Genomic DNA, 143,746 nt, shown 5'->3' with positions numbered 1-143,746 from the left:
AATTATAGACACACACAGTTATTCAGTTCAAATGTATGAATACACCTATTTGTAACTACTATATTATAACAGAGGATCTGAGTCAAATGTCAGTATTTCACAAAGTTTGACAAAAACTGCCATCATCCTGGTCCCCAAGGGTCACCCTGTACTTGACATTGAGGGGAGAAGGCCAATCCTCCCACTTAGGCTTTGTGGAGCTGCAGGTGAGCATATATTCTTCTCATGGCAAAGTCCCATATTAAAACATCATCCTGTTCAAAGAATGATAAAGGCCAGCTAATTATCTTTCATCAAAGTTTTCTGCCCATCCATTTTTCTTTCATCTTTGCATTAGTCCATTACCTTGAAGCCCATAAAAGTGACCTGACCATGAGGCAACATACTTTCCACCTTGGGACACAGTGACACAGGAGACGTTGTTAGTGTGGCCATGCATTAACTCCTGTTTCTTTTTTGTTAGGATTTTGAGGATGATATTGCAGCCCAGTGGATAGATAATGTGCTCTCTGTTAAAGTTGACTTTTACACCAAAGATTACATGACCTGGTAAACAATAGACACACAGTGCATTTTGGGTAATGTGTTTGACTGAGAAAATTATTGCGTCAACTGAAAATTGGCTAGCTGGCTAGCTGCTGACTCGTCTTATGTTGGCATTTGGGCATGTCGTTTTGGGAAAACCTTTTTTTAGACAAGATCTTCCCATTCTAAATCAACTAATATGGTAGCTTTATGACTTTAAATATTTTTTGACCATTATTTTAACTTTGTGCAACCACTAGGAGTAGCAACACCAATGATGGTAAGAGCAATGAGACATTTGAGGTAAATTAGGATTTTCCTTGAAATGGATGCCACAAATGCTGAAATCTAAGGTCATTAACCTTTAAAAATAATGTATCATTTTGAGGTCAGTTAAATTTCAGGCCAGTCAAGTTCTTCCACACCGATCTCGACAAACCATTTCTATATGAACCTCGCTTTGTGCACGGGGCATTGTCATGCTGAAACAGGAAAGGGCCTTCCCAAAACTGTTGCCACAGAGTTGGAAGCAGAGAATCGTCTAGAATGTAATTGTATGCTGTAGCGTTAAGATTTCCCTTCACTGGAACTAAGGGGCCTAGCCCAAACCATTATTCCTCCTTCCCCCAACTTTACAGTTGGCACTATGCGTTCGGGCAGGTAGCATTCTCGTGGCATCCGCCAAACCCAGATTCGTCCATCGGACTCCAAGATGCTGAAGCGTGATTCATCACTCCAGATAAGGCGTTTCCACTGTTCCAGAGTCCAATGGTGGCAAGCTTTACACCACTCCAGCCGACACTTGGCATTGCGCATGGATATTTTAGGCTTGTGTGCGCGGCTGCTCGGCCATGGAAACCCATTTAATGAGTTTCCAGTTTGGACCAGTTTGGAACTCGGTAGTGAGTGTTGTAACCGAGGACAGACTATTTTTATGGGCTACATGCTTCAGCATTTGGCAGTCCCGTTCTGTGAGCTTGTGTGGCCTACCACTTTGTGGCTGAGCCGTTGTTGTTCCTAGATGTTTTCACTTCAAAATAACAGCACGTACAGTTGACCGGAGCAGCTCTAGCAGGGCAGAAATTTGATGAACTGACTTGTTGGAAAGGTGGTATCCTGTGATGGTGCCACGTTGAAAGTCACTGAGCTCTTCAGTAAGGCCATTCTCCTGGCAATGTGTGTCTATGGAGATTGCATGGCTTTGTGCTCGATTTTCTACACCTGTCAGCAACAGGTGTGGCTGAAATGTATATCTGCACAGTATGTTTGTGTATGGTTCTCATGATTTAGGATTGGGTGTTGAGGGACCACTTGTCACATTGTCCAAGGTATGTTTGTGTTGTGGTAAACAATGCATTTATTGTCCAGATAAGATAGTGATACAGCTTTGAAAAAGACCCACCACTGACCAAGTGTTTTTGTTTTCCAGTCCAACAGGAGTGTATCCCTGAGGCCATCCGATGCATGGACCTCCTGTGCCAGTGTGATCCGAGTGCGAGAGTCCAGGTGTAGGGACTACAGCAGATCGAGAATGTGGACGGACAAGTTAGTGTCACGAATACCACCGAAGGTGGCTCCCCTTCCTGTTCGGGTGGCGCTCGGCGGTCGTCGTCGCCGGTCTACTAGCTGCCACCGATCCCTTTTTCCTTTTTGTTTGTTTTTGTCTAATTGTTTTCACCTGTTCCTTGTTGGGGTTTTGGGATGGGTGTTATTTAAGTTTGTTTAGCCCGCGGGTGTTTGTGCGGGCTTGTGGTTATTTTACGTTAGTGGTGTTGTTGACTTTTGGGTTTTCGCTGTCCGGTATTTTTGTAACAGTGGTTTTGGGTTTGTTGTGCCTGTGTTTTGGGCTTCACCCATGTTTGTACTTGTTACTGTGATTGAGGACATTAAAGTGTTTTTTCCCGCCTACCTTCTGCTCTCTACGTCTGACTCCACACCCATCACTCTCCCGGCGTTACAGTTAGTAACTCATCAAATGTGATAAAACATTGAATTTTGAGATCTTGTCTCCCCTTTATCCCATGTTTTAGACATAAGGCATGACATGCAGGACATCTTCAGGCCCCTATGAGAAACAGTGCATGATGTTCAATGCCTCCCTCGGCAAGGAGATCTGCCGGAAGTGATGTCTCTCCGATCCTTAGATGTGCGCTCTCTCTCTCGCTGTCTCTCTAGTTAAGCAGTCCAGAGGATTTTCTTAGGGTTAGTCCTAACGAATTATACTTACTTCTCATTTGGAGCTCAATGGAAACATTGACGTTTCAGGCACGTCCACCATGACAGTTACAGAATATTCTCACTGAGGTGCATGTTGTGGGCTCAATGTTTTTTCCATACAAACCACAGAAACTGTTTTGTTCCATGAATGCATCTGTTGTACATGACTAATCAAAGAACCTGTGAAGTCAGTTAGACATGTCAGTCCCTTTCAGATGATCCCTCAACCACTGTTGGTCCTCCTTAGTGATCTCACAGCGAATTAACTTTCCTCTTGAGAATCAGAATCAGAAGTACAGTTGTCGCAAATAGTACCCTAAACTGACTGTCCTGATCATCTAGTTGAGCATTCCAGATAAATCTTCCATCCCAGCAGGAATGTCCCATCCACATAGTGCTAAATACTCATATGATTTTTCAGCTCAGCATTCTTAGGGAAACATTTGCCACAAGTGATGTTCTCTGTGTTGTAAGAACATGGATTGAGTCAACTCATTGTCCAGTGAGTGAGGGTTGGCTGCATAGTGTTTAGTTAGTAGCCTAGTTGTGGTTCACTTCCAATAGAAGTTCCTTATTATTCCCTCCAGGTGTTTCTTCAAGCTGTTGGGGATGGGCTCAACATTTTTGCCATGCAAACAGCAAAAACCGTTTTGTTCCAATGACTGCATCTGTTGAGCATGACTAATCAAATGACTGACTTGACTTAAGCCCATGGCTCCTATAAGTAGCATAGGCCAGTTGATGCCATTCTCAGTCATTTCTTCCTGTACATCTCTCCTCCATGTGTTTCCAGGTCAGTCTTTCCCAACCCTGGTCCTCCAGTACCCCAACAGTACACTAACCCTGGTCCTCCAGTACCCCAACAGTACACCAACCCTGGTCCTCCAGTACCCCAACAGTACACCAACCCTGGTCCTCCAGTACCCCAAAAGTACACCAACTCTGGTCCTCCAGTATCCCAACAGTACACCAACCCTGGTCCTCCAGTACCCCAACAGTACACCAACCCTGGTCCTCCAGTACCCCCAACAGTACACCAACCCAGGTCCTCCAGTACCCCAACAGTACACCAACCCTGGTCCTCCAGTACCCCAACAGAACACATTTTCATTGTAGCCCTGGACAAACACACCTCATTCAACTCATTAAGGGTTTGATGACAAATTGAATTGGGTGTGCTTGTCCAGGGTTACAATAAAAATGTGTTTTTATATATTCATTCTCGTTAATGACAACATTCTAGAACTGAGTTATGACTCATCTAAGTCTGGTATCCAGGGTAATCTGGTTAATGATTATATAATGTTGATTATGTGGCTCTTTCCTTGTAGAATGTTGACAGTTGTGTAGAACACATTGTATTGCTAAAATGCTCAATCTTTACTTAATAGCTACACAGGATACACTTTATTCCTCATGCTGGCCCTGACCAAACTGGTAAGTTGCCCTCATTATAGCTGCCCTCCTCCACATGGCCAGATTTATAGTGATCTTCTCCCCTTTTAATGCTCATCCTCATCCTTGAAAAATACCATGAGGTCTGAAATAGTTGACATACTGTACAAACAATTATCTAGGCTAAGTAAAACAAAATATCTTGTTTATCTACTGCTTTGCTAACTAGCTAGCTAGCTAAAGTTTAGTTAGTGGCTAGCTAAGACAGAGAGAAATGGGACAAGAAGTTCAACACTTTATTCAATTAATTTCAATATAGTACATGGATTCCACATGGATTGGGCACAGAAGGCCTCTGATTGCGCTGGTGAATGGTAGCTGACAGTGTCGGCTAGAGCTTCCTGCAGGAAGTCTTGCATGGGGTCTTCTCTGTTGCTAATTAATATTTCGAATTTTTGAAAGTAAATTGAGGCAAATATTGATGAAACTCACCTTGTCTGAGTGTCACACCCTGACTTTAGTATTCTTTGTTTTCCTTGTTATTTTGGTTAGGTCAGGGTGTGACATGGGTGATGTATGTGTTTTGTCTTGTCTAGGGTTTTTTGTATGTTTATGGGGCTGTTTCCGTTCTAGGTATTTTGTATGTCTATGGTTTCCTAGATTGGTTCTCAATTAGAGGCAGCTGTCTATCGTTGTCTCTGATTGGGAACCATATTTAGGCAGCCATATTCTGTGGGTACTTTGTGGGTGATTGTTTCCTGTCTCTATACCAGATAGGACTGTTTCGGTTGTGCCACTTTTCGGTTGTTATTTTGTGTAATGTTCACGTTATCGTCTTTAATTAAAACATGTTGAGCACGAACTACGCTGTGTATTGGTCCGATCCCTGCTACATCTCCTCTTCAGACGAAGAGGAGGAAATCAGCATGGACAGAATCACCCACCAGTACAGGACCAAGCAGCGTGGTTACAGGCAGCGGCAGGAGGAGCAGCAATGTCAGGACTATTGGACTTGGGAGGAGATACAGGATGGAGATGGACCCTGGACGCAGCTGGGGGAATATCGCAGCCCCAAGGCAGAGCTGGAGGCAGCCAAAGCGGAGAGGTGGCGGTTTGAAGAGGCAGCACGGAAGCAGGGCCGGAAGCCCGAGAGTCAGCCCCAAAAATGTATTGGGGGTGCACACAGGAAGTTTGGCGAAGCCAGGTAGGAGACCTGCGCCAACTTCCTGTGCTTACCGGAGGGCGAGAGAGACCGGGCAGGCACCATGTTATGCTGTGGAGCGCAAGGTGTCCCCAGTGCAGGTGCATAGCCCGGTGCGGTACATACCAGCTCCTCGCATTGGCCGGGCTAGAGTGGGCATCGAGCCAGGTGCCATGAAGCCGGCTCTACGCATCTGGTCTCCAGTGCGTCTCCTTGGGCCGGCGTACATGGCACCATCCTTTACGCATGGTGTCCCCGGTTCGCCCTGCACAGCCCAGTGCGGGCTATTCCACCTCGCCGCACTGGCAGGGCGACCGGGAGCATTCAACCATGTAAGGTTGGGCAGGCTCGGTGCTCAAGAGCTCCAGTGCGCCTGCACGGTCCGGTCTATCCAGTGCCACCTACACGCACCAGCCCTCTGGTGGCAGCCCCCCGCACCAGGCTTCCTGTGCGTGTCCAGAGCCCAGTACTCCCTGTTCCTCCTCCCCGCACTCGCCCTGAGGTGCGTGTCCTTAGCCCAGTATCACCAGCGCCGGCACCACGCACCAGGCCTACAGTGCGCCTCGCCTGTCCAGCACCGCTAGAGCCTTCCTCCCCTCCAGCACCGCTAGAGTCTCCCGCCTGTCCAGCGCCGCTAGAGTCTCCCGCCTGTCCAGCGCCGCTAGAGTCTCCCGCCTGTCCAGCGCCGCTAGAGTCTCCCGCCTGTCCAGCGCCGCTAGAGTCTCCCGCCTGTCCAGCGCCGCTAGAGTCTCCCGCCTGTCCAGCGCCGCTAGAGTCTCCCGCCTGTCCAGCGCCGCTAGAGTCTCCCGCCTGTCCAGCGCCGCTAGAGTCTCCCGCCTGTCCAGCGCCGCTAGAGTCTCCCGCCTGTCCAGCGCCGCTAGAGTCTCCCGCCTGTCCAGCGCCGCTAGAGTCTCCCGCCTGTCCAGTCTGCAAGGAGCCGCCAGAGCCGCCAGTCAGCCAGGATCCTCCGGAGCCGCCAGTCAGCCAGGATCCTCCGGAGCCGCCAGTCAGCCAGGATCCGCCAGAGCCGCCAGTCAGCCAGGATCCGCCAGGGCCGCCAGTCAGCCAGGATCTTCCAGAGTCGTCAGCCAGTCCCGAGCTGCCCCTCAGTCCTGAGCTGCCCCTCAGTCCTGAGCTGCCCCTCAGTCCTGAGCTGCCCTTTAGTCCCGAGCTGCCCCTCAGTCCCGAGCTGCCCCTCAGAATGGAGACAGCCCCATAAACATACAAAAACCCCTAGACAAGACAAAAACACATACATCACCCATGTCACACCCTGACCTAACCAAAATAACAAGGAAAACAAAGAATACTAAAGTCAGGGTGTGACACCGAGACAGAATTACATGTTTTTAAAATTATTTTCATTTATTTAACCAGGCAAGTCAGTTAAGAACAAATTCTTATTTACAATGCTGGCCTACCCGGTTATCAAAACGTCACAACAAGGTAAGCCTACACCAAACACATACTTAATTTGAAGTGTTTCTAAAATATCCTATGCGAGTAATGAATGGTGGAAAAACAATTGGAACCATTTTCGTGTTTGACCTCTAGGTTTTATGGGTATTATGAAGCATCCACTGTGGAGCTCAATGTGGCCGATCGGTGGCTTCAAAGCCTCAAGGGGCAATAACATAGCATCAGCAATCCATGATTTCTGCATATCATTGAGTCTAACGGCAATCTCGCTCCGAACTGTGCGAGGATGGAGTAATAATATGTTGAGCTACTTAAAGTTAAAGGAAAACTCCACCCGAAAACTGTCTTTTGGTATTTGTTTCATTAGTCTGTTGTTGATTTAGTCCCAAGTGTTTTGCTTGTCAGCTATCAACGTTTCAAAATATGTAGCTTTCAAAATACAGAAATCTGGCCCATATGATGCATTTTGCATCATATGATGCTGGTTTTGCAAGTCAAAATTTTGGGACTACAGTGGCAAGACAAAGTATGTGAAACCTTTGGAATTATCTGGATTTCTGCATAAATTGGTCATAAAATTAGATCTCAACAGACAAACACAGTTAAACTAATAACACACAAATTATTGTATTTTTCTTGTCCATATTGAATGCATCATTGAAACATTCACAATGTAGGTTGGAAAAAGCATGTGAACCCTTAGGCTAATAACATCTCCAAATGCTAATTGGAGTTAGGAGTCAGCTAACCTGGAGTCCAATCAATGAGATGAGATTAGAGCTGCCTTGCCCTATAAAAACACTCCAAATTTGAGTTTGCTATTCACAAGAAGCATTGCCTGATGTGAACCATGCCTCGAACAAAAGAGATCTCACTAGACCTAAGATTAAGAATTGTTGACTTGCATGAAGCTGGAAAGGGTTACAAAAATATATCTAAAAGCCTTGATGTTCATCAGTCCACTGTAAGACAAATTGTCTATAAATTGAGAAAGTTCAGCACTGTTGCTACTCTCCCTAGGAGTGGCCGTCCTGCAAAGATGACTGCAAGAGCATAGTGCAGAATGCTCAATGAGGTTTAGAAGAATCCTAAAGTGTCAGCTAAAAACGTACAGAAATCTCTGGAACATGCTAACATCTCCGCTGACGTGTCTGTGATACGTAAAACACTAAACAAGAATGGTGTTCATGGGAGGACACCACGGAAGAAGCCACTCCTGTCCATTGTTGCACATCTGAAGTTTGCAAAAGAGCATCTGGATGTTCCACAGCGCTACTGGCAAAATATTCTGTGGACAGATGAAACTAAAGTTGAGTTGTTTGGAAGGAACACACAACACTGTGTGTGGAGAAAAAAAGGCACCGCACACCAACATCAAAACCTCATTCCAACTGTAAAGTATGGTGGAGGGATCATCATGGTTTGGAGCTGCTTTGCTGCCTCAGGGCCTGGACAGCTTGCTATCATCAACGGGAAAATGAATTCCCAAGTTTATCAAGACATTTTGCAGGAGAATGCTAGGCAATCTGTCCGCCAATTGAAGCTCAACAGAAGTTGGGTGATGCAACAGGACAACGACCCAAAACACAGAAGTAAATCAACAGAAGAAAATACACCTTCTGGAGTGGCCCAGTCAGAGTCCTGACCTCAACCCGATTGAGATGCTGTGGCATGACCTCAAGAGAGCGGTTCACACCAGACATCCCAAGAATATTGCTGAACTGAAACAGCTTTGTAAAGAGGAACGGTCCAAAATTCCTCCTGACCTTTATGCAGGTTTGATCCGCAACTACAGAAAACGTTTGGTTGAGGTTATTGCTGCCAAAGGAGGGTCAACCAGTTATTAAATCCAAGGGTTCACATACTTTCCCCACCCTGCACTGTGAATGTTTACACAGTGTGTTCAATAAAGACATGAACATTTATAATTGTTTGTGTGTTATTATTTTAAGCAAACTATGTTTGTCTATTGTTGTGACCTAAATAAAGATCAGATCAATTTTTATGACCAATTTATGCAAAAGTCCAGGTAATCCCAAAGGGTTCACATACTTTTTCTTGCCACGGTATATCAGCAATGAAACAAATACAAAAAGTTTGTTTTGGGTGGAATTTTCCTTCAAGACATTGGCCTCAAGTCTAGGTTGTGCCTTTAGACTTAAAAAATGAACTAGGAATAAATGTTCACTTCTCTCATTGACTTCTCAAAACCCGGTCTGGTCTGCAGAGTCTGCTTGGCAAGTGTTCCCGGAAGTCTTGTAATGTTGGACCTCTGGGTTTAGAAAATGTAATAATGCAATAATGGCATCTTATTGTTGGCACTACCTCCACCATGGTTCGTTGAACAAAGCCTATGGGAAAATGAATGGAGTTTTTGTAGGGTCCACTAGCTATGTGATATTAATCTGGATTTTTTTCTGATCGATTTGATGAACACAGTAATCAGTTCAGAAGAGATGACTAAAGTCTAGTTAGCTAGCAATGGCGTACCAATATAAACAGCATCAAGCTCAAGAAGTGAAACATCTTGTGTATCGCCAGCCTACTGGTAAACATTTACGAAGCACTCTCACTTTGTAGCTTCAACACTGATTGCCAACTAAACTTTTTTCATAGCCATGGAGGTAGCAACGGTTGGCCCAGGAGCGCCTCTGTGCATGCTCAGACAAAACGTTTGGACCATATTTGACCCCGTTGAGGGAGAGATTACAATGTTTCAAACCTTTCAATGGGCTCAATGGACTCAATTTTCTCTCATAATTTTGTCCAATGACTCATGCTGCAACGTGAATTGTGTGATAAGTTTGACAGAACCTCTAATAATATTATATTTCATTTCTATAGTGCTTTAGATTACGCTCCACCATCCAGGCAAGCACACTCTCCTCTGCTTCTCCTTCCATGGCTCCTCCAATAACAAGAATGAAGCAGGTGGGTACATTGGCTGACTTCATAGCTGTCCTTTTTTGCATAATGTGTTTTGACTCAATGCCCCTTGAAGCCTCAACAAAAGTGAGGGTCATGCAAGGGCAGCCACTCGGTGTAGGCGTCTTTATTGGGGTCACATCCGGCTCAGACCACCCAGCTGTGTTGAAGACACCCATTTATGACCATGTGAGCTGGAGCGCAGGCTTGTCTTTGCCATGATGACAAATGAGGGAAAAAAGTCATAATCCTATGAACTTTGGCACCCTAATGAAAGAGCGTATTTTGTGAAAAGCTGCATTTGACCTCTAGACTCGCATAGTCAATAGAAATACGAAGAACATCGAAATACAAGACTCACTCCCTCTTTAGAATGTCTCACACCAAAGATTAAGTATTTGGTACAGCCTAATACAGACCTCTTTATGCATTCTAGCCTGAAAGACCTTTTATGCCAAATGCCAAACTGTCATGATTTCTGTTTACCCCTAATTTCCTGCAGAGGGCAGTGTTTTGAAGGAAACAATGGGTTCACTGAATTGTTTTTCATTCTGCAGATTTTGTGACCACAGTGTCAGCACAAATCCTGATGAATGAGCTCCCTGCTTGTTATGACTGACATGGGACTGAGGTCAAAGACAGAAGAAGATTGTTGCGGCTTTATGTCCCACCCAGGACGAAGAGGACTAGGTAGAGACACGAATGATTGGTAGTAATGTGTCAGGGACCTTCTCACAATGGTCTCACTGTGATTTTGTGAGTGTCAATTTTAGTGCTCATTGACTCATCCTCTTATATTTATCCTGTCTTTATTTTGATAAAGACAGGTTTGATATTGTTGGATGCAACAATGACATTTCAGTCCAGAAGACAAAACCGGAGGACAGTCAGAACACAGCAATTCCTGCAGATGGATGTGTAAAAAGACAGAAGAGGTGTAGGACAATAGGACACCATGTCATCACTGAAATATCTAGATCAACAAAACATAGCCGGATCTTAAATTGATCCCCATATAATTGAAAGTGAACAAACAAATCCGTCACACAGAACCCCTCAGTTTTAAGTCAGCCTAAACAGTGGTCTAAAAAGCACAGTGTGGGGTCTCTGTGTGCAGTGGTGTCGTTACTCATGCTCGAGTAATCCAAGCTTTTTCCCCCTCTGATATCGTTGTTCAAGAACTATTTGAGGAACAGCGTGTTCATTGAAGATTAGCCAGGAAAGAGAGGAGACAGGGCTCCCCCATTCTAAGACATTGTAGTTCCCCCTGCATGGGCAGCCCTGAGACATTCTCCTCTGTTTGACCCAGCTGATCTGGGCCTGTCCGGCAGCACTCCAGTGTGACCACAGGCTTTAGATGGGCCTGATTGGCTCAGCAGGTCTCAGCGGGTGGCTAATTGGATAAGCTTTTAATCTTCACACTATCGCCGCCCTGCTGGATCAGAGGCACAGGGAGACAGAGATCAGTCCTTTGGTTTAATACTTAGTAAACATTTCAGGGGTGTAATATTCACACTATCCTTATGGACAACAGAAACATGACTCCCTAAACATAACTAACAGGATTCATTCAGATGATAATAATTTCATCTGATTTGGAGACTGTGAGGTATGTGGCGGGGTTAAAAACCAACATACTATACTGGCATTTTGACCTCATGTAAGCATGTTTTTTAATCAATGTTTCGATTGGAATCAGACATAATTCAAATAAAAAAATTTACATCTGAAAGGCCAATGTAGACAAGTGTTGAAGGCTCTGTTATTCTACTTGGATTGCCTCAATTTACATAAAGTCCACATACTGTGACATACAGTTGTTTTTACCAAACCACAAATAAACTCTTTCTCATCTGGCCTCAATGACCCTGCACTGCCTGTAGACTGTCATTCCAGCAGGCTTCTATTACACAGCACAGAAGTGTTTATAAAGTATACCCACACAGGCCAAAATACCCACACAGGCCAAAATAGAGTAATTGATCTTGGTAATATTTTTATTCTTAAATGCATTTCCAAACAGCCTTCTCCAGTTACCATAGCCATACGTTGTACAGATGTTTCCATATGAATCTGGAGTCCATTCATACATAGCATACAACCATGCATTACTGATAAGTGTTAAAATATCAATGTTACACAGTGGTGGCTGAACATGTTGGCTCAGGCACATACCAGGGAAGAGGACACAGGGGTATCTGTGGGTTCCCGTTGGGGTGGTGGTTTGTTGCCAGCTGTTTGAACCACATGTTCAACTTCTCCAGATGGTGGAGATGTCTTCGTGAATGTGTGTGTGTCTGAATGATTTTGTGTGTGTCTAGAGGTCTTCTTTTGTACGATCATCAACTTGTCAACAGTGAGCATAACCAGAGACTATCATTTACGACATGACAGCAGCCTGGAGTAGTAGAGCATCATTTAGGACATGACTGCATCCTGGAGTAGTAGAGCATCATTTAGGACATGACTGCATCCTGGAGTAGTAGAGCATCCTTCAGGACATGACAGCAGCCTGGAGTAGTAGAGCATCATTTAGGACACGACAGCAGCCTGGAGTAGTAGAGCATCATTTAGGACACGACAGCAGCCTGGAGTAGTAGAGCATCATTTAGGACACGACAGCAGCCTGGAGTAGTAGAGCATCATTTAGGACATGACTGCATCCTGGAGTAGTAGAGCATCATTTAGGACATGACAGCAGCCTGGAGTAGTAGAGCATCATTTAGGACATGACAGCAGCCTGGAGTAGTAGAGCATCATTTAGGACATGACAGCAGCCTGGAGTAGTAGAGCATCATTTAGGACATGACAGCAACCGGAAGTAGTAGAGCATTATTTAGGACATGACAGCAACCGGAAGTAGTAGAGCATTATTTAGGACATGACAGCAACCTGGAGTAGTAGAGCATCATTTAGGACATGACAGCAGCCTGGAGTGGTAGAGCATCATTTTGGACATGACAGCAGCCTGGAGTAGTAGAGCATAATTTAGGACATGACAGCAACCTGGAGTAGTAGAGCATCATTTAGGACATGACAGCAGCCTGGAGTAGTAGAGCATCATTTAGGACATGACAGCAACCGGAAGTAGTAGAGCATCATTTAGGACATGACAGCAGCCTGGAGTGGTAGAGCATCATTTAGGACATGACTGCATCCTGGAGTGGTAGAGCATCCTTCAGGACATGACAGCAGCCTGGAGTAGTAGAGCATCCTTCAGGACATGACAGCAGCCTGGAGTAGTAGAGCATCATTTAGGACATGACAGCAACCGGAAGTAGTAGAGCATCATTTAGGACATGACAGCAGCCTGGAGTGGTAGAGCATTATTTAGGACATGACAGCAACCGGAAGTAGTAGAGCATCATTTAGGACATGACAGCAACCTGGAGTAGTAGAGCATCATTTAGGACATGACTGCAGCCTGGAGTAGTAGAGCATCCTTCAGGACATGACAGCAGCCTGGAGTAGTAGAGCATCATTTAGGACATGACAGCAGCCTGGAGTAGTAGAGCATCATTTAGGACATGACAGCAGCCTGGAGTGGTAGAGCATCATTTAGGACATGACAGCAACCGGAAGTAGTGGAGCATCATTTAGGACATGACAGCAGCCTGGAGTGGTAGAGCATCATTTAGGACATGACTGCAGCCTGGAGTAGTAGAGCATCCTTCAGGACATGACAGCAGCCTGGAGTGGTAGAGCATCATTTAGGACATGACAGCAACCGGAAGTAGTAGAGCATCATTTAGGACATGACAGCAGCCTGGAGTGGTAGAGCATCATTTAGGACATGACTGCAGCTGGAGTAGTAGAGCATCCTTCAGGACATGACAGCAGCCTGGAGTGGTAGAGCATCATTTAGGACATGACAGCAGCCTGGAGTAGTAGAGCATCATTTAGGACACGACAGCAGCCTGGAGTAGTAGAGCATCCTTCAGGACATGACTGCATCCTGGAGTGGTAGAGCATCCTTCAGGACATGACAGCAGCCTGGAGTAGTAGAGCATCATTTAGGACATGACAGCAGCCTGGAGTAGTAGAGCATCCTTCAGGACATGACAGCAGCCTGGAGTAGTAGAGCATCATTTAGGACATGACAGCAACCGGAAGTAGTAGAGCATTATTTAGGACATGACAGCAACCGGAAGTAGTAGAGCATTATTTAGGACATGACAGCAACCTGGAGTAGTAGAGCATCATTTAGGACATGACAGCAGCCTGGAGTGGTAGAGCATCATTTTGGACATGACAGCAGCCTGGAGTAGTAGAGCATCATTTAGGACATGACAGCAACCTGGAGTAGTAGAGCATCATTTAGGACATGACAGCAGCCTGGAGTAGTAGAGCATCATTTAGGACATGACAGCAACCGGAAGTAGTAGAGCATCATTTAGGACATGACAGCAGCCTGGAGTGGTAGAGCATCATTTAGGACATGACTGCATCCTGGAGTGGTAGAGCATCATTTAGGACATGACAGCAACCTGGAGTAGTAGAGCATCATTTAGGACATGACTGCAGCCTGGAGTAGTAGAGCATCCTTCAGGACATGACAGCAGCCTGGAGTAGTAGAGCATCCTTCAGGACATGACAGCAGCCTGGAGTGGTAGAGCATCATTTAGGACATGACAGCAGCCTGGAGTAGTAGAGCATCATTTTGGACACGACAGCAGCCTGGAGTAGTAGAGCATAATTTAGGACATGACAGCAGCCTGGAGTAGTAGAGCATCATTTAGGACATGACAGCAACCGGAAGTAGTAGAGCATCATTTAGGACATGACAGAAGCCTGGAGTGGTAGAGCATCATTTAGGACACGACAGCAGCCTGGAGTAGTAGAGCATTATTTTGGACATGACAGCAACCTGGAGTAGTAGAGCATCATTTAGGACATGACAGCAACCTGGAGTAGTAGAGCATCATTTAGGACATGACAGCAGCCTGGAGTAGTAGAGCATCATTTAGGACATGACAGCAGCCTGGAGTGGTAGAGCATCATTTAGGACATGACAGCAGCCTGGAGTGGTAGAGCATCCTTCAGGACATGACAGCAGCCTGGAGTAGTAGAGCATCATTTAGGACATGACAGCAGCCTGGAGTGGTAGAGCATCCTTCAGGACATGACAGCAGCCTGGAGTAGTAGAGCATCATTTAGGACACGACAGCAGCATGGTGTGGTAGAGCATCATTTAGGACACGACAGCAGCCTGGTGTGGTAGAGCATTATTTAGGACACAACAGCAGCATGGTTTGGTAGAGCATCATGCAGGACACGACAGCAGCCTGGAGTGGTAGAGCATTATTTAGGACACAACAGCAGCATGGTGTGGTAGAGCATCATTTAGGACACGACAGCAGCCTGGTGTGGTAGAGCATCATTTAGGACACGACAGCAGCCTTGTGTGGTAGAGCATCATTTAGAACACGACAGCAGCCTAGTGTGGTAGAGCATCATTCAGGACACGACAGCAGCCTGGTGTGGTAGAGCATCATTCAGGACATGACAGCAGCCTGGTGTGGTAGAGCATGCTGAAAGGATTTAAGATGTAAGTCCCAGGTTCATCAGCTCCCTGCCGACAGAGTAATTAGCATCTATGACACTAAATAGGACCTTTCTTCCCTATTTGTTACAGTAATGATATGAGTAGTGTTTTTCTGCCGATCTAGACTTTGCCAATGAAAATGGAACAGGGCTTTTCCGTAAGTTTTAACATAACAGGTACACACCACCTACCACAGTGTGCTATTTGAGTGATGAGTAGAACAACAGTGCTCTGTATTTCTTTAGTCTTGTAGGCCTATTCTTTCATATTACATTCCTGATTTACAAAGCCTTAGGATACTAAAAATAAAATGTGTAATCCTGGTATGACTAGGCTGTGATAACAGCATCTGGCATTGTTCACTTTACTGTTGATGGCACTTCTCTTACCTTTCGTAGAAAGAGGATCATTTCAACATTGCTTCATGTTTTTCTTCTTTCTTTTTTTTTTACATAAGGAAAGAAAACAGGCTGTTCCAGGAATACTAGGAATTTACCATAGACGATGAACAGGCTGTTACTGAGAATAGAGAATGTCGTTATAAAAAGCTGCAGGGTGAACAAAACACGATCCAAATACATTTGTGTGTTTCACTAGTAGGGATTTAAAACTAGTTTCCAAAACTATATGTCATCCTACAAGTGGACCATTATACTCTGGAATACCTAGGTTGGTCATCATTAAATCATTTTTTTGATTTACACAATTTAATTGTCTACCTAGTCTATGAACACCAGACAACTTTTACAACAGTAGCTTTTAGACAAGCATTTAGAAGCTCTGTTGATGAAATAAGACCTCTGGGCTCAGGCTGTAGGTTTAGCTGCATTTGGCCTGGAGAAATATGGAGGGGAGGCTGGGCCCCTGGAGAGCAGGACACAGGGAAGAACAGGATATGTCATTTAAAATAAATGCTGGGCAGGAGAAGGTCTTCACACAGCCGGACCCTGACCCTGGGACCTGCCACAACGTGAGTTACACTCAGTCCCCATGTCCTGCCTTTAGGGTGGGAAGGTGGTCTTGGTAGGAATGAGTGATGCTGGACTGGAGGTACTGGAGAAATAAACTGAAACACTGAAGTATCTAAGGAAATTGGTTTGGCTGAACTGGTGAGCAACAGAGCTGTTAACTTAAGGTCCAATTATTCTGTTATCTGGCTTTTATTAACTTCCTCTGTGTAACTGAGTCCAAGAGTAAGTCAACTGTGCTATTCTGATTCCACACCACCATTTCATTGTAATGTAAGCTTGAAGCCATTTTAAAACATCACTATCTGTCTCACATAACTCAACTCTACAGTGGATAAACTCTCCAAAGTGGTTATATCAGTTCAGAAGTACTTCATTCTCTGTGAGATTTGCTCTCGTTATTTTTAAAGTCCAGAGGTTATATCGATCCATAAATCACCTGACTCACAGTGCCTAAACGTTCCAGCTTCAGCCTGCCTGTCTGACAATGGAGTTATGACCTGCGGGTGGAGCGGTGAGCGGCGGCCCAGTCTCCTCCGGGCCCGCTCCCCTCTCCACGGCACTCGTGTACATATTTAGAAAAGTGTGGGGTGGCGGAACATTGTCGGGTTATGGGTCAGTCTCAGTGGTGGGATGCTGCAGTCCCTCAGCACCTCTACTGGCAGCATGATGAGATACTACTGTACTGTAACAGCACAACTCTCTGTGGTCTCTTAGGAGGGAAATACAGTATCTACATGAAAAACTCTGGGTCCCTGTCAGCAAGACATAGACATTTTCATGATTAAACAGAGAGAGGGCTGAGTGTGTAGAGGCAAGAGTACTGTACTGGGAGTCTCGTTTCGGTTTCACATTTATCCATCTTCTCCAACTATGTGCTTTCGACAAGGTTTGGCAGAGCAATGAAGAAGGCTTGTGTGTAACATATCCCTCTTGCCAAGCTTTGGCAGAAATCTCTCATATACTGATTGTCTGGCAACAGAGCCTGAACTAGTGATGTCATCCACAGGTCCACAGTCTCTGTCTTTCTCATCTCCATAGTGTGTAGTTTCAACAAAACAGATTTGGGCTCGTCCTTTGGCTTTTTCTCTTGCTCCTTTGTCCAACTGTTACTCTGTCAATGAGAATAATCTCTTTAGTTTTTCCTCAACCTATAAGCTATAATCGGACAGGATGATGTTTTACTAGTTGGAGATTGAATCATACCTTTATCCTCATCAGTCATAGACAGGTCTGATGGATGAGGATTTTGAAACTTTCCCCCAGTTGAATGGCAGCCATTGAGGATAGCAGATGTGTGCACCACCAGGCTCTCACCTCCTCTCGCTCCTCTTCTTGGCTGCATCCATTATTGGCAGGTTAGGCTCAGTGGATGGGGCCTTCAGTAGTAGCCAGGGGCACTGGGAGGGCTGTGGCCCAGATAGTGAAAGGACCAGGGTCTCCATCACAGCGGCTGAGGTCAGAGGTTATGGAGGAAGCAAAAACGTTGTTGGAAAAGAGATGGACAGGGAAAAGGGATCATCGGTCCATCTATCATTCTGGGAGACAGAGCATGTCCAGTGTGTCTGTTGGAGGTTTCAATGCCCTCTCCCTACCACTGCCAGAACATCTGCTAGGTGTCATAGGGTGCAAGGTTTGGACCATTGTAAGACACAGGCATTTCAATAATCAAGTGACGACAATACATTCATTTTCAATAATTTTTTAATGCCCATTCATTTAAAGTAAAGAAATGCTAAGTTATGAATTGTGTGACTGGTTTAGCCATTGAGTAATTTTCACAGTTTTCAGGGATAGATTTAGAAGTTTAATATATGAATAGTAAAATCTGAATACATTTGCACCCTTAAAAGTTTAAGAGGAGAAGAGATACAACAGTGGCTGCTTGGCTTGTCTTCCTGTGGGTGCCAGTGGCAAATAGTAACTCAGCGTAAGGCAGTTGTTGGCATGGCCGCAGCAGGCTGTGTGCTGTGTGCTGGCTCAGCGAGGGGACAGTGTCCCTGATTTCACGGCAGAGTGAAGGAAGCGTGCTCCCCTGTTTGACTGGGAAGAGGGAGGAGAGGCTGAGGCAGTAGGTCACAGCAGGGAGCCTATTAAACACTATCCAATAGCACCACAGGAGCTCCTGTTGTCCCCCAGGAGCAATGGGGATTATTAACCTGTGATCTAGGGGATTGTTCAGACATAGTGGGGAAGTTACTGGAGGAATGTGCGCAAAAAGTTGCTCCATAGCGCAATTCTTGAGTAGTGAGCTATTTTCATATGGTGCAGATTATTTCTGGTCCAAATGAATCATACCCTACCAAGCCAAGAAGATGACATGAGTTATGTCAGTTATGTCTCTCTGTGTGTGTAAGTACGAGTGTTTCCTATCACTGAAGAGGGATCTCTCTTCCTGTGCTGATGGGAAGTTGTTTCAAGCGCTTTCTACCAAAACATTTGTATTGGCTGCAGAGCTTGTGTTCACCACAAACAACCTCTCCCAGCCAGCCTCGGTGTTTCCTCAGCTGGTGGATAACCTCCAATGCCTCACGCATCTCTTCTCTGCCATCCATTTCCCGCTCTCCATCGCTCCTTCCCCCCTTTCAACACTTCAAAAGATGGCCAACATCCTATACGCTGGCTCGCTCTGTTCCATGATCTCAGGCTGAAGGAAATTAAATGAATATGAAATTAAAGGCATTCCTACCAAATCAAGCACATCAAGCAAATTGCTATTTTAACTTTGATCCAGAAAGTGCCAGATTACATTAAGACATGCAAAGCTTAGGGTATAGTAACGACAACAGCAGCCTCCAATTATATGTATGCATTTGCTACAAATCAACAAATAGTGTTAAGGACAAATTAGGTGCCAGTAATTTCTTTATTGCATATTATTAAAAAAAGAAACACTTTAATAGATACAGTATGTGGCATATCGGACAGGATCAACCGACAGTCACCTAACTTGTATATAGCATGGGCTTAGAATGTTAGATTTGTCCTGTGGCAAATAGTTAAAGACAGGTCTGACCTTAGAGGGGTGAGGTCATGTGTTCTTTACTGCTAACGATAGAGTGGCTCACATCTGTACAGCAGGTTTATTTACCACCCACCTCTGACAGCCTATCATATAGGCAGCTAGATGTTGATTTACTCGAACTGAATGGGAGCTGACTATTCAAAGGGATATCTGTATCAGTACAGTCATCTCTCAGCCTTTATTCTACTTCAATAGTATCAGGTCACTGATCAACTCCTGGCTCCATGTTCCAAGGCTGACAAGAATGACAGCTTAATTATCACAGTTTTCCTCAAAACGCCTTGATCAACTGATCAAATGGATCAAAACTGATTGACTTTTGTTTGCATTTACAAAGGAATATGCTATATGTCTCTCATATGAATAAGACTGGTAGTATATCTAAGACCAATACTATACAGCATCCTCCAGATGTCCCAATTCACCTTGTGGTCCAATGCTGAAGACCCCCATCAGCTTCAAAGTGGCCATACTAACACATAGCTCAATGATTCCTGCTGTTATTGTTTTTATGTCTCACTACTCGGTTATGAGTAGGAATCAGCTACGTGGTGCCGTGATGAGGGAAGAGAGAGAAAGGCAAGAGAAGGAATGGGGTGACTGGCAGTACTTTGAAGTTTGGCGTTCTCTGAAAAGGGTAGAAATCACCTGCCATAAAGAGGTCCAGAGACATGAGTAAGCACTGAGCTATTTGTTCTGGTGCCCGTGTGGTTATGCATCTCCAGGGAGGGCTCGCCCTGCCGCCCTGGCCTTTGTGAGATCACATCAGTTTGGATCAGGCAGGCAGGGGTCCAGCCGGAGGTGGAACTAATGACTTCATGTGTTCACAGACACTTCAGAGATCCAGATGCTGGGAGGGGGAGAAGAGACACCCTGGAGTTTTCACACCACGTCCCCCAGAGAGGAGAGGGGGCGTGGTCAGGCCTCTCACATGCACATACTGCAGTCACATACAAATCAGTGTATACACACACACACCCATGGTCACACACGCACACACTCTCACGCACACAACACACATACACATTCAGACCGATCCTTTGTCTATGAGGGGAGTGTTTCCACGGTTTCCAGACAGTTTTTTCATTGATGTGGAATGTACTCTAATAAATAGGATTCTGGCCCACATCTATCTATTCGATATGATCTGCCTGTCCCAGTAAAAGTCACGTACAGGTTCCGGTGCTCGTGGTCTGCAGTCTTATTGATGCTGTCCTGACCTCAAGGATCTGACATCTTATTTAAAGTGGTTAATGATTCCCATCTTTCAGAGTGTTACAGCTGTCATACCGGTAATCCCCCATCGGAAGGATCGCTCCAAGAGAAGTCAATGTCTGGACACTTTGACCTATGATTCTCTTGAGCAAAGTCCATTGAAAGTGGTCCATATTATATATATATATATATTACCAAAATAGTGCATGACCTCTCCTTGATATAGGAGTAAACAGTGACTCAATGATCTACTCAATTTGGTCTTTGGCTGTTGGAAATATCATAATACCTGGGCTGGGTGCTTGTGAGGTGCTGTGGTGGCTGAGATAAAATTGGAAACATGCAGCTTTAATGAATGCCCAAACCAGATAGATGGCCAATAATGGGTCTCACAGCACTGTGATGTATTGGTTGGGTGTGAAGTATTAATTCTGCTTTCATGCAGTTCTTTGTCCACAAACTCCATTGCCTATTAATTTCAAACAAGGCCAGTTTTTCACATATTAGCCTTTAGTTGAATGTTGTTATTTGGGGCTTTGTGTCCAATCAGCGGCGGCTTACGAGAAATACGTGTTAATAGAAACCTTGTAAACTCTAAACAGAAGCGTGAATAACACTGTCTTTAAGCACTGGGTTTGGTCACACTGTTACAGACACTGTAAAATATAAACGATGGAGGAAAACAAGGTGTTGTGACTGGAGGGCCAATGAAGGAGTCCAACCTCTTCCTTTGAGTCAATTGCTTCCTGATAGGCATTCAGCAGTGATGCAGTATGTGATGATGATGTGCGAATGCCTCTGTGAGTGACAACAGCACACAGAGTTGGAATGTGACTGTCACTAATCCCCATGTTACTCCAAACCAGACAGGAAGGCTGGCAGAGGCCAGAGAACACAGTGATACCACCCTTTCCTTTTCTCTGTATTACATCCTGGCTCTGTAAGGATCAAAGAGGAGAGGTATCACATACATCCTCAGTCAGCCCAAGAGGGTGATTATCATTGGAGCCTGGCCACCTCAAAGATGTAGGAAGGGGGTGAGCACCAGTGGAGGCTAGTGACTTGAAAATTGAGGAGGGTGGGAGACCCACGGTATAGGCGCGGAACGAACGGAGACGACAAAGAGTGTTTTAAAAATCGTCAAAGACTAATTATTTTAACCTAAAGCATTTAATAAAGACATTTATAGTACAATATTATGGGGAATGGGAATGAGAGGGCTACATACAGTGTTGGAAAGGGATCACAGCAATGATTGGATGAGGGTATGAGGCATGAGTTAAGGTGTTCAGAGGCTTGACTTCAGTGCAGGAAAGGATTTGACTGGGAAGACAAAAAACAATAACACACTACACAGTTAGACAAAAATAATGATTTCAAATCAAATGTTGTGTCACATTCGCCGAATACAACAGGTGGGACATATGGGACATAAATACATAATGTTACCAATTATTTTACCCTGACCAAATGGACAGTGCACACTGTAGGCTGTATGCAGCTGCTCTTATTAGTAGCCTACAGTTGATCAGAATGAAAAATTGTCTCGTTTTCATCAGCATGTCAGATCTCTAATGTTTAGGTGTAGCTTAGGCTGCTGCAACATTTATGTAAGTAGTTTTTGCTTGTGTCTGTCTGGAGTGATTGTGTTTTCTTTGCTAAATAAATACCGGAGGAAAGTGGAAAGCCTACTTGAGCGCGTGAGAAATTATGCGCTGCGTCAACCTCTCTCTTTCGTCTAACTTTTAATGGATGATGCGATGGAAGCTATCAAATAATTCTGAATTGATTTCGACATTCCAGAAAAGACAGTCAAAAGTTCCCTATGTTCAGCAAGTAAAGCATCGTAACGTGTAATTTCCGCTGCAAGCTCCTTGTAGTTGCCCTTGTTAGCGGAACTTTCCCTCTCGTCGTATCCTCTAAAAACCTATACTTGCATGCCCAAAAACGCAAAGGTGTTGATAAGCCACTTGATAACATCCCTGTTTCTTCTTACTTTCTCGTTGTGTTACGCTGTTTGAATATGCAAGACCTTCGTCAAGATCGATGCGGCTTTTCCCCAGAAGCTTAAATCTGATGTGGGCTTTTGTATGCTCCTTGCTTTTGTTTAGCGGTTTAGCTGAACGATTGATGTTCTGGAGGCTACTATATCGCCCTTTCGCACAAGGCTCAGACTTTCCATACAGCAGGCAAGGCCAGCAATACAGGCTGCTTGATGAAAGCCTCCCTGTTAACCAGCTATACTTTTGATCCCAATTGGTATTGAACGGGCTCACATTTTCATCCTTCTTTGTGAAACTGATCTCAGGCAGAGGTGGTTTTAATTCGCACCTTTTCCGTGTACTCCAGAGAATGAAAGCGGTTCGTCAACAAGATTGTCGGTAGTGTTGGCGGCGAAAAGTGCACACTCGAGCTGGTAGCTACTGATACTTGGAAAATTGAAATAAATTACACGAACTGGGCACAAAAATAAAGTTCTAAAATCAAGAAAACTATTTATAATCTACCTCCTCCATCTCCTGTAATTTTAAGAAACTAATTTGAATTTAATAATATCCCAAAAAATGCTCAACTATCACTTCAATCTCTATATGATAATTTCCCCAACTCACCATGCTTCTCACACATAGAACCCCCCCCCAAACAGTATCATTCAAACGTGGATTTATGACACAGTGGAAAATGTTTTCAAAAAGTTAGTGCAGTCTTTATTCAGAATGGGATTCTGATGTACACTCTTAGAAAAAAAGGAGCATTGTAGAATTTTAAAGGGTTCTTCAGCTGTCCTCATCGGAGAACCCATTGAATAACCCTTTTAGTTCCAAGTCGAACCCTCTAGGGTTCCATGTAGATCCCTTTCTACAGAAGGTTCTACGTGGAACCCAGAAGGGTTTTTACCTCAAACCAAAAAGGGTTATCCTATGGGGACAGCCGAAGAACCCTTTTGGAAACTTTAAAAAAAAGAGTGTAATATGAGTTGGTGTGGAGTGTTTTCTAATGTGTTAGACATATTTGCATATTCCATTATAATGAATGGAAAGTCAGCAAAATGTGACAATCAATTGTCTATGTAACGAAACAAAAAATATATATATATATTTAAAAAAACGTTTGGGGGGGTCAACTACAAGCACAGAAAGAATGAAAATAAGGCCACATGTAAAAATGGGTGAACTTTCCCTTTAGACTTTGAGTTTCTGCATTTCAATCTCAATAATATGATCAAAAGTGTTTTTCCATTTAGCAGGAATTGTTTTACCAGACACATAATATGATGCAGTGACTCAGGTAGAGACAACTAGACACAGCTTATTAAGATGCTGAAAGATTCACGCCACCCTCTGTGTGATTAGCAGTATATTGGGCTGAGATGCACTGCCACACTCCATTAGTGGAACCGTGCCATCAGAGAGATTCAGTTCATCAGCTTGCCTCTAAATTCAAATGTTCTGGATGTTGAGTGCTTGTTATTTTCTCAACAAAACAAATAGGATACCTGTTGATTTACGTGCAGTGTACAGTAAACAGAAAATATACTACATGGCTTTCTCCGTTGTTTGTGTGTGGCAGGTGTCGCAGTGTCACCCCATGCAGAACCATTGAACTGAAAGGGTTTCAGAGCTGTGGTCTTTCACGAGAATGGACAGGCTGGTATCTTTGGGCCGACAAAGGCAGCTATTTTCCAGGCATGTTTATCACACTCTCTCCTCCTTCACAATGGAAAGACGGCGCTGTGTCCAGATGGGAGCCATCAGTCTACATCCCTCTCTCTGTCAGGCATCTCAAACATGACATGTCCAGCACTGGGTGGGACCAGGATTCATTGTGTTGGTTTCCTGACCCTCCCATAGCATTGTAATGACAGGGATTGCCCCGACCACAGCTGGTACCACAGGCCTTTCCCTGCATGAGAAGGGATGCTGGCGATCATTGGAGCAAGGCAATAGGCATTTGAGCCATTTGTAAGGATTTCATAACCTTTAACTATTGTAAACTCAGCAAAAAAAGAAACGTCCCTTTTTCAGGACTCTGTCTTTGAAAGATACATCGTAAAAATCTCAATAACTTCACAGATCTTCATTGTAAAGGGTTTATACACGGTTTCCCATGCTTGTTCAATGAACCATAAACAATTAATGAACATGCACCTGTGGAACGGTCGTTAAGACACTAACAGCTTATAGACGGTAGACAATTAAGGTCACAGTTATGAAAACTTAGGACACTAAAGAGGCCTTTCTACCGACTCTGAAAAACACCAAAAGAAAGATGCTCAGGGTCCCTGCTCATCTGCGTGAACGTGCCTCATGCAAGGAGGCATGAGGACTGCAGATATGGCCAGGGCAATAAATTGTGAGACGCCTAAGACAGCGCTACAGGGAGACAGGACGGACAGCTGATTGTCCTCGCAGTGGCAGACCACGTGTAGCAACACCTGCACAGGATCGGTACATCCGAACATCACACCTGCGAGACAGGTACAGGATGGCAATAACTGCCCGAGTTACACCAGGAACGCACAATCCCTCCATCAGTGCTCAGACTGTCCACAATAGGCCGAGAAAGGCTGGACTGAGGGCTTGTAGGCCTGTTTTAAGGCACGTCCTCAACAGACATCACCGACAACAACGCCGCCTATGGGCACAAACCCATCGTCACTGGACCAGACAAGACTGGCAAAAAGTGCTCATCACTGACGAGTCATGGTTTTGTCTCACCAGGGGTGATGGTCGGATTTGCGTTAATCGTCAAAGGAATTAGCGTTATACCGAGGCCTGTACTCTGGAGCGGGATCGATTTGGAGGCGGAGGGTCCGTCATGGTCTGGGGAGGTGTGTCACAGCATCAGCTTGTTGTCATTGCAGGCAATCTCAACGCTGTGCGTTACAGGCAAGACATCCTCCTCCCTCATGTGGTACCCTTCCTGCAGGCTTATCCTGACTTGACCCTCCAAGCATGACAATGCCACTAGCCATACTGCTCGTTCTGTGCGTGAATTCCTGCAAGACAGGAATGTCAGTGTTCTGCCATGGCCAGCGAAGAGCCCAGATCTCAATCCCATTGAGCACGTCTGGGACCTGTTGGATTGGAGGGTGAGGGCTAGTGCCATTCCCCCAGAGATGTCCGGGAACTTGCAGGTGCCTTGGTGGAAGAGTTGGGTAACATCTCACAGCAAGAACTGGCAAATTGACTGCAGTCCATGAGGAAGAGATGCACTGCAGTACTTAATGCTGCTGGTGGCCACACCAAATCCCAGAGCTGACTAGATAAAATTCTGTGTTCTGAACAAGGCAGTTAACCCAAGAACCGGAAGCATTTGTTCTTAAACTGACTTGCCTAGTTAAATAAAGGTTACATTCTGAAAATAAAATAAAAACGTTGGTGAATACCGGTATTAAGAATGTATCTGTAACCTGTAAAAAAGACCTTGTTTTCCGTTTCATATGTGCAAAATGACGTCCCCTAAAGAAGGCTGGTTCAACAGCAATGCGTGTCTTTTTTAAACTAGCGATTGTATGATATCATTACATTTTATTCACCTTCCTAGTATTATGGTGACAATATCCGTGGCGCGCTTGCAATGCAACTTCTGGACATGTGTGAATGTGATCTGATCTGCAAAATGGTTCCGATTATGTTCATAAAACATAGGCCTATTTGGGAGCAGTATAACGGTGAGGGGACATTCTCCCTTTCTATTTATATTGGGTCTTTGTCCAGCTACTGTGATGTGCGTAAACTATCCATATTCTGCAATGTTTTAACATTATATGCCCACGGGGAGAAACTATGGTGCCTGTAAGTGTGATTAAAACAAGTTGTTGCTGTCACGGAACCCCGGTGCTGCTGCTCATTCCGTTCACCAGCTCCAGAGGTCTAAGTCACCAGTCTTCTAGGAGTCACTGAACTGGATTAATTACCACCAACCCGGACTGTCTTGTCTCATTACGCACACCTGGTTCCTATTCCCCCTGATTAGTATGTGTATACATGTGCCTTCTGTTCCCCATTGTCTTTGTCGATTATTGTCCCATGTTCGTTGGTACCTGTGCGCTGTTGTATTGCGTGCTTGTTATTACGGGTCTCTTCCGGTGTATTATTTAGAGGTTTACACCTCGCTCTATTGTTTGGGTTAAAACCCTGTTTTAAATATATACAGTGCCTTGCGAAAGTATTCTGCCCCCTTGAACTTTGCGACCTTTTGCCACATTTCAGGCTTCAAACATAAAGATATAAAACTGTATTTTTTTGTGAAGAATCAACAACAAGTGGGACACAATCATGAAGTGGAACGACATTTATTGGATATTTCAAACTTTTTTAACAAATCAAAAACTGAAAAATTGGGCGTGCAAAATTATTCAGCCCCTTTACTTTCAGTGCAGCAAACTCTCCAGAAGTTCAGTGAGGATCTCTGAAAGATCCAATGTTGACCTAAATGACTAATGATGATAAATACAATCCACCTGTGTGTAATCAAGTCTCCGTATAAATGCACCTGCACAGTCTCAGAGGTCCGTTAAAAGCGCAGAGAGCATCATGAAGAACAAGGAACACACCAGGCAGGTCCGAGATACTGTTGTGAAGAAGTTTAAAGCCGGATTTGGGTACAAAAAGATTTCCCAAGCTTTAAACATCCCAAGGAGCACTGTGCAAGCGATAATATTGAAATGGAAGGAGTATCAGACCACTGCAAATCTACCAAGACCTGGCCGTCCCTCTAAACTTTCAGCTCATACAAGGAGAAGACTGATCAGAGATGCAGCCAAGAGGCCCATGATCACTCTGGATGAACTGCAGAGATCTACAGCTGAGGTGGGAGACTCTGTCCATAGGACAACAATCAGTCGTATATTGCACAAATCTGGCCTTTATGGAAGAGTGGCAAAAAGAAAGCCATTTCTTAAAGATATCCAGAAAAATTGTTGTTTAAAGTTTGCCACAAGCCACCTGGGAGACACACCAAACATGTGGAAGAAGGTGCTCTGGTCAGATGAAACCAAAATTGAACTTTTTGGCAACAATGCAAAATATTATGTTTGGCGTAAAAGCAACACAGCTGAACACACCATCCCCACTGTCAAACATGGTGGTGGCAGCATCATGGTTTGGGCCTGCTTTTCTTCAGCAGGGACAGGGAAGATGGTTAAAATTGATGGGAAGATGGATGGAGCCAAATACAGGACCATTCTGGAAGAAAACCTGATGGAGTCTGCAAAAGGCCTGAGACTGGGACGGAGATTTGTCTTCCAACAAGACAATGATCCAAAACATAAAGCAAAATCTACAATGGAATGGTTCAAAAATAAACATATCCAGGTGTTAGAATGGCCAAGTCAAAGTCCAGACCTGAATCCAATCGAGAATCTGTGGAAAGAACTGAAAACTGCTGTTCACAAATGCGCTCCATCCAACCTCACTGAGCTCGAGCTGTTTTGCAAGGAGGAATGGGAAAAAAATTCAGTGTCTCGATGTGCAAAACTGATAGAGACATACCCCAAGCGACTTACAGCTGTAATCGCTACAAAGTATTAACTTAAGGGGGCTGAATAATTTTGCACGCCCAATTTTTCAGTTTTTGATTTGTTAAAAAAAGTTTGAAATATCCAATAAATGTCGTTCCACTTCATGATTGTGTCCCACTTGTTGTTGATTCTTCACAAAAAAATACAGTTTTATATCTTTATGTTTGAAACCTGAAATGTGGCAAAAGGTCGCAAAGTTCAAGGGGGCCGAATACTTTCGCAAGGCACTGTATATATATACACACACACACACACACAAGTGTGTGTTTTGGGCTTCGTCCCCGTCGTTGTCATGACGTACTTTATTTTGGGTGGAGAAATAAAAAACCCTATTATGTATTCCTGCGCCTGTCTCCTATCATTATACAGCGTGACAGTTGTTTCGTTTCGCAACCAGGCAACACCAAAGTTTCTGATGTCCTGGTAGTCTAAGGTCATTTGTCAGAGACGTGTTCGTTGTGCACTCAGTAAGGGCAGGGGGCTGGAATTGGCCTTCCCGTGGCTAAGCCTCCTGTCTGACCCAAGCCTTCCTTCTCTGACCCCGTGGAAGATTGCCATCAGAGGTGTTTTTGATGTTGTATTGATGTTTGGCATTTGATGTCAGTGCTGCTTTGATGCCGATGTTGAACTTGTGTTCTTGGAGTAGCTGCATTAGAGCTGGTGTCCAAAGTGGAGGTGTCTGTTCCTCTGTTCCTCTTTGATCCTGACTGCTGATTTGTCACCAAGCTAACTCTTCAGCTAAAAGGGTTAAGGCCTACCGTCACCACAGAGCTCTGCACTCTTTACTCTATTTCTAAAATAAATCTTTATCTTACATGAAGAATTAATGCAGTACCTGATGCTCAATAAGTTACAGGGACCATGAGGCAGTCAAGTAGTAAAGGAGACTAGGAGATTACTAGGAGATTTCCTAGTTCTCCGCAGTGTTCTGCAGGTACAGTTATGTTCCTTTGTGACTGTTTGATGTCTTCCTGTATTAATCCGACAACCAAAAGGCCTGATTTATTAGCATCCTATGAGCAGTTTGCTTTGACTGTGCTTTTAGTAGGAAAGAACTACAGGCAGAGAGTAATGGCAAAACCAGACCCATGCCCCTAAACATACTGCAGCATGGTAAGAGTTTTCTTGGTTCAGTTTCTAACATTTTCATTGCATAGTGATTCAATGTGTACAAGTTCATTCTCTACACAGACCATCTTTCCAGATGCTGAGACGGATATCTTCAGCAGTGTCTCAACAATATCTTTGTGGCACATTTACTTTATGGAAATCGTAGGGCAGCACTTTTGGAGGCTTACAAGCATGCTAGAAGTGCTGAGAATACCAAGTCACCCTGAGAATATAAGGTTGTCTACCTCGCTCTCACTAAATGTATGCCTTGAATCAACTTCACTATCATCTTCAGGCCTTTCACACCATATATACCCAGAGTTGTACAGTGGTTTCTTTTGGCTCCTCGTGGTGCAACAGCAAAGGGGGAAAAAGGCAAGGGGAAAAAGTGATTGTGAAATGTGGGAGCGAGTGTATTTGGCAGGGCTCGGCTTGTTTGCTCAGTAAACCCCAGGCCTGTGTTTTGCTGAGGGAAATGCCCACATTGTTGGGCCTGGAGACCGTGGTTACAGGCCACCATGGGGCCCAGCCAGGCAGGTCTGGAGAAACAACAAGATGAAGGTCAGCTAATATAGCAGTTAATTCCACTTCCTGGTCCCCATGACACCAAGTGAGGGTTTATTTGAAGATCCCAGACCCCAAAGTCACTGTGCACTTTGTTTAGTCCATGAGTATTTTTCGCCTGAGCCAACACTTGGGGATATTAATGTATTCTGATGAAGAGAGGGGGAAAGAGGGGGATTCTGGGCCGGGAACATTCCAATTTCCCCCACCATTTTCTGACCCTATTCTCTGTTTTATTTCTGAATGCTCACAGCAGAAAAGCGTAGAAAAGTCTGAATGAAATTTTCATTTCAAGCAGGTGTCCGAAATAGTGGCAAAAAATTGTTGATAATTTCTTCCTGGCTTTGTTTGGTCTCTTTTTGGATAGTCTATTTAAACAGTGGAAGATGAGAACAGCGGTTTACTGTGAGGCAGCTGAAAGGCTTTCCTAGTTGAGCAGATCCTTTCACTACCATTGAGATGTTATTCCACTCATACCTACTTTGGCCCTGACAGTGTGTGTGAATAGACATTAAATTAGCTAGTTTATGAGCTGATTGTCTTACCCATAATTCACCTCAGGCCTCTGAGAATGGTGAGGGGGTGGCTGAAATATATAGTATGCACCGTCCAAAAGCCAAGTGGCTTAATCTTGTATGGAAATGGTCATGAGAAGAAAGAAAACCAACCCTCTCTATGTGCTCTTGGGCACCCAGGCAGGAATGTAGGCCTCTAGTGGGGCTTCTCCAAGATGCATAAGAAAAGCCTTTGTGCTCCAATCTAGTAAGCCAGAAATACAGCTTTTGAACCATAGGCGTTGAAAGAAAGAGAGAAATAGAGAGGGAGATGGGGGAGAGAGTGATTAAGTGAGTGAAGGGGGGTCTGAGGGTGTTAGTGTCAATTGCTGAGGGTGTAACACGTTTGGAATCCAAGAGGCTATGTGTGTGTGCGTGTTTGTGTGTGTGAGGGATGACATCAAGTGCTTCTTTGAGGCCTCCCTCGATTTAGACTCCATTAAGGTGCTTCGTTCTCTGTTTCATGTAGTCCCATTCTCCCATGCTTAAGCCTCACTGTGAATGAAGGGTGTGAACGATTGAGGGATGGAAGAGGGCCTGGAAAATAGAAAGCAGAAAGGTTGTGTTTGTGTATTATTTGTAAACTATTGACTGATGAATACTCGTATTACTGTATTGTAGAATTGGAGGCCTGGGCACTGTGTGTCGCAGCATCTTAACCATGTTACTGTATGTGTGCGTGACCTGGTGTGCAGAAGTTCATTCAAGGAGACAAGACTAGCCAGTCTTATTTTATGTCTGTGAGTTGATATCTATACAACATTTGTGTAAAATTAGTACAGTAATGTATTTGTGATGGCGTAACAGTGGATAGAAGCCGTTTTACATTCCCGACCAATTCCAACTATTTTGTTTTTTTTATGCTGATCTCTGCCATCCTTTTCTATGACCGAAACGGCTTCTGGACATCAGCACAGCGGTCACTAACCTCGATTTGGATGTATGGAGTGTTCTCGTCCTAATATTGATATATTTCTTAATTACATTTATATATTTCTTAATTTCATTCTTTTACTTTTAGATTTGTGTATATTGTTGTGAATTGTTAGATACTACTGCACTGTTGGAGCTAGGAACACAAGTATTTCGCCACACCGGCAATAACATCTGCTAAATAGGTGTATGTGACCAATACAATTGGTCACATACAACAGGACCTGAAGAACTATAATATCATATGTTTCTCTGAGTCTTGGCTGAATAAGGACATGGGTAATATATATCTTGCAGGTTTTTCCATGCGTCGTCTAAACAGGACGGCAGCTCCGGGTAAGGCTTGGAGGAGGGTTGTGTTCCTTTGTTAGCAGCAGCTGGTGCGAGATCTCTAATGTTAAAGAAGTCTTGAATTTTTGCTTGTGTGAGTTAGAATAGCGCATGATGAAGTTGCAGACCATACTATTTACCACTATTTATATTTTTCGTAGCTGTCTATTTAATAGCACAAACCGATGCCTGCACTAAGATTGCACTCAATGAGCTGTATAGAGCCATAAGCAAACAAGAAAATGCACATCCAGAGGCGGCACGTTTTGTGGCCGGTGATTTTAATGACAACTGAAATCCATTTTACCTAATTTTTACCAGCATGTCACCTGTGCAACTAGGGGCGACACAACTCTTGATTATGTCCCAGATGTGCTCAATTGGATTCAGGTCTGGGGAATGGGCTGGCCAGTCCATAGCATCAATGCCTTCCTCTTGCAGGAACTGCTGACACACTCCAGCCACATGAGGTCTAGCATTGTCTTGCATTAGGAGGAACCCAGGGCCAACCACACCAGCATATGGTCTCACAAGGGGTCTGAGGATCTCATCTCGGTACCTAATGGCAGTCCGGCTACCTCTGGCGAGCACATGGAGGGCTGTGTGGCTCCCCAAAGAAATGCCACCCCACACCATGACTGACCCACCGCCAAACCGGTCCTGCTGGAGGATGTTGCAGGCAGCAGAACATTCTCCACGGCGTCTCCAGACTCTGTCACGTCTGTCACATGTGCTCAGTGTGAACCTGCTTTCATCTGTGAAGAGCACAGGGCGCCAGTGGCGAATTTGCCAATCTTGGTGTTCTCTGGCAAATGCCAAACGTCCTGCACGGTGTTGGGCTGTAAGCACAACCCCCACCTGTGGACGTCGGGCCCTCATACCACCTTCATGGAGTCTGTTTCTGACCGTTTGAGCAGACACATGCACGTTTGTGGCCTGCTGGAGGTCATTTTGCAGGGCTCTGACAGTGCACAACGGCGGAGGAAGCGGTCCTGCTGCTGGGTTGTTGCCCTATGGCCTCCTCCATGACTCCTGATGTACTGGCCTGTCTCCTGGTAGCGCCTCCATGCTCTGGACACTACGCTGACAGACACAGCAAACCTTCTTGCCACAGCTCGCATTGATGTGCCATCCTGGATGAGCTGCACTACCTGAGCCTTGTGTGGGTTGTAGACTCCGTCTCATGCTACCACTAGAGTGAAAGCACCGCCAGCATTCAAAAGTGACCAAAACATCAGCCAAGAAGCATAGGAACTGAGAAGGGGTCTGTGGTCACCACCTGCAGAACCACTCCTTTATTGGGGGGTGTCTTGCTAATTGCCTATAATTTCCACCTGTTGTCTATTCCATTTGCACAACAGCATGTGACATTTATTGTCAATCAGTGTTGCTTCCTAAGTGGACCGTTTGATTTCACAGAAGTGTGATTGACTTGGAGTTACATTGTGTTCTTTAAGTGTTCCCTTTATTTTTTTGAGCAGTGTATATCCTCCGGATTTCTCCTTACAAGTAAAAAGTTAAACAGGAAGTACCAGCGATGCGCAAAATACGGAAGTGGTCCGATGAAGAGAATTCTAAGCTACAGGAATGTTTCTCTAGCACAATATGTTTCCATCCGATAACATTGAGGAGTTTACCACATCAGTCACAGGATTCATTAATAAGTACATATCCCAAATAGAAGACATGGATTATAGGCAAGAACACTAATCCTGCTACGACCTCTGATGAGCCATCAAACAGGCAAAACATCAATACAGGACTAAGATCGAATCCTACTACGCCTGCTCTAACGCTCATTGGATGTGGCAGGGCTTGCAAACTATCACGGACTACAAAGGGAAACCCAGCCATTGTAGCGAGCCTACCAGATGAGCTAAATGCCTTATATGCTCACTTCGAGGGAAGCAACACTGAACCATGCATGAGTGGTACCAGCTGTTCCGGACGACTGTGTGATTTCGCTCTCCGTAGCAGATGTGAGTAAGACCTTTAAACAGGTTAACATTCACAAGGCTGCAGGAACGCATACTCAGAGCATGCACTGATCAGCTGGAAAATGTATTCACTGACATTTTCAACCTCTCCCTGACCATGTCTTTAATACCTATATGTTTCAACCAGACCACCATAGTCCCTGAATGCCAAGGTAACCTGTCTAAATGACTATCATGACTATCTGTAGCCATGAAATTCTTTGAAAGGCTGGTCATGACTCACATCAACGCCGTCATAACGCCGTCATCCCAGGGTTTCAGTGACCTGGCAGTGTGGCGCCAGGACAACAACCTTTCCCTCAAAGTCAGAAAGACAATGGAGCTGATCGTGGACTACAGAAAATGGATGGCTGAGCATGCCCCCATCCACATCGACCGGTTTGTAGTGGAGCAGGTTAAGAGCTTCGAGTTCCTCTGTGTCCACTTCACTAAAGAATGAACATGGTCCACACCAATGTTCCCTCTAAGCTGTGCGTGGGCGTGCAGCTCCCCTGGGACTGTCAGGCAGAAGAAATATCAGCCCATGCAGAGAAGCACGAGATTCTTCTCTCAACTTTCTAGTTTTCCCCTTTAGTTAATACTATCAACTTTCCCTCTACTGTGGGAATTGCCAATATTAGCCACTTTCCATGCATACCAATACATACCGAAACAAAACGAACTATGCAAGACTTAGTATGCAAAACTAACTATGAAAGAGATGTTCTTGTAGGCAGAATGCACCAGAGTAGGATTCTATTGCATTGACAAGCACAACTCCTACTCCACAGACCGGTGCGCCATAACCAACCAGCTGCGGTATCCCTATATGCAAATAGAACATTGCCATATATTGATCTGTGCCATTCATTTTGAACTGGACCGTTTACAGAATGAGCGGTCGCGAGTAGATGTGCTTGTTTTGAGATCAAGGCGAGAGCTGCATGTAGCCATTTGTGCTCATTTGTTCATATTATTTGCTAATAAGTGAGTTATAGCTAATTTATAGTCAGCAATGGGGAGTGGTTGCTTCCAAAAAGAACACAAAGCATGTGCATTTCTAGCCATCTTTGAAAATAACATTTTTTTCTGTCTTAAAGAGGCAGTGTTGTATTTTGAAACAGGCTTAAATAAGCTAAGTAGCCATTAGGCAGAGGGTAACATAATTTGTCTGATTCTCTGTAATAATGCTATGGGAATAATAATTCACTTTACTTTGTAAAGTGGTTTCTTGCATCAAACAAAACATTTTCAGTCACCTCCTTGTCAGAAGGACAAGTGGATTAACAGGTTAATGTCAAGCCCTGCATATTTTTTTCAAAAGTCTCACGGAATGTAGGCCTACATTGAACACCACACATTGGCTGCTACAGTAGGCTGAATGATAGAACAGCTATATCCATGTTATAATATTCTGGGATGGGGCCTCCCGGGTGGCGCAGTGGTTAAGGGCTGCACTGCAGCGCCTGCTGTGCCACCAGAGATGCTCGGTTCGTGGGGTGACGCACAATTGGCCTAGCGTCGTCCGGGTTAGGGAGGGTTTGGCCGGTAGGGATATCCTTGTCTCATCACGCACCAGCGACTCCTGTGGCGGGCCGGGCACAGTGCACGCTAACCAAGGTCGCCAGGTGCACGGTGTTTCCTAAGACACATTGATGCGGCTGGCTTCCGGGTTGGATGCGCACTGTGTTAAGAAGCAGTGCGGCTTGGTTGGGTTGTGTATTGCAGGACGCATGACTTTCGACCTTCGTCTCTCCCGAGCCCGTACAGGAGTTGTTGCGATGAGACAAGATAGTAGCTACTAACAATTGGATACCACGAAATTGGGGAGAAAAAGGGGGTAAAATAAATAAATCAATAAATATATTATGGGATGCATTTTCTCTATTGTTTTTGATGGTAGGCCACTCTGATAGGCCTACATTATGATCAAATAGCCATAGTAGCCTACTTGGCCATTGTTATAACTGTAACTTTAAAGCAGGTACAGCCTCAGTGCTCACAATAAATGTGCGCTAGAAGTTGCACAGAATTTCCACAACGTTCAAGTTTGCACTCAGCAGACCTGGAATTTTCTCAGATGATGACATTTTTTTGAGTGAACATTGGTCCACACACCCCAACACAGTTGTGAAGAAGGCACGACAACGCTTCTTCCCCCTCAGGAGGTTGAAAGTATTTTTCATGTGCCCTCAGATCCTCAAAAAGTTCTACAGCTACCCCATTGAGAGCATCTTGACTGACTACATCACCGTTTGGTATGGCAACTGATTGGCATCCGACCGCAAGGTGCTACAAAGGGTAGTCGGTTTCCAGAAACAAAGGCACTGATTGCGTCTACTTTTCAGAGAGAAGGGGATCAGAACACCATGCCTCTGGTTCTACGTGATTTAAACGCAGCCTAAAGCTTTCTCTCAAAGAAAATGTGGAGGCACTCTTCTAAAAAGTTAAATGAAGTCACTTCCCCTCACAGAGTCACTTCCCCTCAAGAGAGGAGTGGAACAGAGGGGGAGAAAGGATGGGCTTTACTAGTGTCAGATTAACCATGGTGGCGCTAGAGGCACTACTGCCTGCTGAGGGCCCTGGTTGTATTGGGTCTGAGAGTTTCTCACGGCACCTCTTCTCTCCAGGCTAATCCACTCTCCAAGTCTCAGACCTCCCCTCAGCCCTTCACCATCCACCCAACCCCATAGTATTCCTGTCGATGGTTTGCATCACAAACAGCCTCCGAATGGTGTGCAATGGTGTTGGGTGGTGTAGGTGGGAGGCTGGAGTGTGTATGTGAGTCAGAGTTGTGTGGTAGTTTATCATAACAGTGAAGTGGTACTTCACAAGAGGTGTGAACCAGGAGAATGGGGGTGGGAATCTATTCCTGGATATGATGTGAAAAGTTCAACAGTGATGTGCTCAGACCTTATTTCTACTACCTTCTACTAATAGCAGGTGGAGGGGTCCTTTGCTTCATTTAGAACCTTGTTTTCATTTTACCGTCAGACATCACTGTCTCCACAGTAACAGAGAAAGGGGAAGCAGATGGTAATTCTATGCCCCTCAAAAGTTTCAAAGTGAAGCCAGGGACCAAGGAGCGAATAAAACAACCGACTGGGAACTGAAAACATGGATGGTAATGTGATGGGAGGCTCCCCCATTTACTGTCAGTGGCTGTTGTAGACCAGTGGGGGGCATAGGGACACTGTCCAGCCCTGTCCTGTCATGCTGTTAGTTTGGTCCCTGTCAGACGTGCTGGCGGAAGCCTTTGTTTTCAGAGGAGTCTGCAGCCTGTTAACAGGGAAACAATGGCAGGAGTGTGCCTGGCCCTGGGCTGGATGTTTATGGAATGTACAGGGCTAAAGGCGGGAATCCCACCCTGCTGCAGTCTACTGGAGACTGCCTGCATGCGAGCTGAAATCATTCCTCCTCCCAAAGTCACTCCACAGCCCTCTCTCTCTGCATCCTGGAGTAGAGCCATGTGTTGCTCCAGATCCTCCTGTTCTCACACTGAGAGTGAGACTCACACACACCCAGAACCCCTTTCACCTCATTTCCCATCCCTCCCTATTACACAGTGAATAGAGGGAGAGCACATCATAAAACGGTCTGAACTTTTTAGTCTGAAGTGAAAGAGTTGTTTTGGGTGTTCAGGACAGAACTGTGTTTTTGTGGAGGAGGCCTGGAGTTTGGATAGCAGGAACAGTCATCCTGGCAGCCAGCAAAACCAATAGAAACCAATATCAGTACATAGAGAAAGGAGCAAGAGCCTTGTTGTGCAACTCCAGACACATCACATATTTTGTGTGTCTGAATGAGCGTTATGAGTTTACACTCATCCATAGTGACCTCATCCTCTGTCTTTCTCTCCTCCATCTTTAAGGCTTGTTAGTTGGGATCTGTTTACAGCCATGTCGGCCAGTAATGTTAGTTGTTGTGGTCCCTTTCACTAATGAAGAGCACAGCCTTTTATAAAGGGGCGGTTGGTTGGATCCTTGGGAGTATTTTGGATTGTGTTTCCTTTGAGTAGGCCTAGCCTATGACCAATCAATCCTACTGTAGTGTTGGTACAAACTCCCATAACAGACAAAAAACGAACTAAGGACTTGAGTTGGGGATGGGTCATTTGTATGATGATTAAAGCAGGGCTACTTTTGGCCATGAACACGTTGAGAATGAAGTTCAGGATGTCATCCAATGACTACAATGCCTCCACCCCACAGTTCCATCTGTGCTGCGCATGAACTAAAAGCTTAGTGATATAATCAGCTTAATATCATGTACTTATTGTCTGTGAAGGTTATAGAGTTCAGGGATCTAAAACCAATGATGATAAGGAATTGCTGAGTTAACTACTTTGTGTTGTTGTAAATGACTGGAGCTCTTGGGCGGTAATGTCTAATGAATGTTGAATACTTTTACTCAATGAACAACTCTTAGTATTGCTGTTTTCTGTAGTCACCCTCTGTGCTGACTGTACTGAAATGACCTCTTTAACTAGGAACTTAGTGCTGTTTAGATTATTATTATATATATTTTTTCAACCTTTATTTAACTAGGTAAGTCAGTTTTTAAGAACAAATTCTTGTTTACGATGATGGCCTACAGCGGCCAAACCCGGACGACGCTGGGCCAATTGTGCACCGCCCTATGGGACTCCCAATCACGTCCGGTTGTGATACAGCCTGGATTTGAACCAGAGTGTCTGTAGTGCCTTAGACCGCTGCACCACTCTTAAAGTTTAATTTAATTTTCCCAACTGCAATTCACTGTTATTGCAGGAGGAAAACAGACAGAGGCTGATGCAGTCTCATAGGGTAATGACAGACTGCGGTCTTATTGGGCCACACCATTTAGCCCATGTCAATCCCAAATGACTCACTGAAGTACAGAACTACCAATGAGACACAGATGAGATGATGAGAAACAGTTGAAAGTCCACAAGTACTTTTACAGAGCTTTATTTCAGATTTACTAGGCTGTTCAATAGCTACAGTCTTTTACTTTTTCATTACAGCCGTCTATTATCCAAAGCAAAGAGTAACCAAAAATAAAAACAGGCAAAAACAAAAGCCACATTGTTTCATGTGTCATTAAATATATTCATTTGTGATAAACATAATATATTAGTATGCATTACAGGACATTACACAAACTTTTGCAATGGACAAAGCTAAACAACATTTACAAGCCCAAGTATGAACACAAGCAACATTCAGATATATTTTTGTAGCAGATATCTGGTCATGACTGAGTATCATTCTCCAAATGTGTGGAAAACTGGTCTAACTTTACACAGTGGACCCACTGACAGCTTTGATATGTGTAGATCCAGAGATGGATGCACTGGCACAAGAACATTTGAAATGGATTGCAATAAAAATGTCCATACAAATATGTTTTAAAAAGTGTGTGAGCAGGTGTGCCTTTGCTTGCATTTATGTGTGTTTATGTATTTCCCAAATATGTTTGGGACTGTTTATTACAGGTTGTAGATAAGCCTCTCTCTGCTGAAATACACTCCTGGGTATGCATAACTTGTAAACAAGAGAAATCTGCCTCTTTTTCATTTATTTGTCTACCCATTTATTAAGCCTATGGTATTTAAAACTCTGGTTAATAAAACATGGACATACATCTAGTAAATGTTTAACAAAAAATAGTAACAAACTATACAGCTATATAACATTTAAGCAGCCGGTCGCCCCTTTTGTTGAGTACCAAGTAACGTCTTGAAAATGGAATGTCTGCAAGGTTTGAAGTGAGAATCAGATGCTGACACAGTGTGTTGATCACACAGCTTGACTCCTGTGATATGTCATCACCCCACAGGTTTTCTTTTACAACATAATGCCTGTATCTTTGTACAGCGTATACATACTGTACATACTGTCGTCCACCATTTGGTTAGCTTAGTCAGCTAAGTAGTCAGCATGCATCTATTATTTTAACAAAACGTAGGTTCATTTTGATAGGTCTTATCAAACCACATGAGGTGAGGTGATTCAGAATGTCCCCCCACCCCCCACGATCAGTCCTTTACCAGCAGAAACAGGTCAATGCTCAGTGGGATGTTCAAGCAGTACTTTGTATTTTAACAAACGTGAACAGGATAGCAAACCAAATGCATCAATCAATGACACAGTCAGTGGACATCAGGTTCCAGGACCAAAGGCCAAAGGCAGCGCATAATCAGTGAAATGTGTGGTCTCAGGTTGAACAGTCATGAATGGACATACATCAGTTCTTTAATGATGTTTCTAAAACCATACAGTATGTTAGTTTGTATCCTGCAAGGTGTCATTAAACACTGAACATATCTTATATGTTGTGAATACTGTTGAATACTAAAGGACTAAACATTAAGTGCACGGTCAACTCATCTATTTTAGTCTCTCTAGTTGAGAACAGAGTGCTGTCTAAATACAGTAATATTATATAATTATATCATGCCTACTGGTACTTTTATTTTGCTGAGGTCACAACCACACTGTCAGGATGGCAAGGAAATGTATCATTTAACAGACTCTTTCCCTATGCTAGTATCTGAGGAGCAACTTCTTCATGGCACTTTCATTTTGATTACATAGTTAGCAGTAATAATGAGGTAACAACCACATGAGGAGCTCTTAAAGAAGAAAGGTAACTGGCAATAGCTGGCTTGTTTTTTTTTTTTCTCCCATTTTTACAAGTATACGCTGTAACCACAGTAAAACCTAGTTTAAATGATCAATTTAACGTGTTAACACTCTTTGCAGTTTACACAGTTTATCTTGACAAGGCCTGGCAAGCAGGAGCCACTCATTAAACATGAGAGAGATTCCCCTTAAGCCGTGCCACCTCAGCTTGCTAGAAACAACTTTACACAATATATATATATATATTGTGGGCTCTTTATAGGCTTTATAGGCTCTTTATATATATATATATATATATATATATATATATATATATATATATATATAAAAAAGAGCCTCTTTAAACACAGATATGTGATACAGTAGTTTTTTTCTGATGTTCTGTAGACATGAACTGGAAATATAAAAATAATGGTATCATGAATAAAACAAAAAATAAGTAACTCATCTGAAATATTAGGTGCAAACTCTGCAATTCCACAACGAAACAAACCTTGAAGGACAAACAGAACAACAACTGTAAAAAGAGCTCCTTCACACGAATGTTTCTAAAACTAATATTCTCTTTTTGCTTCCACTCAAAGCAGCAGCACTCAGTCACTTTCTCTCTCTCTCTCTGTTCACTTCACCTCTCCCTCTTTCCTCTCTCCCTCTGGTGTTTCCTCTTTCTTTCTCCTCCTCCTGTGTTCCTCAGACTCGAGGTGAGCCCCCTCTCTTTCTCTCCTCTCTGGCTCCTCTTAACACTTGCCCCTCTTGTCGCGCTGTTGGAACTTCCTCAGTCTCCGGCCCCACAGGTCCTTCCAGGGGATGAGCAGGCTGCCCTTGTCTGCCACCACGCCACTCTGCCCGGGGGAGTCGTCATCCGTGCCCAGCAGCAGGTACTTCCTGCCAAGCTTGATCTTGGGACACTTGCAGGCCACGTCCTTGGCACGCACCCACAGGAGCTGGTCACCGCGCCGGATGCGTTGTTCACCTTGCTTGTAGACAGAGATGATGTTCACGGTAAACTTCCACCACTCCCCTGCCTTGTCTCCTTTGAGGACGTGCACTTGGACAGCTGGATGACCAATGAGAAGAAGGAGTGAAGGGGGAATAAGAAAATGTCACAATAAAGCAAGCAACTCTCGAGTATAAGAGATCCAGTTAAAAGTGAATGTACAGTAAAACATAGATCCTCCTAATAACACACAGGGTAAATAAGCAGGGAATCAGCCTGTGGGTTTTTGTTCCTGGGGTCCAGACTGGCCCTGGGGGTGAGCCCTCAGCTGTAAATGTCCTGTTTTACTATAGCTCCAATAACTGCTCCAATGTTTGAGTATGATTCAGGAATTGCTGACCCAGTGTGTGGATTGTTCCCCTGGTCCCTCCCCTCAGCCATGACCCCTGACCTCTCCTTGTTGTGTTGGCTAGCATGCTCCGTATTACAGCAACAGTTGCCATAGTGCTCCCCAGGGTAAAGACAATGGGTGCCCGCTGAGTACATTTGAATGAGCACCTCCCTGAGACTGGCTGTAATGTTTGACTGCTGTGGACGTATCCTTAGAAACGCTTTCCTTTCCTCAACTGACAAGCCTGGAGAAAAAGAAGTGGCTGGTATACTGGGTTCAACTCAGAAAGTCCAACAGTGAAAGTGCAGCATTCAACCTTTACTAAAAAAATACCACATCTGTTTGAGGTAAAAGCTCTGAAGCAACGCCATTCCTGTGCTTTTGATAGAATGGCCTTTCAGCTGTTAAGCAGGACGCTGCACATCTTAAGAACCCTGGGCTAGAGCAACCTGGACCTGGTAGCCATTCAACCTTTCTCCCAAGAATTTGGCCCCTTAGAGCAGATAGAAATACAGACCCCCTCTCACAGCAGCTCCCCTGCATGGATTTCTCTGTCACATAAATCTACCATTACTTCATCACTCTGATTGCAAAAAAAGCCTCAGTCATCGCAACAAGGGGGAAACAACTGAACTCACTGGGGTAGGAGCTAATCTGTGCTTGAGGTGAAGTGGTTTAGCTGGGAATGTGCTATTAACGATTGGACTAAAGTAGGGGGAAAATGAACCAACCTGAATAGTTTCCATTCCCAATGGTTTGAATTGACTCAATTTGGGAAACAGTGTGTGGATGGTGTGAAATGTTTCAAACACACTAATAAATGCACACACAAATGCATACACACATACACACATACACACACGCACTTGTGTGTGTACTAATGTTAGAAAAATGTAGGTGGCTGAAAATAGCACAGGAAGTATTTTTTTCTCCTTGTCTCTCTCTCTGAATGCCAACGCTCTCTATTGCGAGCCGCATCGATTGTCCCCCATAACAGCCTGGAACGTTCTAAGAGAACAGGAAGGGGGGCCCTGCTAGTGTGAGCAAATTGTACACAATTTCAGAAGAAAGGAGGCCTGTTGGGCTGAGTAGAGCACGCTCTCACAGTCCTGCCATTCATTAACAATGTGTCTCTGGGCTGGAGCCTACTCCTTCATCCAAACACATAAAGGGTGTGTGGGGGGGTGGAGTGGGCCACTATTTATCTTCCCAGCCACAGAGAGGCTTCCAGAAGAATCGGGATGTGTTCCGACCTCATGAGCTATCCGGGTTCTGCTCCCAGAGCCCCATCCAAGAGCAGCGTGAGAATCCAGCAGAGATAGCCCTCTTCTCTCTGGGTCGCTCTTACTGACCGACTGGCTAACGAGCTCCCGGGGTGAATGGACCAGACTCAGCTCTCTGCTGTCTGACACCAATGCAGAACCCTCTGTCACTCTATGGGCCGCTCAGGAAATTGGTAGTTCTCTAAGCAGATAGTAAAATACTGTTATACTGGACTAAGATTCCAGTCCATGAGGGGACCAAAGTATGCAGTACTAATCATGGATGTTAGCTGGAAAGACCAAGCAGCTCAGTCCTCACACCTCTGCACAATGCTTCAGTCCTGCTCCTCACCCAATGAAGTCCAAAGCGCCCATGGGGCTGGTGTTGCATTGAGCTCATGAATGGAGATCTAGGACACTAAACTTCTGTTTTTTTGTTAGCAGACAATATGGTAATATCAGTACTACTTGGACCATCTTAGCAGGGTAGCACAGAGGAGAGAGAGAGAGAGAGAGAGAGAGAGAGAGAGAGAGAGAGAGAGAGAGAGAGAGGTTTAATAACACAATGGAAGCCAAGCCTCCCGCTGGGTCCCCTCTCTGAGTAGTGTGCTGGGGCTTGACCCGCACACCGCCGACAAGGGGGCTCTAATCAAATTAGAGCGTGTTTAATTTCAATACGGAGGCCCCTGTCCCATCTGGTTATCAGCTGAGTGACTGATCTGGGCCCTGCTGCCCCCAGGGTGAGCTAACAGGGACCGCCGGGTGACGGGGCTGTGTGACCCTTCGTTTCACCGCTGGCCCTGAACGTCTGCAAAAGCTCTTTGATTCATTGTCCTCCCCGCTGGAGGGGTGTCAGCCCAGAATATAACCCTTTGTGGCTGCCGTCACCGTAGCTACGGCCACGATGGAAAACAAAAATGAATAAACACAACATATTTCTTTCTCTCCGGGGTGGCAATCCGTCAGCATCAGCCTAATTTACCACCTGTTTGCGCCCTGTGGAATGCTCCGAGCCGGCAGAGTGCACCACTGTGTTTAAACAGGGGGCCTCTTCCCGTGACCCCGGGAGGCCCGCAGCGCCACTCACACAGGGGGGTCGTGGCCCCAAAGAACAGAGACACTGTGAACCCCACAAAGGCCCAGGGACAGCCCTGAGAAATGAATTAGATTGAGGCAGAGGAAAAGCCCCCTGAGGAATGGTCTCTTCATAAAGCCCCAGCTCAGCCAAAGGAGAATCATCTGCACTCAGCTGTTTTGATGAACTCTTGAAAAACCAACCTTCTGCTTTTCATGAATCAGTCTTGTGATTTATAGATTCGTCTGTTCTTTTCATGGATGACTAGCAAGATTAAATGAAAGAAAATATGTATTCTGATGGCTGTTCAGTTTTCTGGGGTACTGAAACAATGAGCTCACATTATTGTCTCTCTCTGTGTTGCACAATATTGATTGAGAAAAGAAGAACATTTGGCCATTTATGCATTGAAACTTTGTTAAAAGTCTCTGATGTATCGCTCTGTTTGATTGATGAACTATGATTGATGATGAGGCTTTTGGACATGTGACAGCTATGAAGGGGAACAGTGTGGCCAATGCAGCTGGATGTGTTTCATTAGAGAGAACACTGAACTGAAGTCTTAAAGGGATAGTTCACCCAAATAAAGAAAATGACACATTGGTTTCCTTACCCTGCAAGCAGTCTATTAACAAGGTATCACAGCAATCCATGCTTTGGTTTAGTTGACTTGACTTGAATGGGATTTGTGCCACAAATGCTAAAACATTATCATGTGAACAGTGAAAGTAGAAAACAGTGCCAGGGAAACTACATCAAAGCATGGATTGTAGTCATTCCTTGTCAATAGACTGCTTACAGGGTAAGGAAACCAATATGGCATTTTGTAATATGGGTGAACTATCCCCAAACCCTGATTATAGCAGATACGGTCTTGTATGAACAAATAAATTCTAACAATCAAAGGCTTAACAATTTGAACACCAACTTAATGGGTATAACTACAGAGGAATTGGTGACCAAAATATTCAATATGATATAGGCCTACTGTACAGTTAGGTCTCATTCCAGGAGTCTAAGAGATCTTGCATTGTCTTTTATAAAGGGTATTTGGCTATACGGAGTACGATCTCTTCTCAAATGCTGGCAGAGTGCTGGACGTGCCTCAGGGTTTGTGCTGCTGCTGCGGTTGGGGAGATTTGTACGGTGGTTAGCAGACATGAATCTGCTGATAGGAGATCTGCACCATAATACTACTGTGATTAATGGAATGGAAAACCCTCAGAGGCGAGGGAATCACTCTCCATATGGAGATATGGAGGCTACACAGTGGGACAGCACAATGAAACACTATATGATATGATCCATGGACTGTCCCTAATAATACTACTGTCTCTCTTACATTACCCCCCCACCCTTCTCATTCTTTTTGCTCTATTTTTAGATCTAGTGGTGCTGTTTTTTGGTGCTGATTCAGAATATAATGATACAAGTCCAGCATCATCCATCATCAAACTCAAATGTCCTTTTAGCTTCAAGTTACAGAAGTTATTTAATTTGTGAAACCGTTCTAAAATAGCAAGCTATGTAAATACCTGTATTTGGCTTGAACATGAATGTTTTCATATTACTCACTTAGATTCAGATGCAGATGAACTCCTGTGGAGTCATTGATGACAGAGTATATTTGTTGTGTGATTTGGCTAATTTTATTAATATGGGGCTTGCTGACAATTCCTAATGGCCAGATCCCCGCCAGAGCCTCATGCTCCCAGGGTGCACCAGCCTTTCACCATGGAGCAATACAACTGGACCCTACTGAGGCTGGTGGCTGAGAGCAGGGATTGCCCTCGACCATAGACAGGGGCCAGGGTGAGCAGATCCACAGGGCTTAGAGGGAGGTGGAAGGGGAGAGGAAATTGTCCGTTAGCTGTAATTGAGAGGGACTGTGAGAGGACTCAGTGGGAGCTTGTTCTGCGGCCCTCTGAAGCTCAGAGCCCTCTCTTTATGAGGTACAACTCCCCTAAGACACACACACACACACTCACACACACATCCGTCAAGGTAGGACAACAAATCCAAATAGTTCCATCTAAAGCCTGGCAGAGCGGAGCTTTGCAGCTCTCCAAACCAATAGGGGGGCTAGAACGTGCCACAACCTCTCGCTGAGGACAGTTTCAGCTGGAGTGGAGGAACTGATATGAGCTCAAGATGTAGAGGTAAGAGTTGAATAATCCCTTTGTTTCTCTGCCCAGACACTGATGCCACTGATCTCTATCTTTGGTGATAAAAGAAGAGGCCCTGCGGTGAGGATGCCCCCAGCAAACACTCTTCTCTCTGTCCAGCTCCCCCCACGTCCAGTGAATCTCACATAGTAATGAGTGTATGTCAGTGCAGGGATGTTAGGATATGTGAGACATAGGTTTTGTGTGGCTAGCTTACAGATGATAGATATATGTATATGTTACTATATAGTGTTTCAACATAGTGTTTCAACACAGTCTAAAGCTGTCTGGTTTTGAACATAACCTTCAAGAAATACATATATTTTTTGAATTCCATCATTCCATCATGTCTTATTTCCCAGAAAGCAGCACTCCTCAGTCTAATACTGGCTGGCCTGTCCATCAGCGGGGTCCCCTGGGCTCAGCTCCGAGACCATTTCCTTTTGATGCAATGACTCTAATCCTGAGAGCGTGAATAAGCCACAGAGAGGGGCTTGGGAGTGGACATGCCTGTGATTAATAAATACATCTGACCCTCGACCGCTGGCCGACGACTGGGCATATAATTCCTGCACAGTGGTCTCACCATAGTCTTTCTTGCAGTACTTCTTCATGTTGATCTTCAGTTTGCCCTTGGTTGCCTTGCAGTGAGAATCACAATCTGTGGAAGCGAGTGAAATAATGGGTGAATTAGGTTACAGCACAGCCAACATATCACAAACATCTAGATTTTAAACATTCTCTCTCTCATGGTTTACGGACTGACCTCAATTATGTTATCTAATAAAAGCCTTTTAGGTACATCCAAGGGTCTACACTCTACCCCCACTGTAAGGGGTTGAAAGCTTACATCTATTGCCAGGCCAATTTAGTGTACTTATGGTACACTGTCTCTTGTTATGCTGTTATGGTGTCCCTGTGGAGCTGGTGGAGGTTTAAGGCTTCCGCATGCTTCGGTTCGGCTGGCGCCTAGTAGGCGAACAGAATGAGTGTGCTCACATACTCCCTTATAAGACCTTCGCTTGAAAAATGAGAAAAAGCGGCAATAGTACTGTTTGTCCATCTTGAGGCGCCGTAGCCAGTATACACTTCCTAAAAATATATAATATATAAAATTATATAAAATATATAATTAGTCTAAGATAACTCAAGAAATCTGTCATTCATTTTGACGTTTTTGCTGAGGTGATCTTAGTCACACTATTTTACATCTAAATAAGCTGTTTGGTTTAGTATTTCTCAAGTGAACAAACAAAATGTGCATGAAAATGAGTCATCTATCATTGAATGTCGACAAACACTTAATTGTAGAATCCCTACTGTTGACCAATGACCGACGAAGGGGCGTAGACTTCGGCTACCGAACTTGCAATAGCCTCGAGAAAAAATGTGGAGTGCGTGAACAGCCAGGAAAAAAACCTTGCCGAAGACCAAAACAAACAAAAACGTCACAAAATGTCATAATACACTGAGTGCACAAAAACTGATTGAAGTGGATTTAACAGGTGACATCAATAAGGGATCATAGCTTTCACATGGATTCACCTGGTTAGTCTATGGTTTTGTACACTCAGTATATGTGCACAAACCTTTCGGGACAGTTTAGGATGGGAAGCATGCGGACACCTTTACACAGATCCTATTGTCAGCTCACTCCCACTCTCTTCCTCCAACCTCTCCACAGATCCTATTGTCAGCTGACTCCCACTCTCTTCCTCGAACCTATCCACAGATCCTATTGTCAGCTCACTCCCACTCTCTTCCTCCAACCTCTCCACAGATCCTATTGTCAGCTCACTCCCACTCTCTTCCTCCAACCTCTCCACATATCCTATTGTCAGCTCACTCCCACTCTCTTCCTCCAACCTCTCCACAGATCCTATTGTCAGCTCACTCCCACTCTCTTCCTCCAACCTCTCCACAGATCCTATTGTCAGCTCACTCCCACTCTCTTCCTCCAACCTCTCCACAGATCCTATTGTCAGCTCACTCCCACTCTCTTCCTCCAACCTCTCCACAGATCCTATTGTCAGCTCACTCCCACTCTCTTCCTCCAACCTCTCCACAGATCCTATTGTCAGCTCACTCCCACTCTCTTCCTCCAACCTCTCCACAGATCCTATTGTTAGCTCACTCCCACTCTCTTCCTCCAACCTCTCCACACAGAATATCTAGCCTGTCAGAGTCCTGGCATCCATTGTGTCAGCACTCAGGGTTGGGAAGGTCACTCACAAAAGGAGGTCACTGAAGGAAGTTACAGTGCCTTGCGAAAGTATTCGGCCCCCTTGAACTTTGCGACCTTTTGCCATATTTCAGGCTTCAAACATAAAGATATAAAACTGTATTTTTTTGTGAAGAATCAACAACAAGTGGGACACAATCATGAAGTGGAACGACATTTATTGGATATTTCAAACTTTTTTAACAAACAAAAACTGAAAAATTGGGCGTGCAAAATTATTCAGCCCCTTAACTTTCAGTGCAGCAAACTCTCTCCAGAAGTTCAGTGAGGATCTCTGAATGATCCAATGTTGACCTAAATGACTAATGATGATAAATACAATCCACCTGTGTGTAATCAAGTCTCCGTATAAATGCACCTGCACTGTGATAGTCTCAGAGGTCCGTTAAAAGCGCAGAGAGCATCATGAAGAACAAGGAACACACCAGGCAGGTCCGAGATACTGTTGTGAAGAAGTTTAAAGCCGGATTTGGATACAAAAAGATTTCCCAAGCTTTAAACATCCCAAGGAGCACTGTGCAAGCGATAATATTGAAATGGAAGGAGTATCAGACCACTGCAAATCTACCAAGACCTGGCCGTCCCTCTAAACTTTCAGCTCATACAAGGAGAAGACTGATCAGAGATGCAGCCAAGAGGCCCATGATCACTCTGGATGAACTGCAGAGATCTACAGCTGAGGTGGGAGACTCTGTCCATAGGACAACAATCAGTCGTATATTGCACAAATCTGGCCTTTATGGAAGAGTGGCAAGAAGAAAGCCATTTCTTAAAGATATCCATAAAAAGTGTTGTTTAAAGTTTGCCACAAGCCACCTGGGAGACACACCAAACATGTGGAAGAAGGTGCTCTGGTCAGATGAAACCAAAATTGAACTTTTTGGCAACAATGCAAAACGTTATGTTTGGCGTGAAAGCAACACAGCTCATCCATCTGAACACACCATCCCCACTGTCAAACATGGTGGTGGCAGCATCATGGTTTGGGCCTGCTTTTCTTCAGCAGGGACAGGGAAGATGGTTAAAATTGATGGGAAGATGGATGGAGCCAAATACAGGACCATTCTGGAAGAAAACCTGATGGAGTCTGCAAAAGACCTGAGACTGGGACGGAGATTTGTCTTCCAACAAGACAATGATCCAAAACATAAAGCAAAATCTACAATGGAATGGTTCAAAAATAAACATATCCAGGTGTTAGAATGGCCAAGTCAAAGTCCAGACCTGAATCCAATCGAGAATCTGTGGAAAGAACTGAAAACTGCTGTTCACAAATGCTCTCCATCCAACCTCACTGAGCTCGAGCTGTTTTGCAAGGAGGAATGGGAAAAAATGTCAGTCTCGATGTGCAAAACTGATAGAGACATACCCCAAGCGACTTACAGCTGTAATCGCAGCAAAAGGTGGCGCTACAAAGTATTAACTTAAGGGGGCTGAATAATTTTGCACGCCCAATTTTTCAGTTTTTGATTTGTTAAAAAAGTTTGAAATATCCAATAAATGTCGTTCCACTTCATGATTGTGTCCCACTTGTTGTTGATTCTTCACAAAAAAATACAGTTTTATATCTTTATGTTTGAAGCCTGAAATGTGGAAAAAGATCGCAAAGTTCAAGGGGGCCGAATACTTTCGCAAGGCACTGTAGCTAGTAGCCTAACAAAAATTAGCAGGGGCCTAAGCAGTATCCAATCCACTTGAGGCGAGAAAGAGAATACTCTAACGTTGGCCGGGGCCGATCTCTCTGTGGTCGATCTCTCTGTGGCCTCTGAGAGGAGCCTGCTGCAAACCAGTGGCCAGAAAGAGCTCATAGTTATGATTAATTGCTTTTGGGTCTGGTGCTATCCCTTTGACACCAGGCTGTGTTGACCTGGGCTCGCAGGCGTGCCAAGAGGCTTTATCGATGTCCGCCGACTGTCGTGTTGTCAGGGTGCCAGGCACCTTTTGTAATGGGGGAGATGGGTCTGGGACGAGAGGCCAAACTGAAAATGGAAATGGTTTGTTCCCACTTTTCCACTGACTGACACAAATTGGAACCAGAACATCTCCTGGTTTTGCTCCCCCTCCTAGTGTAATAAGCCCCATGCTCTTTTATGGGGGGGGGGGGGGGGGGGGGCTGGTCGGCCAGGGGGAAAGGGGGAGCAGTTAGGAGAGAGGGGACCTTTCAGTTTGCCTGAATATGGACAAACTTCATTATTTCTTCCAGCCCTCTGTCCAGTCCTCCCCTTTCTTTCCCTTTATACTCTGTGTGAATGAGGTTGCCCGGGTAACAGCGCAGCGAGAAAAAAACGCACTCCCCAAAAAGGCGGATTGGGGTGGGGGCAGGGGGATGGGGAGAAAGTGCATGTATGTGGAGAAAACATTTCTAGTGAAACGCCTGGCAGCTTTCGGGGTGGTGTAGAAATGAAAAAGGGAAGGGAAATCCCAAAGTAAATTAATTTGACGAGTCCATATCGACCACGCCTGATTTCCATTTAAATGTGGCTAGGGCGGGCGCCCCCCTGGCCCCTGGAGGCCTTCATCGTACCTCCCTTTGATAGCTGGCATTGCCCATTAGCCCAGCAGCACAATCCCAGGACTGGCCATCACACCCACAGCTCTCATTAAGGCCCTGGTCCCTGCTGGGAGGACAAATGTCCCCTTTGTGTGGCCTCTCTAGCGGGGCCACTACCATTCTCCACACCACTCTTAATTTGGAGGGTGGTGTCTGTGCGGGGTTCCTGACAAGACTCCAAACCCCATTGCAGCTGGTTGCCAACGTATGTAGCAGGTTGGCCATTCAGCTCAGTGAAATATGTGGAGCCACACTGTTAGTCCCATGTTAATGATCAAAAGTGACAGAACCTATATGTTTTACATGGAAGGCAATTTAAAGGAATACTGCGGGATTTGGGCAATGAGGCCCTTTTTCTACTTCCCCAGAGTCAAATGATGTCTCTGTGTCCAGTAAGAAGGAAGTTAGAGGCGGTTTCGCGAGCCATTGCTAACTAGCATTAGAGCAATGACTGTCAGTCTATGGGTATCTGCTGGCATGCAAGTATCCACTTAAGTAGAAGTTGGACCAAAAACAATTTGGCTTAGGCAACAGGTTTTAGAGACCAATACTTTGCTCCAGGCCTCTCCTTTTCTCCTCATACGCATGCCAGGGGATCTACCCCACACGCTTGGACTGAGCAGTGACTGAAAGTATGAGCTAAATGTTACAGTGGTATGTCACTTCAAATCAGTGTTGCACTATAGCACGCAGACTCAGAGCTGTGCATTTCAACAATAGGGCTGTAAATAAGTGAGCAAGGGAAGGGTTCTCTTCCCTCTCAGCGCAGCGAGAGATGATTGGAAAACAAACTGGTGCAAATGAAGCATGCAATCAGATTATGGGCTGTAGGCTGAGTGGAAATACAGAATGGGAGGCCGGGGAGAGAGAGCTGACCAAAAACCTGGATTTAACATCTCCTGACACATACACATCCACTTAAATACTGCAATTATGGAAGGTGAACCTTAAAATACTTCAATGTTGAAGGTGGCCCTTAAAATACTACAATTATGAAGGTGGCCCTTAAAATACTACAATGTTGAAGGTGGCCCTGAACCCAAATAAGAAACTGTGGAATAGAAACTGTGGAATGATATGAATTGTGCTCATACTAAAATACAATACATTTGTTATGCTATGCTTTAATAATTGCCATACCCTGTGGATACCACGTCTCAGCAGTGCCACAAACTCACCTAAGGGCTCTTCAGAGCTGGTATAGGTGGAGGTGGGCGATGCAACTGGAATCTCTGCAACAGAGAAACCACAGCACAAACATAATGACATTTCACATCACTACTCAGTTTGACAGCTTCATATGTGGAAAAAAGGAGCAAAGTTGTTAGAACGTCTCAGTTCAATTTTCCTGCTCGCCTTCCTTGGGGCTTAAATGAACCTCAGAGCATTGGTGATATACTCTCAGATATTCCTTAATAGGTTGTCATGTTATTGATTGCTGATTAGAACACAGAGATTGTGCTTGGAATACACATTAATAGCCAATTTCCCATCACTCTCTTGTATTCGTGGCATGCTGTATCGTAAGGCACAGAGAGCCAGGGCCCCTGGCCTTGTTAAAATTGAAGTTGTCAGGAAGTTTGATATAACAAAAAAATGTATATTAAGCTATTAAACCTAAAACATATTAGCTCGAAAATATACGAGAAACCAAATATTTTCAGCTCAATTTTCAAGACCCCCATTTCCTCCATCTTTTTTTTACACTACATTTGTTACTTTCCCAACGAAATGAAGGAAATCCTATTCCAGTGGGTTAACAGATTGATTTTATCGCTGTGGATCCTGGCCAAGCACACTGATTCCATTTCCACAATGGCTTTGTTGAATTTCCAAATACAACTTTATCGGAAATGTCACCAATTGAAACGACTGTATAAATGGTGGCCAATTGTAAACGTCTATGTGTCCCAGCCATCCAAGGTTTCTTATCTGGTCATGCCAGCTGTGTTGGCGGTGCTAGCCACCCATTAGCCCATCTTGTGTATGGAGGTGTCGTTTATCGCCGAGAGGCTGGAATCTGTGGGCTGCTGATACTGCCAATAAACATATCAGTCATCATTACCCTGGACCGGCTGGGTGGATTTATAGGGAGATGGGCTGTTAACGGTGCTGCGACTCACAAGGCCATGTTAGCTTAGACATTATGCCCTGTTTACTTAAGCTCTGGTCTAACTGTAAAATATCCATCCAAAGAAATAAAGGAACAGGGGGAAATAACAAAATGAAATGAACTCAGGCCATGAATTCCTGCATAACAAGCATGGGTTTTGGTGCGATAGAGTACTTGTCAGCGACTACTCCTATTGATGGGGCCAGTGTTTTTGCTAGCTGGGCTATGGTTGGGCTGACTTGTGTGGTCTGTCTGAGGACATTTCTCTTAGTACTGAGGCAAGTCATACTTATGCAGGGGGCGATAGGAGAGCGGCTCTGCTGGTAGCCCTTGGCACAGCGGTTGCAGGTGATGCCGGTCACGCCGTCCTTGCAGGGACACTGGCCGGTGGTTTGGTTGCAGGTCTTGCCGGCTGCGCCAACTGGATGACAATCACACGCTGTCAGGAGGAAAGAGCAGGAGAAAACAGAGATGAGATGAGTTGAAATCTGTTCGGTCTTCACTAGTATTGGTTTAAAACCAATTAGGCGTAAGGCATCCTTCTCAATTCCCTGTGCCTCTCGTTCCTCCAATGTTGACTCTCTGAACTTCAAAGTAAGCTTTGAACAAGCTCAAAGTGACTCACAGGCCACCACAGATGGGGACTGGGACCTCAAACAAATTACAATTACTCCCTTTTTCCTTAATGATTATAGGCCTTGCCATCAGGCATGAGTATTGAGGAACAGTATATTACATGATCAAATAATATCTGTTAGCACTTTGAGACTACACCTGCATGTGTGTGTGTGTGTGTGTGTGTGTGTGTGTGTGTGTGTGTGTGTGTGTGTGTGTGTGTGTCGTGCGTGTGTGTCGTGCGTGTGTGTGTGTGTGTGTGTGTGTGTGTGTGTCGTGCGTGTGAGCCGTGCGTATGAGCCGTGCGTGTGTTTAAGCCGTGTGTGACCAGTCTTTGTGTTTTCTCTGTGGAGCGTTGTGATCCACGGCGGGCAGAGCAGAGCCTGTGCTCCTCTCAGATTGAGTTCACAATCTAAAGCTTTTTGGCAAAGAGCTCCTCGCAAATATATCCTGAATAATGTTCCCCATTAATGGGAGAGTGGAACACACATCAAAGCCATCTGTTTAAGTTGTTAGTCAGGAGGATCGCACATTAAATGTGAGAATTTGGGTTTTGTGCATGTGCTCTGCCAAACGTTTACCATAAAGCCTGTGTTTGAAGTGGAAGCCCAGCTCTCTCCATTAGAGTTGTATGTGTTTTATGTAGCTGAAGAGTCATTTGAAAATAGCTTTAAGCGGTCCAACAGAGGCTGGAGTTGGGTGTTATTAGCTGGGATTCAACGGGTTTCATCAATATTAGAAGTCACTTGTTAAATAAAAAAACGAAAACTTTTCTGTCCTCTTTCTACTCAATTTGCAGTATAAGTACATTTTGCCAAGTTTGTTTGACACATTTTATTGAGGTATAATAAAATCAGCATAAAATAATCCTGTCCAAAAAAAAACAAGAAGGGTATGAATGAAAAGTCATGTTTCTAATAAAGTCCCCCATCTTTACCAGCCAGAATGTTATTGTGGTTCTTACGTCAGGAATACAGTAAATAGTCCCATTAATTTAGAAACAGGATTCTAAACTACAGTATATGGACTGAAACTGTAGGCTTGATCTTGCTTTCTGTTGATTTAATGGGCATTATCTTCTATAGCCTTTACAAATGACTTTTTAATGCAGGGTGGGACCAAAAAAATGTCAAATAAAACATGAGGTCACTCTTGTCCCTCCCGATGGCATGTGGGTAACATCCATGTGTATTCTAAAGATGTGTGTCTCTTTCTTAAGGGGTTGTAAGGGATTGTACTTGAAAGCCACATTAAAATAACTCTTGTTTGTGTTTCTTTATATTACTTCTAGAGATGCCACTAACCACACATCACAATAGAGATGCACCACTGCGTCTCCACTCAATCCGTCCGCCACCATCTAGTCCTCTTCCTCTGAGCTCAAACCACTGCATTGTGCTCTTAATGTTCTGAGTGCTACACTGGGAACTCACTGGAAACATTAATTAATTTCCTAGGTAAAGAGTTGCTGAGAGGTTGAGGGGGAGTGTAATTCAGTGGACCGTGTGGCTGCTCCACTGCTGTGGGCTCCCTGGGCCCGGTGAAAGGCTTATATGGCGGAGCGGACGAGAGGACTGGGAATAAAACAAACCGTTAGAGCTGGGGGCCGCCGGGGGCCGCGCTGTGCTCTGAGAGCCGTGTTTACACTGCGCTTGATGAGGGATGAAGTCGTTAATCTGGGAAATAAAACATGAGGCATTCCACACTGCCACTGGAGACGCCGGTGTTTCGGCTTATAAGGCGGAGGGGTCTATTCTGTAACCTCCACCTTTCAGAGAGTGGTGATCCTCCATTTTGGGGGTTCAGGTTGGAGACTGAAAGCAGACTTCCTCCTGGCTGTGTTGGCACAGCATTGTGTTTCCTGTCCAAAAACAGCAGAGCGAGATGGTTGGCTGAGTTGAACAATAAATACCATGGGCCCTAACTGATGTCACAAAGCGCTGAGTTTGTCACCTGAGGAGAGCGCAGCAATCAGGCTGTTTGGGTTTGATCCCAGAGTATGGAACAGAGTAAAAGTTGGGGCAGAGCTGGAAGCCTTCAGGTTACTGATACAGCCCTCTAGAAAGCCTAAGACAGGTTGCTGTATGTGGTTAGCGCATTAAGGAAGGAGAGAAACTCTGTAACACTAACCTGCCCATAGCTTCCTCCTCTGCCCGCCCTTGACTGCATCCCAAATATAGACTGTAAAAATGTTTGGACTGGCAGCGTGCAGTGAAACAATGATGCTCCCAACCATTAGTCACTTTCAAGAAGTGCAAAAGATCCATGAAATGTGTTAAGAACAACAGCACAACATGAACTACATTTGCCCTGAACTCCAATTCGGTGTGAACTCTGACAGCCACCACTGTGAAACGACCCCAAAACAGTCTGAGTAAGTGGCTGACTTTTATATGATGGTGGACTGTGTTGATACTTTCACTCTGAGAGACTTGGAATAGTCAGTATGAGTTAAGAGTGGAGGTCCCTTGTGGTCTGTAGTAGGAAATGTAATATGTTGAAGTTCCTGTGACTAATTAGTGGTGGACCAGGCTGAAGGGCACTGGAGAATAGGTACTCTGAGAACCCGCTCTGAGCCAATAGGAATGCAGCCACGGCTGTGGTTGGAGACCACAATATGCGGGTCTGCACAGAGTCACTCACTTGTCACTGAAGCGCTAGCTGGGTCCCAGTGTAATACAGCACATTGAGATGCTGTAATCGGACTGGAAAACAAACGACTTGAAACAATATTCTGTCTTTCATACAAGGAGGATATTACACTCTTAGAAAAAAAGGTGCTACTGTATCTAGAACATGAAACTATTTTTCGGCTGTCACCATAGGAGAACCCTTTGAAGAACTCTTTTCGGTTCCAGGTAGAAAGAACCCTTTCTGCAGAGGGTTCTACCTGTAACCAAAAAGCGTTCTCCTATCGGGACAGCCGAATAACAATTTTTTTCTAAGAGTGTAGGATATTGTTGTATTATAAGTCTTTGGAAAGACTAGAAGTCATCCAGTTCAGGGTAATGTGGGATGTTGGTGGATCTGATGCTGAGGGCTTGTTCAAAGAGACTGTTTGAATCAACTCCTGCACTCCTGCATTCCATGGCAGACCTCACTTCTATTGTTAGCCACTCGTCTTTTTGTTCTCCACCTCCCCCGTTACAATTCACAGAAATGTAGGGCGATTCATTATAGCTCTCCAAGTTAAGCAAATAAAGTAGAATAAAATGTGGTCACTAGGGACCGAGTGTTGGGATCCTCCCCTGCTTTAGTGATAAAGGTACTTCAACTACATTGTTTCAAAGGCTCTGTCCACAGAAATGCTGTTATTACTGTAACCTGTAACCTCTATTTGAGAGAGATAACTTATGACTTGGACAAGAAACAGAGGTAGAAGTTAAAGCATTTGAGGTAAATGCGCAAAATATGCTTTTTATGAATCCACTCACTCAAACCTGCCTCATCTTGTGCTGGTGCTTGTGTGATTGCATGTGTGTCTGTGTGTGCGTGCACATATGTGTGTGTGTGTGTGTGCGTGTGTGCGCGTGTAAGTTTGTGTGAGTGACAGGTGCTTGTTTGCTCAGTGCCTCAGAGCCTGGCTTCTCTCCCCACGGTGCAGGGAGACAGAGGGAGTGAAGCTTTTCTCTCCTCACACACTAATCCTGAACAGCATGGACTCAAACCTGACTTATGTGCTCACACCTGTGAGTGTGTGTGTGTGGGGATGGGGTTGATAGCGAGATCTGTTTCCACTCAACTGTACAGCGGATCAGCTCACACATCACTCAGTTTGTTTTGCTTGTGTTGTCATGGAATTCCCACTAGACTCCAAATACCAGAATCACACAGGTCAGCAACACTCACACTGGCAAGATGGGAGCTTTTGTCTTTACAACTATCTTTCACCTGTCTCACATAATAATAAATAGTAGTGAAGTACTGGAAAGTAATACGCAATAAAGTTATCAAAAGATAGTTGGAAGACTTGTTTCCTGCTGATAATTTGTAGATATCATGGCAGAACAATTCAACTTGTTTTCCAACAACATACGTCAAGAAAGTCCAAAACCGAAGCAGAATATCAAATAGCGTGATGTTTGGGTGTCATGCAGCCATTTTGAGTAGCCCACCCAGCAGACACCCAGCCCAGGAACTGTACCTTTGCAGGCCCTCCTGTGGGAGATGGCCTTGGACATGTCCCGGAAGAAGCCCTCCTTACAGTAGTGGCAGTGGCGTCCGGCCGTGTTGTGGCGGCAGTTGAGACAGACTCCGCCACTCCTCCGCCCAGACAGCTTGTACAGCTCCATGTTGAAACGACAGCGCCGGGCGTGCAGGTTACAGTGGCAGGCTGCAGAAAGATGGAGAGAAGGCGAGGGGGTGAATAACACAGAGGTCAGTGGGTTCGCATGCTTTTTACACAGGTGTTGAGTACACTTAATGAAAACTTTGGCCTCCTGAACCTCAACACTCAACACAAAAAAAAACTCCCACCATGCAACCTTGTAGTTCAGCTAGTCCAGTGCTCCATAAGCTGGAACTGAAAACTGATGAACTCAGCAATTTCATTCACATGTACAGTATATCACAGTAGGGTGTTGACCACGTTACTTTCCAATTTCCAAAAGTCTAGTGGAGGGGAACCAAAAAACAGCTAGTGAGCTGTAGTGTATGGAGACCCTGAAGTTACTGTTACTTTAATGACATCAGTGGGTCAAAGTCCTCTGGTCAGACATGTCATTTGTAGACAATGAGTTATGAAAACAGATGGATTGGCCAGGCCGTGAGCGATCCAGTTTCTAAGAGTAAATGGTGTAGTCCGACTCCACGCTCTCCTTTCCCCTCCACCTGCTTATAGATTTGACCTCTGACCCCTAGTGACGTCAGGAGAGAGATTTCCTTTCCCACAGATCTCGCAGCCTTCACTAACTTTCTTAGTTGTTTTATTGTCATAACATTATGAGGGATAACTTCCCAATTAAATTGGGTGATTTATTCATCAGTTCTCTCTGTGCGTTAGAGCCAGGGTGGACTTTCCACCTCTGCTCTAGTGATATTCTCTTCCAAAGCACTGTGAAAGAACTTCCATTTTTTGGCTTGCATTTGAGCTTTTCTGTTTTAGTCTCATCCAGACACGTACTGCTGTGATAGGGCTGGAGGAGGAGAAGCCCGCATGGTTTCTTATTTGTGGATAATCTCTCCATCAGTGCACCCTGCCTTACGGTTATAGCCACAAGATCTGAGTGATAAGGGCACATATGCTACACGTTCATCAGCACTCCCAATCACGTACCAACCAACTCACACCTGCCATTGGGGACCAGGGTTGCCAGGTGGGTGGGATTCAGAGCTACTTCCTCTAAATTGGGGCTTAAACACACACAGTCACACACAAACCGAGGTGTTTGGCAGATGTCATGGGCTTATCACACCTCAAACCCCAGGGCCGATCAGCACACTCAGGGCACACCAGACCCCCGGAGCTTTGAAGCGTGCCCCCCCCCTCCCTTCCCTCTCTCTCCCCCTTGCTCTTTACCGCCTTCTTATCCCAGATGTTATCTACACTTTGGGTGGACGTGTGAGTACAAATGTAATGGGATTTTTTATGAATGGGAAATGGAATGGAATGCTCTTAGTTTTCTTACCAGAGGCAAACATCCTACAGAAAAATGCCCAAATAAAGGAAACACCAACATAAAGTGTCAAGGGCGTTGAGAACAGATAGATATTCTACAAGTGTCTGGAACTCTATTGGAGGGATGCTACATTATTCTTCCACCAGAAATTCCATCCTTTGGTGTTTTGTTGACGGTGGTGGAAAACGCATCTCAAGCGCCACTCCAGAATTGCCCATAAGTGTTCAATTGGGTTGAGGTCTGGTAACTGAGACACACACACACACACACACACACACACACACACACACACACACACAAACACACACCCTTTAAACCCCCTATGCTCCTTTGAGAGCCCTATTTTAAAGTCACTGAGATTTCTTCTTCTAGCCATGGTAACCAAAATAATGGGTAAGTGGGCATTTTTATACATGAGCATGGGACGTTAAGAGACGTTAATTGCTTAATAAACTCAGGAACCACACCTGTGTGGAAGCACCTGCTTTCAATATACTTTGTACCCCTCATTTACTCAGGTGTTTCCTTTATTTTGGCAGTTACCTGTATGCTGGTACTGTAACTTTAATCTTCACAGTGAGCCAGATGAAAGTTGAGAGATAAGAAATACCAGGTAAGTATCTGGGCACATGCATTCTGCATGCAATATAGGCCAAATCTCCTATTACTTTGACAAGCAGCACGTCTTTGTGCGGTCTGTGTGTATACAATACTGCTTCAGCCTGTGTGTGACCCACTGTGTGTGGTGTCTATGTGTGTGTGAGAGAATGTCTGCATCATGTGATTAATAAGCGTTATCTCCTTGGCTTTCCCCAGCCTCTCCTAATGAGCGCTGTGCTATCTCATACACACTTCCCCAGTCTCTCCTAATGAGCGCTGTGCTATCTCATACACACTTCCCTGGCCGGCTCTCCAATCACTCCTCTAATTGTCCCTCAGTGCCAAGGACTCAAGTACTGATAAGCTATATTTAGACCAGCTAGCCCAAAATATCCCTCACAGTATCTATCACACACACTGTTGTGTTTACAACTGGGAAGCCTGACAACAAAACAACAAGTGAAGAAACAAACAAAAATCTCCCTAGTTTTCAATATGTGTTCAATAAGAGCTTAAACTTTGTCAAATTACGGGAGGAAATGTGATTTCTGTAGTTTCACATCAATAATAGACAGTGGCTACCTACCTGGCAGTGTAGCCTACACGTAGGGGCTTTTTGTTGTTATTCGAAGAACTGTCGAACATACTTAGAGGTACACCATTTCAATCTATTTATTTTCAAGTGTTGTAATACTGCATTGTGAAGGACATGGTAGGTGTGAGACGCTGACATGATGAGTCATCCCACAGCTCGCTGTAGGTGGATTAATATTCTGTGTTCTGTGAGAGAATCTCAAGGCCATACATGCCCTGTATTGATAGCAGGTTCTGGATTGTTGCAGGGACTCAGCACCTCCCTGCCACAGACACACATAACCTACCTGTCACCAGGTGTCTGATGTTAACCAAACACTCTGTGTACACGGCTGCCTGTGTTCCTAGGCCGCAGACAGAGGAGTTGTGTGATTTGTATTGAGAGGAATGCTGTGCTTGTTCAAGGATGAAGAGGAAAGGAATTCCAGTGAATTATTGTTTATCCGGGATCAATTAGTCCCTCAGTCAGTGAAGGCCCATAATGATAGTGGCCCATATTATGAGAGGATGCTGTGTGCCAAGCCAAACAAGCCTCTCATCCTCACCCTGTCAGTGATCTGAGAAAAACACAACATCAGTGCCCTTAGGAGATTAATATACTTGTCACATTCTCTCCGAGGTATCTAAATCAAATCAAACTTTATTAGTCACATGCTCCGAAAACAACAAGTGTAGACCTTACCGTGAAATGCTTACTTAACAAGCCCTTAACCAACAGCGCCGTTCAAGAAAGAGTTAAGAAAATATTTAACAAATAATCTAAAGTAAAAAATACTACAAATAAACACAATAAAATAACAATAACAGGGGGCGGTACCGAGTCAGTGTGCGGGGGTACAGGTTAGTTGAGGTAATTTGTACATGTAGGTTGGGGTGAAGTGACTATGCTTAGATAATAAACAGCGAGTAGCAGCAGTGTAAAAACAAATGGGGGGGGGGGGGGGGGGGGGTTCATTGTAAATAATCCGATGGCCATTTGATTAATTGTTCAGCAATCCTATGGCTTGGGGGTAGAAGCTATTAAGGAACCTTTTGGTCCTAGACTTGGCGCTCCGGTACCGCTTGCCGTGTGGTAGCAGAGAAAACAGTCTATGACTTGGGCGATTGGAGTTTCTGACAATTTTATGGGCTTTCCTCTGACACCGCTAATTATACAGGTCCTGGATGGCAAGAAGCTTGGCCCCAGTGATGTCCTGTTTGGCCATGCAGTCTTGGGTGAACAGGGAGTACAGGAGGGGACTTAGTACACACCCCTGAGGGGGCCCAGGGTTGAGGATAAGCGCGGCAGACGAGTTGTTGCCTATCCTTACCGGCCTGTCAGGAAGTCCAGGATCCAGTTGCAGAGGGAGGTGTTTAGTCCCTGGGTCCTTAGCTTAGCTTTGTGGGCACTATGGTGTTGAACGCAGAGCTGTAGTCAATGAACAGAATTCTCACATAGGTATTTATTTTATCCAGGAATGCAGTATTTCCATGACAACACTTGATTTTAATAGGTTGATATTTCTGAGCGCTGGGTTTGTTTTCCTCCTATACCACATTGCTTACTGTAAACCTCCTGGTGCAGGGGCTGTGCATCAGGTCTAACTGTGAGAGACTACCACATTGGTTACTGTAAACCTCCCGGTGCGGTGGCTGTGCATAAGGCCTAACTGTGAGAGTCTACCACATTGGTTACTGTAAACTTCCCGGTGCGGTGGCTGTGCATAAGGCCTAACTGTGAGAGTCTACCACATTGGTTACTGTAAACCTCCTGGTGCGGTGGCTGTGCATCAGGTCTAACTGTGAGAGACTACCACATTGGTTACTGTAAACCTCCCGGTGCGGTGGCTGTGCATCAGGTCTAACTGTGAGAGTCTACCACATTGGTTACTGTAAACCTACCGGTGCGGTGGCTGTGCATAAGGCCTAACTGTGAGAGTCTACCACATTGGTTACTGTAAACCTCCCGGTGCGGTGGCTGTGCATAAGGCCTAACTGTGAGAGACTACCACATTGGTTACTGTAAACCTCCCGGTGCGGTGGCTGTGCATCAGGTCTAACTGTGAGAGTCTACCACATTGGTTACTGTAAACCTCCCGGTGCGGTGGCTGTGCATAAGGCCTAACTGTGAGAGTCTACCACATTGGTTACTGTAAACCTCCCGGTGCGGTGGCTGTGCATAAGGCCTAACTGTGAGAGACTACAGACTCAGAGATTGAAGTCTTGTTTATTGAAGTCTTGTTTGGCCATGCCCTCAGGAACCTAGTAATTTCCCAATTAGAATAGGTGCATACTTTGCACATGTTTATAGGACATTTTATGAGATATGCAGTTTGTTAAACAGCATGTGTTTCAATGTGCTGATAAAACAAATCCTGGCATCATGTGAAGTTAGACCAATAAACGGTTTCAGTTGAAATTAGAGAAAAATAAACTTGTGACATTTCATTCAAAGTGCTTGTTACAGAGCCTACATGATGCCTGCATAATACTTGCATAACACCTGCCTGGTGTGTGGGTGAAGCTTCAGAAAATGAGTCACAAGTATTCATTAACATTCATAAAGCACTTATGAAATCAAAGTGTTCCCACTCATTCCCCCATAAATATCCAAATCGCAATGGAACTGTAATATATGAAGTCATAGTTAAGTCAAGTAACTATTTAACTAAATCAATAAAAATGACAAGTGACTAATAGCATGCCTGACTTATGAAAGCATAATGAATCAATGGTCATGTTTTATTAAGGATGAGAACCTATGGTATTACAGCATATCGGCATCAATGGGAGGGACATGGAAGTCACTGTTTGGCTCATTAAGAATTATAGCAATAGCTTTAAGTGGATGATACAATATGTTGCCATCACAACCGGCTGAAAATCACTCCTACATTACTCTTATGAAGTTCTAATACATCATTGTCATAAATATCTGGTTTAATAGAGAAACGCATATATTATACATTTTGGTGCCAAAAATCAGCAGACATGCCTCGAAACATTATTGGAAATATGCCTCCATTTCTTTGGGCCAAGGGATTTGTAACAGAATTAAGATCCAACTGTGCATTTGGTCTGTTGATACATACTGCGTGACTTTAATGGTACAAACGCCCCTGAACGTCTTCTGTGGGGCACTCCCGTTAGATCAGTCACCCTTATGCTCTTAGCTTCAAGCCCCAGACAAACTCAACATTTTCCTGCAATAAATATTTTGATTGCACAGTGCTGGAGCAGCTGCTATTTTGAAGAGGGAGAAAAAACAACAAAGGCCTTTTGGAACGAGCTATCCAGATGATGAATCATTTTACGAGTTTCCGGAATGCTTTTGATGACTTGAGCTGGGGTGAAAAGCTGGGGTGAAACGTCTCATATTGGGAGGACTGATTCAGCCAACGGCCCTGATGTTCTTCCATAGCAACCCGTCACCTTGGCGTAATGCTAACATATAAATAAACAAGCGAGAGTGCAGATAAAGAGCGTATAAAGACTCCGTCTGAGCAGAGCTGACAGGTTGAGACAGACAACTGTTTCAACACGAGGACTTCTAGCATGTGTGATTTGTTTTTATTGAGAACACACATTGGAGGCGGTGAGGGAGGAGGTTTAAACAGGATGCAGTGATGAACAACCCTGGGGCTGGGGTTCATCTGCAGTGGAAGCAGCACCTGTCTCAGTTCCTTCCTCAGCTATAGGAACTGAATGGAAACTCTGACCTCTCTACGCTGGGAGGTCTAACATCTGCATTGTCCCCCTTAGTGGCCCCTCACACCATACCACTGACACTCGGCATTCAGTAGCTCTCTCTTTTAGAAGGAATGCACACAGGCATTGATGGAAATATTGCTCATCCATGAAGAACATGGAAGAACTGGACAAGAGGGTCTGCCACAGTGACAGTTAATGGTCAGTTCCTGGAAATACTGCATATTGACCAACACAGTTATTTTTCACACTTCGACATGGTTGGCTTAAAGGGTAGAGATGATGGAAGCAGATGAGCCCAGGTGGCCTGATTTTACTACAGAGATGTTATCAAACTAAAGTCATTAGGATGGCCAATTAGTGGCAACATGTCTAATCCCTGGGGGTCTATGGCTTGTGCTTGGTTACCATGACAACACTGAGTGAGACACGATGATCAATCACTCAGTTCACCTTTAACCTTTGAAGACCTGCCAAACCACACAAGGGTGCACTTTGTGCCCTGATATGGAAGATGGAAGAGATAAGCCATGCTAATGTATTGGATTTTTGTGTTATGAAATGGTGGTTTTGATTCTGATGCTTTTCCATTCAACCCAAGGACCCAAGCATCCTCTTATGTCAAAAGACAATGCATGGGTCAATACAGCCCTTTTTAGTCTTCAGAAAGGTAAATGCTGATTTTATCAGTAACTACTTGCCTTAAACCAAGTCAGAGTGTAAGCTTATAGGGAAAACTCCCAAGGATAACCTTCCAGCTTTAAGCTATCACTCTTGCCAAGATAATACAACAGGAAGATTGTTAAAGACCTGCTACTGAAGGTAAACGTAAACTTCAGTAGCCACTACACGGTCATGAAAAGCTACAATCAAACTTGAATCAGACTGCCTATACTTTGAGGTATAGTACAACACAAATGTTTTATAACACCATGACAGACCCTGACTATGATAGTGTACCATAATGAGAACTTGCACTCTAAATGACTGTACATTGTGTTTTACAGAAAGTCTGAAAAACACTTGCCCTATGTGTCCTAGCTCAAGTGGCCCCAATTTCTATGTTACAACAACAATCATTTAAAAAGGCCCTTTGGCCTGGCAGCAAAATGTCAGAAGTGAAGTATGTTGAGCAGCACTGTGTGCCTGAGGACTAATAGGATCTCCTTTACACCACCAACCCCTGTGGCCGTGTTTAGTAACAAGAAAGCCTCCCTAATGGGCTCCCATTTCCCACTACTAACGCAGGTTTAATAGCAGTGTGTGTGTTCTCTCCCTGCTCCCCATCTCAGTGGGACACCCTACCCCTCTCTCCCTGTGGGCTCTCTCTCACACAGAGGCAGTTTGGGAAGGCATCTCCCCTCCGCCTCGCTACGCAGTGATGTCATGGGGAGCGCTCTCTTTTTACGAGCGCAGCTCTGTGATCTCTGGCGGAGAGCAATTAGCTGAGCAATCAGGCCTCCCCTGCTTTTGTGTGAGTAACTCCTCGTAAAACAGAGCGGTTGCCTGGCGACCGGGCACGTGGCGTCTCAACAAAAACAGCCACCCAATGTCAGGCCAAGCCGTGCTCTAAGAACGAAGGCAGAATTCAACCGTGGTTCTCCTGTTCTGAGCATAACATTAGCTAATATAATGTAACATTAGTGAATGCTAATGTATCCAGTGTGATGGTTGGTGACTGGTGCCACTGTCAAAACCAGGTGTTAATTGGCCTAAACGATGCCAGTCTACTGCATACAAAATATCATAACCATGGAGAAGTTGGGGTTGGATCCATGTTGTCTGAGAGTTCATTGGAAGCCTCTCAAAAAACGTTGTTCATCTCAATGACAATGTTTGTGTTAGCCATCTTTCCCAAGTATTTCCTTGCATGTGTTAAAAAGGCATGGTATACTACTACTGTATAGTATGCCGCCTTGTTCTTTTAGAATAGCTCAAGTGGAACCACACATCACCTGTACATGAACCCACAGAGACTGCTCTGTATCACAACCCTTAACTACAAGAAAAAAGACCTGACACTATGGAACAGCAAAATGATATAATTGTGCAATCAGTAATAGCCAGAGAGCTCTGCTCCCTCCCCTCAACAACTAGTTGTGATGCCAATGATAATACACCATATCTTGTGAATAATAATATACGTATAATGAGCAACATATCTCAGTCCATTTATCCTGCCTGCACAGGGCTGGGAACAGGACGAGAGCAGGCAGGAGAACACCTAAATGGAAATTATCTCGCTATCAAACTGCTACTCTCCCAATCCACAGACCTGTTCTCATGGCCTCTGGTCTGAAGAGTCACGCTCTATTTAAACCCTCCAGGTCCCCACAGTCAGGAGTCCTCATCACCTCCGGGGAGCTACTTATGAATGATAAAGGTCGCTAAGACTTAGCGTGTGCATTAGATGTTAGCAACCGCACTAAGGGTAATTGTGACTTATGTGAACTCCGCTGCTGCCTGGGCGGTCAATGTGGGAAAACATTGGACTATAACATTTCCAATTAAAGTATCAGGCTGATGTGCTAGTGGCAGAGCATCCTGTGGTGTCATGAGCTGCCGGGCGGTGGGAGAAAATAAACAAGAGTATATGGGGGGGGGGGGTCGGTTGGACGGGTCATCTGGGGAGCATTTCCGCTTTAGCGTATGTACTGTACAGCACCGGTGAGGAAATACGCCAGAATGAAATATATCTCAGTGATGGCACAGTGGTCTAACACACTTCATCTCAGTGCTAGAGGTGTCACTACAAACCCTGGTTCAATTCCAGGCTGTATCGCAACTGGCCGTGATTGGGAGTCCCATAGGGCAGTGCACAATTGGCCCAGCATCGTCCGGGTTAGGGTTTGGCCTGGGTAGGCCATCATTGTAAATTAGAATTTGTTCTTAACTGACTTGCCTGGTTAGATAAAATATAGGTGGTGCAATCATCTTATCAACAACTGAATTTCTGATTTATATGTCTATCCCCCATGGTGGAGAGAGAGCGAGCAGAAATCCGCTGTGCTGTAAAACATAAACGATGATCCATCGCAACCCTGACATGTTTATTGGGCTTTTCTCCCCTTTTCTCCATGGGCTCATTTATAACCACGCAAACTCCCGATGTTAAAATCTCTCTCAAATATGTTTTATGTTTTCGAATGTGTCAGGCCAGCCATTTTATTTCTCAATAATCAGAGGATCATTAAAGGTCCTTATCCCAGTGGTGTTGGAGGCTTTCCTTTTCGTGGCTTGTTAAGCTTTCTCTATTAATCAAAACAGGTGGAAAGCTCATAATGTGAGGTAAATGAGGAAATGTTTGAGCCCTTTTCCCAGCTTGCCTTGGGAAAAGGGACTGAGCATTTCCATTCTGGCGAGAGAAAAGAAAATGTTATGGAATAATTGTTAATGATTGTTTTCGTGGAAACACTGAGAAGTCAATGTGAGTTGTGTTATTTCATACTAATTTCACCAAAGTCCCAAAGTTTGTTCTGGTTGCTAGGTGGCTTTCAGGAGATGGAATTGGTCTGGAGAGGAAAAGGCAGGGTTCCTCCTTCTGCACGCCAGTGTTTTGTTATCTTAAGGAACCCAATGAACCTACAGTAACTACGTCCTGAGCCAGATAGAAAATACACCAATCTAACCTGTACGTTTGAACCGTCTGGTTCCAATCACTGTCAGATCCAGTTTAATCCAATACATTTTACATAGACTTACATCACATTGATGTCTGTCATTTCTGTCACTTTCACTTAGGTCAGAATTATCAACTTGTCTCCAGATAAGATATCACAGAACTGTCTGGCTTTTTACAATGACTTATTCAGATCAGACAGTTCCAATATGTATTTCATTGTAACACTATATGCTACAGGCTTGTTATGTTGATTTGTCTGTCAGTTGTGAGTGATTGGAGACCAAGACAAACTTAGAGTCATTAACGAAACTACTCTTCGGTGAGAAGCCAAACCTAGAATGAAACAGTAAAATAAGCTTGAAAGTCATCCAGGGCTTGTTAATGATATTTTGGGGGGTAATTTAAAATGGAATGCAGTGTGTATACGACATGTTAACTTGAAGGGTTTACTGTAATTTATGCAATTCCCTGAGATACGGAGTGGAAACCCTTCTGAAGCTACTGGCCACTGTTTTATTTACTGTTTTCATTGTGATTTAAACATGGACACTCAGGTTGTGGCCTGGACGTTGCTGTGACCTATAAGCTCATTGAAATGGTCACGTCTTTTTTGAATCATCTCCATCTGTTGATGGGATGGGTCAAGTCCACCATTTTGGGTTTGATACGTGTTGAGGAAATGTCACTCTTGAAGTTTAAAACATTGTGTTACAGAGCCCAGACTCTGCCATTGTTACATCACAGCGTAATCTAACTTGGGCTTTGGTCTCTGTTTGTTATTGGGCCTCTTAGCTCATTCCATTTCCCACCCGTCTGTGAGGAAACCAGATACCATATCTCAAACTCACAATCCTGAAGAAATGAAGCTCAGTATCTTGGAAAATAAACCATATTGCATAAAGAAAAGGGTTGTGAAAAGAGGGCCCCATCATCTCACCAACCCCATGCACACACATTATATGCACACACAAACACGCACACGTGTACACTCAGTGTTCATCGCCCAAGACATCAGCATGGCAGGGAGGATGTTATCTCTGCCTGTGGGTTTGGACCAGCAGGAGTGGAGGGAAGTAATGCCTGAGGGTTTGGGGTGTGTGGAATGACCATGACCCCAGGCAAGTGCTGGTTCCCTGCCCAGAGTATATGACAGCCTCCCTGGTTTTCATCCATCTTCTCCAGCACTGGAAGACGTATGAAAGGCTGCGTAATCCTCTGCCTGTGCAGGGTTCCATGCTCCAGGAGCCAACAGAACAGAAATCTGCTCCACACAGCACAGCAGCAGGAGGAGGAGGAGGAGTGCGATTGATGAATCCCCAGGTGTTTACTTCTTGCAGCAGATGGAACCCTGGGATATTTACAGTTCTGTGGGGAAGAAGGGGGGTATGGTAGCCATTGTCCTCAAGACCTACTGATTATATCCTACTGTTATTTATCCCCCTGGATTTCCCCCTAAATCCACTAAGTGGTTCCTTATTCAGAGAAAGGAATTGGTCACTGGGGTATGGGAGAAAGACATGTTGTGTCGGGGGTGACTGAAATCAATTTAAGAGAACTGAAGACCCTTGGAGAGGCCCAAGCAGAAGTTATTTGGACAAATAAATAAAAGTGGGAACAACTCCATTTCCTTATCACGGCAGTGATTGGGTCTGCTGTTTGTTTGTTTTACAATGTTCTGGAGAGAAGTCATTCTGAGAAGTGGTTTTTAATGAGAGGACGAGAAGAGTCACTGAAGTCGTTCTGAGAAGTGGTTTTTAATGAGGAGGACGAGAAGAGTCACTGAAGTCGTTCTGATAAGTGGTTTTTAATGAGGAGGACGAGAAGAGTCACTGAAGTCGTTCTGAGAAGTGTTTTTTAATGAGGAGGACGAGAAGAGGTTGCTGAAGTCGTTCTGGAGAGAAGTGGTTTTTAATGAGAAGGACGAGAAGAGTCACTGAAGTTGTTCTGGGAAGTGGTTTTTAATGAGGAGGACGAGAAGAGTCGCTGAAGTCGTTCTCAGAAGTGTTTTTTAATGAGGAGGACGAGAAGAGTCACTGAAGTCGTTCTGGAGAGAAGTGGTTTTTAATGAGGAGGACGAGAAGAGTCACTGAAGTTGTTCTGGGAAGTGGTTTTTAATGAGGAGGACAAGAAGAGTCGCTGAAGTCGTTCTGGAGAGAAAAGGTTTTTAATGAGGAGGACGAGAAGAGTCACTGAAGTCGTTCTGGAGAGAAGTGGTTTTTAATGTGGAGGACGAGAAGAGTCACTGAAGTCGTTCTGGGAAGTGGTTTTTAATGAGGAGGACGAGAAGAGTCACTGAAGTTGTTCTGGGAAGTGGTTTTTAATGAGGAGGACGAGAAGAGTCGCTGAAGTCGTTCTGAGAAGTGGTTTTTAATGAGGAGGACGAGAAGAGTCACTGAAGTCGTTCTGAGAAGTGTTTTTTAATGAGGAGGACGATAAGGGGTTGCTGAAGTCGTTCTGGAGAGAAGTGGTTTTTAATGAGGAGGACGAGAAGAGTCACTGAAGTTGTTCTGGGAAGTGGTTTTAAATGAGGAGGACGAGAAGAGTCGCTGAAGTCGTTCTCAGAAGTGTTTTTTAATGAGGAGGACGAGAAGAGGTTGCTGAAGTCGTTCTGGAGAGAAGTGGTTTTTAATGAGGAGGACGAGAAGAGTCACTGAAGTTGTTCTGGGAAGTGGTTTTTAATGAGGAGGACAAGAAGAGTCGCTGAAGTCGTTCTGGAGAGAAAAGGTTTTTAATGAGGAGGACGAGAAGAGTCACTGAAGTCGTTCTGGAGAGAAGTGGTTTTTAATGTGGAGGACGAGAAGAGTCACTGAAGTCGTTCTGGGAAGTGGTTTTTAATGAGGAGGATGAGAAGAGTCACTGAAGTTGTTCTGGGAAGTGGTTTTTAATGAGGAGGACGAGAAGAGTCGCTGAAGTCGTTCTGAGAAGTGGTTTTTAATGAGGAGGACGAGAAGAGTCACTGAAGTAGTTCTGGGAAGTGTTTTTTTTAATGAGGAGGACGAGAAGAGGTTGCTGAAGTCGTTCTGGAGAGAAAAGGTTTTTAATGTGGAGGACGAGAAGAGTCACTGAAGTCGTTCTGGAGAGAAAAGGTTTTTAATGTGGAGGACGAGAAGAGTCACTGAAGTCGTTCTGAGAAGTGGTTTTTAATGAGGAGGACAAGAAGAGTCACTGAAGTAGTTCTGGGAAGTGTTTTTTAATGAGGAGGACGAGAAGAGGTTGCTGAAGTCGTTCTGGAGAGAATTGGTTTTTAATGAGGAGGACAAGAAGAGTCACTGAAGTCGTTCTGGAGAGAAGTGGTTTTTAATGAGGAGGACAAGAAGAGTCACTGAAGTCGTTCTGGGAAGTGTTTTTTAATGAGGAGGACGAGAAGAGGTTGCTGAAGTCGTTCTGGAGAGAAGTGGTTTTTAATGAGGAGGACGAGAAGAGTCACTGAAGTTGTTCTGGGAAGTGGTTTTTAATGAGGAGGACAAGAAGAGTCGCTGAAGTCGTTCTGAGAAGTGTTTTTTAATGAGGAGGACGAGAAGAGTCACTGAAGTCGTTCTGAGAAGTGGTTTTTAATGAGGAGGACGAGAAGAGTCACTGAAGTTGTTCTGGGAAGTGTTTTTTAATGAGGAGGACGAGAAGAGTCACTGAAGTCTTTCTGGAGAGAAGTGTTTTTTAATGAGGAGGACGAGAAGAGTCACTGAAGTCATTCTGAGAAGTGGTTTTTAATGAGGAGGACGAGAAGAGTCACTGAAGTTGTTCTGGGAAGTGGTTTTTAATGAGGAGGAAGAGAAGAGGTCGCTGAAGTCGTTCTGGAGAGAAAAGGTTTTTAATGTGGAGGACGAGAAGAGTCACTGAAGTTGTTCTGGGAAGTGGTTTTTAATGAGGAGGACGAGAAGAGTCGCTGAAGTCGTTCTGATAAGTGGTTTTTAATGAGGAGGACGAGAAGAGTCACTGAAGTTGTTCTGGGAAATGTTTTTTAATGAGGAGGACGAGAAGAGGTTGCTGAAGTCGTTCTGGAGAGAAAAGGTTTTTAATGTGGAGGACGAGAAGAGTCACTGAAGTCCTTCTGGAGAGAAAAGGTTTTTAATGAGGAGGACGAGAAGAGTCACTGAAGTCGTTCTGGGAAGTGTTTTTTAATGAGGAGGACGAGAAGAGGTTGCTGAAGTCGTTCTGGAGAGAAAAGGTTTTTAATGTGGAGGACGAGAAGAGTCACTGAAGTCGTTCTGGGAAGTGTTTTTTAATGAGGAGGACGAGAAGAGGTTGCTGAAGTCGTTCTGGAGAGAAGTGGTTTTTAATGAGGAGGACAAGAAGAGTCACTGAAGTCGTTCTGGAGAGAAGTGGTTTTTAATGAGGAGGACAAGAAGAGTCACTGAAGTTGTTCTGGGAAGTGTTTTTTAATGAGGAGGATGAGAAGAGGTTACTGAAGTCGTTCTGGAGAGAAGTGGTTTTTAATGAGGAGGACGAGAAGAGTCACTGAAGTCGTTCTGAGAAGTGGTTTTTAATGAGGAGGACGAGAAGAGTCACTGAAGTTGTTCTGGGAAGTGGTTTTTAATGAGGAGGACAAGAAGAGTCGCTGAAGTCGTTCTGAGAAGTGTTTTTTAATGAGGAGGACGAGAAGAGTCACTGAAGTCGTTCTGAGAAGTGGTTTTTAATGAGGAGGACGAGAAGAGTCACTGAAGTTGTTCTGGGAAGTGGTTTTTAATGAGGAGGACGAGAAGAGTCACTGAAGTCGTTCTGGAGAGAAGTGTTTTTTAATGAGGAGGACGAGAAGAGTCACTGAAGTCGTTCTGAGAAGTGGTTTTTAATGAGGAGGACAAGAAGAATCACTGAAGTCGTTCTGGGAAGTGTTTTTTAATGAGGAGGACGAGAAGAGGTTGCTGAAGTCGTTCTGGAGAGAAGTGGTTTTTAATGAGGAGGACGAGAAGAGTCACTGAAGTTGTTCTGGGAAGTGTTTTTTAATGAGGAGGACAAGAAGAGTCGCTGAAGTCGTTCTGAGAAGTGTTTTTTAATGAGGAGGACGAGAAGAGTCACTGAAGTCGTTCTGAGAAGTGGTTTTTAATGAGGAGGACGAGAAGAGTCACTGAAGTTGTTCTGGGAAGTGTTTTTTAATGAGGAGGACGAGAAGAGTCACTGAAGTCTTTCTGGAGAGAAGTGTTTTTTAATGAGGACGAGAAGAGTCACTGAAGTCATTCTGAGAAGTGGTTTTTAATGAGGAGGACGAGAAGAGTCACTGAAGTTGTTCTGGGAAGTGGTTTTTAATGAGGAGGAAGAGAAGAGGTCGCTGAAGTCGTTCTGGAGAGAAAAGGTTTTTAATGTGGAGGACGAGAAGAGTCACTGAAGTTGTTCTGGGAAGTGGTTTTTAATGAGGAGGACGAGAAGAGTCGCTGAAGTCGTTCTGATAAGTGGTTTTTAATGAGGAGGACGAGAAGAGCCACTGAAGTTGTTCTGGGAAATGTTTTTTAATGAGGAGGACGAGAAGAGGTTGCTGAAGTCGTTCTGGAGAGAAAAGGTTTTTAATGTGGAGGACGAGAAGAGTCACTGAAGTCGTTCTGGAGAGAAAAGGTTTTTAATGAGGAGGACGAGAAGAGTCACTGAAGTCGTTCTGGAGAGAATTTTTTTTTAATGAGGAGGACGAGAAGAGGTCGCTGAAGTCGTTCTGGAGAGTTAATGAGGAGGACAAGAAGCGTTGCTGAAGTCGATCTGGAGAGAAGTGGTTTTTAATGTGGAGGACGAGAAGAGTCACTGAAGTCGTTCTGGGAAGTGTTTTTTAATGAGGAGGACGAGAAGAGGTTGCTGAAGTCGTTCTGGAGAGAAAAGGTTTTTAATGTGGAGGACGAGAAGAGTCACTGAAGTCGTTCTGGGAAGTGTTTTTTAATGAGGAGGACGAGAAGAGGTTGCTGAAGTCGTTCTGGAGAGAAAAGGTTTTTAATGTGGAGGACGAGAAGAGTCACTGAAGTCGTTCTGGGAAGTGTTTTTTAATGAGGAGGACGAGAAGAGGTTGCTGAAGTCGTTCTGGAGAGAAGTGGTTTTTAATGAGGAGGACAAGAAGAGTCACTGAAGTCGTTCTGGAGAGAAGTGGTTTTTAATGAGGAGGACAAGAAGAGTCACTGAAGTTGTTCTGGGAAGTGTTTTTTAATGAGGAGGATGAGAAGAGGTTCCTGAAGTCGTTCTGGAGAGAAGTGGTTTTTAATGAGGAGGACGAGAAGAGTCACTGAAGTCGTTCTGAGAAGTGGTTTTTAATGAGGAGGACGAGAAGAGTCACTGAAGTTGTTCTGGGAAGTGGTTTTTAATGAGGAGGACAAGAAGAGTCGCTGAAGTCGTTCTGAGAAGTGTTTTTTAATGAGGAGGACGAGAAGAGTCACTGAAGTCGTTCTGAGAAGTGGTTTTTAATGAGGAGGACGAGAAGAGTCACTGAAGTTGTTCTGGGAAGTGGTTTTTAATGAGGAGGACGAGAAGAGTCACTGAAGTCGTTCTGGAGAGAAGTGTTTTTTAATGAGGAGGACGAGAAGAGTCACTGAAGTCGTTCTGAGAAGTGGTTTTTAATGAGGAGGACAAGAAGAGTCACTGAAGTCGTTCTGGGAAGTGTTTTTTAATGAGGAGGACGAGAAGAGGTTGCTGAAGTCGTTCTGGAGAGAAGTGGTTTTTAATGAGGAGGACGAGAAGAGTCACTGAAGTTGTTCTGGGAAGTGTTTTTTAATGAGGAGGACAAGAAGAGTCGCTGAAGTCGTTCTGAGAAGTGTTTTTTAATGAGGAGGACGAGAAGAGTCACTGAAGTCGTTCTGAGAAGTGGTTTTTAATGAGGAGGACGAGAAGAGTCACTGAAGTTGTTCTGGGAAGTGTTTTTTAATGAGGAGGACGAGAAGAGTCACTGAAGTCTTTCTGGAGAGAAGTGTTTTTTAATGAGGAGGACGAGAAGAGTCACTGAAGTCATTCTGAGAAGTGGTTTTTAATGAGGAGGACGAGAAGAGTCACTGAAGTTGTTCTGGGAAGTGGTTTTTAATGAGGAGGAAGAGAAGAGGTCGCTGAAGTCGTTCTGGAGAGAAAAGGTTTTTAATGTGGAGGACGAGAAGAGTCACTGAAGTTGTTCTGGGAAGTGGTTTTTAATGAGGAGGACGAGAAGAGTCGCTGAAGTCGTTCTGATAAGTGTTTTTTAATGAGGAGGACGAGAAGAGCCACTGAAGTTGTTCTGGGAAATGTTTTTTAATGAGGAGGACGAGAAGAGGTTGCTGAAGTCGTTCTGGAGAGAAAAGGTTTTTAATGTGGAGGACGAGAAGAGTCACTGAAGTCGTTCTGGAGAGAAAAGGTTTTTAATGAGGAGGACGAGAAGAGTCACTGAAGTCGTTCTGGAGAGAATTTTTTTTTAATGAGGAGGACGAGAAGAGGTCGCTGAAGTCGTTCTGGAGAGTTAATGAGGAGGACAAGAAGCGTTGCTGAAGTCGATCTGGAGAGAAGTGGTTTTTAATGTGGAGGACGAGAAGAGTCACTGAAGTCGTTCTGGGAAGTGTTTTTTAATGAGGAGGACGAGAAGAGGTTGCTGAAGTCGTTCTGGAGAGAAAAGGTTTTTAATGTGGAGGACGAGAAGAGTCACTGAAGTCGTTCTGGGAAGTGTTTTTTAATGAGGAGGACGAGAAGAGGTTGCTGAAGTCGTTCTGGAGAGAAGTGGTTTTTAATGAGGAGGACAAGAAGAGTCACTGAAGTCGTTCTGGAGAGAAGTGGTTTTTAATGAGGAGGACAAGAAGAGTCACTGAAGTTGTTCTGGGAAGTGTTTTTTAATGAGGAGGATGAGAAGAGGTTGCTGAAGTCGTTCTGGAGAGAAGTGGTTTTTAATGAGGAGGACGAGAAGAGTCACTGAAGTCGTTCTGAGAAGTGGTTTTTAATGAGGAGGACGAGAAGAGTCACTGAAGTTGTTCTGGGAAGTGGTTTTTAATGAGGAGGACAAGAAGAGTCGCTGAAGTCGTTCTGAGAAGTGTTTTTTAATGAGGAGGACGAGAAGAGTCACTGAAGTCGTTCTGAGAAGTGGTTTTTAATGAGGAGGACGAGAAGAGTCACTGAAGTTGTTCTGGGAAGTGTTTTTTAATGAGGAGGACGAGAAGAGTCACTGAAGTCGTTCTGGAGAGAAGTGGTTTTTAATGAGGAGGACGAGAAGAGTCACTGAAGTCGTTCTGAGAAGTGGTTTTTAATGAGGAGGACGAGAAGAGTCACTGAAGTTGTTCTGGGAAGTGGTTTTTAATGAGGAGGACGAGAAGAGGTCGCTGAAGTCGTTCTGGAGAGAAAATGTTTTTAATGTGGAGGACGAGAAGAGTCACTGAAGTCGTTCTGGAGAGAAAAGGTTTTTAATGAGGAGGACGAGAAGAGTCACTGAAGTCGTTCTGGAGAGAAAAGGTTTTTAATGAGGAGGACGAGAAGAGGTCGCTGAAGTCGTTCTGGAGAGAAAAGGTTTTTAATGAGGAGGACGAGAAGAGGTCGCTGAAGTCGTTCTGGAGAGTTAATGAGGAGGACGAGAAGCGTTGCTGAAGTCGATCTGGAGAGAAGTGTTTTTTAATGAGGAGGACGAGAAGAGTCGCTGAAATCTGCACATGTGAACTGAACAGAGATAAGTTTTACAATTAGACGCTACACAAGCTTTGTTGTATCTGAAGACACGTTTTCCAGCTGAAATTAATTGAATGTTGATACAACACTACCATTCAACAGTATGGATCAGTCAAAATCTTCAATCAGTCAAACACTTTTACTTCGACATGTTGGTCCAGTTTGTTGGTATACGAGCAAACAGTAGCTGGAAAACTCCTTAGCTCTGACGCAAACGACACAAACGAAAATGAAAAGCCTCCTGTTGACTGTCTCAGATTCTAATGAGTCAAGCCTTCGTTCAGCCATAATAGAGCTAGTTGCCATTTGTTGTTTTTGTCTTTTAGTTTAAAAGGTCCTGTATCCACATAACAGCAGGGAGGATGGCATCACCCAAGGGCCGTTACTCGGCTTCTACTGGGAGTTTCTATCCACATAACAGCAGGGAGGATGGCATCACCCAAGGGCCGTTAGCTCGGCTTCTACTGGGAGTTTCTATCCACATAACAGCAGGGAGGATGGCATCACCCAAGGGCCGTTAGCTCGGCTTCTACTGGGAGTTTCTATCCACATAACAGCAGGGAGGATGGCATCACCCAAGGGCCGTTAGCTCGGCTTCTACTGGGAGTTTCTATCCACATAACAACAGGGAGGATGGCATCACCCAAGGGCCGTTACTCGGCTTCTACTGGGAGTTTCTATACACATAACAGCAGAGAGGATGGCATCACCCAAGGGCCGTTACTCGGCTTCTACTGGGAGTTTCTATCCACATAACAGCAGGGAGGATGGCATCACCCAAGGGCCGTTACTCAGCTTCTACTGGGAGTTTCACAATGCTGAGGTAATAGGGTAATTGCGATAACCAGCCATGCCATTACACAGGGAAGTGTGTGTGTGCGTGTGTGTGTGGGCAGGGGGTGGTAACGTCCCAGTACTGGCTGTGTTGGGTGGCAGCACAGTGGGGGAGCTGGTGGGGGGTCTGTAACTGAGCGGTGGAGCGCGGAGCGTGTCATTTCACTGGACCATTAATCATTCCCAGACTCCCCAGCTCCAGCACCGCGTAGGGGCTCCATGCGCTCACACTCAAGCTAGGTGGTCCTGTCGGGACTGCCATAGCAGCCCAGACGGGCAGAGGGTGGCGGAGGTTAAACCCATGTAGGTTAAACATGCAAACACACACACACATCAGCTTCCAATGCCTACGTCAACAGATACATCCAAACAACACACACAGATAAACAAACTAATACACATTCATTCCATCACACACGGTTATCAACAGAAATAAATATAGCATATTTGCTTGTTTTGACAGAAATGGCCATTTCTTCTTCCTTGGCTTCTCTTCAGACACTAGAAGATAATACCATCTAGCAACCAGTGTAACACACTATGTAATCCTTCTCCATCCTCCACATCCCCCTGTTCTCTACTTTGGAATTACAAGACTGCAGATTTTATTCTGGTGGACAGTTTATATGCCAACACAGGATGGATATATAGTAGACAGACTCCCAGCTCTACCTGTGTGCTCCCTCTCCTCTGTTGACCATTGAGAACCCTTGTATATTTAAACCTGTATTTATTTAAGCCACCCCCCCAGCATCACTAATGTACCTCAGCATAGTTACCCCATAGAGACAATGAGGTCACAGATTAGCAACGTGTGCGGCTGTTCCATTTAGTTGCCAGACCCACCTGTCTCCGTTTTCACTGTGAGATCTCTGAATTATACAGTCTCTACAATGTCCTCTTGACTTGTGATACAGCACCTCAAGCATTCATAATATGACCTGTGATATGTATAATGCAACACTTGTCAGCAGTTATCACGTATTAGTAACACATTGACTGTTTCAGGTCCTGAAGAGAGGACAGTGCCCACCCAGATAAACAGAGACTGGACCTGTATGTCCCCTGACACACTGAAGCAGTGTGAAATGACCCCTCATGGTCCCTCTGACATCAGAGTCAAGAGAAAAGGAATCCTAAACCAAAGCTACCATTTCCTTCCAACTGTTGAGGGCCACCTCTCCAAACCGCCGTCCACAACATAGCCATAGAATATTTTCTCTATTCTATTGTCTTAAAAGGCAGAGTAAAGCCTTTTTGGCTCTACGTTGATGTCTGTCTTGAATTATAAGCTCAACAAAACAAAATCCCAAGAAACATGAAGCATTTGCCCAGAGGACACTGGATTCCACCAGAGCTTGGATTTTGAGATCTCAGAAATATACCTCTTTGTTTTTTAGTCTCCCTGTATACAGTGAAACCTCCCAGCTCACCAGAGCCACACAGGCTGATGTGCCAAAAGGACTGTCCTGCAGGCCCACCATATGGAGATACACTGTAGTTTCCACTTCAGTTACGGAACAGAATTAGTCTGGGGATGTTTTGGAATGAGTAACAGCCCAAATGTACTGCTATTCGTTACCTTGTTAGCATAGAGGTTCATCGTTTGGACTTTTAGAACTCCTGATATTGACCGCAGATTCTTTTATTTTCTTAAGACTGCAAATTTGATGTTGTTTTTTATATACAGTGTGTGTCTCTACAAACACGCAGATCGTACTTTTTCCTTGAGGAGGCCAAATGATATGACCTAATGATATGATTCTAGTCTAAGTGCAGTCTAACTGACCTTCTATTCCCAGTGGGGCGTTTAAAGGTGTCTAGGTGTCTAAGTTTTCATCTGTCTGTTGAGAGACTCCCAATACTGACCTGGCTGCAACCCACCTGCTTCCGATGAACTGCTCAAAAAGCTCTCCTGCTGCACGTACTTGTTTTCATTTTTGTGTTTTATTTTGTTGGTTATTTTTCTCTTTCATTCAAAAAACATTTCTTTTACAGAGATTAATGTTTAGGTCTGCATGGCAAATTTCCTGTTGCTTGGTACCCATAATTGAATGTTGCATTCTTTCAGCCCATGAGACCTTTCTTTGCTAGCTATGTTCATGAATAAATACTGTATTCTATGAAAACAAGTAACTATCCATACAAAACAAGTAACTATCCATACAAAACAAGTAACTATCCATACAAAACAAGTAACTATCCATACGAAACAAGTAATTAAATAAAGTGAAAGCATTTCAGTGGTTATTTGCTCCAATATACTTTCACTTAATATGCTACATTCTTTAACCAACAAAATATTTGCTAAAATAGAAAAAATAAAGGTTATTAACAAAATAGAAATAACAATCATATAAAACTATTCTAAATAAGGATTAATAACTCAAAAAATCCAAACCTACAAACAGGTCACCAAATCCAGATGGACCTAACCCCTGGCAGTAGATGATGGCTGCTTGGGGCCGAAGAGTTCCTCTACAAGAACATCTATGACATCATCTTTTCAATAAGTTATTTTTCCTGTCACATGGGCTACAAAGGAAGCGGAATGAGACCCAGATGGTGGGCAGCCCCGGCCTCGACCCAGACTGGCAGCCCAGGGGAAGGCAGCCGGACTGGAGTCAGCAGAAACAATGTCAATGGTCCCAGTCAGCCACATGGAGAAAGAACTGAGCTGTCAATGTCAATGGTCCCAGTCAGCCACATGGAGAAAGAACAGGCCTGCAGAGAGACTCACTGAGCTGCTGAAGGCCTCGTCAACATGGGGTCAAAGCATGGGATTTGTTAGAGCCTGTCTCCTCTTCACTTTTTACCAGACAGGTGGGATAGCTCAACCAGAGATATCACAGTTTAAACAAAGCTCTGTGTTCTATAACAGGGTCTTTTGACTGAACAACCTCTGCAGTAGAACATGAACTTCTACTTTAAAAATGCTCTCACCAAACGGTTCCCTTTGAGACATAGTGAACGCAATCCAGTGGGCTTTCGGGGTGATTTAAGAGCTCACATAAAGATTCAGCACACTTTGACGCTATTTTTAGTGTTGGTCCAACACAAGTATGTGCTGGACCGCCCGGGAGGAGAGCCTGTGGGATATTGATATAATCCCATCTAATTCAACATCCCTGTAGGTGGTAGACATGTCAGTCCAAACCAAGAATGACTTCTGTTTCTGTTCGATAGCTGCCAAATACTTTCAACAATGTACAAAACATGCTGATAACAATTATAGGGAAAAGAGCATCTTGTGAGAGAGTGTGGCTGTTTCATAGGTTTGTCAAAAAGGGAATACAGGTGCATGCCATGCATCGTTTGTATCCTCTTTCAATCTACATGTAAATTCCCTTTTGTCCTTTCTGTAATATGTACTATAAACCAGGGGGTTGGACAGTTTCTTTTCAATTGCTTTCTCTCTCTGGTTCTTTGTGACAGGCTCTTTGTTATGTTGATACTTTAGGGGGGTTAGACACATGCAGAGATCTGTGTAAGGCAACAGGTCAAACATGGCGGAGGAGCCAGTGGCAAGTGACTGATACTACCCCTCTGCCAGAGAATCCCAGCTCAGAGAGAAAAGAAGGCCATGCTGAATTCCCAGGCCTTGGCAGGAACTTTCCAACTCTCCCTCTACATCAGTGGGCCAAAATCCTATAACATACATTAAAGAGGAGAACATGAAATCAAGAACTAGGCTTGGATGCACAAATGCTCCACAACTGTAAAAGCCCGGTAAGGTCAAAGCCCCATCTCAATGAAATAATAGCGTTGCATTTAACCTCTGTTCGAAACAAAGTTCAAATTGAACAAGTGCAAAATTACACGTATGAGTGACTAAGGCTACCATTTTCAACTAGCCTCAAAAGCCACTTGGCAGGCAAGTCTTTCCCACAGTTTCCTTCACACCCCATCAGTCAACGAAGTGAGGAGAGTAGGTCTGACGCGAAAGGGTCAATGCTACGCTGTGCATGGTTGGAATACAAAGCAGCTGGGATGAATTTAAGAGATGTGCCTCTTCTGGAAGAGAAAACCTGATGGTCAGGGGAGGAGCCAATTCTCTGTGTTTATTTATCTCCTTCATTTATCTCTTCAATGATAAACCAATCACTGGCCTTTGTGGGTGTGGTGGCAACAGATGAAGCTGATCATTGAGATGTATTTTCTCATATTAAATGTATTTTTTTAAATGTATTTTCTATTAGATGTATTTTCTCAATTAAAGGCAAATCCAACCAGGAATATTTGAATTTGGTTTAAATTAACTAACTTGCTTTGCATGCCACATCATTGGATGGGAATGCAATGAGAGGGTAACGGCTGCCAATAAGAATGCAGTTCCACTAAATATGATGGCCTCCCCGCATGCAAAGCCATGGGAAATGGATATTGTTTTACTTCCCCAGTGCAGCACCTGCAGTGTAGCCAACTACTCTCCCATATCCACATCTCTCTCTTTCTCTCCACTTCTCTCTTTCCACCTCTCTCTCTCTGTCTCTCCATCACTATCTGTCTTTCTAGCTCTCTCTCTCTCTCTCTCTTTCTCTCTCTCTCTCTCAACTTCTCTCTCGCTATCCACCTCTCTCTGTCTCTCCATCTCTCTCTGTCTCTCCACTTCTTTCTCTCTCCACTTCTTTCTCTCTCCACCTCTCTCTGTCTCTCCACCTCTCTCTCTGTCTCTCCACCTTTCTCTGTCTCTCCACCTCTCTCTCTGTCCACTTTGCTCTCTCAACTTCTCTCTGTCTATCCACCTCTCTCTGTCTCTCCACCTCTCTCTCTGTTTCTCCACCTTTCTCTGTTTCTCCACCTCTTTCTGTCTGTCCACTTTGCTCTCTCTCCACTTATCTCTCACTCTCCACCTATCTCTCTGTCTCTGCTTCTCTCTCTCTCCACTTCCCTCTGTCTCCCCACCTCTCTCTCTCCACTTCCCTTTGTCTCTACACTTCTCTCTCTCCACCTCTCTCCACCTCTCTCTCTCTCTCTCTCCACCTCTCTCTCTCTGTCTCTTCACTTCTTTCTCTCTCCACTTCCCTTTGTCTTTACACTTCTCTCTCTCCACCTCTCTCTCTGTCTCTCCACTTCTCGCTCTCGCAACTTCTCTCTATCTCCCCACTTCTCTCTGTCTCCCCTGCTCTCTCTCTCTCTCTCTCTCTCTCTCTCCACCTCTCTCTCTGTCTCTCCACTTCTCTCTCTGTCTTTCAACCTCTCTCTCTGTCTCTCCACTTCTCTCTCTGTCTTTCAACCTCTCTCTCTGTCTCTCCACTTCTCTCTCTGTCTCTCCACTTCTCTCTCTGTCTTTCAACCTCTCTCTGTCTCTCCACTTCTCTCTCTGTCTTTCAACCTCTCTCTCTGTCTCTCCACTTCTCTCTCTGTCTTTCAACCTCTCTCTCTGTCTCTCCACTTCTCTCTCTGTCTTTCAACCTCTCTCTCTGTCTCTCCACTTCTCTCTCTGTCTTTCAACCTCTCTCTCTGTCTCTCCACCGCTCTCTTTCACTTTCGATAGTACTCAAAGTCAGGTGCCAACCGGAATCCCAGAATCATTAGCAGCAGCCATTCTGAGCCCCTTTAGCCAGACCACTGAGCTGGGCTGTAGCCCAGTGAATAACAGCCTCCCTCGCCCATTCCACACAACGAGGTGTCAAGCCACCCTTATTATTCCCTTCCCGTCCCTTGGACTGCATGCTTATTCTGCCTGTTCTGACGCTTTATCTAATGACACTGCTGACATAGAAAGTGAGGTGGTGAAAGGGGCCTCATTCTGACAGCATGATGGATGTCACAAGTGACAACCTTTTGTTTCAGTAAAACACACTGACATGCCGGCCCTGCACAGGCAAAATGCAGAGGGCAAGGGGAACAACTTAGTCACTTGCTCTGTGTCATTGAACAAACAATGGCGGTGCCAGAACTTGTTTCTTTTCCAGATTTTGTTTCACTGTAGATGAGGTTTGTTCTGTGTGGTTCTGTTTATATGCTGTGTGGTACTGTTGATACAAGCACCCAGATCTGTTGAAAAATATACTCTACTGATGGAATTAAACTTAGTTCTGATTTCAAAGTACCTCGTGTTTTGTCCCTCTCTGAATAGTTGACTTGGCCCAAAGTGGAAGTTTATTCTCTATGTGCCAAAAATATCAATAAAACCACCTTAGTCACCCATCCAATCTGGTAAAAGCACCTGCTTACGAAAACACAACATAACTCTGCGGTCTATCTCTGCAGCGGCTACGTTTCCTACCTATTGAACTGCTACTACAGTCGGAAACACAACATAACTCTGCGGTCTATCTCTGCAGCGGCTACGTTTCCTACCTATTGAACTGCTACTACAGTCGGAAACACAACATAACTCTGCGGTCTATCTCTGCAGCGGCTACGTTTCCTACCTATTGAACTGCTACTACAGTCGGAAACACAACATAACTCTGCGGTCTATCTCTGCAGCGGCTACGTTTCCTACCTATTGAACTGCTACTACAGTCGGAAACACAACATAACTCTGCGGTCTATCTCTGCAGCGGCTACGTTTCCTACCTATTGAACTGCTACTACAGTCGGAAACGCTGCTCAAAATGCAATTACGCACTTGGGCACCCGCACTTCCTTTGGAGAAATAACTTCCTGCCTTTTCTTTCAGAGATTATTTCTGAGAGTAAAATATAAACCTAGTTAAAGCATTTAGACTAAACAGTAATAATCCGTTTTTTATGTCCTCCAAAATGGATAGTATGCCAAGATTACATGTTTATAAATGTATTTATATTTACTTGTTAGGTTGTTGTTGTTTTTTTTTTGGGGGGGGGGGGGGGATTTCCATTTGTTGATATCAATATCTAACAATTTTACTCTCCGATGATTTATGTGGTTACATACTTCAAACAAATATCTATGATGTGTTGTTCTAAACCGTACAAATATGTCATTGTCATGGTTGGTGTCAACTCATTCAATTAATGAGATGAAATACTATTCAATTGATTAATTGAAAATTGTCCATTATTTTTAAAGGAGGGTGAAGTTAATTAATTCAGTGATTTAAATGTTCATTAATCCAAGGCTAGTCAACGTTGATGAGTATTACAATGCATTTTGATATAAGTGTAAAATATTGTATCATAAAACAAAGTTGTAAAACATTTAATTAGGCCAACACATTGTGGTTATATTTTTCCTAAAAAGCTGTATTTTGGTTTTGATTTACGTTTTGCATAAATCATTGCAATGTGTAGCTAATCAGCGTTTGGTTTTATGTGGGTAATTGTTAGTTAATTAAACTGACTATGCCATTCCATTTTTGTATGGTGGTTTGGGTGATAAAAACAAAGTTTGGAACACGGACCAGCCCACACTTTATTACATTCAAATCATTCAATTAAATAATTTTCAACAAAATCCACTTTTTACATTAACACAATAAGTTGGTTATTGGCGACAACATTTGATATACATTATGCTGACTTTTTCAAATTGGTTGATATACCTTAATTAATTCCCCTCCTCACAATTACTGTGGTTTTCCCATTTTGAATCGTTATCAGATAGGGCATATTTGAACAGGGTAATGAATTTACTGGTGTAATTTACGAATGCATGGTGGATTAGTTTTATTTGACACAATTAAACGATTTAAAAATAACTAATTAGCCAAAAACAATCGGTGGTTTACAAAGCCTAATTCATATTGGATCAATGTGAGATGCTTAAATTGAATTTGAATTTAAGAACTGAATAATGAACAAATCAGGTCTGCATTAGACTATGCGTAAAATGCGTTTTTCAAGGCATAATAAGAAACCTGCGCAATCACACAAAATACTTTCGATCATTATGAGTCTTGCAATTTAGAAAGGACATTTAAATCTAAAAAAAAATACGTTATAGCGCAAAGCTCTGGGTTACAAGGGTAAATAGTTGACTTACCAACAATAGTTGACTTACCAACACATTCGTTTGCCTCTCTTGCGGTTGCGCGCTGCCAAGGACGGTCATAATGGAAAGGTTTGCACCTGTCACACTCCGGCCCCGCGGTGTTGTGCTTGCACTCGCATACCAGGTTTCCTTCCCTATCTTTTACGCACTTTGAAGCGTGACCGTTGCACTTGCACCGCCCGCCAACCTGCAGGTCTGATACCGCGTAAAAGTAGGAATCTCTAGCCAGCTCCGAGTCGTCCTCGTTCTCATCCCCAAACGTGTGCAGTCGGCTGAACGCCACCTTGATGTCGGTGGCTGTCACCCAGTCCTGCAGCACGGGAGAGTTGTCGAAGTCGTGCGCCGAAGGTCTGCCATCCAAGGTGCTGAACGCAATGAGCCCACCTGTCAGCGGGTGCATGTCCGTGTGAGAGTCTGTGCAAATCGCCTCTTGTTCGTTCTGCTTGGTAATTGCCGCCTTATTCTGCTTGTTATACATCTTCTTACACTGGGTAGAGTAGAATTGGAAAGGAACCCAGGATTTGCCATAGTCCATTGACTTGAAGATAGCCATTGATTCGGGTCGGGGTGAACAGAACTGCAAGCTCACATAGGTGACCTCAAATTTTTTACTCAAAGACAAAGTGAGCGTGACGTTCTGAGGATACTGGACATAGTTTTCTGACTGCCAGCAGGTGAGGTTATGAGGGTTGTTGAGATCAGTTAAATACGCGGGTGGATGAGTCTTCTTTGGGTCCCCTGCATCGCAGGTGTGGCAATCCCTAGTCCTCTCCTCACCCTTCTCGGTCACGACGCAGTACCTTGAGGCTGGGGTTCCACAGGTGCTGGAGACGCGCACGTCCTTCCCGAAAGCAGAGTTCACGAAATCGGGGATGCACCTCCGGGGGTTGCCGTTCTCATCATAGCATGGGTCTGGAGGGGACGACTGGGCAGCAAACATACTCATCCCATAACCTCCAAGAGCCCCCTTAACCACCAGAGAAATGGCCACCGAGGTGACCCAAACCTCTGAAATCCTTATCATTGTAATCCGTGCTCTTTAGTGTCACTTGCGCTGAAATGTAGTCGTAGAAAAAGAGAGACATATTTAAGATGTTTGTTACGTAGATTTAGAGGAACATTATCATATCATGCATTGCAAAATGAATAGCCTATAATATATATCTATCTATATATATATATATATATGTGACCCTCTATATATAAATGCTATTTAGCCTACATCTGAAATTATCCATGGTGAAGACAAACAAGCAGAATACCATTCATACATGTTAATATTAAATCAATAGCCTATGTACATTTCTGTGTTTTGTTCTCCACACATAAACAGATGAAACACAAACAGTCATGCACATGTATGTGAATGAAATCATCTTACGAGACAAAGAAAACTCCACAGAGGACACTACCTCCGAATAACTGTTCAGCCTGGAAGAGAAGTGTTGTAAAACTTAAGAATATAGAGGGCAGCCTACTCTCTTTTTACGCACGAAATTCTACCGCTAGTTTGCCTTTTTCTGTGTTTCTAGACATAAATTGGAAGGACCAGCTCGCTATTAGCTTCCCTGACTCTGTCTTCCACTCAGTCACACCTCTGTCTACCTCTGTCTCTTGTCTGTCCCATTCCCTTTCTGACGCTCTCACTGTTTGAACAGAGAAGTGAGACCCTGTTATCCAGCAGAGCTTGAGGTCATACGGAGATGCTCGCAGAGCTAAAAGAAAGAACAACGACATCCACTGGTGTGTAACAATAAATTATAAAATATACCTCAACTCAAATTTATTTGAAATATGTTTGTATTCAGCTTATTACATCATATTATTAAAACAACAATGATATTAGGATTTTGTTTCTTATTATTTCAATTATTCAAAGATCACACAGCTGGCAGGTCCAATTGCAGCGGCGGCAGGTAGCCTAGTAAAGGTAGCCTGGTAAAAATCGTTGGACTAGTAACCGGAAGGTTGCAAGATCAAACCCCCGATCTGACAAGGTAAAAATCTGTCATTCTGCCCCTGAACAAGGCAGTTAACCCACTGTTCCTAGTCCGTCACTGAAAATAAGATTTTGTTCTTTACTGACTGCCTAATTAAATAAAGGTAAAATGACAAGTTTTAGACAACTTCAGTGTTCTTCTCAAGTTACCACCTGTGCCACAACAGGATAGCAGATGCAGGTATAACTGATAAATAATAATACAAAAACAAGTTTACATTGAATCTCACAAAAGTGCCAATACAACAGGTTTCATCTCAGCCTTAACCGTATTATAGTACTTCTGTAGCATACGTTGTGAAATGTAACGATGGAAGTCCCGCCAAACTTCAGTAAATTATACGCAAGCAGCGACATCGTGCTGTGGCGGGAAGTACTGTTACGATAAAGGAATTCATAGTAATATATCCTTGAGACATTACTGCTGACTGTGTCCTCGTTTGTTTGCTACTCTGAAGCTCAGTAAACGCTTGATTGGGAAAATGGAAAAGAATGGGCCAAAAGCATCCCTTTAAATGTTCCACACATTTCCCATATTGAAAAAGTGTAATTTGTGCGGCAATTTTTTTCAGATACGTGGTCATGGCTAGAAGGAATACAACTTTGATCAAATACATTTTTTTTAGCTAACCTTACCCTTTTCCTAACCTTAACATAATTATCCTAACCTGATACGTGAATTATCCTAACCTTCTGCGTAAATTCTCCTAGCCTGCCATGAGAAGTCAAATCTGGCAAAGCGATATCCCATCTAGTTAAAACCCAGATATTGAGAGGAGCGAGATGCAAGACTTTACTCTCACACAGTCACACACAGCGCATGTGCAAGAGTTCACTTCACGCTGCTCGTAGCTTATTAGCCAGGGCACCAAAACAGCAGAGCAATTGAGCCTCGCACTTTAACACTCTTAGTTGTTGCGGAAATTGACACACTGCTGGTCATCACTAGTTACCACAGCCACAAAATTAAAATGATGGCCAAAACATGTCCTATATAGGATATCTATATCATGTCCTATACAAACGTATTTTAAACCTTACCGTTGCGTTAACCCTAACCTTAACCACACTGCTGTTATACCTTACCCTAACCTTAAAATAAGACCAAAAAGCAAATGTTTGTTTTCATGAATTTTTAAGAGATAGACAATTTTGACTTTGTGGCTGTGCTATCTTGTGGACACCCACTATGCTGTTAATTTTCTGCATCTACTTCATATGTCGTGTTGCTGGGTATAACTTTAAGGCTTCAAAGATGTTTTACAGTTTCAGTTGACCAGAAGTTGTTAATGTTATGCCATTTTTCAGACATTATAATCTGTCCGATACTTAGATAGAAGTAGGCCTACTTAATTACTTTGACAAGCTGTCAATCTCTTGACAATATGTCAAATGAGGTAAATTAATTTGAAATGCCCTGCCCTCATACCCCCACAATGCCAACTACCTCCTCAACATGACTTTCATTCAGTTCCTGTTTAGCTACACATGCTCACTTGACTTTGAATTTGGATCATCTATTTTCGTTGGGCTGTGGCAGCACACACAGTGAAGGATGTGGTCACTGTATTCGTGTCCCTTCCACTGGTGAGCCACAGCTGGATGGAAAAAAATCGCCAGGATATAAAGCACTACTGAATGACACATACCCTTCAGGACAGCTGCAGGTAAGATTTAACAATCTTCACCCAGTGTCTGGTCTACTGCTTTGATGAAATGTCAACAGGTCCTTTCTCCTAGAATAATTTAGACATTGTGTAAGAACTTGATGGTGTATGTCTTGACTCAAGGAAGGAAAATAATTGAGACTCAAGTTTTGAGTTTAAGCTGCAGTTGAGTGTGTGTGCAGTGTTGCTACCCTCTGTACCCAACAACAACACTGATCTCACTTATGGTGCAAACCAAGATCAGTCGCTTAGATTTCTTAGAAAATGGGCCCATTTTGCAGAGGTGTGAAATTTCTAAAACTTCCAAAAAACGTTGCTGCAAAAGCAAAGTGTTGCTAAAGCCTTCGTTTCCTGTTCCTCTTTCAACATATCATCCACACAATCTGTCAACAACAGTCTTAACCAAGTCACAAAATGATCGTTGCGGTGTTGCTTCATGTACTCCAACACACTCAGTTATTTGTTGCTCCCAGTACAGTGTTGTTGTCCCTGTGTTATGTGGGAGTCCTCCGACCGGCACCATGGATCACAGGAACAGTGTCACAGGTTGACACCTGCTTCCTCTGCTGAGGTTGGAATTCTGGCCAGAGCCAGTACAGTAATGTCAAGTAGAAAATTGTCAGTAGAAGGACCTTATGGAAGAGCTCAGAGACTTTCAATGTGGCACCGTCAGAAGATGCCACCTTTCCAACAAGTAGGTTAGTAAAATTTCTGCCCAGCTAGAGCTGCCCCGGTCAAATGTAAGTGTTGTTATTGTGAAGTGGAAACGTCTAGGAGCAACAACGGCCCAGCCGCTAAGTGGTAAGCCACACAAGCTCATAGAATGGGACCGTTGAGTGCCGAAGCGCGTAGCATGTAAAAATCATCTGTCCTCGGTTGAAACACTCACTACTGAGTTCCAAACTGCCTCTAGAAGCAATGTGTTCGTCGGGAGCTTCATGAAATGGGTTTCCATGGCCGAGCAGCCGCAAACAAGCCTAAGATCACCATGTGTAATGCCAAGTGTTGGCTGGAGTGGTGTAAAGCTCACTGCCATTGGACTCTGGAGCAGTGGAAACGTTATGAATCATGCTTCACCATCTGGCAGTCCGACGGACTAATCTGGCTTGGCGGATGGCAAGAGAACGCTACCTGCCCTAATGCACAGTGCAAACTGTAACGTTTGGTGGAGGAGGAATAATGGTCTGGGGCTGTTTTTCTTGGTTCAGGCTAGGCCCCTTAGTTCCAGTGAAGAGATATCTTAATACTACAACATATAATACAATATATATAACATAACTACATTCTAGATGATTCTTTGCTTCCAACTTTGTGGCAACAGTTTGGGGAAGGCCCTTTCCTGTTTCAGCATGACATTTCCCCCATGCACAAAGTGAGGTCCATGCAGAAATGGTTTGTCGAGATCGGTGTGGAAGAACTTGACTGGCCTGCACAGAGCCCTGACCTCAACCCTATCAAACACCTTTGGGATGAATTGAAATTCTGGCTGCGTGCCAGGCCTAATCGCCCAATATCAGTGCCTGACCTCATTAATGCTCTTGTGGCTGAATGGAAGAAAGTCCTGGCAGCAATGTTCCAACATCTAGTGGAAAGCCTTCGCAGAAGAGTGGAGGCTGTTATAGCAGCATAGGGGGACCAACTCTATATTAATGCCCATGATTTTGGAATGAGATGTTCGATGAGTGTCCACATACTTTTGGTCATGTAGCATACGTGAAAAGCTACCATCAAGTTCACACAACAGAACTGTAAATATGGTATGTGTGCACAGGAAAGGTTTCAGTGAGTAGGGCAATGTAATTTTATTATTCCATGTCATCACATTCCTGACTTAAAGATACATTCCCGGGATCTTCAGCACAACAAATATGTAACATATTGCACAAATTGGATTTGTAACATATCACACAAATTGCTACATTTGTATAATACTGCATCATACAAATTGCACAATTCCTAACATCACACGAAATAGATGATGCCGTACACAATTGGATGACATAGTACACAAAAAACAGGGACTCGTTTTGGCTCGTGAGCATCACTTTCAAAACTACTGGCCGAAATGATATAAAGTTTCAGAGTGATCTTGAACTGCCATTACATCTAAATATCTCCTCATCTCATGTAGGGTATGAACTTTACCCTCTGAGTTCTTCCTTAGTCACGTTCCAAGTAATCATAAAAGGGAGGCTCTTTTCCTGTTTGTTCTGCCACAGGTGACCCTCAGTTTCCTATTGACATCTCAGTCCCTGTTGCATGGCAACAGTGGCAGGGCTGCCTTTGGACCCCAGCTGTACTTCACAATGACATCTTCCTGTCTGCACACATGAAGCAAGAGACCCCTGCAGGTTAAATATAGGGCCCCATGGGGACCCAGGTCTGTGTGGGAGGTCACAGCAGCTTTACTCTGGGCCTAAGGCTCTTATTTAATATATGCCCAATCTGATCATCAGTCTGTGGATTAACAAAGAGCCAGGGGAGTTCACACTGCTGAAACATGGAAGTGTTCTTTTCTGATAGACTTCTCCATCACCATTTATTTATTTCAGCTTTTAGTCATCCACAGATCAAACACTTGTGGTTGCAAGTAATTAAGTAATTAAGAAAAAAACGGCAATGTTGTTCAACTACTGAAAATCCTGTGATGCTTTTGCAGGAGATTATCTAAGATGGAGCACACCTCGTGCACAGAGGACCGTATCCACCACGCCCTGGACAGGTGCCTTTATGGCCTGGGCCACAGCTCTCCCAACACACAGCCCTGGAACGGTAATCCTCATCACTTAGATTTACTGATCTAATGTTCTTTGAAAAGCACATCTCTTAAGAAGGAAGTTCAATCATCTCAAAATCCAAATGTAATATCCGGATATGATTAATCAGTGTGAAATTTCACCACTTTCACATCTGAATGTTAAGGAATGTGGTACATCGGTTATGCAGTCAATCATGTGTGTTTTCATTCATAAAAAATACTCCCATTGTTGTGAAACAGTGTTAAAATGTTGGGTCATCTAGTTTCGCCATGAGTCAAAGGGGAAATGAAAGAGGTGACACATGGGGGAGGAGGGGGTGAGGACATAGCTCACATGTCAAATAGGAAATTGAGATAATTTCTAGGGAATTTCTAGGGCCTAAATGACTCAAAAGAACAAATGGTATATAAAGCATCAGGCTGTAACACAGCACTCCAGAGTGACAATCAAGCAATAAGGCACAAGGGTGTGTGGTATATGGCCAAGGGCTGTTCTTACGTACGACGCGTCGCAGAGTGCCTGGATACTACAATATACCTGGTATATTGGCCATATACCACAAACCCCTGAGGTGCCTTATTGCTATTATAAACTGGTTACCAACGTAATTAGAACAGTAAAAATAAGTGTTTTCTCATACCCATGGTATACGATCTCATATACCACGGCTGTCAGCCAATCAGCATTCAGGGCTGGAACCACCAGTTTGTAATGCGATATAAGTACTTTACATTTGTCCACACCCACTTAAATAAACTCGTATTAAATATGGACAGCACAGTGTCAATTTTATGTACACAGTATGATTGTTTGGATTTGACCACCATTCCTACTGAAAGTGGAGGTAAGAGTATATTTGTCCTACATTGTGTGTTTGTCTGTGTGTTTAGCTGGCCTGTGCATAAACCGCTGGAGTTTAGAGGAACTAGTGAAGAGAGATCCACGAAACTTCATCATCCTACTGCAGCAGATTCTGAGGAAAACACGGGAGGTATGGCTCTCCATGTAATGAACTGTTCTACATCTGTGTAATTTACTGTAGCTGTAATGGAGCTGTAATGTAGCTGTAATGTAACTGTAATGTAGCTGTAATGTAGCTGTAATGTAGCTGTAATGTAACTGTAATGTAGCTGTAATGTAGCTGTAATGTAACTGTAATGTAGCTGTAATGTAACTGTAATGTAGCTGTAATGTAACTGTAATGTAACTGTAATGTAGCTGTAATGTAGCTGTAATGTAGCTGTAATGTAACTGTAATGTAGCTGTAATGTAACTGTAATGTATCTGTAATGTAACTGTAATGTAGCTGTAATGTAACTGTAATGTAGCTGTAATGTAGCTGTAATGTAGCTGTAATGTAACTGTAATGTAGCTGTAATGTAGCTGTAATGTAGCTGTAATGTAACTGTAATGTATCTGTAATGTAGCTGTAATGTAGCTGTAATGTAGCTGTAATGTAGCTGTAATGTAACTGTAATGTCGCTGTAATGTAGCTGTAATGTAGCTGTAATGGAGCTGTAATGTAGCTGTAATGTATTTATATATTCTGTAGGTTCTAGAGCAGTCCCAGGATGAGCTGGTGGTCCCACTGGCTCTCCTGTTCTCTTCTACTCTTCTGCAGGTGAGCCCAGATACAGTAGACCGCCACACCACAGAAACTCATCATCACCAACCATGACCAGAAACCCACGTGTGGACAGTCTCAGACCAGTCCAATGTAGCGTAGTTCTCCGATGATCCAGTAAATATCTCTCCTCTGTTTCAGACCCCTCACTTCTCCCCTGACTCTGGGGTGCTGCAGGAGGCCTGTGATGTGTTCCACTGTTTCCTGTCCTGGCCGGAGCCCTGCTGCAGCGCCAGCCGACACCTGCTCTCCCTCATCCAGCAGGAGCTCAGGGCACCAGGTATTGAACCCTTGACTCTATACAGCCTCCCTGTTGGTCTGGGTCTCATCTCATCCTTCACTTGTCACTGTCCTGATTCAAGTTCCATTTTCTTCCACATGGTGGCACTATTGTTTAAACCAGGGCTCTCCAACCCTACCATCCTGTAGGTTTTTGCTCCAACCCTAATCTAGCACACCTGATTCTAACAATTAGCTGGTTGATAAACTGAATCAGGCTAGTTAAAACTGGGATTGGATCGAAAACCTACAGGAGGATAGTTCTCCAGGAACAGAGTTGGAGAGCCCTGGTTTAAACAATACAATACAAACAATACCATCACTTATACTGTATTTCCACCAGGTATCTCATTTCAAAGACTATTGAGAGAAGAACAGGGCTTGACCACCACCACCAGCACCAATCACTCCAAAACTATGTAAGTCAACACAGACCATCCGTGATTAAATCAATCAACATCGTCCCAACTTGAAACATTTAAACACAAACTACTGTTCTCCTCTTTGTTCTGTGTGTGTGTGTGATCATAACTTGTGTGTGTGACTGTATTAGGACAGTACTGTTAATGAGCCCAGGCGAGGATGTCCCTCCCGAGCTCCTGTCTGTCTCTGAGCAGCTGAGTGGTGTCTGTCACTCCCAGAGGGACACCTCCATCACCCTGATCAAACATGCCTTCCAGGCTGCCCTGGGGACCAAGTACCCCCTCCAGATACTGCATCATGCACTGCAGGTATGTCCTATTATATGTGATTCCTAAATGATGTGCTCACAGTTCAGTTACTTCACCTACTGTCACATAGGCATTTCTATATGATTATCTGTACTCCAGGGTCATAAATTACATTTTTCCATTCACCATTTTCTAGCTCCATAATTTAACGTATTTTTGGTTGTTCATTTTGGATTTATGCATATATGCATTATGCATGGTGCACCAACACTACTGAATATAATCTGTATCATACATATACTGCTAGCAAACAGGTTATACAATATCTGTATTTGTCAAACAGTCAAAAGGGGCAGAGGATCTGGAGCAGCTTGTGACTGCAGTAACAGAGGCCCTGGAGACAGCAGCCTCTACACAGGACCCAGACGCAGCCAGAGAGAGTCTATTGCAGAGCCTAAAGGGGCTGGTGGAGAGCATTGGCATACCCCCTCCAGACTGCCATACAAGCCCTGGTGAGAGAACTTTACGACATGCTTCATCATAGTCTTACCATCTGAGGTGTTCCTGGAACAGATAAACTGGTCTACTTTGGGCAAACAGGACGGACTGGAGATGATTAGAGATAGACAGATGAGGAAGTCAAATGAGTAATGACTGAGAAACTCACAGTGTCACATACAATGCTTGATCATACTTGATCTGATTAGTCTTGGATCTTTCTCTTATTATTAGGAAATGTCCATACACTGACGCTGCCCTTAGCCAAATGTCACATGTACTCCTGGGATAAGGACAACTTCGGTAATGAGCTTTTTTCCCATTGCTTCTTTCTCCATATTCAAGACAGTATATTTCAACATCATACTGTAAAATCTGTATAGCCTTTGTGTCTGTGGACTGTTAATGATGTAATTCTGTGTATTCGTTCAGACATTTTAAATGACCTTCTTCAGAGTGAGCTGGACCAGCTCCCAGTCTTTAACCTTCCCACAGACAAGGGAGAGGAGGATGATGAAGATGAGGAAACAGAGGAGGAAACAATAAAGAACCGATACACAGACCACCGGATCTCCACTGTGTCCATCTGCTCCAAAGACTCTATGTTTTCCAGCTACTCCCTGTCCTCCAGCTTGTCTGTGCCCTCCACCCTGTCTGAGTCTTCTGGGGTGGACAGTGACTTCAGCGAGGACTTGGAGACAGATGACAGTCAACCAGAGACCAGGAGAAGACCAAAGTCAAAAGTCCACCTCAGCCAGCGTTTCTCCATGCTCTTCAAGTCCCAACGCAGCTCCTCCCTCTGCCGACGCGCACAGAGCATGGGCTCCCGTGGTGATGTCATTAGAGACGGCCCATCTGGGGCGCTGTTCAAGCGCTCCAAGTCATTGCCTAGACAGGTCCGCCTGCCCCGCCTGCCCCGCAGTTCAGGGGTGCCTGCCCCCACCTCAGATGGACCGTTTCCCCAGAGTCACCACGTGTGTGTCCGGAAGAGGCCCATTCTGAGTTGTGAGGAGGGGGATGGGGTGGAGATGTCCACCCTGGTCAGGGTGGTAGTGTTTGGGGGGGACCGGGAGGCAGGGAGGCTGGCCAGGGCCTACACTGACCTACAGCAGAGGGAGAGCAGGTGTCCTCGCCTCACTAGGGCCTACAGGCTGCAGTTCTACTTTGTCCCTGTGAAGAGAGGGAACCTGGGAGGTCCAGGAGGAGTGTCCATAGTGCCTGAGGGGCACCTAGGGAGTCTACTGAAATGCCCAACATCTACGGTGAGAATACCCAGCTTCTTGATTCTTCCAGAAGAGGACAAGAGCATTATCTACAGCTGACTTCATAGTTGTGTACAGAAGACTAAAACATTATGACGTGCCATTAGATATGACAATGAGAGCTTATAATCTCTTCCTAACTCTAACATTGTACAACTTATCTTATCTTTGCTGTCACATCCAGAAGTCAAATGCAGTTATACTTGAGGACAGCACCACTGACATCGCCCAGTTGATAGGCATGACTGACCCCTGGTACAAACAGAGCGTGCTCAGTCTCCTCAGCCTGTCCTCTGATGTCCTGTGCCAGGTACCACAATTACAACTTCACCTGGGTTCCTTTTCAAACAGACCATCATGTGCCCTTTAATTATCCTAACTGGGGATTGTATTTCTATATGAATGTAATTTCCCAGACAACTTCTAAAGTGGATTGTGACTCAGATAGCAGCTCCTCTGAGCGCGTTCTCCTCCTGGCAGACCTGGTGCTGTATTACTGTCGAAATGCAGCACAGCCTGTTCTGTTACAACTCTACCAGGCTGAGGTGAGCCCGGTCCTACTTTAACTAATACATACAGTACTAGTCAAAAGTTTGGACACACCTACTCATTCAACGGTTTTTCTTTATTTTTATTATTTTCTACATTGTAGAATAAAGGTGAAGACATCAAAACTATGAAATCACACATGTGGAATCATGTAGTAACCAAAAAAGTGTTAAACAAATCTACAAATGTTTTATATTTGAGATTCTTCAAAATAGCCACCCTTTTCCTTAATGACAGCCTTGCACACTCTTGGCACTCAATCAGCTTCATGAGGTAGTCACCTGGAATACTTTTCAATTAACAGGTGTGCCTATTTAAAACTTAATTTGTGGAATTACTTTCCTTAATGTGTTTGAGCCAATCAGTTGTGTCGTGACAAGGTAGGGGTGGTATACAGAAGATAGCCCTATTTGTTAAAATACCAAGCCCATATTATGGCAAGAGCTGAAGGTCAGTCATTGTAGAAAATTTCAAGAACTTTGAAAGTTTCTTCAAGAGCAGTCGCAAAAACCATCAAGTGCTATGATGAAACTGGCTCTCATGAAAACCACCACAGGAAAGGAAGACCCAGAGTTACCTCTGCTGCAGAGGATAGAAATTGCAGCCCAAATAAACGCTTCACAGAGTAAAGTAACAGACACATCTCAACATCAACTGTTCAGAGGAGACTACGTGGATCAGGCCGTCCGACCGTGAAGCATGCATGGAGGAGGAGGTGTGATGGTGTGGGGGTGCTTTACTGGTGACACTGTCAGTGATTTATTTAGAATTATAAACACACTTAACCAGCATGGCTACCACAGCATTCTGCAGCGATACACCATCCCACATGGTTTGCACTTAGTGGGAATATAATTTGTTTTTCAACAGGACAATGACTCAACACACCTCCAGGCTGTGTAAGGGCTATTTGACCAAGAAGGAGAGTGATGGATTGCTGCATCAGATGACCTGGCCTCCACAATCACCCGACCTCAACCCAGTTGAGATGGTTTGGGGTGAGTTGGACTGCAGAATATAGGAAAAGCAGCCAACAAGTGCTCAGCGTATGTGGGAACTCTTTCAAGATTGTTGGAAAAGCATTACAGGTGAAGCTGGTTGAGAGAATGCCAAGAGTGTGCAAAGCTGTCATCAAGGCAAAGGGTGGGAATCTAAAACAGAATATATATTTTTATTTGTTTAATACTTTTTGTGTCACGACTTCTGCCGAAGTCAGTCCCTCTCCTTGTTTGGGCGGCGTTCGGCGGTCGACGTCACCGACCTTCTAGCCATCGCCAATCCACTTTTCATTTTACATTTGTTTTGTCTTTGTTTTACACACCTGGTTTCAATTCCCCAATTACATGTTCATTATTTAACCCTCTGTTTTCCCCATGGGTTTTGTGCGTGATTGTTTTATGTATGTTCGGTCCGTTATTGTGGGCTCGGTATTACGACATGTTATTGGAATATTTGAGTAAAGTTACTTGTGTTACTCATCTCTGCTGTCCTGCGCCTGACTCCTCTGCACCAGCTACACCCAGACTATTACATTTTGGTTACTACATGATTCAATATGTGTTATTTCATAGTTTTGACGTCTTCACTATTATTCTACAATGTATGAAATAGCAAAAATAAAGAAAAACCCTTGAATGATGGTGTGTGTCCAAACTTTTGACTGGTACTGTATTTCAAAACTGTATTCAGATACACTGTGAAACATTGTAGGATACAAGGAAATTCTATACAGGCACATCTGTCTACACCAGTAAATGGATGATTGAGTCCACATGACTGATGTTTTTCACACAAACACGTGCATGCCATTCAAAGTACTTTCAATTATGTGTGACATAGCTGACCCTGGCTGGGGGAGAGAAGAGAAGAGAGGTGTTTATCCATTCCTTGGAGCTTGGACACACAGCAGGGACACGAGCCGTCAAGGCCATGGGTGAGTTTGCCCACCTCGAACACGCACACTTATGCATGCACTTGCACAAAAACACACACACCACTCGCAAAGGTTATTTAACAAAACATGCCTGTGTTTTATTCTAGAATATATATGTGTGTCTGTCCTTCTACTGTAATATCTAATCATGACTGCCTCTGTGTTACAGGTGCAGCTAGTAAAAGGTTTGGGATTGATGGAGATCGTGAGGCCCTGCCATTAGCACTATATATTGTTTATAACAAGGTATTATTTAGCACTTTTTCAAAAACACAATTACAAAATTACTTGAGAGACATTATTTTCCAACCCTTCCATCATTCTATTTTAGGTTTTTGTAAGTGGGAGGAGTCAAAGGACAGAAACAGACATGGTTTGCACCTCAATAAACTTGAGGAAAGCCTGCAAGAGACCTCAGCAGCTAGGTATGTGGCTTACCGCAAGCTTTGAAGAAGATGAATTGAGAAAGATGAATATAAAAATAGATGTAATATTTTACACATATTTAGTCATATTTTTCTCTTGACATAACTCCCATGAAATGTTATTTTAATCTTGGTAGTTCCTGTGCAGTTGTTAGAAAATAAGACATGAACTACTCAAGATAATGTGTTTGTATTTAGATTCTAAAATGGAGAGTCTTCACTTGACAATGACAGAGGTGTTGAAGATACAGAGCTCCAAATCCAAGAAAAACTACAATCAGGTGAAATAGAGACACAACCGCTTAGGGCCCCGCGGCCGCCTGGGGGCCCCCAACCCACAAAAACAATATATATATATACCAAATAGGGCTATATTCAGTATATATATATATATATATATATATATATATATATATATATATATATATATATATATACACAGTACCAGTCAAACGTTTGGACACACCTACTCATTCAAGGGTTTTTCTTTGTTTTTACTATTTTCTACATTGTAGAATAATAATGAAGACATCAAAACTATGAAATAACACATGAAATCATGTAGTAACCAAAAAAGTGTTAAACAAATCAAAATATATTTCATAATTGAGATTCTTCAAAGGAGCCACCCTTTGCCCTGTTGACAGCTTTGCACACTCTTGGCAAGCTTCATGAGGTAGTCACCTGGAATGCCTTTCAATTAAAAGGTATGCCTTGTTAAAGTTAATTTGTGGAATTTCTTTCCTTCTTAATGTGTTTGAGCCAATCAGTTGTGTTGTAACAAGGTAGGGGTGGTATACATAAGATAGCCCTATTTGGTAAAATACCAAGTCCATATTATGGCAAGAACAGCTCAAATAAGCGAAAAGAAACTACAGTCCATCATTATTTTAAGGAATGAAGGTCAGTCAATCTGGAACATTTCAAGAACTTTAAACGTTTCTTAAAGTGCAGTCGCAAAAACCATCAAGTGCTATGATGAAACTGGCTCTCATGAGGACCGCCACAGGAAAGGAAGACCCAGAGTTACCTTAGCTGCAGAGGATAAGTTCATTAGAGTTAACAGCCTCAGAAAATGCAGCCCAGATAAATGCTTCAAAGAGTTCAGGTAACAGAAACATCTCTCTGAAACTGTTCAGAGGAGACTGTGTGAATCAGGCCTTTGTGGTCAAATTACTGCAAAGACACTACTACTAAAGGACACCAATAATAAGAAGAGACTTGCTTTGGGCCAAGAAACACGAGCAAAGAACATTAGACTGATGGAAATCTGTCCTTTGGTCTGATGAATCCAAATTTGAGATTTTAGGTTCCAACCGCCATGTCTTTGTGAGACGCAGAGTAGGCGAACGGATAATTTCTGCATGTTTGGTTCCCACCGTGAAGCATGGAGGAGGAGGGGGTGCTTTGCTGGTGACACCTTCAGTGATGTATTTAAAATTCAAGACACACTTAACCAGCATGGCTACCACAGCATACTGCAGCGATACGCCATCCCATCTGGTTTGCGCTTAGTCCCACTATCATTTGTTTTTCAACAGGACAATGGGGGCATGACAGTGACTAGGGTGGGTTATCTAGGGGAATTATAATTCTATGTTGGCCTGATATGGTTCCCAATCAGAGGCAGCTGATTATCGTTGTCTCTGATTGGGGATCATATTTAGGTAGCCATTTCCCCCATTATGTTTGTGGGATCTTGTGTTTGTGTAGCTGCCTGTGAGCAGCCCAGAACGTCATGTTTCGTTTGTGCTTGTTTGTTTTTGTTTGGTGAGTTTCGATTTATTAAAATATGTGGAACTCTACACACGCTGCGCCTTGGTCCATTCATTAGGACGAATGTGACAGAAGATCCCACCACCAAAGGACCAAGCAGCATGGCCAGGAGGAGCAGGGATCCTGGGCCCGGGAGAAAAGGGAGTGGAGGACATCATGGACATTGGGAGGAGGTTATGGCAGGGGACAAGACCCTGCCATAGAAGCAGACGGAGGCAGCGAAGGAGGATCAACGACGACTCCGGGGTTCACAACCAAGACGCAAGCACGAGAGGCAACCCCGGTGTGGTTGGCGGAGCCAGGTTTCAGACCAGAGCCAACTCCCCCTGCACTCCCTTTAAGGAGCGTGTGACCGTTCAGACACCATGTTATGCTGTGATATGCACTGTGTCTTCACTGCACATCCACAGCCCGGTGCGCTCAGTGCCAGCTCTCTGCACTTGCCGAGCATCCAGCCAGGACAGGTTGTGCCGGCTCAGTGCTCCTGGTATCCAGTACGCCTCCTCGGACCAGGATATCCTGCGCCGGCTCTGCCTTCACAGCCCAGTGCGTCCTGTGCGAGCGCCCCGCAATTGCCAGGCTAAAGTGAGCATCCAGCAAGGACAGGTTGTGCCAGCTCTACGCTCTAGACCTAGACAGTGCGCCTCCACAATCCAGTACGTCCTGTGCCTCCTCCCCGCACTCGCCCTGAGGTGCGTGTCATCAGCCCGGTGCCACCTGCACCGACCCCACGCATCAGGCCTCCAGTGCGGCTCCACAGGCCAGAGCTTCCGGCTACAGTTCCCAGTCCAGAGCTTGCGGCGACAGTTCCCAGTCCAGAGCTTCCGGCGACAGTTCCCAGTCCAGAGCTTCCGGCGACAGTTCCCAGTTCAGAGCTTCCGGCGACAGTTCGCAGTTCAGAGCTTCCGGCGACAGGTCCCAGTCCAGAGCTTCCGGCGACAGGTCCCAGTCCAGAGCTTTCGGCGACAGGTCCCAGAGCTTTCGGCGACAGGTCCCAGTCCAGAGCGTACGGCGACGCTTCACAGTCCGGAACCTCCGGAGACGGTCCGCGGTCCGGAACCTCCGGAGACGGTCCGCGGTCCGGAGAGTTTTCTCTTAGTACTGTTTATCAGTCACTAACAGTCACTCAATCGTCTAGCCAGCATTTTGTAGTAATCATTGTCGAATTCCGACCCTTTACCCATTGGCCACATTGATATTGTTAGTCACTCTGACTCAGATATCATATTAACATGGCATAATTCATGGCAAGATGTGTAGAAATGCAGGAAATTTGCTTAAGAAAATTACAAAAATGTTTCCCCACCCTATGGGGAAATGTGTAGAATTACAGGAAATTAGATCTAAAACTGGCAATTTTTCTCTCCACCACATGGCACAATTTGTAGAATTGCATGAAATTACAGATATAGGATCTTAATTTGATGACTTGTTTGTTGCTGAGAATTGTCCAAACAGCACAGTTCATGGAAATTGTCATGAAAAGTCATGTGTAGTGGCTTACTTTGACTAACTCGTGTCCCTTGCATCCTTGACCTCTCCCCTCAGCAGATCTCCAGGTCAGAGGTGAAGGTGGACAAGGTCCAGGTGAGTGGTGGCAGTGGGATCACCTTCCCTGTGTGTCTGGACCAGGATGAGAAGAAGATCATCCAAAGCGTCATCAGGTACAGTATCAATTAAACCAACCACAGGCCTGATCATGTGCTGTCAATATACAGTATATTACAGAATGATTTTACATGACATGTTGCTGACCCAATAATTATTCTGTTGTGTGTAGGTGTGAGGTGTCGTTGTGCTGTAAACCAGGCAGCGGTTCTGACTGGAGGTCTCACAGGAGCCGGCCTAGTCAGGTCCAGCCACTGCACCCCTCCTTCTGCTCCCTGCTCTGCCTGCCCATCACCTCCTTCTGTGGCTCTCAGCCGTCATAAAACACTGGACTAGGCTACAACGTCCCTCTCCTAAACCACTCAGACATGAACACCCACATGATGTTCTGATAATAATGTATTCCATTTAGCATGAAGCTTTTATCCAAAGCAACATACAGTCACGTGTACATACATTTTATGTATGGTTCCCGGAATCAAACCCACTACCCTGGTGTTACAAGTGCCATGCTCTAACAACTGAGCTACAGAGGAAGTTGTATTATTTTGCACATCTGGTGTTCTGTGTACTGTAATAGTCAACTCAGTCAAAAATATTTTGGCTGCATGATCTTTTCTCCTGTTTTATTTTTTGACAACCTTGAGTGCATGCCTTGTGATGCATTGTACTTGTGTGAGGATGTCTAGACTAGACAAAGGGGAGTTTACTGTTGTGGTGCTATGAGAAAATGTGTTTCACTCAAGATATTGTACAGTCCCCATGGGCTTCCATGGGCATTTCTAGCAGTGCACTGTACATTTTCTGTCATTCTTATCATGTCTGAATATTCATTCATTGAAATGTTCTCTATGCTATAATGTCAACATTTCATTTTTCAACTATGAATGACCCTGAGTACTCCTCAGTTCTCATTGACAAGTGTATAACATGAATAAATACATATATTTATTGAAATAAAGAAAACATATTTAACAGGATTCCACACTGTTGAATTTATTTCAGCTAAGCAATAATATAAAGGAAATGAACATTGGGTCGCACGTCAGCCTGCCTACATATTACAAAGAAGGTGTGGCCAAATATACTGTTTTAGTTTCTGTAGCCTACTAGATTAGCCGGGAGGGCTGACGCGCGACTCACGTACCTAGAGAGGCTACATGATAGAATGTGGGTAATGAATTGTCTTTTTTACCAAACTTCCATCTACGAAAGCAACGGTTTACCGTGTAGCTGCAGCTGCTCATCGGTCAATTCGTCCACGTCCAGTGTCAGCGTACAGTGGCAAAATGCAAGGCAGGTGAATCTCTGTAGGATGACTACTGTATAATTATATTACAGGCTATACTGTAATATTCAAGTGTATTTGCACCACCTGTAAAGCAGACTTTTGCGATAGTGTTGTAATAGTGATTGCTGCAATGTAGAGTTTGCTGTTTTTACATCTAGAACTCTAACACATATATGTTATTTTTAATGATCTCAGTCATAGATCACTGCACACTGATATCAATTTCACTGTTGCTTATGACAATTTTTTTGTAAATAGCCTAGGTCAACAATAGGTTTACATGTAGGCTTATGCTGAGCCAGTCAACTGGGTTCCCTAAGGAGTTTTTCACAGTTTTGCACTTTTAAAGTTCACTTCAGTGACAAATTACTAAAAAGATATATACAATTAGACTAGGATTGATTTGATTGATTGATCTGTGTAGTTAATACATCTTTTCATTATTGGTCTTTCTGCCTTTCAGTTTGTCAGAGAGTACTTCTCAGTTTATAACTAGTCGTCATGCTCTCTACACCCACACATTTCTGTAGACAGGAAACAGGTTAATTCTGGCCTCAAAGTGTGATCTGAGGAGGCTTACTGTACTGTATGCTATGTGTTGATATGGAACAGCAGCATTAGACCGTTTGAGTTTGTATGAATGTAATAGGGTTTTCATGTATGTTTGTAAATGACATAAATTCATCAATTATATTTTGTCAAAAAAAATTCTCACAGTTTCTCTGTATGTATTAACTTTGGTGTCTGGTAGGCTAGGTGTCTCTTATCAAGTGAATGATCAGAAAGTCTTCATGTTTTTATGAGTTGCGGAGATGTGCCCCCCACCTTCTGTTTCTTGGTTGTCTTAGAGTGCATTTGGAAGATATTCAGACCCCTTGACTTTTTCCACATTTTGTTACATTACAGCCTTATTCTAAAATGTATTAAATACATTTTCCCCTCATCAATCTACACAAATATCCCAGAATGACGAAGCAAAATAGGTTTTTAAAAACATTTGCAAAAAATAAGACTCTTTACTCAGTCATTTGTTGAAGAACCTTTGGCAGCGATGACAGCATCATGTCTTCTTGGGTGTGATGCTACAAGCTTTGCAACCCTGTATTTGGGGAGTTTCTCCCATTCATCTCTGCAGATAGTCTCAAGCTCTGTCAGGTTGGATGGGAGTGTTGCTGCACAGCTATTTTCAGGTCTTTACAGAGATGCTCAATTGAGTTCAAGTCCGTGCTCTGGCTGGGCCACTCAAAGACATTCAGAGACTTGTCCCGAAGCCACTCCTGCATTGACTTGGCTGTGTGCTTAGGGTCATTCTCCTACTGGAAGGTGAACCTTCACCCCAGTCTGAGGTCCTGAGCACTCTGGAGCAGATTTTTGTCAAGGATCTCTTTGTACTTTGCTCCGTTAATCTTTCCCTCTATCCTGACTAGTATCCCAGTCACTGCCACTGAAAAACATCCCCACAGCATGATGCTGCCACCACCATGCTTCACCGTTGGGATAGCGCTAGGTGACGCTTCGCATTCAGGCCAAAGAGTTCAATCTTGGTTTCACCAGACCAGAGAATCTTGTTTCCCATGGTCTGATAGTCTTTAAGTGCCTTTTGTTGAACTCCAAGTGGGCTGTCATGTGTCTTTTATTGAGGAGTGGCTTCCGTCTGGCGACTCTACCAAAAAGTCCTGATTGGTGGAGTGCTGCAGAGATGATTGTCTTTCTGGAAGGTTCTCCCATCTCAACAGAGGAACTCTGTAGCTCTTTCAGAGTGACCATTGGGTTCTTGGTCACCTCCCTGACCAAGGCCCTTCTCCCCCTTATTGCTCAATTTGGCCGGGTGGTCAGCTCTAGGAAGCTTCTTGGTGGTTCCAAACTTCTTCCATTTAAGAATGATGGAGGCCACTGTGTTCTTAGGGACCGTCAATGCTGCAGAAATGTTTTGGTAGCCTTCCCCAGATCTGTGCCTCGACACAATCCTGTCTCTGAGCTCTACGGACAATTCCTTCGACCTCATTGCTTGGTTTTTGCTCTGACATGCACTGTCAACTGTGGGACCTTATATAGACAGGCATGTTGAATTTACCACAGGTTAATTCAAATCAAGTTGTAGAAACATCTCAAGGATGATCAATGGAAACAGGAAACAGGACCTGAGGTCAATTTTGAGTCTCAAAGCAAAGGGTCTGAATACTTATGTAAATAATTTTAATATTTTTAATAAATAAGCTTTGTCATTATGGACTATTGTGTGTAGATTGAGGGGGCGGGGGTAAATTATGTAATCAATTTCAGAATAAGGCTGTAACATAACAAATGTGGATAAAGTCAAGGGGTCTGAATACTTTCCGAAAGCACTCTAAATCCACTATGTACAGTACATGTGGTGTCAAGCCCTGCTACTTTATCTAGGTGGGAGCCCATGATGCTAAAATGTGATGTTTGACCTTCTCTTGGGATGAATAAGGAAACAACCCCATGGAACCCTCCAGTAGGTAAACGTTCACTTACTCAGTCTTTGAACTCATACAGTATTTAAAGGATTCATATATACTTTGCTCTTTACTGTTTGTCCCTTTTAATTACTTTGGTAGACTGACATCTAGTAGTAAGAATCCCCACATATAGGACCACTGTGTTTTTAAACAGAGCTGCTATCTTGTCTAAATATGTTGATGTTTATAACTCTATTATTGTAGCTGACAGTATGTCGTCAGCAGTGGAGGCCAGTATGTACAACAGTATTCAGGCCATCCTCAGACAGGCTGCCTCCTCATGCAACAAAGGTACATTATCAGTGCATACAACAATAAAAAGTAAACGATTATCACATTCATCATTATGTGGCATAATTATCTATTATACAATATTAATAGTATTACAAATGTAATAGACTTGAGGACATTATGTGGTCAATTCAGCAGCCTTGTATGACTTCCTGAAGGTATGCTGAGGTGGACTCTTCATAAGAAGGTGGAGACCCATCCATCTAACAGTGTCTCACTGGTCAGGGTTCTGGTCAAAGAGCTAGAGAAGGTTGGTCTGACACTACCAGAGTATTCTGTTCTTGCAGAATGACACATGGCACGCCCTTTGTCTTCAGAAGTATATGTGGCCATTTTAATTGTCAGTTTTATGATGAAAGCTTCTTTCATTTGTTGATTCAGGTGGAGAGGCTTGACTATAAGATGCATGTCATTCCATTGCTTCACACTCTCAACTATGTTATTATTCAGGTCAGATTAATTTACCATACCTTCATCTGAAATAACCTTGATCAGAGAGTAGAAGGTCCTGTATTATTGATGTCTAGTTTACTGTGTTATTTCCACGTATCATATTTCTTGTGTTGATTTCCTGGTTATCTTTATCCTGCTTAGAATAATTATATTGTTCCTTGTTTGTTTTAGTTTGGGATGCCCTATTCAAGCTATGTGATTGTTTTGTGTTTGTGATTGTTTTTATTTTCCAATCAGCTCTGATGTATGTATCTGATTGGGAAGGCTGCTCTTTTTATTCCGTTGTATCGGCAGCAGTCTAGCCACATTCCATGTAACCTGTTTCAGAGAGTGTATGAGTGCTTCAAACGGCTCCTAACACTTCCAGAGCCCTACTGTACTATCGCACTGAGATACATGAGAAGCATAAAGATGGAGCAGATCACACCAGGTACTCATCACTAGCACTTTACACTTTACACAGTGGCATGTAATGTAGCACAAGCACATTTGAATCATATGAATATAGTATACAGTTCTCCAAACATGTATTTACCTTACTCCCTTAGTTCTGCTAAAGCTCCCTCCCCGACAATAACTTCCTCCACAGGAGCTTTGTATCAGAGAAGGGTGATTGCTGAGCAGAGCCTAAGGAACAAACATTTCCCCCAGCAGGAAAGGTGAGTTTAAAACACCCACGAACACATCTGCCATCAGAAGATATTTTACACTTCCCACTGAAGTCAGTTTGTAGTCACCAGCAACAGCTGACTAATTTAGTCATGGTCATTTCTCATAAGGTGAGGGTGGGGGTTTGTTTGCTATGTGTGAGCTGTGGTGTCACTTTCCCTTTCACAAACTGATGCTTTTGAATGAGGACTTTCCCGTCAGCAACTCTGAGGTTGTTCTGTATCCACAATAGCTGTGCTTACTGGCTGCCCCTCTGACTGTGTCCCCTGTAGGGTATTTGTGTTTGCAGACCCGGCTGTGTTCTCAGGGCCCCTGTGGCAGGCGGTGAGGGCAGACCTGGTGCTGGCCAGCCCCCAAAGTGACATACTGGCAAGACGGGTGTTACTGCACACTCTGCAGGCTGGACTGGTGAAAGCCTGTCATGGTCCCATACTGACTCAAGCTCTGGAGGTGAGGGTGGTCGATGGGCTGTGATGATATGAGACGTTTGGATTAATTTATTTCATATCTTGGTATTTGTGTGCATCAGATGGAAATCACGTGTGTGCCTGCGTGTGTGCGGGTGTGCATGTGTGTGTGTGCCGCAGGATCTAGGAGAAGATGTGGAGCAGTACTTCCAGGAGGTGGTGTTAGCTGTAGAGCAGAGTATAGAGAATGGCGAGGCAGGCCGTGACCAGTACCTAACCAGGCTACAGCACATCTACAGTGACATCCTGACCTCTGCTAACCAAGGTGTGTGTAAAGCAGGATAGGGTTGGGTGGTATCCAGATTTTCCTATTAGCATACCGTCCTTACGGTATTACAGGTTTAGTACACAAGGGGGCACCAGAAAACCCATTGGGCATCTATTTCCATAATGCTAACTAAATTAGCACAAGTCATAGCAAATTTCCATGAAGGCTGCTAGCTAAATATGCTAACAAGCGCAAACGAAAATAAACTAATTGCAAAGACAGGCAATCCAGCTCATGAAGTTATACATACAGTACCAGTCAAAAGTTTGGACACCTACTTATTCCAGGGTTTTTCTTTATTTTGACTATTTTCTACATTGTAGAATAATAGTGAAGACATCAGAACTATGAAATAACACATGTGGAATCATGTGTTAAAAAAAGTGTTTAAAAAGTGTTAAGCAAATCTAAATATATTTTAAATTTGAGATTCTTCAACGTAGCCACCCTTTGCCTTGATGACAGCTTTGCACACTTTTGGAATTCTTTCAACCAGCTTCATGAGGTTGTCACCTGGAATGCATTTCAATTAACAGGTGTGCCTTGTTAAAAGTTCATTTGTGGACTTTCTTTCCTTCTTAATGCATTTGAGCCAATAAGTTGTGTTATGTCAAAGTAGTGTTGGTATAGAGAAGATAGCCCTATTTGGTAAAATACCAAATATGGCAATAACAGCTCAAATAAGCAAAGACAAACGACAGTCCATCATTACTTTAAGACATGAAGGTCAGTCAATCCAGAAAATGTCAAGAACTTTGAAAGTTTCTTCAAGTGCAGTTGCAAAACCCATCAAGAGCTATGATGAAACTGGCTCTCATGAGGACCGCCACAGGAAAGGAAGACCCAGAGTTACCTCTGCTGCGGAGGATAAGCCCAACAAAAATTATTCACAGTGTTCAAGTAACAGACACATCTCAACATCAACTGTTCAGAGGAGACTGCGTGGATCAGGCCTTCATGGTCAAATGCCTGCAAAGAAACCACTACTAAAGGACACCAATAATAAGAAGAGACTTGCTTTGGCCAAGAAACACAAGCAATGGACAATAGACCGGTGGAAATCTGTCCTTTGGTCTGATTAGTCTAAATTTGAGAGTTTTGGTTCCAACCGCCGTGTCTTAGTGAGACGCAGAGTAGGTGAACGGATGATCTCTGCATGTGTGGTTAAAACCGTGAAGCACGGAGGAGGAGGTGTGATGGTGTGGGGGTGCTTTGCTGGTGACACTGTCAATGATTTATTTAGAATTCAAGGCACACTTAACCAGCATGGCTACCACAGCATTCTGCAGCAATACGCAATCCCATCTGGTTTGCACTTAGTGGGACTATCATTTGTTTTTCTACAGGTCAATGACCCAACTCACCTCCAAGCTGTGTAAGGCCTATTTGACTAAGAAGGAGAGTGATGGAGTGCTGCATCAGATGACCTGGCCTCCACAATCACCCAACCTCAACCCAATTGAATTGAAACCGCATAGTGAAGGAAAAGCAGCCAACAAGTGCTTAGCATAGGGTGGCTACTTCGAAGAATCTCAAATATAAAATATATACCGATTTGTTTAACACTTCTTCGGTTACTACATGATTCCATATGTGTTATTTCATAGTTTTGATGTCTTCACCTTTATTCTACAATGTAGAAAATAGTAACAAATCAAGAAAAACCGTTGAATGAGTAGGTGTGTCCAAACTTTTGACTGGTACTGTATATAGGTAGGAGCTACCGAATGTCATTTTTGTGAGTTTGGACATTTTACAAGTGAATGAGAGACATTGTGCAAAGGAACAAAGGTTTGGAAGGAAGAACAGTTCTGGCTCTGGAGCATGTGTACACACTGTGTCTGTGTGGAGTCTGGAGTCGCTAGGGCAATGGGCCTGCCTGCTCTGCTTGGAGAAGAGGGACGGAGTAGTAGACAGCCAAGAACGTAGAGGAGAAAAAAACGCAAGGAAATCAAGATAGCATTGGCAGCTGTACAGGTCTGTCAAACACGGCAGAAAGCTAACACCATATGATGCCATGTTATCTATTTATTTCAGCCACTTACTTAGATAACTAGCAAGTTAAACTTAGGGGTCGTGTTAACAAAGAATTCTGCGTTTTTCACAAAGAAAAGACAAAACGCATAAGAAATACCTTGATGCGTTTTATAAACGCAGATCTAAAATGTTTCTTCATGTAATTTCTGTCCGGCATCAGACTAATTTTGTGCTTCAGTTGCACTTCTCCACTTGGATGAGAATTCACAAAAGGGCATTCTATCAGCAGACAGCCTAATGTGTAGATACATTCCTCTGGTAATTTTCAGTTTTAGCCTACTTTTCTCCTGTAAAATGCTAGATTAACTTTAAGCAAAACATTAGGAAATGTAGCCGGCTACATTCTTTCTATGATAAACATTAGAAATATGTTTTATAAAACCTTGATTTGTCATATTAAGCTCATTTAGTTGTGTGGCTGCCAGCCAAATGGTGTTGCACTTCCTTTGTCATTTGATATAAATTCACCTATTTTCTTACACTAATGTATTTTCTGTGAAGGAAAACTATAGTTGCACACCCCTGCTCACTCTTTTGAAGCAAAACACTGTTGCCTTTCAAAGTGAAATATAATACCCTTGTCAATACACAGATGGACTCACCTGCTCCCTCTTTCACCCGTTGTGCTATTTACAAACAACCACGTGACTGGCTTAACTGTTCTGGGGAACTACTTTAAGCTTCATAATGTAAAATAGTGTGACAAATGAAATGAAGAACGCGATCTGCTTTATCTCCTAAGGTATTGCACAAGTTTACTGCAGGTATTTACTTAAAGAGTAGCTACAAATACTAAAATGTATTGAAAAACTTCAAAGAAATCATTTCAACAGTATTGACGGTATTGAAAAACCATCCTGTGGCCATTTCTAAATACCCCGGCATACGCTGTATATGGTATACCACCAAAGGCTAAAGAAGAATAATGAAAGAGATTTGCTGACTGTGACAAACAAGATATTCACTGTTTATTGTGTTATGTTTACTCTCTCTCTGTTCAGACCCAATTGCCGGTGGCTCTCTTTCTAACACTCCATTGCCCTCGCCAGAGATTCAGTTCCACCTGTGGACAAACGAAGAGGAGCTGTGTGAGTCAACATAAGAGAACCTTAGTTTCTAGGCCATTATAAAGACTTGAAAATTCTGTCAAATCAGACTAATAGTGTGGCAATCTTGAATCTTTCATATTTTTCTATAGGGAATGAGCTGGTAAACTTCACCCTAAACGTTTCCACCTCTGAGCGGAACTCTATGTACCAGGAGGAGGAAGAGGAGGATGTTTCTAAGAGGGTTTCCCACCTGTCTGTTGATAGTGGAATAGAGAAGGACCTGTCTGACATGGGGGAGCGGGAACAGAGGAATCCATTCACTCGGTCACGGTCACCGTGTTTCAGAGGGAGAATGAAGCCAGAAGACAAAATGGCTCTGGTACAGGAAAACATCAAGGGGCCCACCAGTAGCACCCCTCTCCCTAAAGAGGAGGGGAACCATACCGCACGCATAGTGATGATGGGAGACAACAGGGTGCTGGGGAGACTGGCCAAGGTGTACCACTCCATCCGGTAGGATGTACTTCTACTTTCCCTTAATGTCCCTTAATACCTAGTTCCATCCTCATACATTCAGTTTTTATCCAAAGTGACTTACAGTCATGCGTGCATAAATTTTTATGTATGGGTAGTGCTGGAAGTTGAACCCACTATCCTGGCGTTGCAAACACCATGCTCTACCAACTGAGAGACAGAGGACTACTGTACACTGTAATCACACTGTAATTCTGTCATTTAGAAATGTGTGTGAACTATTTTACAATGTGCATTACTTTTGTGTGCAGAAAACGGGAGGCAAAACATCTCATCTTGACCAAAAGAGTGAACCTACAGATATACTACATCCCTGTCACTGATGAGTCTATCGTCAATTCACCTGTGAGCAATAGTCCAATTCAAAATCCAATGATCAAATCAAAGTTTATTTGTCACGTGGCCGAATACAACAGATATTACAGTGAAATGCTTACTTACAGGCTCTAACCAATAGTGCAAAAAAGGTATTAGGTGAACAATAGATAAGTAAAGAAATAAAACAACAGTAAAAAGACAAGCTATATACAGTAGCGAGGCTATAAAAGTAGCAAGGCTATAAAAGTAGCGAGGCTATAAAAGTAGCGAGGTTATAAAAGTAGCGAGGTTATAAAAGTAGCGAGGCTATAAAAGTAGCGAGGCTATAAAAGTAGCGAGGTTATAAAAGTAGCGAGGTTATAAAAGTAGCGAGGCTATAAAATTAGCGAGGTTATAAAAGTAGCGAGGCTATAAAAGTAGCGAGGCTATAAAAGTAGCGAGGTTATAAAAGTAGCGAGGTTATAAAAGTAGCGAGGTTATAAAAGTAGCGAGGTTATAAAAGTAGCAAGGTTATAAAAGTAGCGAGGTTACATACAGACACCGGTTAGTCAGGCTGATTGAGGTAGTATGTACATGTAGATATGGTTAAAGTGACTACTATGATGAACAGAGAATAGCAGTAGCGTAAAATAAGGGTTGGCGGGTGGTGGGTGGTGGGTGGCGGGACACAATGCAGATAGCCCGGTTAGCCAATGTGTGGGAGCACTGGTTGGTCGGGCCAATTGAGGTAGTATGTACATTAATGTATACTTAGAGTGATTATGCATATATGATCAACAGAGAATAGCATCAGCAATGTAAAAGAGGGGGTGGGGTTGGGGGGGGCACACAGTGCAAATAGTCCGGGTAGCCATTTGATTACCTGTTCAGGAGTCTATGGCTTTGGGGTAAAAACTGTTGTGAAGCATTTTTGTCCTAGACTTGGCACTCCGGTACAGCTTGCCATGAGGTAGTAGAGAGAACAGTCTATGACTGGGGTGGCTGGGGTCTTTGACAATTTTTAGGGCCTTCCTCTGACACTGCCTGGTGTAGAGGTCCTGGATTGCAGGCAGGTTAGCCCCAGTGATGTACTGGGCCATACGCACTACCCTCTGTAGTGCCTTGCGGTCGGAGGCCGAGCAATTGCCGTACCAGGCAGTGATGCAACCAGTCAGGATGCTCTCGATGTTGCAGCTGTAGAACCTTTTGAGGATCTCAGGACCCATGCCAAATCTTTTTAGTTTCCTGAGGGAAAACAACAATAATACCAATAATGTAAAATAAACATCCATCTCATGCTGCATATATACAGTAACCGGTATGATTTGCTAGGTTATGGAACCAGTCTTTTCTCTTTTTCAGGAAAGCACATCACAAGTTGGAGACAGGTTGTCTCTAGCCTCGTTCTTAGGAAGGGTCGATCCCTGGTACGAAAGCAACATCATCAGTTTGGGAGCCATGATTCCAAAGCTGGCAGGAACGGTAATGAGTCCTAATACATGCATTGTTTTATAAAGTAATCTAATTCTGATCATGATTGTCCAGAAAGATCCATCAAATGGGTTCAAGGCTACCTAAATGGAAAGGTTTTTTAAGATAAAAATAGACATCCAGTCATGTCACAGTGAGACCTAATACTGTGTCTACTATATGCCATTGCAGCAGTCCAGTCACAGCAGGTCATCAGAACCCAACCACTTCCTTGTGGACGTCCTCTCCTACTACCTTCGCTGTGGCCTACAGCCTGTCCACTTCACACTCTACTCTGTCAAGGTCAGCTCCCTGAGATACATCCACATGTCATAGTCACCTGTGTGCATGTGTGTTATCAGCAGGATGTAACACCAACATATGGCAGCCCATGAATAGTTCATACATAGTTCATAGCCCAGTTTAACATAATGATTACAGTTATCATCCGGGGTTAAATTGGGAATTTGGAGGTTGGAAAGCCCTATTTTGAGGGGGGGACTAGGATTGGAGTTGGAGTTAGGGTTAGGGCAGGAGCTAGGCATACGTTTGTGATTGGGGCCAGGGTTAGGGTTGAACCAGATTGTGGATGTAAAGCTAGGCTTAGGGTTGTCGTTGAGTCTAGGTTTAGGGTTGAACCGGGATGTGGACATGAAGCTAGCATTTTGGTTAGAGTTGAGGCTAGGTTTAGGGTTGAACTGGGATGTGGGCATGGGGCTAGGAATAGGGTTGTGGTTGAGGTTAAGGGTTAAACTGGGATGTTGACATGAATCTAGGGTTAGGGTTGTGGTTGAGGGTTAGGGTTTAACAAGGATGTGGACATGAAGCTAGATTTATGGTTGCTCTCAGCCTAGGGTACCATAGCCTTAATCTTAACCTTGGTTTATCATACGTTTTATCCTTCTTTCTTCTTTGGACCCGTAGATTGCTGGAGCTTGGCTTTCCCTGTGACCCAAGGTGCAGGAGCCCTGCTTTGAGTAGCTCCGGCTCAATTTAACCACTTGTTATCATGAAGAGAAAAAAAACACAATTTGTCCCTAATTTGAGCTTGTTCTTGTTGCCCTGTTGTGTTTAGATCTCTGTCTCTGGCCAGACTGGCAGCCCTGTGGACGATGTGTTTGTGTCCCACCTGGATGCTGAGTTCCCGGAGTCTAAAACACTCAGAGAAAATCTGAGACAAGGTACTGTTGTCACAACTGTGAATGCAGCATGAACCGTGTTGTCAGGACAGGGACAGAAACTAGATCGTCCTGTTACTGCCTCTGTTGGTGATTGCATAATGTCTCTATGCAGAGAGATCTAGTAGGCGACGAACAAGGAAGACACTTGGAACCTGTGGAGTGGTGGTTTCTGTGAATTACAGTAAGGTACTTTCTGAAGGCTTTCTTCCCTATTTGTGTTATAGAGTATTTGATTAGTGGTTAGTGGATGTGTTCATGCTTGGTTAGTGTAGTACAGTATCATTGTAATCATTTAGGAACAAGTAGTACACTTTTAAATGAAAAGTAACAACTAAGGAAATATCTAGATATCCTTTTAATCCATATGGCATAATGTCTTAACTACAGTACCAAATGTGTGTGTGTCTGAAATGCTTTCTGCAGGTCTCTTTGAGCAAACAAGAGGTTGTTCAGGGAATGTCAGTCATGACATGTGGAGTGGGCATCAGTGCAATATCACCCAATGAAACAGAAGGTTTGCATTAAAACATATACATGTAGTAACTACATAGCTGTTCTCAATGGCAACTTGGTTTCATTACCTCAAATCAACAATTTGTCATCCCTACTTTCCCTAGGTCTTGATTTCCTCACTGTCAATTTTGACAGTACAAATCCAAGATGCTGCACGGTAAGGATATTTCTGAATGTGTGATAATAAATCATTGAGACCCCAGTAACACCATATTAAAAAGTACTAAAAGTACTAAAACTGTCAGTTAGGCAACACACTGCCAGATGTGGTTTCTTGATCGTATCCTCATGTCTCACCTTCAAACCTCTACCATTATATATAATGGTAGAGGTTTGATTTGAGCCCATAAATGCGAAGAGGGTAGACATACAGTACTGCAGTTTGGAGTCACATCTCGCAATGATTTTTGCTCCTAACCTATCAGGATATTTAATTTGACCATGCTGTGTTGACAGGAGATCAGAACCCAAAACATTAAAATCAGAATCCTGGAGGATAAGACCTTCACTGTCTGTCTGGACAAAGACTGTCGCAGGAAATACACACATGTGCAAAGGTCAGAGATCACACTCATCAGCAATATAATGCCACGATGCTCTACCATCTCTACTGTTGATGAATGCCATACAGTAGTTATTTGGTTGTCTTTTACAGAGAATTTCCCTGGGCTCAAACTGAAATAACTAAGTAACTAACACTATTTTACAGCATTGAGATCTCTCCATGTTTGGATCCAGGGTATTGCCTCCAGACAAGTTCCAAGTCCAAGTTCAGTGTGGGAGAGGAGAGGGAGTCGGGGCTGAGCAAATACATGTGCAAGATCCTGCCTCTGCCAATCAATACCTTCACTGGCATCAACCACTGAAGGGATTTGATTATTTGGCCCGGGCTCCATCTCAGGCGTGAGCCAGGTGCCCCGCTCTGGCCAACGGCGAAGTAAGCTAAAAACAAAAGTGACATTGGTTATGCACATAGAGTAATGAGTAAGATTCTGTGTTTTCACATGCAAAAGGGATTTATTTTGATTAAAAAAGTGTTTTATCTGCCTTCCCAATGAAATCTAGTTTTAAAATCCTAACATATATTTTATGAAAAAGATGTATAAGGAAAGAAAACATACAAGAGATGTTGTATGTATTTTTATTTTATTAGGATCCCCATTAGCTGTTGCAAAAGCAGCAGCTGCTTTTCCTGGGTTCCACACAAAACATGAAACATGACATAATACAGAACATTAATAGACAAGAACAGCTCAAGCACAGAACCACATCTAATTATGTATTTTTTAACGCACATGTAGCCTACATATCAATACATACACGCAAACTATCTAGGCCAAATAGGGGAGAGGTGTTGCTTTATCTGTTTTCTTAAACCAGGTTTGCTGTTCATTTGAGCAATATAAGATAAGGGCTCTCTCTATATAATACTTTATGCTTTCTTAAATTTGTTTTGGATTTGGGGACTGTGAAAAGACCCCTGGTGGCATGTCTGGTGGGGTACGTGTGTGTGTAAGTTGACTATGCATACAATTTGGGATTTTCAACACGTTAATGTTTCTTATAAACAGAAGAAGTGATGCAGTCGGTCTCTTTTATATCAGCCCTGTGAGTCACGCCTGCTCCCGCTCTTCCTCCCTGGTGCTCGAGGGCGCCAGGCTTCCCAGTATTGAGCACTCCTGCCATCATCATTACACACACCTGCCCCGTCACACGCATCAGCGATTATTGGACTCACCTGGACTCAATCACCTCTGTCATTACCTTCCCTATATCTATCTGGTTCCCCGCTCTGTTCCCTGCTTCTGCATTAATTTTTGTTTGTCTTTGTTTACCTGTTCCTGTTCTGTTACCTGTCTGTTCCTGTTTAAATGTTTGACTCCCCGTACCTGCTTCTCATCTCCAGCGTCGATCATTACACTCTGACTACAATGAAGAGGAAGACATGTCGCTCTGTTCTGGCATATGTTTTGACCATGACAGTTTACAACCAAAGTAACTCCAAGTAATTTAGTCTCCTCAACGTGTTCAAAAGCCACACCATTCATTACCAGATTCAGCTGAGGTTTAGAACTTAGGGAATGATATGTACCAAATACAATGCTCTTAGTTTTAGAGATGTTCAGAACCAGTTTATTACTGGCCACTCAAGACTGCAATTCTTTGTTTAGGGTTTCAGTGACTTCATTAGCTGTGGTTGCTGATGTATATATGGTTGAATCAACTTTGTTTAATGCCAGTGGCAGGTTAATGGTAAAAATAGTAAAGAGTGGAGGGCCTAGAGAGCTGTCCTGCGGTACAACACACTTTACATATTTGACATTAGAGAAGCTTCCATTAAAGAAACCTCTTTTAGTTCTATTAGATAGATAGCTCTGAACCCACAATATGGCAGAGGTTGAAAAGCCATAACACATATTTTTTTCAACAACAGGTTATGGTCAATTATATCAAAGGATGCACTGAAATCTAACAGTACAGCTCCCACAATCTTCTTATTATCAATTTCTTTCAACCAATCATCCGTAATTTGTGTTAGTGTAGTACATGTTGAGTGCCCTTCTCTATAAGCATGCTGAAAGTCTATTGTTAATTTGTTTACAGAGAAATAGCATTGTATTTGGTCAAACACATATTTTCACCAACAGTTTGCTAAGAGCTGGCAGCAAGTTTATAAGTCTGCTGTTAGAACCAGTAAAGGCTGCTTTACCACTCTTTGGTAGCTGAATTACCTTGGCTTCCCTCCAAGCTTGAGGACAAAGACTTTCCTCTAGGCTCAGATTAAAGATATGAAAGATTGGAGACGCTATAGAGTCTGCTACCATCCTCAGTAGCTTTCAATCTAAGTTGTCATTGCCAGGAGGTTTGTCATTATTGATCGATAACAATAATTTTTCCACCTCTCCCACACTAACTTTACAAAATTCAAACTTCCAATGCTTTTCTTTCATTATTTTTTATGCATGAATATGATGGCTCACTGTTCATTGTTGACATTTCCTGCCTAAGTTTGCCCACTTTGCCAATGAAGTAATCATTAAAATAATTGCCAACATCGAACGGTATTGTGCTGAATAATCTGATTTGATGAAAGATGGAGTTGAATTTGTCTTTCTGCCCATAATTTCATTTAAAGTACTCCAGTGTTTTGTATAATTTATCTTGGCTTCATAATACAGTTTCTTCTCCTTTTTGTTGCATTTAGTCACATAATTTCTCCGTTTGCATTAAGTCAGCCAGTCAGATGTGCAGTCAGACTTATTAGCCACTCCTTTTGCCTCATCTCTTTCAACCATACTGTTTTTCAATTTCTCATCAATCCATGGAGCCTTGACAGTTCTTACAGTCAGTTTCTTAACAGGTACATGTTAATCAATAATTGGAAGAAGCAATTTCATAAATTCATTAAGTGCAGCGTCATTAATCACGTAAGACCAACATTTTTTTTTTTTTTACATCATCCACACAATATTTTGCCGTGACTTTTATATCATCTCTTGTACACTATTTTAGGCCCAGCTTTTTGAACTTTGGCTTTCCTTGATATAGCCACTATATTGTGACCACTACATCCAATGGGTACGGATATAGCTTTAGAACAAAGTTCTACAGTATTAGTAGAAATGTGATCAATACATGTGGATGATCTTGTGTCTGTAAACACCCTGGTTATTTGTTTCTGAGTGATGCAACATGTGCCTAGTAGACAACATGATGGAGCATGACGGACTCCCTTCCGGCACCGACAGAGATGGCCGCCTCTCTTCGCGTTCCTAGGAAACTATGCACCCGATGTCACAGGAAGGCCATAAAGATCATCAAGGACAACAACCACCCGAGCCTGTTCACCCCGCTATCATCCAGAAGGCGAGGTCAGTACAGGTGCATCAAAGCAGGGACTGAGAGACTGAAAAACAGCTTCTATCTCAAGGTCATCAGACTGTTAAACAGCCACCACTAACATTGAGTGGCTGCTGCCATACATGTAAAAAAATGTATCACTAGCCACTTTAAACAATGCCACTTAATATAATGTTTAATATAATTACTCATCTCATATGTATATACTGTACTCGATACCATCTACTGCATCTTGACTATGCCGTTCTGTACCATCACTCATTCATATATCTTTATGTACATATTCTTCATCCCTTTACACTTGTGTGTACAAGGTAGCTGTTGTGAAATTGTTAGGTTAGATTACTCGTTGGTTATTACTGCATTGTCGGAACTAGAAGCACAAGCATTTTACTACACTCGCATTAACATCTGCTAACCATGTGTATCTGACAAATACAATTTGATTTGATTTGATTTACTGTTCAATTTGAGAATTGCTCTCATTCCCTCACCACATTTGCCCATTCACGTCATGGGTCATAGACAGGTGCACTGTGGTTCAGCTTAATCGATGCCAATGCCTAGTAGTGTGGGTGGGGTTCAACAGGCACAGTAAATTTTTTAGAGCTGTCACTCCTGTCTACAAAAGTGCAGAGATATTCATGAAACACAACACACTTTTGTAATCTTCTGTAACACAGCATACTGACTGTATAAAGACATATTTATCAGTTGTATATTTCCATGCAAATTCCTGATGGACAGTCCAGTGAATTGTTGATGTTTTGAATGTATTTAATTTGGATCGCTTTCTACAGTGCTTGTTTGCAATAAATGTTCTGTTTACACTATGCTATTAAAGGAAGGCACTGTGTTAGTAAACACAGAGGAAATTACTTCTTATATCTTACCCGATTTAAATGTTTTGAATGAATATCATAGTTTGACTGTGTGGATATTTTGTATGAATAAACTGAGTTAATTTAATCATGTAGGGCTGGACAAACTCACTACCTGAACTGTTTTTTTATTTTACCTGTCTCGCGTAGTTGTCATCCTCGCGCCCTGAGGGCGCTGCAGACAAACAGCTTAATGTGTGCAAGGTGTACAACTGCTTTTTCAACTACAGAGAGGTGATATCAGGTGGTATGCGCTCGTGACAACTGCCAAGAACGATATAAGAGACGTAAAAAGTCAGAGACAAAATCACCGAGCACAAAGAATAACCATACGCTAATTAAAGTACTTTCAAAAAGCATATGTTGTGTTAAACAGTTTACCGTAAAAGATGACGTGGACATGGACGGAGTGGACATGCTTCGGTTGAAACAGGTGCATTGACTAGCCTCAAACACACCAGCTGCGCTGAAAAATGTATTCATCGTTTTGACGGTAAGCCATTGTATCCTACTGATGTTAGTGGTTGTTTTTGGCTCTTGAATTAGCTTACAGTTTTTTTTATTTAAGGTTTGATTAAGGACATATGGCCCATTATCTTTATTTTCAGTGATTTTAGTAATTCTTCTAATAGGCATTCGTTAAATAAAGTTAAATAAAAACATGATTACATTCTCAATGTTAAATATGATTGCTATGTACCTATACTTGATTTTAAGCTATATTGCATTATTAAATAGTTAGCTACTGTTTTGAAACATGTTTATGGGTTTCTATACATATTATTTGTGTTTATTCACAGTGCGTGCTCTGTATGAAGATAGTCTGTGAGACAGCGAGTTCACTTGGCTGGCAGCCATGAAGAGGAACAAGCAAATCGACATTAAGGGTGCTCTAGTCCTCTCCAGCACCTTCCACTTCCTGTATTCTTGTGCCAGAGCCTGCATCCTCCCCTTCCTCACCCTGTACCTCAGATACCTGGGCCTCACTCCCTCCATGACGGGCCTTCTCATGAGCACCAAACATCTCATCTCCCTGGTCTGGAGCCCTCTGGCTAGCTTTCTGTCCAAACACTACGACAAGAGGAGGGCAGTGATTACAGGGTCTCTGGTCTGTTCAGCAGGGGCAGCCCTCATCCTCCTGCTCATCCCATCCACAGGCGTTGAGACGCTGACCAGTCACTGCAACATCTCTCACCTCAATGTGAGCCCCACTGAAGAGCTGATTGACTATGTGCGTGTTGTTGGCAGTGTAATGCCTACCACCCACACTACCATTGTGTCCCAGTCAGCAGCACATGAATCTTCACCTACAGAGACAACCAGTGACACTGTGTCTTCCGCTGTTTCAATGAGCAAAGCCACAACCTACACACTCCAGCTGCAACATTCCAACAATGTGACTACTCAATGGACACAAGTGAATGTATCTGTGGCCAACCACAGTATAGGAGGGGAGAGAAATAGCTCAGAGTCCCACCACGGCGCCTCCAACACTTCCCCCACAGTGTGGAGGGTTAGCAGGTCAGCAGAAAAGGAGAAGCAGCAGCAGAGGGAGAAGGATGAGGCCCGCTTAGAGTTCCTGGGCAACCTCAAAGTTATGGACGTCCAGCACCAGCTCTTTTTCATGCTCCTCATCGTGGTGTCGATATGGGAGCTGATGGCCGCCCCTCTGGAATGGACAGTGGACGATGGGCTCTATGAGTATTTGGATTTTGTGGATGCCTCTGATCGCTATGGTAGCACAGGAGTGTGGGGGCTGCTTGGGGCAGTGTGTGGGGTGAGTGGTGCAGGACTGCTGGTGAGCCACCTGGACTGCCTCATTGGCTCACACGCACCCAGGAGCGCTGTCCACTTCTACTCCTATGCAGCTGTGACAACCCTGGCCGTGCCTGTGGTGGCCTTCCTGCCCCTCTACCTAAACAAGAAGCGTAGTCGCTCCACTGGGCTCTTCAAAGCTTTACAGCTGGTGCGAGGGGACCTCCGTGCCCTGCTGTGTGCTGCCACTGCCTTCCTAATGGGGCTGGCGGGGTCTGCAGTGGATGACTTCCTGCTGTGGCAGATGCAGGACCATGGGAGCAGCGAGCTGCACATGGGCCTCTCTTTAGCCGTAGCGTTGCTCTCCCGGGCCGCCTTCCCTCTGCTGAGTGGCCGGGTGTCGAAGCTCCTGAGCCCAGGCAGGGTGCTGCTGGTGGGGACGGCCTGTCTGGCCCTGCAGTGCCTCTACTACTCATTCCTGTGGGGCCCCTGGGCTGCAATACCTGTCCAGGTGCTGAGCTGCTTCAGCAGTGGCGCCCTCTGGTGGGCAGTGCAGGTGCAGTGCGAGGACGTGGCCACGCCGGGCACGGAGAGGAGCGTGAGGAGGGTCTACCAGGCCCTCTCTCTGGACCTGGGGGCAGGGCTGGGCAGCATGGCCGGGGGGTTTGTTGTCCACAGGTTTGGGGTATCTGTGCTTTTCAGAGGTGTGGCGGTGATTCTGCTCCTGTGGTGCCTGTTTCTACCCCTGCTCCAGTGGAAAGCCCCACGCCAACGCTGGATCAACTACTCCCGCCTCCTCGCTGCTGACACCAGTGAAGTGAGCGAATCAGAGTCGGAGCAGGAGACAGACTGGCTGGAGAAAGCCATGGAGGATGACAAGCAATAATGACATGGGCAGGAGTATAAATCATTAGACCTAAGGAACAATATGCAACACAATGGAAGGATGACAGTGTCAATTCTGCTCCTGGAGGATTCCACCACCACTTACAGACATGCCACTCTTAATTTAGTCTGCCTTTTTGCTGCTCCACAAACTGCTAAGTGAATCCGTCCCTGGCTGGTTTAATTGAAAACCAAGTATTGCTTTTTAATTCTCCATTACTGCAGCTTTATTCATTTAGTGCTAATGCTCTAGCATTCCCCACCTGCCCAGAAGGCGTTTAGCATTCTTCAGTTAAACTAAACACAAACTAAACACAATAGTGAGGACTGCAAGCCTCACTATTGCACTGGAGGTGGACCCATTGTGAATGCAGAGTGATGATAAACTGTCATTTGCATAAGTTATCAAGAAACTCTGGATAGCAAATAACGGAGAAGAATTAAGTGTGAGCAGGTGACTGTGCGAGTGCTTATGAGTGTTAGTACAGTCCACGTTAGGCAGCTTTACTGTCTAACATAAGGCCACTTGAGTGCAGGTGTGGTCTTTGGGTGAGACAAAACCCTGGACTAACAGACTCATCCTGTATATGTGGTTTAGCCTGCTCACATGACAGATGACTCTCTTGAGTCCACTGTGAAAATGTTATGTATTGTTCAACTGTAGTAGAAATCACCCTTTGGGTCAATTTCCTAACTAAACATTAAGTGCCTCTTGTGTGGGGGAAGTATTAGAAGCTATCTGTGGTTGGTTGCTGCACTTGTAGGTTAGATGGTGTTTGCTAAACCTGTATTTCAAAGGATGTTTGCCAAACTTGCCACAGTTTGACCCATTTTGACCTGACTGTTATTTCAGCATATCTGCCAGAGACACTAATATAGTTTAGCACCTCTCCCTGAAACCTTTGTCTACTTTACAGTGCTTGGAGTGGATATAACAGTACATGACATACAGTGGTTGATATACATGTCCAATGACTAGTAGTAAATCAATAAAAATATTAGTATTATTGTGCCTTGAAGACATTCTCAAATATTGATGACTGGCATTACAATACATTTTGTTTATCTGATGTTTATAGTATATTTATTGATACATTGTAAGTCAATGCAGTGGACAGTATATGTCAATACCTCACAACAGCGTAGTGTCAAATGTCTTGTAGTGTTTTTAAAGAACACAAGCAGGAAACCCAATGCCTCTTGTGTCAATACGCCTCAATACGCCTCTTAATGTAACAAAGCAAAGGTCAGCAGTATGTGGAACTCCTCTTGAATCTTTGTATTTGGCCTTGTCTGTCATGACTCATGCCTGTAGAGAACAGTCAGTTGAGTGATAAGGCGCTATCAGCCTGAGCAGGCGCCATAAGTAAAATATTTGTTTTCCAACCGGACCAGTCGGTCTCAGACGGGGGTCCTTCTGTTTACGTCCACCTCATACTGTTGACTTATTCACGCACTATCCTGACCTGAGATTTTTTTTTTTTAATTAAAAAAATTGGGTGGGGGGGTGAATTGTCACCTCATGAAATTGACTGAACTCTTTTATATTTGTATCTGTCTGTGTACTGTAGGCCTATAGGATACTGCTCTTTACTGAGGACTTTAGTCTGAAGTCCCTGTGTGCACACAGTTGCTGGATCAGTTTATATGGTAAGTGACTCTGCACTGGGTTTGGAGTGCTTCCACCTACTGGCCAGAGGCAGCACCTGCTGCCAGCCCAGTCTCGCCAGACCAGACAGAGCTGGCTGGCAGCCCCATTCAGGGAACACAGATGATGCTTCCTATACAGCAGCACCATCTGCTCCCTCAGCAGTCAGTCCTCAAGGGCCCTGCAGGATGAAATCATGTCAGCTCCTGCATTAACTCAATCAGGCATGATGGAAAATGAATGGTGGAAGTTGATATCACATGTGAATGTTATTCATTCTTAAAAAATGTTGAGGTGGTAGAATATTAATCCCCCTCCAAACATTACCTTTGCAAATCACACGGTGGCGCTTCACGTTATACTTCAGTCATTTGATTCGAGTTGTGTCCGTGGTGCTGAAATCACACTATTCTGCAAATACACAGCCGACGTTCAACATGTATTCTCCACGTGGTGATGGTGTTTCGTTGTGGCCACGTAAATAAATAGGCTGCGCCGTGTAATTTCATTTTCAAATAGCCTAAAGTAGGCTAAGGGTATTTATCTGCTACTGATTTATCATTATCAAGCCTGAAGTCGTTCAAACCGAATAAATGGAAAAGGAGCGAAAATCCTCCAAACAATATGGGTCTTTGGAACGAACAAAATTGGATCGAAAAGCGGATAAGAAGGGTGAGCCTTTGCAAAATGCTTAATTATATACAGTACATGGCATAGAAAGTTGTGTATATATATGCCTTTTTATCTATTCTACTGTGAGTTTGTTTTGCATGAGGAAAAATTTAGTTTGATAGAACGTGGTGCTGAAATCCTAACGTTTTAGTCTATTTTCTTTACAAAAATCCAATATGTTTTGTGATTTGGAGACTTTATGGAGATTTATATGATACTCAAACTGAGCTCCACCTATACATTGAATACTTGCAGTAATTCAGATTACATCAAAGTGTTGTCATATTCTTCATGGCTATAAGGCTCGATGTTACTCTGGTCCATGTGCTGATCATAAAATGAACAACACTTGACTGGGTTAAGGACACTCATTGGTGAGTGGAATGGAGTAGTGATCTGATATTCTTGTGTAATATCTGTTTTCTTCTTCTGTACTAGTAGAATCATTACATGAACATGGATAATGTTACTGTATTTAGGAGTAAAAGCCAGGACGGGAAGACTCGTGATGAAAGATAGATAGATTAGATCTGAGAGTGAGAATTATTTTCTGAAAAGAGAACTTGGTGCAACAAGGCATAGAACAGAGCGAACGTTCACAGGATCTTTACGTAATCCGGTAGTGGGTGTGCACTGCAGAAGGCAGGGGAGTACACTTTAAAATGACATCTGAAGGCTGGGGGCGGCAAGGCGACCTATAGAGCGACCTTGCTTGGAATTAGTAGGCAAAATGATGAAAATCGAGGGTGTTTGAGCTGAGGTTGAAGAAGTCGTTTTTTTAAAAACTTCTTCGGTTTTCCCTAGTGATTTGGCCTCTGTTTTTACCTAATGTTGTCTTTTCTGACAAGGTGAAGTAATTAAGAGCCAATTGCAGCACTGTTGGAGGAGTCATAGCTGGTTTGTGAGGAGGCTGCAGGATTAACAGCAGTGGTGCATTACTGGGCTTTCTGTGGACTGCAGGATTACACAGTGGTAAGGAGTCTAACTGGGCGGCTGGTGGTCAGAGTGAGTTGTTGACTCGTCAGGGCAGTTCACTATGGGAGGTGTCTTGAGTTGCCTCATTAAACTGTTAACTAAGAACACAATAACATTGGATCAGAAAAGCACCTCTGTAACAATAGACTAAAGAAGGACATTCAGCCTTTTAATCCAAAACTGAGATCCGAGTCATTTGTCATCAAGCTGCCTCAAATTCCCCTCGCCATCATATTCAATTCTTTCACTCATCCCCAGCCAGTGCAGCGCAAGTCTGTAGAGCGTTACACTGAGCAATGGATGGTTTATTCCAATTATCCAACCCATCGTCTGTTGTAGGATGGAACATTTCTAGACCAAATGAAGAGGAATCTACATGATTATCAGTTATTCTAAACTAGTCCTAATTCCAAATGATATATTGTTGTAGTTGCCCAGTATACATTCATGCACCAGTTGGTTATGCGTTGTTTACGTATGTATAGTGTTTGACAGTGTATGCGTTGTTTACGTATGTATAGTGTTTGACAGTGTATGCGTTGTTTACGTATGTATAGTGTTTGACAGTTCTATGCCACTGCAGGTTGAGATGACTATAATGGAGATGATTATATTCAGTGTGTCATATCATCTTGGGAAACTAGGATCTCCTCACAGTAGCAATCACAGCGCTTCACAGACTATGACCAATGAAACAGACCGGCCCCCTCCGAGGCACCACTGCCAAATTAGGAAATGTTAATGAGTGCACCAGTCTACTCAACTGATGACCTTAACCAGTTCATTATAGATTCTAGAAATGTACTAGTTCATGGGTGCTCAGCATCTCTTTCCTACTTTAATTGTCACTGATTCTGTATTCTTTCTCATTGTCTGAGATTATTTCTCATTGTTCATGAAACTCAGGCATGTATCAATATCCTGAAGTCAACTGTTCAGCGAGAGCTGCCGTCATGCCATGCCAGTCTTCGCACCACTGAGTCTCTGCCCAGCCTGGCAGTGTGCCACTCAGAAAGGCACGTTCCCTCCATGCTGTCCCACTGGGGGAGGAAACCCAGGAGGCGTGCTGCATACATGCTATAATTAAGGCAGGCTGAAGACACACACCCACCACTTATGTTGCTGCCATACTGTTTAATATTGTTGTTATTGTTTATTATTATTTATCCAGGTACCAGTTACTTTTCCTAATCCCTGCCTACATTTACATATCTACCTCAATACTCCAGTATCCCTGTACATTTGGTGCTGACCCTGTATATAGCTCATTTATTTTTTCTCATGTTTAATTTTTTTCTTAGTTATACTATTTTGATGTTGAATACTTCACTGTTGGGTAGGGCTTGCAAGTTAAGCATTTCCCTGTACTTGTGAATGTGACAAATTAAACTTAACTTGAAAAGACAGGAGTTCTGTTCTGGCCTCTCATCTATGACACGATCATGTTGTGCTGGGATAGGTGGCGTGAGCAGAATAAGCAGTCATTTGTTCCCATTTTTGTGCTGATGCACAGTACTATGTCAATGTAGCAGTAGAATAACTTGCTAATACACTACATGGCCAAAAGTATGTGGACACCTGCTGGTCGAACATCTCATTCCAAAACCATGGGCATTAATATGGAGTTGGTCCCCCCTTTGCTGCTATAATAGCTTCAACTCTTCTGGGAAGGCTTTCCACTAGATGTTGGAACACTGCTGCAGGGACTTGCTTCCATTCAGCCACATGAGCATAGTTCTACCCTTAAATATGACTGGGAGAAGTGTCAAGAATAAGAAAGCAATATATTCCATAGTACACTAGAACAACAAAACATGAACAACAACAGTCTAACCATAGCTGAGGGCAAATTAAGCAAAAGGTCCACTGGATGACAGCAAATGGACCCATCACAACCCTACAGGAAGGGTGAGAAATCCATATCTTCATTTAAACCAGGGTATTTAGTGGCCTGTAGTTTGTAAATCCAAAAACTTTCCCTTTGGTTTAACTGTTTAAGATGGTCCCCTTTTCTAATAGAGTCTGGAATATGATCAATACCCATAGCTTGTAGGGAGGCAGGGTTGCCATGGTGTAGGGACTTGTAGTGCCTTGCCATGGGGTAGTCTTCATTGCCTACCCGTATGGCATACTTGTGTTCCGCTAAGCGGTCTTGAAGGTGTCTCTTTGTCCGTCCAATGTAGAACACCTTGCACTGTGGACATTCCAATCTGTAGATGACATGAGTGGTTTTACAGTTAATGAAATGCTTGATGTAATACTCCATTTAGGAAGCTGTGTCAACAAAATACTTCTTCTGTGCAATATCACTGCAATGGTTGCAAAGGTTACATTTAAAGGAGCCCTCGGGTTTGTGGTCAAGACACGTTTTTTGAGAGTCACCCGGAAGATAACTGTGGACTAATTTGTCATTTAGGGTAGGACATCTCTTAAAGCTTATGACTGGTGGCTCAAGAAAGACTTGGCGTAGTAGCGTATCACTTTGGATGATTCCCCAATTATTTTTAATGATTCTTTTAATGTTCTCTGCTTCAGTGCTGTATTTTGTAACAAAATACTCTCTCTCTGATGTATCACAAGGCTCTCCCCTTCGTAACAAGTTCTCTCTGTCAAGTAATCCAGCCCTTATACAGGCATCTTTCAGGACCTGAACGCTGTAGCCCTGATTCAAGAAGCGATTCTCCAATTCAGCAGATTTGACACTGTAGTCTGTTTCCTGATCGCAAATGGACTCTTTGGAATTGCCCATATGGAATATTCTCTTTTAGCCTTCTGGGGTGAATGCTGTCTGCCCTCAGAATGGTATGCCCATCTGTAGGCTTCCTAAAGATTGATGTGTGCAAACAACCTATGTCATTTTTTACTAATGTCGAGGTCCAAAAAATGAATTATCCTTGCTGTACTCCACAGTTTCTGATACTTCTAGCTTGGAGTTGTATTTTTATAACTTAGCTACAGTATTTCACCTTTTAATGTGTATAGTATTGCTTACTAGGTGTTGTCCAATCAATTTTGTAACCACTCCCTCTTCCAATTAGGGCTAATTGGAAAAGCTGTTCAAAAGAGGACATTCTATTCCTTTTTTGTACTCCCTGACGAAGGCCATGCTGCACAAACGCTTCGGTTAAAAAAAAAAAAAAAGTGTTTCTATTGAACATGCCATAAAAAATAAAGGCATTTTAATTAATTATATGAAGAGTGCCTTTGTCCTCCTTTCTTTTTGATGACCAATTTACCCCTTTTACCAAAGAGCACCTTCTATCTACCAAAATGTACTATTGTGTACCTTAGTAGCGCTTTCCTTCCTCCTCTTTCTACTAATGAAAAACAGCCCCAGACAATTAATTCCTCCTCCACCAAAATTTACAGTTGGCACTATGAATTGGGGCAGGTAGCGTTCTCCTGGCAACTGCCAAACCCAGATTTGTCTGTCAGACTGCCAGATGGTGAAGCGTGATTCATCACTTCAGAGAACTCGTTTCCGCTGCTCCAGATTCCAATGGCGGCGAGCTTTACACCACTCCAGCCGATGCATGGCATTGCACATGGTGATCTTAGTCTTGTGTGCGGATGCTCACGAACTGACTTGTTGGAAAAGTGGCATCCTATGACGGTGCCACGTGGTAAGTCACTGAGCTCTTCGGTACAGTTCATTCTACTGCCAATGTTTGTCTATGGAGATTGTATGGCTGTGTGCTCGATTTTATACACCTGTCAGCAGTGGGTGTGGCTGAAATATCTGAATCCACTAATTTGAAGGGGTGTCCACATACTTTTGTATATATAGTGTATCTTTGTTTTCTTGTTTCTCTTCCAGCAGAGGAAGACATTGTCTCAATGGCGGACTCCACCATCACAATAGATCACATTGAAGGGGAGCTTTTCAGAATCGAGCGGATACGTGATGTTCTAGTACGGAGGGAATCAGAATTAAGATACATGTGAGCATTTTTTTAAATAACTATCCAATCACACCAACACTCAGTTTCTGACATCTTTTGGTGATTTATCAAAGCCCTCTAGTATGAGGTAGAAGAACAGGATACACATGTTGGGCCTTTTCAGTCTCACATAACATCCATGCCCTGGCTCCTTGTGGAATGGGTTGTGGTTGAACTGTAGCAGGTTTTCACAGGGCTCATTAGAGTTGATCCCCTCGGACTTGGTGACTCTCCACATATGACAGCATCTAGCGATTGTTAATGAAGGCGAAGACTGTGTAGAGGACAGCAGCGCTTGGCCTGCTGTCCTATTAGTCTACCAGCTCAGCCCGCACACTTGTCTCAACACTGCACATGGACTTTGTTCTAAAAACAAACGGTTTTATACTCCTCTCTGTCCGATCCCCTTGGCTGTAATGTTTCTTCTTCATTATTGTGACATGTGCAGGGGAAAGAGGGGAGAGACTCAGAGAAAAGATAATGATGGTCCAGTTTCTGGGGAGATGTGCACCGATGCGTACAGTAGGCTACATTCTCACTATTGCTCCTCAAGACCTTTCCGGGTTGGAGTTTACATATAAGAATCCCTTTAATCAAAGTAAAACATCCTATGGGATTTCTGTGAGAATCAGTATGATTACTGAACACTAACCCTGCTCTACACTAACAATAATCACTATTGGCCTGGTAAACAACCGCACTTCCGCTCACCATTAAGTAGATGAGCACAGCGGCACAGAGAGCTTTTCTCACTTCTTACTGTATCTGTGATTCCTCGTCTTTCATCTCCAGGGACAGGAGCATATTGACGCCAGTCGCTGCAGAGCTCAAGGTCTTTTCAAGGCTGACCACAGCTGTAACGGAGAGAAACTGAACAGTGATAGCATAATAACAAGCAATGTACCTTTGTTCATGTGGAAAAGTAATTACTGTTAGGTTTCTGATGTGTAAAGTAGCTTGTTTCCTTATCTACCTAGGTGGAAGTGAAATTAAAAACAAACATGACATGGTTTACATATGGAATTAAATGAGAACTCTCACTTGCATGCAGTGCATTAGGTGTATGCAGTTCAGTGTGTATTCTTTAATGCTGTAGGCACCACGAGGTGCTTTATTGTGAACGTGTAATGTCGGGATGCAGCTTCAGACACAATGACAGGGTAACACAAAGGGAATCCATATTAAAGCACGTACACAATTTCCACCCAAATAAGCTGTGATGCAGGTACTGTATTGGTCACTCTTATGAAGTGGCTTGAAAATAATAACACATTTCCTGTGTTTAAAGGGCTTGGGGCATGTTTATCTAGGAGTTAATTTTCCTCTTATTGTCTGAGCCCAGTTATCCAGAGCCTCAGTGTCTGACCAGTATTGTTTACTTAAACCTCCCTACCTGAGTCAATTAGTGAAATGAGATATGATGCAGCTGCAGCTCCGATAGATGGGGAGTGACTCATTCTCAGAGGCCCTGTGGTATCAGAGTTAATTCAGCTAATAAACCCTCAGCCAACAATAATTTCAGTCCACCTGAGAAGAGGAGAAAGCTAATTTAGTTCGCCATTTCCACTCAAGTGGTTTCTGTCTGTAGGATAGGCTAATATGATTATTGTTATCATATCTATGTTTACCAAGCTGAAATGGGAAATTGCTTATATTCTATAGCGTTACATTCTACTATGTATTTGGCCATGTAAATGTACTGTGTTCGAAATGCTTGTGGAGTCACCAAATGTTATTTTTTAAATAGAAGTCATTATCTTTACACTCATGTAGAGTAGCCCTGCCTGCCTGCCTGTCTGCCTGCCTGCCTGCCAGCCAGGCTGCCTGCCTGCCTGCCTGCCTGCCTGCCTGCCTGCCTGCCTGCCTGCCAGCCAGCCACTTTTTTTTTTTTTTTTTTTTTTTTTTTTTAACTCGGCAGCAATTATTTTTTAATTGCTATAATTCGCTGTCGTTATATTGACCACGTTCTAATAGAGGAGTTATTGCAGAAGCTGAGAGCTTGAGAAAAGTTATGCCTCAGTAGACCGGACACCTGCAGGGTTGTCTGGCACATTGTGGTACCAGGGGAAGGGTGATCACATCAGAAGGTCCTCTATGTCACAACCCTTATTACTGCCCAGCAGGATCTGTCTGACTGTAGTGACTGTCTGTATAACCCTAGCGTGGGGCTATACATGCAAGCCACAGTGTCTTCAGAGAGACCACTCAACACTGGAGCCAGCATCATTGTATCTTTAAGACCACAATCTCTCCGTCCTCTGTATGGAAGCATTCTGTATGGGATTCAGTTGTTCTGTCAATAAGAGCAATTAGGATTGATTCCTGAGTGTCAGACCTAAGTGTGGTACAGGGAGAAGAACAGCCCCTGTACTGACAGTCGATACGTGACAGGATCCGATTCTCACCTCGTCCTGGGTTCTCTTCCCCTGGGTCATACTAAACGGCTGTGAAGAGAGATTGCCTTTCAAGTATATCAATGTAGTTTATGATTGAGAATGAAATAGATTCCTCTATTTTTTTCCCTCAGGATGGACGACATTCAGCTTTGCAAGGAAATCACACGGCTGAAAAAAGAACTTCAGAAGCTGGTGTCTGTTTCAGGTAGGCTACCATACACTCTTAGGAAAAAAAGGGTTCCAAAAGGGTTCTTCGGCTGTCTTTATAGGAGATCCCTTTTTGGTTCCAAGAAGAACCCCTTTTGGTTCCAGGTAGATCCGTTTTGAGTTCCATGTAGAACCCTCTGTGGAAAGGGTTCTACATGGAACCCAAAAGGGTTCTATCTGGAACCAAAGGGTTCTCCTATGGGGACAGCCAAAGAACCCTTTTGGTTTCTAGATGGCATCTTTTTTGTGTGAGGTGTTCAATTCACATTATAGAGAGCACACACTCGCTGTGCCAGAAAATGAGGGAATATCTGCATCAAAAGGGCTTATGGTCCAGGTAGTGCTCTATGAAAGCCAATAATAAAAGATTTGCAGGACAAACAAGCGGAAGATTTGGAGCAGAACGTCCTCATTATCTCAGCTTATCATTTCAATGTTTCAGCCCCAGCCTCTCTCTGGTTTATCTCACATTTGGTAGGTTAGATCCAGTGGTAATGCTATCCACGCCACTTTCTCAGTATTATAACAGGAACACCATACACAGTCATCTGGTGGTTATTGATCCATCAGCCTAAGATTAATTTGCCTGGTTCTTAATCTTGAACTGGAGCTGTATGAATGCTTAATGATTCCTAACATCTATGATTACTATATGAACTGTCTGTGACTGCTGTATGACCACTCCATGTATACTGTCTGTATGACTCCAGACACAGACAAATCCAACGAGGACCGGCAGAGGGAGGAGGAGTTGCTGCAGCAGATCCACAAGCTGGTGGAGACCAGGGACTTCCTGGTGGATGACGTGGAGTTTGAGAGGCTCAGGTGAGTGCGGTCATGTTCCTAAAGGCAAGGAGGGTTGGGCCATGTTCTTAAAGGCAAGGGCTACTGTAACTATCCATGTTGCCGAAGTAGCATCTAGTGACCATTAATATTCGTGACTCAGTTGTTGTCACCTCTGAGTCATACTGTATCTGAGCCAGTTGGGGAACATTCTTCCATGTCAATGGGAATTAAACCCATGCGATCGATCTGTTGAGGTGAATTTAAAAGGGTATTTTTCACTTCTGTAGTTTATTGGGTATTGTATTCTCTCTAGAGGCTGGGCTGAGTGTTGTGTTGCTCAGTGTATATTTAGTGTAAATGACAGAGGAAGCAAGCCCCTTCCACATTGCATTTGTTTACAGTGCTAAATTATCTATCTTGCATGTCAGGCATCCCTGCTTCTCTGACTACAAGTCTGAGTGACACTTTTGACAGCTCTCGGAAAGGTGGGGGATACGTGGGAAGCAGATACTTAATAATTTATAGTAAAGTGATGTTGACAGTAGAAAATCACGAAGAGAAAATGATATATTGTTAAAGTGAATTCACACCATCCACACATAACAACAAATGCCGGAGCTGTTCGTGTATGCCTCTTTGTCTCTATCCAGTTGGTTATTTATTTATTTTGTGTGTGCGTGCTTGTGTATGACTGTGTTTTATGGCAACAGTGGCTGTGAAAGATATATAGGAAGATTTTACCTTTTTGTTAACTGTGCTCATACCACTAAATCTCCTTCAACAGGGAGAGAGAGGAGGACAAAGAAATGGCTGATTTCTTGCAGTCTAAATTCCCCAAGACCTTGAAGAAAAAAGGTATGTGCAAATGTGTTACCATAGTGCTGTGTAGTCAAGGTTCAAATATGAAGCTTCCTTATGTGCAGTTAGTCCAAGACGCATTGAATGAACCAAGTTAAAATATGATAACATTAACAGTGCTGATGAGGATGATAATGATGTCTCTTTTTTCCCCAGATGTCACAGAGGACCGAAGGATGACCTCCAAAGCCCAGCAAACTTCGTCCACTCCCTTTGTCACCAAAACCAGTCTCACCCTTCTGAAGGAGTGCTGCGGCTTCACATGCTCTGTCATGTAGACTCCCTGCCCTGAGGAGAGACTGAGACACGTTGTTGATTTCTGGATGGGGTCATTTGTGTTGAGTGGGCAGACAGAGCTCTCATACTTCGACTATAACCCTAAAGATATGTACAGTGACGGTTGGGACTGTGTTCCCATCAATTAATCTATTGCTGGGTCATTGCACCTATTTAGTGCATTTTGAGAAGTGTAACTTGGTAAAAAAAACAACAACTTTAGATTTCTTTTTTTTTTTGCATTCTGTCATAAAGAGCACATGTACAACTTCATATTGAAACGAGAGTTGAGTTCACGTAACAGGGTTGACCTTAAAATGAGGGACAGACGTAAATTAATCACTAATAAATAACAATCTTCAGAAATTACTTTGTCAAAGCAACAAAATAACTAGGGCTTTACAATGATGGTGGGGTTGTGTTTTTTTTGTCTTTTTAATTGAACCTTTTATTTAACTAGGCAAGTCAGTTAAGAACAAAATCTAATTTACAATGATGGCCTATACTAGTGGATTAACTGCCTTGTTCAGGGGCAGAATGACAGCTTTTTACCTTGTAAACTCTGGGATTCGATCTAGCAACCTTTCGGTTACTGCCCCAACGCTCTAACCACTAGGCTACCTGCCGCTCCATGAAAATCTTCAAATAAGTCACAGATTGTGCACGGAGAGACATGTCTAAGTGCTGATTTTTTTGCACTTTTCTAAGTCTTTATTTATATAAAAAATCATAATTTTAGAATTTTGATATAACAGGCTTTTAAAATTCAACATTGGTGAACAATTTCTACTTATAATATCAAAGGGATTACAAAAGGCACTCTTTTTGTGGAACGACCCTGCTGATCATTTCCTGATAAAGGCCAACTTGACTCAGCCAAGTCCATAAATCAACACATATCTTCTTCATCACCATGGTCAAAATAAGTATTCTGGTCTGTAACCAATTAACTATCCTTTCTAAAAATGTTAACCCCTTTTTTCTCCCCAATTTCATGGTATCCAATTGTTAGTAGCTACTATCTTGTCTCATCGCTACAACTCCCGTACGGGCTCGGGAGAGACGAAGGTTGAAAGTCATGCATCCTCCGTTACACAACCCAACCGCACTGCTTCTTAACAGAGTGCGCATCCAACCGGGAAGCCCGCCCGCCACAGGAGTCGCTGGTGCCCGATGAGACAAGGATATCCCTACCGGCCAAACCCTCCCTAACCCGGACAACAGAACGTTTCCATTTGTATACATTATTTTTTATCTGTAGTCATTTCCAGGAGCTGACCCAAATTTGCTATCTGGCCACCCTTGGATGGTTGGTGTATATTTGCGGATCTACAAATGAGGAAAGCTGTCTGTAAAACCTGTAGATTTGAAACAGTGAGTGACAACGTTTAAAAGCTCTGCAGCGGGAGAGTCATTGAGTACCAGTTTAATAGCAATTATCTTATTCAAATGGACCCTGTCCAATTAAAGTAATTAGACAGTTATGTGTTGCTATGACTACAATTATCCTTTAATGCACTAGAGCTTGACACTTCATTCCCATGGGCATTGTCTACACAGCTATGACTAGCAAACCTCACTCTGTCTCTTGGTGACATTTTACATGGTCACGGATAACTATGACACTGCTTAACCTTGCTAAAGGCCACTGCTTGCGAGGCTTCCATGCCAGGTGAAAAAAGGAGCCAAAATAGATCCTCCTCTCTGTCATTTGGCTCTTTGGTATCTCCCCTCTGGACTAGCTGCTTTACTGTGGTACCTACCCTGTCATTAGCTGTGTCTGATTCCTGGGGAAGTCACCAGAATGACATTCAGCTCTCTGCTTTCACAATTCTAATATTGTTTCAATTTCAGTTTCAAATGCTATGTTTTGCTTTTTTTTGTTCCCCATTACCTTCTATTACGCTGATTGGTCTGATGGGAATTGCTGTTGCCAATTTGCGATACTTGTAATTCTTTGTGACAGAGGTAAATGTGTGATAGTGAAACCATGTAGTGTGAACGTGGCTTTGACAAACATCTCAAGAGTATCAAGGACAACTTTCCAAGCATACTGGAACTCAGAATTTCTCCCCTTTTGAATGAGATAATATGCCTTGAAATACACTGTCTGCTGCTTATTCTATTACAAAACACTCTTTAACCTGACATCTATCAATGAGTGCAGTCTGCTCAATGTATCAGCTCACTCACAATGCTCTGTATGTTTTATGTTTAGTTCTCTACAATGGTTTAATCCAAACTGACTGGTAGTAGCACATTATCTGGGTGGAGAACTGAACATGTATTTTCACATTTATGATCCTAATGGCCATGGGAGTTGATTGTGATTAGGCTACTTGTTATTATGTTTTGTGGCTTAGAATGTCAGAACTTCTGGTTGTACATATTGTATCGGTTTTAGCGTGCTTGTCTAATTAAAGAGTTGCAATGTAGGTTTATTCTCCATTCTTAAACCATTTTTATTAAATAACTGTTTAAATCTGGACTGTTTTACCACCAAGCCAGGTAAAAGCTTGTGCAAGGATATTGTAAGCTGGTTATAAGGAGCTAAATTGATTTATTTCAAGATCATGTACATCTTTACCTTAATTGAATCTTGTGCTTTCCGTACTCTCATCTCTATGAATCACTGCGCTAACAAATGCTTTGTGTAATCAAGTGAGTGTGATAATCAGTTTTCTTCCTTCTCTTCCACGCTCACATCACAGAGACATGGGTGGGTGTCGAGAGCATGGGAAACAAAGACACAGGAGCCAGTGGAGGCTGCTGAGGGGAGAACGGCTCATAATAATGGCCGGAACGGAGCAAATGGAAACCATGTGTTTGATAGATTTGATACGATTCCACTGATCCAGCTCCAGTTAGTACCACGAGCCCGTTCTCCCCCGTTAAGGTGCCACCAACCTCCTGTGACAGGAGCGTTATTAAACTGTCACCACAAAGCAAATGTAATGCGTGGGGTTTTGGCTTTAACATCTAACCTATTACAATGAGCATTCTGCCACATGCGTGTGCAACTGTCATGACAACAGCCAATGATGGGAGCGATGGTGTTGCTCTACACTAGTGAGAACCAACTGTTTGTATTTTCGCCCCAGAGCACGTTCCTCCTCACCTCAGCCCCCCTGCGCTGCGCACACAGATGACTCATCCAAGGGACTCAGGGGGAGATGGTTTGTGATCCACTGGCTTTTTCTTTCTCTGAAATCCTTCACTCCATAGCAAGTCCACCACTGGGGGACCATCTGCAAAGGAAAGTTGATCCTAACAAATAATAATACACACTGCTTCAGAATGGAAAACTGTCAATTGACAATACAGTAGCTGTTCAAGAGTTTGGTTTACTGGACCTAATGATATGGGTGTTTTAGATGTAATTATTGTTTTGCAAGATATTGTTGTGGATTGAAGATACTTGAAGACTCAATCATTTCTGTGGCATTTACCTGACAGCTGAGAGAGAGGCACAGCCGGTTGCAAATTACCAGACTCTGCGTCAGTGAAGACACCTCACTGCATTTCATTTGCAGGCCAAAAAAGCATACAATCAAGCAGCTGCACAGAGAGAATTCAGACACATTACTTCCAACCCACCCTAATTGGAAGCTGCTGATTCTCAGCTAGCTCGTTCTCATATGCGGCGTGGGCCGAGACATTAAACAATCCCTGCACAGAAGATAACACGCCTCACCAATTAGGGACCATTTCTGGCAAACACATTTTTATTTTTATTTCTTCCTCCTGCCCTCCTCTCCCCACCTGGACTTCCCCTCTGGTTGTAAGTTGTTATGACCGAAAAGCTCAAAGCAGGTTCAGACAAATCAATTCGTTGTAAATACAACCCCATAGTCAGGGCTGTATGCTCCCCTGCTGTATGTATTTTGTTCCCTTGACAAATGATTTTGACATTTACACCAGTGAAACTAAAGAAGAGATCTCAGTGTGCATGTCAGATATGGAGAGAGTTGGCACATTGGGAGGGATCAGGAGGCTGCCCACTGGAAGCTGTTGGTGGAGTGGAGGAATATCTCAGGCCTCTCACAGAGGGCCAGAAGAATAACCCAGCATGCCTTAATAACATGCGTCCTGCTCCAACTGGATGCAGTCACTCTTCACAGGTGTGTTCCCTAGCAACATGTCACCTTGCCTTTCAATGTAATGTTGTTGTTATTGACGAATGTAGAAATGAAGGCTGTGAGATTATTATTTTTTATAATTGAAAGCATGGTGTCAGAGAGAGCATGCTGAGGTGAGGTGGTTTCAGTTAACAATAGAGGTGTTAGAATGTAAGTCAACATCATATCAAATTCATGTGCTTTACAACATTAATCCAGTAATAACTTAAGCACTGTGCATTTAGTGACATTAAATAAATTAAATATAGGTTCATAATGGCATCTCAATTATATATGAAGAGTATTTGAATCATGTGGTTTCACAAATTTGCCTAGGAAGCATAGGTGAACACAAGTTGCAAGAGATGGCCTTTCCAAACATGCATGTTGCAGCCTGTCTTTCGACTGCGTCTCCATTGACCTGTGCCCTGTGACTGTGGCTGGTTTAATTGAATTCATTAGTGGAGGATTAGAAAACTGTTGAAGTGTGACAATGGGAGATTGAATCAGTACTGGTTGATAGAGCTGTAAAAGAAAACTTCTATGTAATTGTGTTATCTGACTCAGGGTTGAGGAAGAGTTGATGAGAGTTGAGACCCTTTCCTCCATCACATTCCATGCATTTCTGCAACCTTTTCTTGATCAATTTGAACAGTATTTATATTCTGAAAAGAATCTCACACCTGGATGATCTAGTGTACAACAGCTAAATAATGATCTTCAATGTATCAAGTTACTGTCGATTATGTCTCAGTTCCCAGTTCCCAGGTCAATATGTGATGTGCAAGATCTTGTAAACAATTGGCTCAATAACCGGAGATAGGAGAAATTACAGTACATTGGCCAGACATTGACTTGCTTCCAAATTGCATGGAATCTGTTTATATTTTCTATTCATCTTTATCACATTGATGATCAGACAGTGATGATGCTCATGATCATTTTATGTGACATTTCTGTCTATTGACTCAGAGTTGGGCTCAATCTTGGTGACCACTGGCATTTTGCAGTCCCTGTATTGAACCCATGAGCTTCCTCTGAGAGAAGAAATCACGCTGTGCCAGCGACTGTCTTTCAGCTGTGGATTGGACAGGACCATGTAGGCTGGCTATTGGTTCACTACAGTGGTCACCAAGACTTTGCATTGGAACACACTGGTACCCTTCCTTACCAGAAAGACCATTTCTCACACCCATTGTTCAACATAAGATAGCATGGGCCACCATGATTCAAGGGCTTATCACTCCCTAAACATTTTTATACGAACATGTCCTAATAAGAAATCCCCATTGCATTAGGATTATGGTATACATAGGCCATAATGGTTAATTCCCTCTGTAATCATCCAGATAGTTTTTGTTAGCGTTAATTTCATTGGTACAGATCAGTGGAGGCTGCTGAGGGGAGGATGACTCATAATAATGGCTGGACAGCAAAAGGAATGGCATCAAACACATGGAAACCACCTATTTAATATATTTGATACCATTCCACTCATTCTGCTCGAGTCCTTACCACGAGCCTGTGCCCCAATTAAGGTGACACCAACCTCCTTTGGTACAGTTGAAAAACACTTGGAATCAGATGGACAATTGAATGCCATTGAAATACACATACTGTATGTGGAGCAAAATGTCACAGTGAATGGCCAGTGCCTTTTCAGTCTCTGTGCTGTGGAACCCAGTTGTGTCAGAAAGCCCCTGGGTGTGACAGGCCAGCAGCAGAGAAGAGCACAGTGATGGTTACCCTGATTTTCTCTTTACTCCCAGACTCATGAGACCATTAATGAACAAAACAACTATTCCAGGTGGAACACAGCAACTCACATCTGATGACCACAGACAGTGACCATCTCTCAAACACTATCTGCTGCACGTTCAATATTCACACTCACACATGCAATTACCGGCTCTGAAACACTCTCGCTACCTCAAAGCACCTGAAACCAAATCAGAAACACACAGGAAGATATGATATTTTTATTAGTGATATAATGGAATCATATCTGTAAGGTACAGAACAGTAAAGGCAGAGACGGTGAGAGTAACACCTCTAAAGTGTTTTCATTTTCGTTTCACATGAGTCATTCTGAGTCACTCAACTTTGTGGCATAACAAGTCAATTATTGGGCTTTTCTCCTGCATATCTCAGCCTCTTTGAGGAAGAATACAACATTTAAGGAATGTAATTTACAGGTTATTTACTTTAAATGCACAGACTATTCAATATTTTAGGAATTTTGCAATAAATACATGCTATTACAATGTCATAGCATCCACAGTACATATAATTTGTTTTTTTGTTGCACATATTCTTATTACTATCTAAAAATACTGTAATAAATAATATAGACGTGTCTATAACTCCTTATAGTGCACAGTAAATAAAGTGAAATAGCCTATGTGAAATAGAAACCATACCATAACATAACTAGTGACAGACTGACTAGTAAATCTAACATCTCTGCCATAACCCTAACATGTACATGATCTATAATGAAACAGTGCGACCTGGTGGCAGAAAACTGAATTAGTTGAAATTGCTGTAAAGCACAGAGCCGACAATATTGTTACTTTAAAGTTTACATGACTTAAGAAAACAATGACACAATTAATGGATTCGGATATTTCAGCCACACCCGTTGCTGACAGGTGTATAAAATTGAGCACACAGCCATGCAATCTCCATACACAAACATTGGCAATAGAATGGCCTTACTGAAGAGCTCAGTGATTTTCGACATGGCACCGTCAACGGATGCCACCTTTCCAACAAGTCAGTTTGTTAAAATTCTGCCCTGCTAGAGCTGCCCAGGTCAACTGTAAGTGCTGTTATTGTGAAGTGGAAATGTCTAGGAGCAACAACGGCTCAGCCGCGAAGTGGTAGGCCACACAAGCTCACAGAACGGGACCACAGAGTGTTTAAGCGCGTAACGTGTAAAAATGGTCTGTTCTCGGTTGCAACACTCACTACATCGTTCCAAACTGCCTCTGGAAACAATGTCAGCACAAGAACTGTTCGTCGGGAGCTTCATGAAAATGGTTTACATGGCCAAGCAGCAGCACATAAGTCTAAAATCATAATGTGCAATGCCAAGCGTTTGCCGCCAATGGACTCAGGAGAAGTCAAAACACATTCACTGTCTGGCAGTCCGACGGACGAATCTGGGTTTGACGGATGCCAGTAGAACGTTACCTGCCCCAATGTATAGTGCCAATTGTAAAGTTTGGTGGTGGAGGAATAATGGTCTGGGGCTGTTTTTCACGGTTCAGGCTAGGCCCCTTAGTTCCAGTGAAGGGAAATCTTAACGCTACAGGATACAATGACATCCTGGACTATTCTGTGCTTCCAACTTTGTGGCAACAATTTGAGGAAGGCCCTTTCCTGTTTCTGCATGACAATGCCCCATGCACAAAGCGAGGTCCATACAGAAATGGTTTGTCAAGGTCAGTGTGGAAGAACTTGACTGGCCTGCACAGAGCCCTGACCTCAACCCCATCAAATACCTTTGGAATGAATTGGAACACCGACTGTGAGCCAGGCCTAATTGCCCAACATCAGTGCCTGACCTTACTAATGCTCGTGTGCCTGAATGGAAGCAAGTCCCAGCAGCAATGATCCAACATCTAGTGGAAAGCCTTCCCAGAAGAGTGGAGGCTGTTATAGCAGCAAAGGGGGGACCAACTCCATATTAATGCCTGTGATTTTGGAATGAAATGTTCGACCAGCAGGTGTTCACATACTTTTGGTCATGTACTGTAGCTTCATAGTCCACGTATTTTGATGGGGTAGAATGTGAAGATGGTTTATCGTTTAGCCTTTAGCTAAATAGTGTTTATTTTGTTCCTCTCTGTGCAACTGTTCTGGTGGCTCTATTGTAGGCTACCCTATTAATCTGCATATATTAATATGGTCTCATTTTTATGCCATTCCCAATTAGTACACAATAATGTTCAGTAAATGTAACGTTCACTTTAACAGATGACGTAACCTAATTTAATTCAATGTGTGCTGCTTCAATTCTTTGCGGTAACTCCTCTGCTGTGGAAACGACGGAAGCGCAGTTCTGGATTTTGGTTTGATTGGCAGAAAGAAAGAAGGATGGAGTTTCTGACAGGAAACCCGTTTACTACACCGGTGGGCCAGCGAATAGGTAATTGTTACATTTTAACTAATAAAGTAGGTTTATAGTGGTTTGGCGCGTGAGTTTGTAGATAGTTTACATGGTAGCATCGGGCATGACAGGCTACAAGACATTGGTAGGGTATTGTTGGAAAACAGACAATATCACTCCATAAAAGGCTATGGAAAAGGAAATTGGCGTTATTGGTTATGTATTTAATAAGAAACGAAACTGTGATAATTGCTTGCTTATAGTTAGTTAATTGATCAAAATTGACAGTGCAAAAATATATTTATATTACGCTATGACTTGACTGACACTTGCACCGCACAATAATACCGTAGAGGCGGGTCTACAGTGTTTTAATCTTCAATTTAATTGGCCAGTTTGGGTATTGTTGTTGGTCTATAGACCAATCGTTTGGCAAGCTCTGGGTGGGGTGGTGAAAAGTTGTTCCCTTCCTTCGTGACCTAATTTTAAGAAAGGGGAATTTATTAAAGTTCCAATCCCTAAAATCTCACTAGAAGGAACAGGTTGATGGTTTCAGCCACGGTATTCTCATTTTCCTTATGTTGTTTACCTAACAAGCATCAGGTGACTATTTTTCAGGAATACTCAGGTATTTAAATGTATTAGTTTGTTCTTGTATGACCAGAAGACCTATTTTGTTTACAAATTTACGAAGAAGATTGAAAGCTGTATTTTTTTATTTTATGTATACAGTAAGTAAGATACTGTTCTAAAGGGCATACAGGTCTGCTCTGACTTTACACGGTTATTGTTCTATTTAGTTATTAATACTTATTTCCAAAAAGGTCTTAGGAATGTTTATATGTAAAATATTTTTTATTCAATTATTTTATTATCAGTTTTCATATGCACTTAAAATAGTAGGTACCCTTTTATTGAAATTATTATTTGTTATTTTATTTCTCAGAATATTTCCTGATTACACTAAAAAGGGTTTTTAGTCTCTCTTACTACAAGAACCCTTGGTTTGGTCTTGAACATAATTTTCAGTTGAGTTGAATTTCAAAGCCAGATAACGTCTAGCTCAAAGGTTATGGAATAAGCTATTTTCACTTTAAATTGACTTAAATGGTGCAGATCTCGGTTCCTTGTTGTTTATGTTCACTGCTCCTACGTCTTTGACTCATCCTACTACAGTTTATACTTTTATATCATCTTTGTTGTTTCGTCTTTGTCTATAGTTTCTCTTAATGCTAGGGGGTTGCGAAACAATGTGAAGCTCAAGGTCTTATTTTTATTTGCTAAACAATTTTGAACAGATTTTTGCTTTTTTCGAGAGTCTCACTCATGCCAACTTCTGGAGATTACAGTGGGGCAACGATATTTGGCTTTCCCATGGATCTGAACACTCCGCTGGTGTCAGTACAATGAAAAATACCTTTGGTGGTAATATTCTACACTTGGAATGTGACCCCTTTGGTCACT

The 143,746-nt window shown here is 43.5% G+C and overlaps 6 protein-coding genes and 1 pseudogene across 13 annotated transcripts in view; 5 read left to right on the top strand and 2 right to left on the bottom strand.

Moving 5' to 3' along the window:
* LOC139422554 (cilia- and flagella-associated protein 52-like) overlaps positions 1-9,711 on the bottom strand; it is a 10,939-nt pseudogene extending 1,228 nt beyond the window's left edge.
* Positions 9,712-38,360: 28,649 nt separating this feature from the next.
* Positions 38,361-86,492, bottom strand: LOC139421408 (netrin-1-like). 2 transcript variants are annotated; one of them, XM_071172274.1, is made up of 8 exons: positions 86,238-86,492; positions 84,866-85,910; positions 57,549-57,737; positions 53,079-53,228; positions 51,855-51,908; positions 46,470-46,544; positions 40,390-41,110; positions 38,361-40,325 (listed from the first exon to the last, which is right to left on the bottom strand). In XM_071172274.1, the coding sequence occupies exons 2-7, from the start codon at positions 85,878-85,880 to the stop codon at positions 40,791-40,793; spliced, it is 1,803 nt and encodes a 600-aa protein (XP_071028375.1). In that variant the 5' UTR covers positions 85,881-85,910; positions 86,238-86,492; the 3' UTR covers positions 38,361-40,325; positions 40,390-40,790. The 2 variants fall into 2 exon arrangements, with proteins under 2 accessions (XP_071028375.1, XP_071028376.1); XM_071172275.1 differs by lacking the exons at positions 38,361-40,325; positions 46,470-46,544 and having other exon boundaries at positions 40,619-41,110.
* A 4,690-nt stretch (positions 86,493-91,182) lies between these two features.
* On the top strand, positions 91,183-102,883 carry LOC139422277 (phosphoinositide 3-kinase regulatory subunit 5-like). The gene is made up of 17 exons (XM_071173463.1): positions 91,183-91,294; positions 92,172-92,272; positions 92,834-92,902; positions 93,047-93,185; positions 93,528-93,603; positions 93,738-93,915; positions 94,199-94,367; positions 94,588-94,656; positions 94,786-95,615; positions 95,800-95,925; positions 96,032-96,160; positions 98,004-98,097; positions 98,267-98,343; positions 98,429-98,522; positions 98,721-98,803; positions 101,847-101,962; positions 102,079-102,883. The coding sequence occupies exons 1-17, from the start codon at positions 91,195-91,197 to the stop codon at positions 102,227-102,229; spliced, it is 2,601 nt and encodes an 866-aa protein (XP_071029564.1). The 5' UTR covers positions 91,183-91,194; the 3' UTR covers positions 102,230-102,883.
* A 152-nt stretch (positions 102,884-103,035) lies between these two features.
* On the top strand, positions 103,036-115,973 carry LOC139421407 (phosphoinositide 3-kinase regulatory subunit 6-like). Of its 2 annotated transcripts, none has more exons than XM_071172272.1 (20): positions 103,036-103,202; positions 105,598-105,680; positions 105,885-105,971; positions 106,130-106,221; positions 106,353-106,421; positions 106,719-106,854; positions 107,014-107,083; positions 107,366-107,543; positions 107,681-107,825; positions 110,867-110,953; positions 111,064-111,427; positions 111,700-111,793; positions 113,108-113,227; positions 113,408-113,518; positions 114,291-114,396; positions 114,509-114,582; positions 114,820-114,910; positions 115,014-115,066; positions 115,366-115,466; positions 115,619-115,973. In XM_071172272.1, exons 2-20 carry the CDS (start codon positions 105,644-105,646, stop codon positions 115,773-115,775), a joined length of 2,172 nt encoding a protein of 723 aa, XP_071028373.1. In that variant the 5' UTR covers positions 103,036-103,202; positions 105,598-105,643; the 3' UTR covers positions 115,776-115,973. The 2 variants fall into 2 exon arrangements, with proteins under 2 accessions (XP_071028373.1, XP_071028374.1); XM_071172273.1 differs by having other exon boundaries at positions 103,135-103,202; positions 105,598-105,676.
* Positions 115,974-120,032: 4,059 nt separating this feature from the next.
* On the top strand, positions 120,033-122,428 carry LOC139422276 (major facilitator superfamily domain-containing protein 6-like). The gene is given in 3 exon segments (XM_071173462.1): positions 120,033-120,144; positions 120,452-122,285; positions 122,287-122,428. Coding segments are annotated over 2 exon segments (1,812 nt in total). The 5' UTR covers positions 120,033-120,144; positions 120,452-120,507; the 3' UTR covers positions 122,321-122,428.
* A 1,973-nt stretch (positions 122,429-124,401) lies between these two features.
* LOC139422275 (bMERB domain-containing protein 1-like) lies at positions 124,402-134,179 on the top strand. Of its 2 annotated transcripts, none has more exons than XM_071173459.1 (6): positions 124,402-124,611; positions 129,404-129,527; positions 132,055-132,128; positions 132,841-132,955; positions 133,701-133,771; positions 133,931-134,179. In XM_071173459.1, the coding sequence occupies exons 1-6, from the start codon at positions 124,533-124,535 to the stop codon at positions 134,050-134,052; spliced, it is 585 nt and encodes a 194-aa protein (XP_071029560.1). In that variant the 5' UTR covers positions 124,402-124,532; the 3' UTR covers positions 134,053-134,179. The 2 variants fall into 2 exon arrangements, with proteins under 2 accessions (XP_071029560.1, XP_071029562.1); XM_071173461.1 differs by having other exon boundaries at positions 124,408-124,611; positions 129,407-129,527.
* An 8,041-nt stretch (positions 134,180-142,220) lies between these two features.
* LOC139422274 (target of Myb1 membrane trafficking protein-like) overlaps positions 142,221-143,746 on the top strand; it is a 27,282-nt gene continuing 25,756 nt past the window's right edge. For 2 of the 5 annotated variants that reach the window (XR_011635717.1, XM_071173455.1), the window contains exon 1: positions 142,229-142,321. Coding sequence is in view for 2 of the 5 variants with exons in the window: in XM_071173455.1 (XP_071029556.1) it covers positions 142,270-142,321 (52 nt within the window). In the remaining 3 variants the exon portion in view is untranslated. Of the gene's footprint in view, positions 142,322-142,795; positions 143,014-143,746 lie in introns of those variants that run through there. The other 3 variants (XM_071173458.1, XM_071173456.1, XM_071173457.1) reach the window with 3 other exon arrangements.

This window comes from Oncorhynchus clarkii, chromosome 12 (genome assembly GCF_045791955.1).
Source record: "Oncorhynchus clarkii lewisi isolate Uvic-CL-2024 chromosome 12, UVic_Ocla_1.0, whole genome shotgun sequence".
In the NCBI taxonomy this organism is placed as follows: domain Eukaryota; kingdom Metazoa; phylum Chordata; class Actinopteri; order Salmoniformes; family Salmonidae; genus Oncorhynchus; species Oncorhynchus clarkii.
The sequence above is the reverse complement of the archived record's forward strand: the minus strand, read 5'-3'. Positions and strand labels throughout refer to the sequence as shown.

Excerpts from the sequence above, each read along its gene's own strand:
- LOC139421407 (XM_071172272.1), top strand. The coding sequence starts at position 105,644 with ATGAATAAGGAAACAACCCCATGGAACCCTCCAGTAG. Across the intron at positions 113,519-114,290 it reads TCACACTCTACTCTGTCAAG|ATCTCTGTCTCTGGCCAGAC; the intron begins GTCAGCTCCCTG and ends TGTTGTGTTTAG. Across the intron at positions 114,397-114,508 it reads CAGAGAAAATCTGAGACAAG|AGAGATCTAGTAGGCGACGA; the intron begins GTACTGTTGTCA and ends GTCTCTATGCAG.
- LOC139421408 (XM_071172274.1), bottom strand. The coding sequence starts at position 85,880 with ATGATAAGGATTTCAGAGGTTTGGGTCACCTCGGTGGCCATTTCTCTG. Across the intron at positions 53,229-57,548 it reads CCACAGGAGGGCCTGCAAAG|CGTGTGATTGTCATCCAGTT; the intron begins GTACAGTTCCTG and ends TCCTCCTGACAG. Across the intron at positions 51,909-53,078 it reads TCCTATCGCCCCCTGCATAA|AGATTCCAGTTGCATCGCCC; the intron begins GTATGACTTGCC and ends TCTCTGTTGCAG.
- LOC139422277 (XM_071173463.1), top strand. The coding sequence starts at position 91,195 with ATGGAGCACACCTCGTGCACAGAGGACCGTATCCACCACGCCCTGGAC. Across the intron at positions 94,368-94,587 it reads AGACTGCCATACAAGCCCTG|GAAATGTCCATACACTGACG; the intron begins GTGAGAGAACTT and ends TCTTATTATTAG. Across the intron at positions 94,657-94,785 it reads CTGGGATAAGGACAACTTCG|ACATTTTAAATGACCTTCTT; the intron begins GTAATGAGCTTT and ends GTATTCGTTCAG.
- LOC139422275 (XM_071173459.1), top strand. The coding sequence starts at position 124,533 with ATGGAAAAGGAGCGAAAATCCTCCAAACAATATGGGTCTTTGGAACGA. Across the intron at positions 129,528-132,054 it reads GAATCAGAATTAAGATACAT|GATGGACGACATTCAGCTTT; the intron begins GTGAGCATTTTT and ends TTTTTCCCTCAG. Across the intron at positions 132,129-132,840 it reads GAAGCTGGTGTCTGTTTCAG|ACACAGACAAATCCAACGAG; the intron begins GTAGGCTACCAT and ends GTATGACTCCAG.